The sequence below is a fragment of the Cervus canadensis genome, chromosome 3 (assembly GCF_019320065.1).
Source record: "Cervus canadensis isolate Bull #8, Minnesota chromosome 3, ASM1932006v1, whole genome shotgun sequence".
NCBI classification, from domain to species: domain Eukaryota; kingdom Metazoa; phylum Chordata; class Mammalia; order Artiodactyla; family Cervidae; genus Cervus; species Cervus canadensis.
In genome coordinates, this window is record NC_057388.1 from 57,768,269 (window position 1) to 57,912,447 (window position 144,179).

General features: G+C 36.9%; 1 protein-coding gene and 1 pseudogene across 5 annotated transcripts; one reads left to right on the forward strand and one right to left on the reverse strand.

Annotated features, from left to right (window-relative positions):
• Positions 1 to 4,803: 4,803 nt before the first annotated feature.
• SEPTIN7 (septin 7) lies at positions 4,804 to 97,210 on the reverse strand. Of its 5 annotated transcripts, none has more exons than XM_043463214.1 (14): positions 96,985 to 97,210; positions 95,484 to 95,485; positions 56,827 to 56,929; positions 44,886 to 44,992; positions 32,803 to 32,903; positions 31,844 to 31,978; positions 25,660 to 25,777; positions 22,552 to 22,644; positions 21,435 to 21,531; positions 20,128 to 20,179; positions 15,713 to 15,838; positions 11,206 to 11,341; positions 6,856 to 6,995; positions 4,804 to 5,867 (listed from the first exon to the last, which is right to left on the reverse strand). In XM_043463214.1, exons 1-14 carry the CDS (start codon positions 97,043 to 97,045, stop codon positions 5,828 to 5,830), a joined length of 1,311 nt encoding a protein of 436 aa, XP_043319149.1. In that variant the 5' UTR covers positions 97,046 to 97,210; the 3' UTR covers positions 4,804 to 5,827. The 5 variants fall into 5 exon arrangements, with proteins under 5 accessions (XP_043319149.1, XP_043319148.1, XP_043319150.1 ...); XM_043463213.1 differs by lacking the exon at positions 95,484 to 95,485 and adding an exon at positions 90,822 to 90,826 and having other exon boundaries at positions 96,985 to 97,196; XM_043463215.1 differs by having other exon boundaries at positions 56,827 to 56,923; positions 96,985 to 97,196.
• LOC122438904 lies at positions 64,287 to 82,138 on the forward strand (annotated as a pseudogene).
• Positions 97,211 to 144,179: the final 46,969 nt, after the last annotated feature.

Consider the following 144,179-nt stretch of genomic DNA (forward strand, 5'->3'; position numbering starts at 1 on the left):
ATATATTTCTCAGACTCTTTTCCCTTACAGATTACAAGATATTCAATATAGTTCCCTGTGCTATACAGTAGGTCCTTGTTATCTTATTTTATATATAGTGTGTATCTGTTAGTCACAAACTCCTATTTCTCTCCTTTCTTTCCCCCTTGGTAGCCATAAGTTTGCTTTCCATGTCTATGAATCTGTTTTGTAAATATGTTCATTTGTATTATTTTTTTTTTAGATTCCACACAGAATTGATATATTTGTCTTTCCCTGTATGACTTGCTTCACTTAGTATGATTGTCTTCAGGTCCATCCATGTTGCTACAAATGGCGTTATTTCATTCTTTTTTATGGCTAAGTAATATTCCATTGAATAAACATACACCACACTTCTTAATCCATTCTAGTATGCTTGTTTTTAATGAGGGGTTAAAATGGCCATGTCATAGCATTCTACTGATCTTTGAAATTTATGTGAAGTCTGTATCTGGCACATAGTTGGTACTCGACAAATATTTGTTGCTTCACCTTTTGCTGATTTTTGTCCCCTTGCCTCAATTTCCAACTGAGTTTTTTCTCCCTTGGTAAGTAGGAATTCTTCCCAGTTTGAATGTCGAAATGCTCCCACTTGGTAGGGTGAGTTCATCAGTCCTCACAGCACAAGTTAGAGAGAAAGTCCATCTCTTCTGGACGTGGATTATACCTGGGTCAATCCCATCTGAATGAAGACACCACAGAAGTGAGCTTGCCTCAGTGGCCTCTACTCCTTTTCCAAGTATGACTATAAGGGATGAGGTCTAATTAAGAACTAATGAAGTAGAGGGGTTTGGGAAAGAAAGTGCAAATTTGAGTTTCTTATACCTGTACCCAGCAACCTAAAGGTTGAAGGAGAATTTTATTTTGGTGTCTGAGTGAAAGAACTGTGATCCATTAATTACAACTTTTTTTTTGTCTGAAAAGCAAACCACATTAAGCTATAGATTTGTATAATCACGAGATTTATTCCTAGCCAAAAAAAAAATAACAGCTCCCCCACGCCCAATCAGACAAAATATATACTCTTTACTTCTAAAAAGCAAGGGAAGAAAATGCACAGTAATTCCAGGGTCTGTGTCATGGCACCCATCACTTCACCTACCATTTGCCAAGTTGCTTAAATAACTAGCTTACCCAAAACACAGAACTTTCCTGGGCCTGGAGCATACATTTAAATATGAAAGACTCCACAGTGAAATTCAAAAACAATGGAACTAAATGAGGGGAAAAAAGTTGTAAGCCCCTGCTAGACCTAGTTCAGTACTCCACACTTGGATGAGAGCCAGCTCATGGGGCCTCTGTGGTCTGCTGTTTCCTTGTAAATATCCAGGGTGAGACATTATTCCTTGCAACACACCTGTAAGCTAAGAAGGACTCACTTTGAAGAGGAAGAGAACAAAAAATAGACACTTGTTGGCAGAGTCTTACCATTTCCCCCAATTAGCCTCTCCCCTTCTGCCAAGTTCTCACGGATCCCTATTCTCAGAGGTGTCAACCACTACTCCCTCTCTCCATCCCAAAGGATTTCAAAAAGCCTGAATGGCACGAGGTTTCACCAGGTCCACAAACACTGCATCTAAAACTGGGTCTGGGTGGCCAGTGTGGTTTCAGGCTACCCTTTGAGAGCCTGGCACAGAACAAGGTCTCCTTTCACTTGACCCTCCTTTGCTAATACAATGCTGTTTGGCTGGGCCCAACACCCCATGGGGCACATTGTTCAGGCCAAGAATAGTCTTCATTCTTCCTGTGAAGCTTTGAAAGTCTTCTAAAGAACACAGGAAATTGTCAGTCCCTATTTTTTGTTGAAAATGGCTTACACTAAACTCTGAACATTCTATGGGTTAATCCCAAATCATGGGAACCAAGTCTGCTTGAAAAGCAGCAATATTTTCATCAGAGATGAGATACTGATAAACCAGTTCAGCATTACTTACTAAGAAGGACATATTTTTTAACTCTTGTTACTAGCACTGTAGAAAACCTGCTCTTAACCAAAATCAGCTTATTTCTATGGTGTACCCTATTGTTGAAACATACCTCATTTAGTAATTCCAAAAAGGCTCTGTGTACAAAGAAGCATGTCTAGAGGCTTAGCATGGCAGCATGCAAACTTACCTAAAAGTAGGAAAAAACAATATTCTTGGTTTGTTATGGCCCTGGCATCACCACATCCATCAACGTTCTGGGAAGGGAGTAAGGTGTTGAACTGTTTTTCAGTTAAATTGAATTTCTTAAAATTCAAGAAATTCTCTCAAGGTCCAGGCACCTTCACATGCACAGTCACAATGCAACCTGCACTCTGAACTAGCAAGGGAGGTATGAGCCTTATCTTAGGGCTGAAGAGACAAATACTCAGAAACAGAAAGTAACATACCTAATCTACACCGATGGGGCTTGAACCGAGGTGATTAGTCAGTGTGCTCCGTGTTCTCTGGCACACACATCAGGGGGTCATATGGCGTAAGGCTGAGGCACACAGGTCCTGCTGTTGCCAAGACCATTCATACTCCAACTTCACCAGCTACCGCCTCTCTACTGGGTAAGTCACTAACCACCTCCAAAGCTGTTTCCACATCTATGGAAAGGATGACACTGCTATCTAATAAGGATTAAATGAAGATAATGTACGCAAACTATTTAGCTGACTGAGGTAGGGTAAATATCCTGAATGAAGTACACAAACTTTTGTTTTTATTTGCAAGCTATTTTTTAGAAAAGATTTCAATTTATCGGACACACAATAATTTTTCCTTTTACATCAAGTAGGATACCATGGCAGGACTTCCTTAGGGATTTAACAGTAATATTAATGATCTACATACTACCGACTACCATATTAAACCAAGGGCTTCCAAAGTAGAGTATATTAGATAATTTACTGGGGCTTGGGAAGAGTGCTAAACTTTTTTTTGTTTTAAAAATTGTTTCATAATGTTCGTATTAACATGGTGCTTGCTTCAGTTGTGTCTAACCCTTTGTTGCCTCATGGACCACAGGCTGCCAGGCTTCTCTGTCTATGGGATTTCCCAGGTGAGATTACTGGAGTGGATCGCTATTTCTTCCTCCAGGGGATCTTCCCTACCCAGGGATCAAGTTCACGTCGCTTGGGTCTCCCCCACTGGCAGGTGGGTTCTTCACCACCAGCGCCACCTGGGAAGCCCTAACACAGTGCTACCTGTATATAATTTACTATATAGGTATAATCACACATACATGCTCAAAAATATTTTCACAAAGAAACAGTATCAGGTTTGGAGACAGTGATCTAAATGACTTGCTAAGTCAACACTTTGCTATTGTTGCAATCTTACATTCTTTCCACCTTTTTGCTCACCTACTATACCCTGACCTCCACATTCCTAGGTCTTTTTCCAAGAGGATAAAAGGTATGAAAGGTGCAAAGAGTCAGAATATGTGGGTGGTGGTGTGACACTAAGCTAATGAGTCGGAGAAGCACAAGTCTGTATCTCCTTAGCTTTCAAAATTAGAACCTGAGCTCCACAGAAATAAGCCACAGGTCCAATGTGAACCTGATAAAAACAATAAGCTCTCACTCCCACTAGGTGGCAGCATGATTCTGCCATGAGATGTGCACCTGGATTAGGGCTTCTCTGGTCTCATTTAAACAGCATAGTGGTTAAAGAGTTACTCCAGTTTATTATAATGGCTCTCACAATGGAGACCAGGTACTGTCCACTTTGCTGTTTACAAGTTTGCTGTTTACAACTTCTGAAAGTTTCCACTAGGGTAATAGAATAAAGGTGACTTTACAAAGTTACCACAATGCATACAGAATTTTTAAATGGAACCTTGTTTCTAGAAGCAACAGTACTTACCAGTTAGACAGGTGGTCAATATAAACTTTCTGATTTTGCAGTCTCCAAATTCAGTAAGTTATTTTTCCTAAAACCAAACTTTTCTCGTTAGGGGTGTTAACCAAATCTCTATTATAAGAACCAAACCAAACAAAAAATATCTCTGCATATTTATGTACAGTTATTTCTGAATATCTGATTCTGGTCTTGGAGTAACAGCCAATTTAAAAAAAAAAAAAAACCACACAGCAGAAAGCACTATATTTTCGAAGACAATCTTTAACTAGTGATGGCCAACAAGGAAGGATAAATTGTTACTGCAGTAATCTTAAATCATGTTTTTAATGCCTCATAAGATCTGCTTTAAAAACAGTATCACAGAATGAACCTACATGTGAAGTCAAGATTCTGTAAAGTGAATGATCTTCCTAATATGCTCTATACTTTATATCTATGTATCTCTGAAAAGCAACAAGGATCTTTTAAGCATCCTGTTTTATTTAAACCCTTCACTTTCTAATGTCAACAAAAATATTGGGTAATCATCATAATCAGTTACTTCCTTCTGACAGGATCATCAAAAGATACAGTGAAACTTTTTAAAGTTACAAACTATGTTGCATTAATCATTAAAATATCACAAAGCATTTTGTTAAAATCTCTTATCATTTGACTTTAGTGAAAAGAAATTATACCACTCTCTTTTCCAGTTAAAAAATTTCAGTCCAAGGACTTGAGACTTCACCTGGTGAGTTGAAATTTGTTCTCAGAGAAATGTGTTAATAGGAGACAGTAACAAGTAGATAGATACTATATTCCATAAATTAGAAAATCAGCACAAACACATTCTAAATGAAACAAACAAAAGAGTTACAATCATGAAGGCAAATTCAAATTGGAAAGTTTCTTTCCAAACACATTCTAGTCTTTTCTATCAACTGCAGAATATTTAAGACCCCACACTCAATTACATCACAACATTGTTTATTATGTGAATTTTTTACAATACAAACAAAAAAATACAGAAATGCAATATATGAATACAGCTAAATGCAGAATGGTGACTTTTTTTTTCTTTTCAAGAGGCCATGATTCCCATTTCTAGTAAAATTAAAGAGACTGCACATAGGTAGAAATAGGTTGGTTGTTAGCTTCACAATTTTGCCTAGAAATGATCTATAAATGCATTTTCCCCCCTGCTATACTTACCATAAAGTGTAAAAAGGGAATTAAAGGAAAGTTTCCTTGTTGGTTCCTATCATATGAAAGATGCTATATTCTATTTTTTAGCAGGGCCAATATATGGAAAATACCTAAATTAAATGTTATTACAAAAATGAAGCAGTAATGAGATTCTGGCTAAAGAGGGTACTAAATGAGAATAATATATATTTAAAGAATTCAAAACAAACAAAAAAAAAAAGGTTGTTATAAAAAAGCTCTAGGTGCATTGTAAGCATATAGGTTTTTTTTCCATGTGTATTTTTAAACAATGGAAGTGTCAAAAAATAGGGTCAACTGTGTTAGACTAAATTACATTATTGTATACGCTGCATTGAATGGAACCTCTGTATTATAATTATCATAAAGAAGCATAGTTTGCATCATATTATGGCAATTTATCCTCAATGAAACCTTTCAGAGTCCTTTTATTTTGGAATATCCTGTAAACAATCAAACCACCAGAACATGATTGTACAACAGTAAAATGTTTTCTTGCATTAAATTGAAGACATCTGTTTAATAAAAAAAAAGAAAATGTAGGAAAGGTACTTAGAGCTGTTAGTTTCTAAGTACACAACAACCCTAGACAATTCAAGGCATCTTAATCTCCATCAAGAACAAAAAAATAATAATAATAATTTTTGTCATGCTGTTAAATCCATCATTAAGGATAAAACCGGTGCAAATTGGTCAAACGGATCCAACAAACACTGATGTCCAAGCTGGCATATTGGCAACTAATACGTAACTGGTGGTCAATAGAGGGTTTAAAAGATCTTCCCTTTCTTCTTGTTCTTTTCCAAGGTTCTAAATGAGTGAACGAAAACAATCAAAATGAGTAACTACTTTATAAACATAGATAACATATGATACCAATAGCTAAACCAACTACAACTGTGTTGGATTTTCAATTGTGTTACATTTTTATTTTAAAATTAGAAGATTTAGAAGTTAACAATAAGGACAATGCTAATCTATAATATTTTCTCGGACAAATATTTGACAAAATTCCAAGACAAACAGTAAGAAATATGACAAAAACCCATTTTTTACACAAAAAAATTTTTCCTAAAGGAAATAGTACAAATCAAAAAAGGTCAACTGACATCAAGTAAGGTATCCTTTTCTCCGACAGCCATCTGCATTCTGAAATGCTCTTTTTTCACAGATAAATTTTCATCTTTCTCAAGGGAAAAGTATTAATAGACGCATAGTGTTACAGAACAAATGTGTAAACCTGAAAACGTTTAGCAGTGAGGGTAAACTGCAGAATCCTTACACGGATGCAACTTTTCAGTTTTAAATGGGACTAATGAGGAAAAGTACAAAGACTACCCGATTTTTGAGTAAATTAAGAGTGAGTAACTAGCTGCATTAGAAACTAGGTATCTAAAACTTTATCTTAATGAAATAATCCAACACAATAAAAATATACCTCTAAATGTAAAGAGAACATTGCAGCAATGCTCTCTGTTTGCCAAAAACTACACATAACCATTATGTCCAATATTTGACAGGAAGAGGTAAACAACTAATTATGGTGAGTCACCTGAAGAGAATGTTGTGAAGGTACTAAATTATGAAGATTATTAAGTCACGAAAATGTTTACAGTGGAAAAAATACTGTTATAATAGAGTGTATCAATCTATATAAAATATTCATCTGTGAAAATAATTTGTGCTTGGGATGTATGATAATGGACAATGTCTTAAAATATTAATGTTTTTAAAATAAATAGGAAAATAATTATTTAAAGCTAATACACATATTTCTTGGAAATCTGACATTAGATACCTTGAAGAGTTCTGTTGTTCTAAAATACGTTGTTGGGCTTCCCAGTTTGCTTTCTCATCTTCAAATTGACGACGTTTTTCCTCTAATTCTTTGTGCTGTGCTTCCAAATTCTTTTTCATTTGCTCATGGCGCCGTTGGAGCTAGTTCAGAACACAATACATAAAAGAAAACTGTCTGAGAAATCAGAAATACATTTCATCCGAGCAGTCTAATGTTAAAAGCTGAGCATTCAGTTCTTATGCTATAAATTCAGAGTACCACATGGAAAGCACTGTCTAAAAGTCTTCTTTCTATAGGACTTACCACCCAAAATGCCAGTGACCAAAGAGAATAATCTTGGGAAACAAGGGGTTAAAAAAAAGTACAATAAGCTACAGTTGTGTAGCACTTTATAATGGGCATACTCATATCTTTATCATCTCATTATTCCTTACTCACAAACATGTAGGAAGCTGGGCAGAGGAGACACCACTGTTCCTACTCCTAGAGCAGCAAACAGTCACAGCTGCAGCGTCTATGTCACTTGTCCAAAGTCATTAGCCAAAAGCGGCGGAACCAAGATCTGAACCTGTCTCATAATTCCAAGTTTAAGAAAGCGAGACAAGTGAAAAGAAAGCAAATAGGTAAGAATATAAGAGTTACAAGATGAGGCGATAAGGTCCCTGGATTCTTATAAAGCAGTAGTTCTCAAATGTCAGTCTTCGTATGAACCACCTAAACGCTTGTTAAAAATAGAGAATCCTGGACCTAACCAGACATATTGGATTAGAATTTCTGGGTTTTTAAGTCTAGAAATCCACCCTTTCAACAAGCCCCCATGATTCTGAAACAGATAATTCTTTCTCTATTGAGAATTAATGCTGAAAAGAATGCTGGCTGAAAGATAAAAAACACGCATGCAAAGTAACTGCAGAAACAAAGAGTTTATCTAATGGTTCATGACATAGTCCATTTAGGCACTAGTCAATCCATTTCTGTGGAAAAAATTCAAGCAAAAAATAAACAAATAAATCTAACTAACTACATCAAATAACTTAACAACTATTTATTAAATAAAAACTTTCAGATGTCCAGGAATTATGTTCGTTAAAGACTGTATTACATCAATGAGTTAACATCTTGAATTTGGATTATAATTTTGCATACAATCTGTTTTCTTCGTTACTTCATAAACCCACAAAAAGTGACTTCATATTCATTTCTATTCCAAATATTTCATGCAGTTCCTACAAAACGAAACCATCTAAGATATATTTAAGCAAATATGAATCAAATTTGAAGTAACATCTTCCTGATGATAGCAAACACATTACTAAGAAAATATCAGAAAATAGGAACACAGGGAAATGCCTTTAGTTATTAAAAAGAGAAAATGGAAGGGAATTATATACACACAATCCAGCATAGTTACTTTTGAGGAAGAGAGAGAGGGATACACTAGGGGAGAGAAACACAGCTGCCTCAAATGAACTGATGCCTTCTTTTTTAAACGGGGCTGTAGGTTTACAAGTGTTCATCATTCTTTATCTGTACCTTTCTATCACATATACATTTTCTTTTGTGTTAACTGCATGTAGGTTAAAAGTGCAGGTCACAATCCTGTACTTTCTAGAAATTCTTAGGGTTAGATGTATTACATAGTTCAGAATTTTTCAGATTTCTGAAAGCCAATTCCACTTAGAAAGGTCTACTTACTATATTTACAAACCAACACCTGGGCTGTCTAAGGTAGCATCTATAATCAAACACATTCTTGATTTTTGCAGCAAAGTATATAAATATTCACATCAAGTGGGGGTAAAACTGTTAGTTCTGTTTCTGACTTTGCAGTTTTCAGAGCTTTTAAAGATTCGAAATTGTGGATACATGACTGTAGACTTGTCTAGGATTAAGAGCACAGTTAAGTGCATTAAAATAATGACTAAGTCATGCAGCACTGACGAAGTCAATTTATCTTTCCTCTCATGTCAAAAATGGAAATGGGACAATAATATCCCACCTTGTAGGGCTGTGGTGTGGACTAAACATAATCTATGAAAGATGCTTAGTACTGTGCCTAATACACTGTGCTACAAGATATTAGCAGCTATGCCTCAAATAAATATATCTAGCACTTGAGAAAACAATATTATACAAGGTTAAATAGACTTCATATTTATATACTTATATGGCTCACAGAATTAGGGGAAACTTGGCTCACCTTGCTTTACAGTTTCTTTCAATGCTAATAAAGACTATTCTTCAAAGAGTAGTTAAGTGTTACAAAACTCTGTTTTCACCATTCACAGTAATCATAAAAACTCTCAAAGGTTCTAAATCTACAGTATCATAATTGCTTATGACATTTACTCTTAGGAGGAGACCCTAAAATATGTCTGTTCTAAACGTAAATTCAACTCCTTTTAGATTTTCATCGAAACCTAAGTGTGGAAATAATGCACACTTGATTACTCCTGTTTTTATTTACTTTCTGATAGGGATTTTCCAGATTACTTATTAACTGGTGAAGGGGCAGAGACTCAAATGGATAGATTTAATAAAAACCTAATTAATAAAAAAAAAAATCTCCTAAATGTCATCTTAATAACAGGTACCCAAGATACTAGTTCTGCAGAATTGGCAATCTTAAACCTGGAGGAGCTATTCTATATCCCCACTGAATTAAACACATATTATAAATGTAACAGTAGTGGAAGTAACTTTTTTTGTGATAAGAGATTACATGAAAAGCTCAGTAATTTAAGAGAAATCTAATGTGGAATAAAAACACTTCCTCAAAACTACTGAATACTCTGCATTCTGTCTACTCAATGGATTAGAGTACTTTTGTCGTAAAGTATGACTAAACATATATTTAGTCAAAGAAAGCTTATGTATTTTATGTAGTAATTAATTACAAAAGCAAAGAGACCAACTGTAAGATGTAACAAACTAAATCTGAGTCTCTTCTTAATGTTTAAATACAAATATTATTATATTAGTGGATCCACATTTATTCACTGAATTTTATTAAAAGTAATTTTTTAAGTATTTCATATTGTATGACTGATTCATGTTGATGTATGGCAGAAACACAATACTGTAAAGCAATTATCTTCCAATTAAACATTTTTTTTAAAGTATTTCATATTAATATTTAAATATTTAAAGTATTTCATATTAATGTCATCCTACATATTTAAAAGTAATTTTCAGCACAATGATAATAAATCTATGCTGAGAAAACATCATACTGAAATTGCTGATTTGTGTTTACCTATAGTTTCTTCTACTGCTCTTGGACATCAAGCCAAATACTTATTCTATGCTGCTACTGCTGCTAAGTCACTTTAGTAGTGTCCGACTCTGTGTGACCCCATAGATGGCAGCCCACCAGGCTCCTCTGTCCCTGGGATTCTCCAGGCAAGAATACTGGAGTGGGTTGCCATTTCCTTCTCCATAGATTTTTGTGTTAAGTGTATATTTTCTCCATCTTTTATTTCTTATCACTTACAGATGGATATGTCTTCATGATCTTTTTGATTAATAGAAACTAAATATGTAGAGGGATTCTAAGGTGGTAGAACAGCTTGCTGGAATGCTTTGTCACGACCCTACTTGATTTTTGCAACAATGGAATTACACTGACACTAGGGTTACATAAGGCCCAACTCATTTACAAAAATCACATTCCTTCATTTCTTCCTCTTTGTCTGTAATTTATCACAGCATGCCCATAGTTTAATTAGGGTTCTTTCTTTCTCCATTCATATGCAAGTAAGTCTGGTCGATTATTACTATCCTACGGCTACTTTTTACTCTTGTATCTACCCAAAACTCTGTTACTTTCTTATACCGACTATATGGAAAGGCTTAAAATTTCATTTCTCATAATTTGTTAACTATAGCTAATAAAATTTACTTTCGATATTCTACTATGTCTTCCTACCAAGTATACTTATATCTAAACACATTATTAAAATATATATTATTGTACACATAATGCTTGCTTTCATTTCTCTTTTAAATTATATTAGCATATTGACTTCCCAGGTGGCTCAGAGGTAGACTCTGCCTGCCAATGCAGGAGTCAAGGAGATGCGGGTTCAATCCCTGGGTTAGGAAGCTCCCTTGGGGGAGGAAATAGCAACCCAGTCCAACATTCTCGTCTGGGAAACCCCACAGAAAGAGGAGCCTGGCAGGCTACAATCCATGGGGTTGCAAAGAGTTCGACTGAACACACACACACACATTAAATTTGCATATTACATGTGAAAAAAATCTATAGAATGGTTACATTATCTATGAATTTTATTTACATTATTTTGAAAAGGAGTATTTTGTCAAAGGTGAAAATATATGGTTAATTACCTCAGCTTCAGAGTCCTTCAGTTTTTGAACTTTTTCTTTGACCTTCATCTCAAACACCTGTTCCATCTCCATCTCCATCTTCTTCATTTTAGCTACATGTTCCCTTCTTTCTTCTTCCATTTGTGCAAGAGGGCTCCTATTATGAACATCAAAGACAATCTTTAAATGTCTAAAAATGAAAAGTGTAATACAAAACTCTGAAACAGTGATGAAAACAAATGAGCTGCTGTATGCCATTACTAAATTCTCTGCTTTCTGTTTTTTGAAAACAAGCTTCAAAATAAGCTTTTAATTATTCTGACACCACCTTAAATAACACAGAACACAGATTTGAAGTTTTATGTATGAACATATGAAAAAATTCTTCAGAAACTTTTAAAATTTATAAATATTTACAATCTAGAATGTCCTTCCATGAAGTTTCATAACTTGAAGCCTCCCTAAACCTAATGCATATCAAATCTAAAGAAAACACATAAAACAGACTATAGAAGGAAAATGGAAAAGACACATTCCCTAAATACATTCTCAAAAAGAAAAACTAGAAGAAAATTAATTTCTAAACAAAATTTTAATATGAAAAATGGTATTGAACTAATGGAGGAGGAGGAGGGAGGGAGGCAGAAAAAGAGAGTATCAGAAGCAAATGAATATCCTGACATTTCTGAAATGCCAGAAAACAGAAATTAAAAAGTAGTCCACTCTATTCAAGTTCACAGACTCAAATCTCTGCACAGTGTTTTCCAAAATTTTCTGTTGAAAAATACAAATATGCTTTATGTGAAGGTTAGTATACTTATACAGAAAAGAGAATGGCAAAGTATCAGTAACCTACTACAGTCCCAGAGAAGAAAGAAAAGTGGGCTCTGTGGCCTTCAGGATCTCTAAAAACCTATTCACGTACACTGGGACAGATTAAAAGAGGCAGGCCCTTGTCTTACTTTGTTGATAAAACACGTATATTATGCTTCCACAAAAACAAGCTTTGACCATTTAATTGCAAACCTAAATGAATAAAGTGGTTAAAAAAGTTAAATTATGGCTTAAAAACAAAATCAGGCTCTGTATTCCATCTATAACTTCAAGGCTAGTCACTCTGATCTTGATTTGACACACTCTGATTATGGTGACTTCTCTCCTTATGAGGCTGAATATTTCTGACCATCATAGCACTATTCTTCCCTATCAAGGAGGAGAACAAGAGACCGAGATGGAATATATTAAATTAACAACAGGACAGAAGAACACTGCCTACTGATTTTTCTTAGCAAAAAGAAAAGACAAAAATGTGATGTACCATTGTGACCAAGAGGATTTGTTTTTGCAATTAGTGTAAATTAGAACAAAATGTTACTTAACTAAAGGATATTTCTTCATCAAAAGAACAAACCTGCAGTATGTTTTAATAATTAAACAATTAATCAGGAGTTCTGAAAATGAAAATAAACCAAACATTAACTTAGGAGAATCAACATTCAAAAAGCTAGGTAAACTGGAATAAATTTTAAAGTGTAAATATCATTATTTCACTAAAAGCTGATATATTTATGGCAGGTATTTTTAATATAGGGGCCTCAAATCTCTTGGGCAGAGTGTCAATGAAGTCCTGAAATCACACAACAAACGTGTGTGCTTGTGTTGTGTGTTCACACAAGCATTTTTTCTAGTAAGGGTTCAAAGCTTTTGTTTGATTTCTATAAAGCTCACTTCTGCCCTTCCCCAAAAGATTTTTATAGACTCTAGGAAAAAAATATTCTTAAAAATGATTTTTGAATTGGCCATCTTAAATAACTGAATATGTTAAGCAATTTAAGATTATCCAACAACACTGATGCAACTCGAAAATATATTGTGAACATTAAATAAATTATAACACTAGAATTTAAAAAATAATTAAAATTCAGATGGAATTGTGATTTTAAAATTAAATATATATTCCCACTAATAATAACCTATCTATAAAATACTCTTTAATTTCATCCTTGGGAGGAATAAACCAATCCATATAAATGTAAAGAATCTGTAGTATACTTTGCACATGAAAAGGCTACCTACCACCTTACTAAGAGTGGAACACTGTCACCTAAATTATCATTTAAATAACTCTTGGAGGAAAACAGAAGATTGTAGAGCTTTGATGTTTTAAAATTTGTTTTTAAATATTAAAAATCTTTACATACTAAAACTGCTTATGTCTTTGGAAAAACAAATGAAATGTCTTCAAGTGTGCCATATCTAAAAGAATAAAAAGCAGAGACTTAGCACACATAAATGGAAAAGAAAAAGGTAACCCTCTCCAGTATTCTTGCCTGGGAAATCTCATGGACAGAAGAGCCTGGAGGGCTACAGTCCATGTGGTCACAGAAGTGGGACGTAACTTAGTGCCTAAACAACAACAAAACACACTTAGAATAAACCAAAATAAAAGTAGCAATTAAAAGCAAATCCACAGATTAAAGGGGCTCAGCTGGTAAAGAATCGACCTGCAATGCAGGAGACCTGGGTTCAATCCCTGGGTTGGGCTGATCCCCTGGAGAAGGGAAAGGCTACCCACTCCAGTATCGTGGCCTGGAGAATTCCATGGACTGTATAGTCTGTGGGGTCACAAACAGTCGGACACAACTGAGCGACTTTCACTTTCACGTTCCTAAAACAAAAGTTATGGCCAAATTTGTTGAAGATAGTTAATTTCTTTTCCAAATTCTGTTAATAATCCCTATACCAAATCATTATGAAAGTAAATATGCTATGCAACTATCTCCTGACAGTCTGTTCAAATTTCTAAACCTATTTACATATGCATACTTTCAAAGAGATGCTAAATATTTCACACTTGTACTTTCTGTCTTTCAGCCTTGTAAAAATACTTGCTTCCTAACCAAGAGTGATATTCCAGTATTATAAGAAAATGGTCACACATATAAGAAATTAACTTTTTGAAGACTCTTACCAGTCAAAATGATTTTATAAATCTGTTAAATTAATTAGCATCTCCATTCTAGTCATCTTTATTAAAGTGCTAGTTAGAAAACCGTAATACAAAAATGTGTTTATAATGTAGAAAACAGGAAAAAGGATAACTTTTTGTCATCACATTTTTTCAAATGAAACTTTATTAGATAGCTAGAAAAACCATTTTAATTATTTCATTGTCTACCCATTTTTTAATGAAAACGCTTGCTGCCACACATAAACAAGCTAAAGCTTATAAACTTAAGCTTGTCAGAGAAATTCAACGTAACTCAACCCAAAAAAAGACCCGGTAAAAGTTTTTTTAAAACACAGGTCAACATAACCTGAGCATCATATTAAATCCTCAAAGATGCAACTTAGCTTCTTTTAGGGATCTTTTCAAGGGGATCCTGAAAAACGACTTACCCTTTTCATGTGACCAATAACAGAATCACAGCAAAGACCACATTTAAGGCTGACCTAAGACCCTACTGTGGTTGTGTTATACGACCTACATTTTGGTCATATAAATGTATAAATGCTCAAATGTATTACATTTTGAGTATAACGAAAAGACAACCAAAGTTCATTTAAATTATATGTGGTCTTTCCTGAAGAACTCTTTAAGCAAGTACATTCACTACTTGTGCTTCTTAGTTTGGTGGTTTGGTAGATCACTAGGTATACAAACATGTAGCAATTGTCATTTTCCAAAAGAATTTCAGTTAAATTAAGGATTTCTAAGAGCAACAAAATTTTCAAACATTTTGGGAAACAATAGTTACCAACATCTTATTTTGCCAAGTGAGAGTGTTAAAACTAAACATAAATAAAATAATACCATATTTTCATGAAAGGACACATGAATAAAAGATGTAATTTAAAAAGGGGGGGGATTTCAGAAAACTGTCTTTATATATCTTTAGATCAATGAAAACTTTGTCATGTACCAAAAGAGTTACGAGGATTACCCTTTGAAAACCTGTATTTTCAGTTATTTCTATGAATTCAGTTATTGATAAAGATGGAAAAGGCTATAGAAAACAAAGATAAAATTAACATATGGGAAAAAGGTAACCACAACTTAACCATCTCAATAAAGCAAAACAAATATAGAAATAGAGGGAATCACACAAGTTTTTGGCTTCCCTGGGCATGTAAGTTATGTTTATACTATACTTTATTACATGTGCAATAGCATTATGTCTTAAAAAAACAATGTATGAAAAAGTAAAAGTGTTAGTCACTCGGTTGTATCCAACTCTTTGTGACCCATGGACTGTAGCCCACCAGGCTCCTCTGTGGAATTCTCCAGGCAAGAATACTGGAGTGGGTAACCATTCCCTTCTCCAGGAGACGTTCCCAACACAGGGATCAAACCTGGGACTCCTGCAATGCAGGCAGATTCTTTACCATCTGAGCCACTAGGGAAGCCCATAAAGAACACTATTCCAATTTTCTATTGAGTAGCCAAGAGGAATTTGATGGCAATGAAATAATATGATTTTTTACTAAATAAATAATACCATTCCTGGAAGAATCGATGTATACTTACTTAGTAAGTTGCCCTTTATTCTTGTTATTATCAACTCCATTATAAGTCACAGCTGCCAGTTTTCTGCTCCGGTAGTTCTCATAGTGTACATTATTAGTGACATCTTTCAAGTCCTGCATATGTGTTCTGTCATAAATAAAAGACACATAAAGAATTTGCTTCTATTAAAAAAGCTTTGATGTAAATTCAAACTTTTAGCAAACCAAAAATTCAGACTTGAAACTTTTCAAGGAAGACACTTGTAAGACACTTCACTTACATGTAAGGGAGAGCAAGATACAATGAGCTAACTTGACATTAATGGAAATATAAGTTCCAAATTAAAGTTTAGAAGCCATAAATTCTCTCAAAGCAGTTACTAAAGAATGACACTGCTAGAGAAGAGTATTTACCTTTATAGTATATATTTTATTTTACTAGAGAAGGAAAGGTAGATTAGTTCCTACTGAAGTTCACAAACCTAAAAGAAGTTGCTTTCCCTAATATTTCCTTAATATTACTAATATTTGAGTTTTTATTCAGGTTAATATATAGGAATACACAGATTACACATCAAGTTGGCTTCAAACTGTGAAATTTTAATTTTGAATAAATTCCTGTTTATTCCAATTGTCCTGTAAATGTGGTATTTTGGTTAAATCAATGTCTGCTCATAGCAGACATTATCTATGATACATAAAATCAATATATAGGAGATACCCATACATGAAACAATTTTACCATTCCCTAGTGTTTCAAGATGCTAAAAGACTCCTGTGAGCTGCTTTACTGTATCGTTTACCAATGCAATGTTCTTGGATGTACATGGTGTGGCAGTACTCTGTATCATTTTATCTTCCTTTTTGCCATCATTCATTCCTGCACTTCTAATCCCCTATCTTTCATCTCCACCACTTTACCAAAACTCCCTTATGAGAGACAAACATAAAGGTGTTAGTCTGTTTTTATTCTGATAGCCAAGAAACATTTACTATTACTTTTCCCTTTTGTGATGGCCAATTACTATGATTCATTCTCTATGGGACATTTTTTTGCAGTTCTCTGATAGTTTACTCCTCCTATTTCTAAGACTGGGTTTTCCACAAGCCTCATTGTCCTTTATAACTCTGCCCTTTGATGAATATATGCCCCTTGATGAATATACACTTTCCATGGCCACTGGAGTTATCTAAAGCTCTATCCCTCTCTACTTCTGTCAAGTCAGACAGTTTCTTACTCCAAGCATACCCAAACTTCAAACTCTCAAACTTCAGAGTTCTTCCATTCTGCTTTGGGAGCTCTCCTGGCAGACTTGAAGTCAAGCCCCTCTAACCCAAGACCACCTTCTCCCTGGCTGCCAGTCTTTAATGGTACCAGTATATGTGATAGGTGACAGCATATAACCTCTTCAACTATACTGTAAATATCCCCTTTTACAAAAAACGTGCCATCACCTTTTGCACTCTTCACACAGAGCACATAATGGGCCCTGGAAAAAACTGATTTGGAGCTGAGATATGATAAACATTGCTGATTTTCTAGGACATATTACTGTTTTCAATTTCTCTACGTAGAGAATAATAAAAACAAATAACCATGCCAGTATAAAACAATCTTTTTGTAATTTTAAATATCATATATTACCTCATCAATGCATCATTAAAAAATCATTAAAGGACCTGAGTTAAAGTACTTAGTAGCTGAAATACAAGATATATAAAATAAGGTGGACTTATTAACTAGCCTTAAACTATTTTCATTAATGTCACTGAACACTTTAGATGAAAGATTTTTCCCTTTTACTAAAATAACCTTTTTTATGATTACTTGGTTCTGGTATTTTTCAGGTTATAAAAGTCTCTATTTCCACTTGATTAAAGATGTTTTACTTTACTCTTTTAAAAATCAACTCATTCTTCCACACTTAAAATAATTAGTAATATAGTTTTCTCCACAGTTTCTTGAATTTATCTTTTCCATTTCTAATTGCTGATACTATACCATTCTCTTCTCTCCTTTTGTTTTCCTTCTCTATTTGATTTTGGCACTGTCTATTGCCACATCCTGAAATTATTTTTATCAAGTTTTCCTCTTTTCCATTGTCTGCCTTGCTTTGCCTGCAACAGTCAGTTCTCTAAATTAGCAAAATGACACAGCTTTGAACTTGCGTCTTTCTTAGAAGCAACCACTACTTTAACCACACTGACTTTAACCTGCAGGATTTCACTTGTTTGGAACTCACAGACATATGGAATATTGGTATTGATATTTCCTTCAAGTATTTATTAAATATCTACTAGTTGCCTTTATCATAAAGACATGAGCTAACATATACCTTACCTCTCCTCTGAACTTAGAAGGAAAAGCAATAAAGTAAAATATTCCTAAACTTATTTTCAAAGTGTATTTATCAAGGATGTTTCACATGTTTCAAAGACTATAAATGAAAAATTATGTTAAGAGGCAAAGCATCTAGCAGAAGTGTAAGTGAACATTTACACCTTAGGAAAGAAAAAACAAGTGTGCTAAAACAAATTTAACAAATAAACGAAATTTTTATTAAGCAGAATTGCATAACCATCTACCTCAAGAAGTTGAAGACAATATCTTCACTCTACTTGACAAAAAAGTTAAGTAGGATCACTCCCAATCCCACATATAAACATCTGATGACTCTATTTATCTTAATCCATCTTAAGGCCAACTATTTTCATAAGTCCTTCTCTACCTGGTTCCGCTCCATGAAAATATACCACTTAATACTTACTCTGAGTTTCTTTAATACATGTAAACATACACAGCATATCTACTTGTATATATTATATATATAAATTATGTAATATCATGTAATTTTAGAATTTTTAATATTTCCACACATGTATGATTGTCTTGTTGCTTCCCTGTAAGAATGGTCCATTTGCTTGTAATGCCTGTATATTACGCAGTCCCACTCATCAGGGAGAAGGCTGCATACCTTCAAATGTTCAAAGTCTGGCTACTAACTAGCTTCCCTTTCTATAGTATTTTATGTACATAGGGAATTATTGATTGCATATATAAAAAACACATAAGACAAAGTTAAATATTATCATTGCTTCAAGCACTAGGTAAGTAGCATAGATTTAAAATTGAGAATAATAATAAAATCAGAGGGCATGCACTGGCAATTAATATTTATGAAACATTCTTTACATATATAAAATCATCAGATTATTAGTTCTTCTGAAGTCACATTTTCAAAATGGAAGAGAAAGCAAAGAGATTGTAATAGAACCTGAAGCGTTGTTTTCTCAAAACCAAGGAAGATGAACATCCTTTCATGTGCATTTGCTCTTCTCCCACTGTGTGAGGCCTGGCAACTGCTGTAGCTGAATTAACACCATCATCTACTTTCTATCAGAGTATCTAGTCATGAGTTCTTTTGAGAAAAATCAATTACACAGCAATCTCAATTTCAAAATTCACTCCCCTCTCTTGTATATTTCTTGAGGTAGCAGTTTGACTCAAATTTTCCCCCTCACTTTTAAGAATGATCTTGTTGTTCCATGATTTCCAATTATCATCAATATTCCTGTTACTTCCACATAGCTAAAGAAATTCTTGTATACTGGGAAAAATGGAGAGTAGTATAAAAATGAAGAGACATCAACCTAAGACGGACATCTAAAACTGGAGGCTGAAAAGAACAGTATGTATTGAGGGTCTGGAGAAGCAAGCATGATGAAAGAGGAAAAAAAGAGCAAAAGGGTATGAAATAGCATAAGGAAGGAATTTATCTCAACATGAAAACAATGAGGTTCATTTTGATCCTCTTTTTGTTCCTTATCTCTGGATCTTTTCAACTTTTTCTTCAGAATTTCCTCTCTGCTGTTAATTTTCTAATTCAGGTCCTGGTTCCTCTAATCAGAATTAACTCACTGTCCTGTTTTCACATGCTTTCCTTCTCTTTCATCAGATGTACAAGGTACAATTTAGGACTAATGTTTTTCCTAAAAACATTAGGAGAAAAAAAAATGCTCCACTCACCAGCTACTAAGCTCTGTATCTTTTAAATATTTGAAGTCCAGCTTCTGACCTAAAACTTAAGTCTTCTCTTCCAGTTTCCACGAGCTTTTCACATTAAAAAGGAGCAAAAGCCTATTCCTGTCTACTTCCATATTTCTTTCAGTATTAAACCACAACACAAAGTACAATGATTGAAAGACCCACTTTCCTATATATCTCTAGTCACACAGCCTGTTTTGTATTTTTCCTCTAGAGTTTAAAACCTTGGCAAAGTAATCCAAATTTGTCTCTAGGCAGTGCTTGCTCCAGTGCTAGAATGAAGATACCAATTTAAATTAGATAAATTTATAGAAAACAAAAAACTAAATCTGAGACTAATTTTATTTAGGGAAAGAAAAATTTGTGTTATTTTCATCACTGCTTACACTTACCTTATCAACATATTTCTTAGAATTGTAAAATCACAATGTTCACCGTTTTCAACTACAAAAAAAAAAAATCAGACCATATGTATTACTTCCACTAAACCCATTCTTTTCAAAGGAAACTGGGAGTTAACAATGAGAGAATATACAAAGTATTAGATATCTTAGGTCAGTGTTTCATTAAGACTTTAACACTGTAAAATAGTACTTAATGTTGGGGGTCAAGGGTGGGTGAGGAATCACTTTAGAAAAACCTCAAGTTAACCAAAATGAAAACTTAAGCCAAGAACTTCAACGTTCTTTTTTTTTTTTTAATGTATCACTAAAAGAACACTCTTGGAGGGGGATAACCTAAAACTAAATATACAAAGCAATTTCCTCTGTGCAGATTTCTAAGGTCTACACTAGTGGTTAAAGTCTCAGCTCAGAAACTGAAGGTTACGTGGTGATGAAAAGAGCTGAGAGTGAGCACAGTATCTCTAGTTGGGAAAGTCACTTGTAAGAACATTAACTTGGAAAATATCCTAAAAATTATGTATGTTTTCAAAGTAATATCAACAAATTGTAATCATAACTCAATCTTCATTCCAAGTTACTATAACACTGAAGATTAAATATTAGTATAAACCAGTATAATGAACACAAATTTTGGGAAACATATCTAATGCCAAGAAGGTTTCCAAGAATTGACTCTATAACTAAGATTATACTGCTGTTTAAAACTTCTTAAAAAAATTAGTATAGAGGATCTCTTAATAACAAACTTTCTTGCTCTAAAGATGTGATGCCAAGAAGCTGACTTCTGCCCCCGAAGAAAGCAAAACACTAATGTTTTAATTGGGCTTCTGACAGCTGTTCTCATTCTTTAGGGTCCCAGACCCAATTGAGACTCAGATAAAAATGACAGGCCTTTTCTCCAAAACTGTTTTCAGGTTCAGAAGGTTTATTAGATCCCTTGGAAGCAATTTTTGGGCCCCAGATAAAGAACCCCTGCACTGTAAGTGTGTTTTCAAACAAGAAAACAGGAATAGCCTTAATGGTGGGGCAGAGGTGGGAGGATGAATACTGACAAATGGCTTCTAAAGTACTACAACATTAAGATTTAACATATACTTGCCTGACACAGCAGGACATAAGGTCTGAGAAACGTGAATGTATTTAATAAGGAGATGAGGCTCAACAAAACTGAATGCAGATCTCTGAAAATCTAGACTATATCAATGCAGTATGCATATTACACTACTTACTAAATACAAAGTTTTTATAACATTTGTGAGATCTTATAGAAAGCCATGCACTGAAGAAAACCTTACCTTCTGCAACACCCCAAGGATACTGCCTTCCTCTGACCCTTTTGCCATTAACTTCAATGATAGTATTACTACCTACCACAGCAAGAGGTAAACGGTCCTATAAAACAAAGTATTCTTGTTCAAATACATCTCTGTAGTCCTCACAAATTCAAGAATAAAGAAGTTACATTACTCAGCAGGTAAGCAAAAAATATTATTACCCCAACAGTTTTTGCATTCACTTTTATAGGTCATTCAATTACTATTTAGTAAATTACCATTGTATGACATTGTTACCAATGTAAACAATAAACGAAATTATACTTTCACTAAAATTTAAGAATATTAAGGCATATACTGATCAGATTGTTAAAGCATCATTCCAAAAAGAAGTGTTTCATACTGGAAAAATTTTAAAGGGTAAAAAATATATTGGCAGCTAGAAGGAAAAAATGAGACTTGTGGCTAGTTTGCCTACTTGATCATAAATCAACCTTAATAGCTCTAGAAGCAGAGAACGTTATTAATCAATGTATCATTTTTAGATCCAGGGTACTCAGGAAACCACTATAAGTTAAAAATATAGAAAATTATGTTGGAATGGATTTTTGATTGATTTTTATAAAAGAACAAAATAAAACCTATTTTTGGCTCTTAAAGAATAAGCACAATAGTGCTTAAGAGCAAATCCTTTGTCTTCTCATTATGCTTCCCCTTTCATTCCCATTACCTGTTTGTTTCTAAGGGGGGAAATTATAAAATATGAAATCAGTTAATTGAAAACCATCTGAAAACAAGAACTGTTACTTATCTCTATATTCCATATAATGCTTTATTATACATAACAGTCAAACAACAAAGTTAATCATAAAGGTGAACTAAATAGTCAATAATCTCACTTATTTTGTTAAGTCAATTGTTTAAAAACATTTATATATGCATATGCCACATGGCATGTGGGATTCTTAGCTCCCTGAAAAAGGACTGAGCTCGGGCCCGCTGCGGTGGAGGTGCACAGTCTTAACCACTGGGCCCTCAGGAGCCCCGATAACCACCACTACTTCTGGCCTTTGCAGCACCTATTATAGTGTTTCTAAGGCCCTACAACATGTCAGTGTATGTGTGGGAATGAACCTACCTTTATCTTTTTAACAAGCTTATTTTCTTCTTCATCATCTGTCTCTGGGAATTCATATATTTTAATTTTATGTTCTTGGATTTCTTTCATTATCTAAGATGAAAGAGAAAGTTAGTAAAAGAGCACCACATATAATTTTAGATATTAGCTTTATTTTTATTATACTCTTCTTAAATTCCTGAGTCTTTAGCTCCAGTTCCTTTACTGTTTTTCAACAATGCAAAATGTAATTTAAAACCAAAATAGTATGCTGGTGTTTTTTTTTCCTATAAAGTTTATACATAAGTACCATTCTCTAAATCCAATTGCTTCAGAAATGTTAAACTTATAAGGTTACAACACCCAAAGAGTTCTAAAAATGATGTAAGATTCCAGAAACGGCTTCACTAGTTGATTTCTTCTCTAGTGGTTTTGGGTCATTTATTTATAATGACTGAGATAACTTTAGACAAATTCTTACCAACTATTTTATTCAGCTGAATCAACAGAGCTTAAACTCACCTAAAGTTTTTAGTGAATTGAGCAAAGGTAAATAAAATTAAGTATAGCACTGGCTCTAGGAAAAAAAATGTGCACTTATCAGAAAATATCCTTGCATGTACATGTGCATACACACACATCAAGGAGCAACAGATGAAAGATCAGGCAAGCACACAGGGAGAAAACATGCCCTGGAAATTAAGAAGCTAATGAATTCATAATAATAATCAATGAGAATACAGAAAAAAAGAAAGATAACTTACTAGTAACATCAGAAATGACCTCAGATTAATTTATTGAGTCCAAAATCACTCTAAATTCAAATAAGAATACAGACACCCAAATAATGTTGAATACCTATCCTATTCAAACTTATAACAAACAAACTGATGGCTAATAAACCTAAAACTAGCTCCCTGCCTGTACTGGTAGTTTAATGCTACACTCACTGCCAGGGTCCCCAGCAGCAGTAAAGGGACCTGAAACAAAATGTGCTACAAGGCTACCAAAGCAGACAGAGTTGCCATGGAAATAAACAAGACCACATATCTTTTACAACTGGGTTATGTATCTATTTAGAAAAAAAAACCTAAGAATAAATAATGAGGTGTCAGATTATGTGTCAACCTAATGTTGGCCAAAAAGTTCATTCAGGTTTTTTTGTACACTTTCTGAACATACTTTTTGGCCAACCTGATACATGACTAGAAGAAAAAAGAAAGACTAGCAGCTAGCTCTAAGAGCAATGACTTTTAGTCAGAGGTTGTATATTAAAAAAGCCTGAGAGAGCATCTTCACAATAACAAATACAAAGTTGTATCTTAACCTACAAAACCAACTAGTAGAGCTATGGTCCAATAAATCATTTTGAAAAAGTTCTCTACATGACTCTGAAAAACACCTCTGGTTAAACAAAAGAATAAATAAATAAAAAGTAAATTGACAACCACTGCAAGTGACCAATTTGGAAGTAGAGATCACTGCTTATTCACCTTTTTTTATTTCTTCATTTTTAGTACAATTCCAAATTAAGATAAAACAGAAGTATTACTATACTATATGATTAGTATCTGAACTTAGAAACAGCAAATTACAAAATAAAAATGGAGCTAATAAATGTAAAATAAAAAATTTCCTGGTAGAAATATCAGATACAGTAAAAATGATGTAGTAAAACATTCTAAAAATTTATATGGATTTAACACAATTTCAAAGCAAATTTCCACAGGTTTTCATTTTTCTAATAGTTTTCAAGTTATTCTAAAATTCATACTGAAGAAGATGACGAACCAAAGTACTCTGTTACAAAAGACTAGAAGGACAGTAAGAGATAATAAACTCTAAAATCTCTTTTAAAATATTATACAACTTAGCCTCAATTCAAAAGACATACAGTGCTAGATGCTCAGTTGTGTCCAACTCTATAGTCCATGTGTTCATGGACTATAGCCTGCCAGGCTCCTCTGTCCACGGAATTCTCAAGAATACTGGAGTGGGTAGTCACTCCCTTCTCTAGGGGATCTTCCTGACCCAGGGATCGAACCCAGGTCTCCTGCACTGCAGGCAGATTCTTTACTGTCTGAGTCACCAAGGAAGCTCTTAAAAGACATAACACTAGCCTAAAATTTAAAAATAGGCTACTAGAATAGCAAAGTAGTTCCAGAAACTGATCCTACATTTTATAAAATACAATATATAGTAAACCAAAAAGACAACACTGAGGGAAAACTAAACCCCTGATTTAAAATGTTGCTTTTCTGGAAAATTGAAAGTTAAAGAAATTATTAGGTACCACCTTAGTCCAAAAAAGTTAAAAAAAAAAAAAAATGACAATGCTGGCAAGGCACTGGAACAAACATACCTGTCATAAAAAGAATTTTGACTGTTTTATTGAGAAAGCACCATGACAAAATGGGGGGGGGGGTAATAAAATAATTATACCCTTTAAAAAAGTAATCCTCTCCCCAGTAATTCAGTCTAGGAAAGTAATTCTATAAACGGTGTGGGGAAGGGCAGTGGCACAAGCTATACAGAAACATCTAAAATGGGCCTTCCTTTGTGGCTCAGCTGGTAAAGAATCCACCTGCAATGTGGGAGACTGCCTGTGGGGACAGGTGGTGGTGGAAGCTATACAGAAACATCTAAAGTAGTCTTATTTAAATTGACAAAGGATAAGGGCATTATGGTTTCTCACGTGGCTCAGTGGCAGAGAATCCTCCTGACAACAGAGGAGGCACAAGAGACAGAGATTTGATCCCTGGGTCAGAAGATCCCCTGAAGTAGGGAATGGCAACCCACTCCAGTATTCTTGCCTGGAAAATTCCATGGACCACCACGGACCGAGGAGCCTGGCAGGCTACAGTCCATGGGATCACAAACAATTGGACACAACTAAACAACTGAGCATACACACAGAAGCGCACTATGATAATACTTACGGGCTCCTAGGAGAAAACTAAAGCAGGAGACTATTTTCAACAGCTATTTTTAATATAGTGTAAACCACCACACACACACAGTAAAGTAGCAGGAGGAACACACTGTACATATTATAATGAAAATATGGAAAACTGCAAATTACATGAAGAGTATCAGAATCCTAAGAATTCCCAAACTCATTTTACTTACCTGTTTCTTAAACTGCTGGCATTCCTCTGGTGTGAGTGTGTCTGCTTTGGCAATAAGTGGAATGATATTCACTTTTTCATGCAAACGCTTCATAAACTCAATATCCAATGGTTTAAGTCTGAAATACACAATATTTAATATGACTGGATTGACCAATTTGGGAGAACAGATTTTTCACATTCCAATGCTAAAATTACATACATTGGAACTACTTCATTTACTCATCAGAAGCACTCTCTAAAGATGTATATTGGGCCAGCAACAGTTAGGACAAACAGGATTTCAAGCACTGGAATGCCTAAGAAACCTTTGACTCCTGTGTTTTAACACCCTGGTCACAGCATGTGGACCCGAGTGTAGAATCAGAAAATTAAGAAAGGCTCCTAATAAGCTTTCCTACAAGAGACTCTACTTATCACTCAAATTTGGAAAATCTGTCTTGTTTTTAATGAAAAATTATAATCCTCTTTTACTTCTTGTTACCCAGTATATTTCTCAGAGAAGGGGCTCAAAAGAACATCTTCTTCATCATCCCTTTTATTCATTAGACTCTAACTATTGCCTCCACTTGGCCACTATACTTTTAAGGTCATCAAATACTTTCAGGCTGCTAATATAATTAGTTAGCAGCAGCCAACTCATAAACAGTGTGGTATTTAATGGTATTTTTTAATTTGCCCATTATGCAGCACTGACATTACTCTCTCACAAGCTGTTCACTTAAGGTAATTTCCAGGATCCTCTTTGTAAGCTAGTCCCTTAAAAGGTACATGACTCAGAATTCTCTATTAGGTCTTTTCTTCTCTACATTCTGAGCTTATCATTAACTACAACTTCTAATATCCTTTATGAGTCAATAACTCCCAAGTCTTTACACCTAGCCCGGATCTCATTCTTATGTTCCAGGCTTGTGTTTACCTGATGGAAATACTACTCGGACATTCCATTTTGGCATCTCAAAATCAAAAGTTCATCTGAACCCCCAAATACCCACTCCCCTTCTATGCTTTCTATCTCAGTAAGTAACACTTCAATCCACCCAGTTACTCAAAGCTGAAACATAGGATTCAGATTGGATAAACTTCCTCTATTTATCCATTCCAAAGATTCACCAGAATCTGCTGAACAAATAAAAATATTTATATATTTATCTCCTTTCCATTACTTTGGTTCAGGCCAACAAACTTTGATAATGACAAGGATCTATCTAGTTTCCCTCAAAACCATGCACACTGCAGTCAGTATGATGTTTCTAAAATCCAATTCCAATCAAGTCATTCCCAGACTGAAAACCTTACTAAAGCCAGATTCCTTAAGTGAGTGTGGCCTACAGAGCCTATGAAAACATAACCTCTTCAGCTCACCTCATCTCTCAGCATCCCTTAGCATTTTTGCTACTTTCTACTTCCAATATGCCAGCTTTTTTGAACTTCTCACAATATCTTGAAATCACCATACTTTGGCCATATTGCCTTGGCCTGGAACAACTCCATTCCCATCCCCAATCTAGCTGGCTTGCCTAATTCCTATTCGTCCTTTAGGACCTAGCTTACTATTCTCATTTCCTCTGAGAATTCTTCTCCAACCTAAGACTAGAAGCCTAAGGGATCACAACACTGAATCTGTCATATAGTAACCACCTACTTGTCTTCTCACTAGAAGATCCTTAAGAGCAAAGGCCTTTGTCTCATTCATCTCTTCTGTAATATGTAGTACAGTGCCAAAACTTGAAAGGTGTCCAAATATGTCCTGGCTAAAAAACTAAGCTGCTGTAATTTTCCTTACATCTTTGAATAACTGTAAATGAAAATCAGCTATTCCTCACATGCAGAATACACTATAGACTAAAAATTAATATTTAACAAAATAAATGAAGATAGCAGCAGTATTCTACGTAGAAATACAGTATTCCTTAGCTTTCATAAAACATGAGGAAAATGGAATAAAGATCTAATTTCATTATAAATTTTATGGACAAATATTTTAAAATAAACAGAAAGCCCTTGTTTGAGTTCTCTTAGCATACTATAGTTTAATATATACACTGTTGGGTGTACTGGGGGGGTCCAGAGACTAATGAGATACTCCTTTTTTTACTAATGAATAACACTATACTTCTTTGTGGTAGTGACGCACTGATTGGCAGAAAGACAGGGTAAGGAGGCAGGAAGGCAGAAATGGAGAAATGAGACAGCTTCAATTCTAATTCTCATCTTAAATCCTTTGAATTTTGATTCCGAGAACACTACAGAAAGAGTGTGTGGCTGGAATAACACTATATTTATCTACAAACAGCACACTTATCTCACTAGTGGTAACTGAAAAACCTTTTGATTTTGAGAAAATATTTAAGTTTTTGCCTGTTTTTCATCAATCATTCCGTAACACTAAATATAAAAGCCACGGCTCAGTCAATCAATCTCAGACTTGGGACTGCCCTGGTGTTTCAGTGATTAAGTATCTGCCTGCCAATGCAGGGGACACAGGTTTGATCCTTGGTTTGGGAGGACTCCATATGCTGTAGAGCAACTAAGCCCCTGCGCCACAACTACTTAGCCCATGTGCAGCAACTACCAAACTACCTACACGCCCTAGAGCCCATGTTCTACAAGAGAAGGCACTGCAATAAGAAGGACAGGCACCGCAACGAGAGCAGTCCCTGCTCACCACAACTAGAGAAAGCCCACATGCAGCACTGAAGACCCAGCAGAGCCAAAAAATAAATTTTAAGAGAGAAATATGGAGCACATAAAATAAACTTAACTATTTCCACTATATATTTTTTTTAAAATCTCACATTTGTAAATTTTTAGAGTTTACCTTCCAGATTATATGCAGGACAAAGTTAAATTACTACCACTACCACCTCATTAAACTGGTGACAGAAAAGAATTCAGTTAATCTATAATTTTAATGAATCTTAATATAAAACATTAAATTGTAATCCAAGTTAACAAGATTTTACGCTTAAAGTAAAACAACATTCACAAAACATTTATTATTTCAACTTTCCAAGAGAAAGATACTTGAAAAGAGCCATGACAAGGAAATCAGGGAAGTCAACTTCTCAAACATAAAATGACAGGGCTGAAGAATATTAAATCAGTTTTTACAAAATTAAACTTTAGATATAACCTTTATAAAAGCCCTGATAAAACCCTCTGCCCTCTTACACTAGAATACATATTTTAAAAGCTTACAAAATGCCAACAGAAAACACTTATTTCACAACAGATTATAATCTGGTTGAAATTTTTCCTCTATCCATTAATTTTATTTCAGGTCATCTTTTCCAACAAATCTAATTTTTAAGTTTTTTTTTTTTTTTTAACACAATGGAAAGTCCTTTATAGAATTTCTAGAAGATAAACCCTTCCCTGGTGACTCAGACACTGAACAATCCACTTGCAATGCAGGAGACCCAGGTCTGACCCCTGGGTCGGGAAGATACCCTGGAGAAGGAAATGCAAACCCACTCCATATTCTTGCCTGGGAAATCCCAGGGACAGAGGAGCAACAGTCCATGCAGTTGCAGAGTCGAACACAACTGAGCGATCAAACACTCACAGAGAGAAAAAATTATTTAACACCTCAAAGCCTACAGCAAAGTAAGTAAAATGAATAGAGGGCAAATGACAAATAGTTATTAAACATACATACATATATACATTTCTAAGGGAAAAAAAATCTATATAAAACTGATACTTTTTTCAAAGTAGCAATCAAAATTCAAAAGGTTTGTAAAAACACCATTTAAAAATTCAAGTTCCAAGTTAGTTACCAACCACTGAACAAAGGAAATGAAGCAACAACAGCTGAAATCACATATTAACCTTTTGTTCAGTGATGACACTTGGTGGGGTAAGGGACACAGAAAATACACTGCTGGACCAATATATAATTACTCCAAAAACAGAACCTCTAAAAAGGGAATCCAGGGACTACCCAGGTAGAAAGGTCATAATTCCTCTACTATGCTGCCTGGAATTTCACTCTTTAGTGAGCATGGAATTTGGAACTCTCTACAGAAAATTCAATGTCATATTATGTCACTTAATTCACAGCAGCATATACCAGTGGGCAAAATTTTGTTTCATTTCTAAAAACAGTTAAGCTGACAAACTACTCAAAAGCACGTTGTTATACATAAGAAATTAAAATCTGGAACTCTCATCCCTTGTGACAAACAAGAAATGGTCCCAAGCCACTATACATAATATCAAAATTTTTTCTTTTAAAAAAAATTGTATTTCCCATGCAATTTTAAGGACTATATTTTCCCTCAGGGATAAGAGAAATGTGATTTCATGAGAATTACTAAATGTTGGAGAGAGTCCAAAAGATCTAAAATAATAAAAAGTGGATATAAACTGACAAATTTCTATTGACTTAACTACAGGTTAAGAGTTTACTTTGCTGGCTTTCAGGAAAAAGCCCTAACAAGTTATATTAGAATGATAAATATACATATACATAAAAATTCAAGAAGAAACTAACAAGTTCTCAGAAAAAAACCATACAGTATGGTATTTTGAGTTTGCTTGTTTTTTTTTTAGCCTTTTAAGTAGATAAGTCAATTTTGGGCTTTAAATATATAATTTTCTGAGAAAACTATAGAAGAATATTAGAAATGAAAAAGAAATAGCTGCACCACTACAATCAGACAGTGCAAAAATGGTAAACTATAAAATTAAGGCTTTCTGTTCAACCAAGATGGTAATAATGGGCACTTAGCCTATCTTAGGCAAAAGGTAAAGAAGAAAGCAGAAAACAAGAGAAAGGTACACTTTTGAAAGTGGGTTTCCCTGATAGCTCAGTTGGTAAAGAATCTGCCTGCAATGCAAGAGACCCCGGTTCAATTCCTGGGTCGGGACAATCTGCTGGAGAAGGGATAAGCTGTCCACTTCAGTATTCCTGGGCTTCCCTTGTGGCTCAGCTGGTGAAGAATCTGCCTGGATTGTAGGAGACCTGGGTTTGATCCCTGGGTTGGGACGATCCCCCAAGAAGGAAAAAGGTACCCACTCCAGTATCGTGGCCTAGAGAATCCCATGGACATCCATGGGGTCAGAAAGAGTTGGACACGACTGAGAGACTTTCACTTTCACTTGAAGGAACTGGTTTACACTACTGTAATTTGGGTGTTAGATGACTTAATGCCATTTAGTCTAATGCTATAAAACAGTCCAGTCCCTTTTGGTGGAGATGGTCAAGTTACAATCATCAGGGGGAAGAGTTATGCTAAGTCATTTAACCAAAGACTAAAGAAGAGGGCTTCCCTGGTGGCTTAGATGGTAAAGGGTCTGCCTGCAATGTGGGAGATTCAGGTTCGATCCCTGGTTCAGGAAGATCCCCTGGAGAAGGAAATGGCAGACCACTCCAGTACTCTTGCCTGGAAAATCCCATGGACGGAGGAGCCTGGTAGGCTACAGTTCATGGGGTCGCAAAGAGTTAGTCACGACTGAGCGACTTCACTTTCACTTTAAAGAAGAGTAAGTACAAACATCTGCAGTTGATGATGACAGACATATCTCCTCAAAATGACAAAGAAATACAAACAACCAAAACAGGAGTACAAGCTGGCCATACAAACAAACAGAACAATCAAATCAGATACATGTCTAAATACTCAGATCTTAATTTTAACTCCTAATAAGTAGAAGGTTAGTACTGATGATAGGATACTTAAACAATTTGACTGTGACAGCTAAGGTAAAATAGAAGATTAGTGAAATAGATTTAGTGAAGAAAGAAATGGCACATGATAACCTTGGTACTTAAGTTCTTTTGCAATGTTCTCTACCAGATGTATAATAAATAATATCTTTGGAGTTTCTTAGAATATGTCTAAGCTAATTGTTATGTGTGTTTCTCCTTACTTGATTGTTTAATGTGGCAGACTGGTCAACAAGAAAGCTAAATTAGCCACAATGAGACACCAAACCATGATGAAAACAATATTCCTCTCCATGAAGCACAGTTTTACACATGAGAAACTAAAAAGTAAAATCATTTTTAGCGTAGCTAGGGCTTACATTTTTTATAAATCATTTTTATGAGGAATTTGGTACTTCACAAGTTGTATAGTTAAATGTACTCCACAGAGATGAGAATTACTAACACATGCACCCAAAGATGAGTAATAATAAAACAACAAAAAGATTATCGGAAGTATTCAGGTACTGACCCATGTCCTGAAGGAGCAATGAAGTATAAACAACACTGCACCCTGTTATCAGGCATCTGACGTCTGTTCACTCTAGATTCTGCATTTAGGTAGTCCTCGAACTTACTATCAATGTAGTCGATAACAGGCTGCCAGCTGTAGAATGCAAATAAATAAAATAATTAAGTTGAGATTCCACATATGAACAGTGCTTCCCAGATACCTCAGTGGTAAAGAATCCACCAAGATCCCTGGGTAAGGAAGACCTCCTGGAGAAGAAAATGGCAACCCAGTCCAGTATTCTTGCCTGGGAAATTTTATGGACAGAGGAGCCTGGCAGACTGTCCATGGGGTCACTAAAGAGTCAGACATGACTAAGTGATTAAATAACAAAAAACACACTTTACAACATGAAAAATTACATCCAGAGAGTTTTAGATTTCAAATGAAAAGATTAACACAGAAGCCTCATGATGAATTTATTTAGGAATTTCAAAAGTTGAAGAAATTTACTTCAAAAATAATGCAGAACTCAAAGAAAAATTAAAATATTTTTATAAGCTCCTATTATCTTATTTCCAAATAGAAACTCATGGATGTCTTCTTCACTTACAACTTACGGAAAAACTGAAAGTCTAAAATCATATTTAAATTAGGGTGTGACAGAAAACAGATAAAATTAATAGCAAAGAATGAAAAGTTTCAAATTTCTTATAATAATGAGAATTCTTTTATCTATGTTTTGGAGTCTATCTTCAAAATAATTCTATGAAAAGTGTTATCATCATTTTATAGAAAAGGAAATCATTTCAAAGAAATTAAGCAACAATGACAAGTAAGTGGCAAAGTTGATATATGAACCCAAGCCATATTACTTAAATTTCAGTAACCATAGGTGAGAAGATCTAAAATATTAAAAAAAGTCTAACCAGCCCTATTCCCAAATGCAATGGAAAGCAGTAGGGACAAACCCTTCTTACCAATTACTATTATCCACTGCATCTCCAAATCCTGGGGTATCGACTATTGTGAGCAGCAACTGAACACCACCTTCTTTGATTAAAACTTTGGATTGTTCCACCTGTAAGAGTCATTGTGTACAGACATTAATAACATACATTATATCTGTGGTTTCCTACAAGGTAAGATGTAGGGAGACAAGTGTTAATCAAAACCAAATAGGAAGCTTTTTGTAAAGTAAATCTACCCACCCAGCCACTTTCTTTAGAATCAATTACTGTAGCTGTTGAGTGTACAGGTTACTTAAAAGAAAAGTACATATATAAATAATGGGTTTACGGCTCATAGTTGGTATAGAGAAGGAAAATAGGAACTGATAAAATATTACTAATTACTAAAGCCATATAAAACTTAAACAACATAAATGCACATCTAATAATACAAATAAACAATGTGCTTGAATGATCAAGTAATTCACAGAGATCAAATATGATTTATCAGAAAGTACATTTAATCTACCATTTGCAGTAAATGTTTTCTGGACTATCTCCATCCACTTTGGTCCCAATACTCAAGTGAACTTATTACCATTCCCAAATCTTTCTCAGCATGGCTATAATTATTTACATTTGTGTTTATGTCATGACTAAGAAACAACTTTCTTCTCGATTGTGTTATTGTCCATTCAGGTCAAAGCAACCAGCGAAGATCCAGGCATTGAAAAAACATGTATCCTGGTAGGGTAAAACCCTACTGCTGCTGCTGCTGCTAAGTCACTTCAGTCGTGTCCGACTCTGTGTGACCCCATAGGCGTCAGCCCACCAGGCTACAAACTCTGATTAAAATCTTCAGTTCTTTTAGAGTTTGTAAAAATGTTCTATTTAAGAAAAGGAATTGGACTTAAATAATAACAGCAGTTCTTCCTACCACCTAAGATATTCTGTAACCCCAAATTCCGTTTTAGAATGTAAAAATCATTCATCTTGGACATATGCTGCTCCTACTTATAAAGCAAACACTCATTCAAACAGAAAAGGAGAATCATTCTCCCAGAAAAAAAATAGGCTTTCATTTAATTTATATATAGTGTTTAGTAAGACTAGAGGTTCCAAATATGTTGATAGGCTAACTTAAGAGGCAAGAATTAAACTTTGAATGTTACATGCCATAGGATGGTACCAATTAAGTACTACTAGACTTAAGAGGGAAATGTAATCACATGAAAAACAATTTCAACTATCTATGTTGATTAACAGAGTTGGGAAAGGAAAAGCGACTAATTTCTGGGTAGGAAAAGTTTGGTTTACCGTTACAGATTAAAAAATTGATGATGTCTTTCCATTACCCTCTGACATTTTCTTACAGATGCTAGCTGATGGATGAAGAGACTGAAGAGCTGAAGCTAAGACTGCTGAGCGAAAAGTGTACAGCAGCATTGCTCAACAGAACTGAGATGACGGAAATGGTTCTCTATCTACACTATCCAATACATACTAGCTGCTTACCCATGTGGTTAACAAGTTCTTGAAATCCAACTACAGCAACTGAGGAACTGAATGTTCAATTTTAGTTAAGTTAAATTGAAACAGCTACAGGTGGCTTTGCTGTTATTGTTGCTGTTTAGCCACTAAGTCGTGTCTGACTCTTTGGTGACCCCATAGACTGTAGCCTCCCAGGCTTCTCTGTCCATGAGATTTTCCAAGCAAGAATACTGGAGTGGATTGCCATTTCCTTCTACAGGGGATCCTCCCAATCCACATGTGGCTTAGTGACTACTGAATTTGATAGTGAAGATTGATAGCAATCAGAAATTATTTTGTTAAAAGGAAAAAAAAAGAGATTATTTTGTTAAAAGAGCATTATTAAAAAAGAAACTTGCTGAAACTGTAATTTGGACATGCATATTCATAGAAAGGCTTCCAATCTTTTAGACAAATAAGAGACAAAGTTCTTATCTTTTAGACCAATGGTTTTTAAGCTGCTTTGACCCTAATGTAAACTCTCAGTGAAAATTTTAGATATCCCAAATGTAAGTACATTTATTTATCTACCAAACATATAAAATTGGTTACCTGAACATTAAATAGCAGGAAGTGTCAATTTCTCTGTAAATTTAAAAAGTTAAACATCAATAGATACGGGCTCTAATATTTTCTGGTCACCTTCAATATCAACGATGGTTGCACACTGCTTGGGAGAATACTATTTCACACCACATAGCTAAGATAATACAGTCTGTCTGATATTGAGTTACTCTAATAATCTGAAAGAGGCAAAATAACTGTGGAAATAATCAGACTCATCAGTATAGATTATCAAAACTAAAAAAAATTGAGTGATATTACCTCATGTGGCTTAGAAATTCACATTCTATATATCTACTAGTTACCTATAGTTAAAAAGGACAATCTGGTTATATGTCAATTATATTACAATTTTTTAAAAAAGAACAATCTATTTAAATCTAACATCTCAATATATATGTAATTTACCTCCATCTCCTTCATAAAAATAAGTTATCCATTTATGGTAACTGTCACTGAAGCAGAAATATCCAAAGTAACCTTCCCTTCACCTAAAAATTCTCAAAAATTATTTTAAATGACATGGTATCGTGTATTAGAACTGATGCAAAAATATAACTGTTCTACATGAATCATCTCCTGATTTTACTCCAAACCATTTCTGGTTCTCTCATTACCAAACAAAGCACATTTCTACCTCCAGTACTAAGCTGTATACTAATCACACACCACAACAGCTTAAATTTTAAGATTTTTGCTTCCTTGTTTAAAAAAAAAAATTAGTTCAACAACTTTATTGGAGTGATAAGACAAATGAAGATCTGCTTTTTATACGGAAGCTTCTTTTCTTCTTTGGCCTATGAAATTCTGTGTATCCATACATGGTCAAATACAAAGAAGACGGCAACATGTGGAAGAAATCCAGAAAACATAACTGTAAACTAGTGCCATTCACAGGATCCAACTGTATCCTATCATCTGGTTTTGCACGTATCCTCATGGGATCCATGGAAAACAAATTAGTTCAAGTCCAGGAATTTCAAACTTTTCTTAAGAAATCTATTCCAAATGGCCACTTTCCCATGCACTTTACTTAAGCAGGTCACATCAGCATATTTTCTGGCATCACTCAGAGTTCTCGAAGATTAAACACATAATTTAATACCAAAGGAATGAATGAATCAAAGGCACTTTCAAATGAGCTTTTCTCTGAAAAAGAAAATTAAAGCCTATTATATTGTTTATGTATAATAATTAAGGGCTATTTTGGATTCCTAGATTCCAGAAACTCACACTTTTTCTAATATTTACAGTTTTTCAATTTGAGAAAACATCAAACTTTCACTGTTCATACAGCTTCAAGTCTTCCATTTCTGAAAGACTATTAAACACACTACACTTTTCTAACTTAATGTTTGAGTCATTTTTTAAGATAAAGTTTTCTAACTATATTAACATTTGAGGAGAGGGTTAAAATTTTCTGTCAAGAGCTTACTTCCACCTATACTTGCTCAGGAGATGGCATTACAGCCAAAGCTCTGCAGACTTGACTAGTAGAAACTTGAACAGCCTGCGATATTCCACTTGGCTCAAACACAAAATCTATTCTAGATTACTTAATAACTCAAAAGACAAGCATCATAATATATACTTCATTATGTTCAACAAGATACTTAAGAGAGGCAATGACCAACAGAATAGTTATGCTTAAAGACTACTTCCTTCTCAACCAAGACTGAGAAAGAGCTGAGAAGAAACTTGATCCAAACACTGTAATTCTGCCTTCTACTCTCTGAACCACTATATACCTCATTCCCCTGTCTCCTTACAGTGAAATCTTAATTCCCATGTCCCTTTCATTTTCTATTAGCAAACCCCTCCCAAATCCTTTCTTTTCCTTTCCAGCTAAAATGCTTTTCCATAAATTTCATTAACTTCAACTCTGACAGGAATTTCCAGGTCATCTGATAATTATTTTATTTGCTCCTTCAACTCATGTCTCTTCTAGTATGATTCTTCCCAAGTTCTATCTTGGGGCTTCCCAGGCGGCTCAGCGGATAAAGAACCTGCCTGCAATGCAGGAGACTTTTGTGGGTTCAGTCCCTGGGTCAGGAAGATCCCCTGGAGGAAAGGCTTGGCAACCCACTCCAGTCTTCTTGCCTGGAGAATCCCATGAACAGAGGAGCCTGGTGGGCTACAGTCCACAGGGTCACAAAGAGCTGGACACAACTGAAGTGTCTGAGCAAGCACACATGCACACAAGCTCTACCTTACCATCTCTGCCACCATGCTCAGCAAAGTACTTGATCTTCACTGAAAGACAAAAACATCCCCAATTTGTTGTTGCTGTATATTTTTTAAATTTTTTAAACTGAAGTACAGTTGACTTATAATGTTTCAGGTTCATGACAAAGTATGTAAATATATAATCCTTCTTATTTACATTTTATTTACATTCAAATGGATATATACATTCTTTTTCAGTTCCTTTTCCATTATAAGTTATTACAAGGTACAGAATATAGCTCCCTGTGCTATATAGTAGGTCCTTGCTGCTTATCTATTTTATATAATGTGGTATGTATCTGTTAATCCCAAATTCCTAATTAATCCCTCCTCCTTTCCCCTTTGGTAACCGTAAGTTTGTTTTCTATGAGTCTGTTTCTGTTTTATAAATAGAATTCATTTGTATCATGTTTTTAGATTTCACATATTGATATCATATGGTACTTGTCATTCTCCTGACTTACTTCACTTAGTGTAATATCTGCTGCTGAAAATGGCGGTTTCATTCTTTTTATGGCTGAGTAATATTCCATTACACACGTGTGCGCACGCGCGCACACACACATCCCCCCACCCCACACTTTCTTTATCCATCTGTCAGCAGACATTTAAGTTGCCTCCATGTCTTGATAATTGTACAGTGCTGCCATGAACACTGGGGTGCATCTGTCTTTTTTTTTTTTTTTTGCATCTGTCTTTTTGAATTTGAGTTTTCTCCAGATATATGCTAAGGAATGGGACTGCTGGATGATATGGTACCTCTGTTTTTAGTTTTTTAAGGAAGCTCCATAGTGTTCTCCATAGTAGCTGAACCAATTCACATTCCCACCAACAGTGTAGGAGGGTTCTCAAGACCATCCCCAATCTTTCTGAAGCTTTTTTGAATGTTCTCTCCTGTTCATTGGAATAGATTTCTTTTTTCCCTGAGGCTAATTTCTCAATCTATGGTGGAGATTTGACCAATTTCCATTTCAGAGTCATCTTGACAACTATTTAGACTAGTTCCCCTGTACCTTCAATCTCTCATCTCTTAGGAACTGATTCTCCATAGGATACAAACATTTTCAGGTCTTTTTAGAAATAAAAACCAAACCATTGTCTCTGTCCCCTACACTCGACCTCTAGGTATTCCCTCTCATCCCTTCCTTCAGAGCTATTCCCATCTTCACTGACTCACAAAGTCACTTCCCAACTCACTGTCACCCTGCCCTCTATTCCTATTTCACTAAAATACACCTTGCCAAAGTCACCTCTATACTACCCTAGAGCAGCATCTCTCTCACTATATCATGACTGACTGCTATATCCTTCACATGACTGTGACAATCTTGAGAACTCTGTGTCCATCATCCTTCTAGCCCCCAAACCTGGTAAAAGGCAAGTATTCAAATACCTGCTCTGTGTATGACTGCTTCAAAAAAATTATCAAAACTGGACCAACATTAACAGCAGAGTTTCCTAACTGGACTCTAAAAGATGTTTCAAGGAGTCATAAGAAGTTATCTCAGGGACAGGATGCATTGCTTTCACTTCTTCTCACCTCCAAAACTTTTGTACCCATCTAATCTAAAATAGTGATTTATTAAACTTCATAAACCAAGAAAAAAGTTTTAAAGATGACCAACATAAGGCTGCCAACTAAAAATCTGGGGAAAAAAAATAAAAAGGACTTCCCTGGTGGTCCAGTGGCTAAGACTCCACACTCCTAATGCAAAAGGCCCCGGTTCAATCCCTGGCTGGGGAACTAGATCCCACATGCTCCAACTAAGACCTGGTGAAGCCAAATAAAAGTAATAAAATTTTCAAAAAAAAAAAAACTGAAAGTAAAAACAAATCTAGTACTGTCATTTCACAAAAGAAACTGAAATGGACTTAGTCTCAGAATAAAGGATGGTCTTTCCTGAGGAAGGCTGCCAACTATCTCCTTTCCCTAGGAGATAGCTGGCAAACTTTTGCTGAAATGAAATATGATATAAAAATTTTCAAATATAAGAAGATCGTAAAATTTGCTACCATGTATATAACATTGTATGTATTAATAATGTTTTTCTTGAAAATTGTTAATCTAAGCATCTATGTTTGAGATTAGAATTTGAAGTAGGACTTAAGTGTTCAAATTTTTTCTATAACTTTAATTAGTCTATTGGGAAAATATATATATGGATCAAAGTGAAAGTAGCATGGTGCCATTTCATTCAATTAGAAATATTCTGAAAGAACTCGGAAAAACAGTTCATTCTCTTACTTTCTTTCACAGAGATAGGATGAAATCAGTCCACAGCAGGCCAGAAACACAAGGAGTGGTCAGCAAAGTACAGTACCCAGACTGGCAGTTGAATAGCTTGGAAACTTAGAAGAAATGCCAAATTCTTTGGGTTCTGCCTCAAATATGGGGAGGGGGACTTGACAGACTGTTTGAGCAAGGCTTCCAAATGATTGTGAAGCACAGTGTACTTTGAGAAGACTGGTATAAAGAACTACAGGACCAGAATGTCAGCTCACATTCGGAAATGCACAGCTTAGGTTTCTAAGGCCAAAGATAGGATGTTGGGAATTAATCTCAGGAGACTTCTATCTATTACTGAAAAGTTCACTCAGATCAGAACCACTGATACACTGGAAACTCAGAATCATTTGTCTGCTCAGAGTAGATAGTTTTTCTTTCTTCCAAGACTGTGAATGTGAAGGAATTTCTTCTTTAAGATACAAGCCTCTTGTAAATAAATAATGCTTGGTGAAGAGATTATGAGATTGTGGTCTTTATAGAAACTTCACTCCCTATTTGGCCACATCACAGGATGTTACTTCTCTTCTTCTTTTTGACAGTTGGAAGTGTTCCAGAAAGCCTTCAGGTCAGGGAAATTGCAGACATTTGCTTTTTGAAACTCAGGATTGTATGTTTTTCCTGGTCTAATATGTCTGGGCTAAGATGTAATACTTCTGATCACTCTTCACTGAGAGAATTTAAGAGCTTCCAGGAGTAGATCATCTGCTAGATTATTGAGCTTGGTGAAAAACCACTCAACTGTAAAAGAAAATTACATTCTATTCTCTAACAACTGAGTGACTAGGAACATGTCATGTTCTCTCCTAGATAAGTGGAGAAAAGAGTTCAGACGACCTTCATCTTGTTTCCAGTATATCAAGGGATACACTTCTCTGGGATTTTAATAAGGATCAATCTAGTTCTCAAATATTAAAGGTCTCACTTTTGGTAAAAGGAGGAGATTTAATAGTGGTACACAGGCCTTTGTTTTAAAAATATTACTAGAGATAGCCTTAGTCTAATTATGCCTTTGTTTTCAAAAAAGGGAGAGCTGGGAAAACATTCACAACAGAAGGTTAAGGTAACCTTTGAAGTATTACCTTAAAAGAAGGCAAAGTGAGTTTAAGACAGCATTATTCTGGAGATAGACCAATATAAATATAATTCTGACAAATTGAGAGCTTCTCCCATCTTTTAACAGATACCAGCCTAGGAGAAACTACCTGCAATAACTGAAATGTAAGGGATTGTTATCTCGATAAGAAACATCTGCAAATCTCAAGAAGGAAAAAATAGTAAGTATTAAGATGGTCAAAGCACTTCATGAAATCTGAACAATTTATGAGTATAAAAGACATGTTCAATCTTTAAGAAATCAAAGGGGAAAAAATGAAACGTCTTTATGTATACACACAGGTGCATATACATACACATACACAACAGAAATGAGTACTTATGTCCACCAAAAGATATATACAAGAACATTTATGTCAGTCAAAAACTGAAAACCCATAGGCTTATCTACAATGAAGAGGACAGGCTGTGATATAGTCATATAGTAGATTATTATAAAACAATGAAAAGAACTACAGCTAAACAACATGAATAAATACCACACACATAATCCTCAGTGAAAGAAACCAGACTTAAGAATATATCTAAATGAAGTTCAAGAACAGAGAAATTAATCTATGGAGATGTCAGAAAGGTGTTTATAAGTGGGGTGGGTGTAATATTGAGTGAGAGGAGACACAAGGAAGCCTTCCAGGTTCCTAGAAAAATACTGTATCTTAATCTGGGAAGTGGTTACTTGGATATATGAATTAATGCTGCTGTTTAGTCACTAAGTCGTGTTCAACTTTTTGTAACTCTATGGACTGTAGCCCACCAGGCTCCGTCCACGGGATTTCCCAAGTAAGAATACTAGAGTTGGTCATCATTTCCTTCTGCAGGAATCACACCCATGTCTCCTACTTTGGCAGGCAGAGTCTTTACCACTGGCCACCAGGGAAACCCAGATATATGAATACATATATAAAACTCACCAAGTTCTATGCTTAAATTTGTGCCCTTTTAGTATACAAACTACACAGCAACTTAAAAATTAAATGCAAAATAATTCTGCTTAAGACAAAAATAATCAACAAAATTTCAAAAAAGATCAAATTTAAAATTTCAAAGATTCTCAAATTTGAAATCATTCCACTTAATCTACGATAGTGTTTTATAAAATTTCAGACCAAAAAAAAAGTAGAAACAAAACTTCAAAGATCCTCAAACAAATTTTTAAACATTGTTTGTTCAGTCAGTCAACTAATATTGGATGCTAACATTTAACAGACGCAGTGCTAGGAACTTAGCTTGTAAGGGTGAATAAAAAGGAGTCCCTACCCTTACAGAGTTGAGAGAGTAGTCAAGAAAGGCTTCATTAAGAAAGTAACTTTTAAGCAGAGAACTGATGAAAATTAGGAAAGCAAGCCATGAAGATATCTCAAGGAAAACCACTGCAAGCAGAGAAACAAAGTGGAAGGCCCCTGGAGTGGAAGAGATCAGCCTGCTCAAAGGACAGCAAAGAGGTTGGTTTGGCCAAAGCAGGATAAGTGTAAGAACTAGGTTGAGGGGTGGGGGTGGGGGTGGGGAGGGGGAAGAGGGATGGGGGTAAAGCAAACTCTCCTTGTTTGAGCAAATACTTTGTTGCAAAGTATGTTAAACTAGATTTCCATGTGTTGAATTCCTTAGATTGCAAGTGTCAATACACTTCATCTGTTGAGACACTAGCAAAAATCACTGCACTGGGTGAATTGAAAGAGCTAAAAACACTGTCCACTTGCCTATTTTGTTTAAATAAAATACAATAAAACATGGTAAGGTATGAAACTTTTATGATTAATTGGTTTCCATCATCCACCAAGAAGTTTACTGCAATTTCAAATCTAGTACATAATGGTCAGTTAATACCCTCCAGAGTCCAGCTTGAAAATTCAAATATAATAAGCAATAATGAACATCATATGTGTACCATTTAAAAGTAAAAACAACACTAGGTATTCCTTACTAGCTAGCATCAGATAGATCAGCTTAAGACTTAATTTCATTTTTTACCTTATGACCTAATTTTCCATTTTTTAAAACTAAACTCATATATTACCTAACTGTGAAGAAATAACCTCACAGATCAATTCAGTTTGTCTAACCTGCCTAACTGGAAAATCTATCTCCATACATAAGATTTTTCAAGGAAAAGGCAACATAAATGAAAGAAAAATGACAATTTTTTGGACCAAACATCATTAAAAAGTAAAGCTAATCCATGTATTAAGAAGTCGTTAATCTACTAAACTAACACTTATTAAGTTTCTACAGAGAGATAGCATAGTTTTATACAATACAGACTAAACCATAGTGCTTAGATTTGTATCCTTGTTCTGGTAGGCTAACTACACGATCCTTAGGCATATCATCATCTCTGTGCCCCAATTTCCACATCTGTAAAATAGGGATAATAACACCATTTACCTGAAAAAATTACTGCAAGAATTAAATAAATGCATCTAAAGTGTTTGGAATAGTACCTGGAAGATGTTAATGATTCATTAAGTGTTGTTTTATTATTAATGTCGACCTTGCATTATGCCACGTGCTAAAAACTACAAAAAGAGGACTCGGAAAGTTTCCTCACCAGCACTAACTGCCAAGAACACCACTGGTAGATATATGACCATTAATACTTAACACACATTTTACACTAAATATTCCTGAACTTAGGAATATACACTGTGAGGCTTCCTTAACATTTCTATACAACTAGTTACTAATTCTGGATTTAAATAAGAAAGTTTAAAGTTTATCTTCTTGATTAGGTTGAAATATCCAATATATCACAAAATAAATAAGCAATGTAGTATAGTATCAAGTTTTCAGAACACAGTTTTTTTGCAGGTAATTTGAAATCTCAAGCTCCATAAAGGGTATTTTAAAAATTCCTAAAACAGAAAACTTTAAAAAGAAGAAACAAAATATCCAGCTCCAGCATCACTGCCTCAATAAGACATGCTTCTGCTAGAACTGTTCACTCCACTCCTTTTCTGCTTATGTGCTGTGTATTACTGCATCAATCTACCAACAAATCTTTCAATCAATAGTTTAGAGCAGTGCTGCCTAACAAAAATGTAATGTGAACTACATAAGTAATTTTAAAAATTTCAGTAGCCACTTTACAAAGTAGCAACAGATGAAATTAATGAATTTTACTTAACCCAATATAACCAATTAATCATTATTACAAAATGTAATCAATAGAAAAATTTATTAATAAAATAATGTTGTTGTTTTTTTTTAAACAAACTAAGACTTCAAAATCTGAGGTATATTTTATACTTGCATCTCAACATAGACATCTCACATTTTAAGACCTCAACAGCAACATGTGGCTACCAGCTACTGTCCTGGACAACACATCACTAGAACTAGAGAGTCTAACATTTTGCTAGCAGCATTAGCATCACCTTGGATTTGGTTAGAAACATTGAATCTCACCTCACTTCAGACTTACTAGAACAGGAACTAAGTTTAACCAGCTCCTCAGATGATCTAAATGCACATTAAAGATTGAAAAGTACTAAATTAGACCACACATAGCTTAAAGTATTAACAAACTGTTACTGCCATTTAACTATCATGTGGTATCATGTCACTCACTAAAACAAATACTAATGGCTTTGACACAAGTCATGTTTTCTGTACCCTGTCCAACAGAATTTTCTGCAATGGTGGAGATAATCTGCACTGCTCCAAATGGCAGCTACTTGCCACATACTACTACTTGAAATGTACCCAGTGCAACTGAGAAACAGAATTTTTTGCTTCAATGACTTTTAACTTATTTAAACTTAAATAGCTACTTATGGCAAGTAGTTACCATAATGCAGCATAACTCAACGTTATCATTTATTGTATCACAGTATAATCTCTAGGAGGATCCTTAAGACAAATTCATAAGGTTCTAAATCAAGAAAGTCCCTCTAATTACATGCACTTCTCAATCAATCAATTTCTCTCTTTTTCAACAACCATGTTTACTAACACTTTACACTGGCTAAGGTCAAATTTGAAATCTACCTATATATAAATATAATACAAGTCACAGAATATGTTTTGTGGGGAAGTACAGGTGGCTCAATGATAAAGAATCCGCCTGCCAATGCAGGAGACGCAGGTTTGATCCCTAGGTCAGGAAGATCCCTTGACATAAGAAATGGCAACCAGCTCTAGTATTGCTGCCTGGGAAATCCTATGAACAGAGGAGCCTGGCGGGCTACCATCTATGGGGTCTCCAGAGCTGGACGTGACTTAAGAAACTAAAACAACAATAACACAGAGAACATATTAACAGAGATCTTTAACCTCGTTCAGTCTGTAACAAACCAGATGGACTGTATAACAAAGTATCTATGAAAAATAATTTATAGAGTGTGTTTTGTATCTGTTAATATTACCCCATCTTATCATCAATTAACAATACACATACCTGTACAGTCTTTTTTATTCTATGGGAAGGACCTGGATACTCTGGAGAATACAAATCTGTGAGGAATAATGAGTTGATTAATGTTGACTTTCCCAGTCCAGACTCACCTAAAAGAAACAGAGGGGGAAATCTGTTAAACTCAGTCAACTTATCAAGCTTAAATATTCAACCAGTGTTATTAATCAAAATTGCTTTCATCCAATTACTTCTTGGAGGACAAGGAAGTGACATTACAAAATATGCTATAAAGACTCCCTATTAGAATAAGTTCTTAGCCCTAATTTTCTTAGCCAGCAAGTCAGACTCGTATTTGGAAAGGATTTTTAGCTTCATAATTCTACAACCTGTGTTTTTTTACAAGTAATGTAAAAAAAAAAAAAGTAATGTATCTGATACAATTAAACAGTGATACATTCCTAGAGATGAAAGTCATGAAGGAAACATCCTACTTGGATTATATATTGCTACTTCAGTGCAATAAAGCATAAAAGAAGTATAAATGCTTATTACAGACAATTAATGAATGATCAAGGCAAGAAAGTACGAAAGTACAGGTAAGTACGAAAAAGTAGAAGTCTGCTGACAAAAAAAGAAGAAAAATTAATCACAATATATGTTAAAAAAAAAAACACAAAAAAAACCCATTTCTAATTTACCCATATACCAATCAATTTAAGTATACTCTATAAACTAGATTTCAAAAAGTCATACTTTTCATACTTCTATAAACTTTTTATAAAAATGCTTCTATCTAAAGTGAGAAAGGAGGGAGGTAAGACAATTTCCACTAAGATTCACATACTACTTCTCTAACCCTTCATGTCAAGTCTAACAGACCATACCAATGTACAGCTAATTTTTACTAAAACATCAACAACTTCAGACTATATGTAATACAAAGTCAAAATAAATTAAAAATCATATAATAATTATCAATTAACATGGCACCAGTTGTTAGTAGTTCAGTTAGTTTAATAGGCATCTTTATCCTGTATAACTGATATCACAAGTTTTTTATGACTACTATCAGTCTTTTCATATGGTGGGGGAAGGATTAAACTTTTCCCTCTATAATTTTCAACTGTGGCTAGCATTCACTAAGGAAAATGAAGAGTTTTCATCTGGAGGGAAACAGCTAGTTTTAAAATATGTGAATTATAAAAAGTAAGATCTTGTCAAAATATCAGAGAGGATACCAAGGAATCAGAAGTGTAACATGACTGGTGGTTCACTGTTAACTAACTCAAATTTTTATGATAGAAGACTATGAATTGTTAATTTTGTTACAGGTAGTAACATTTACAGTGATAACATAAAACAAGATTTCCACAGTATTTCTGTCATAGTCCTGAGAACAGATTTTAATTGAATGATCAGTAATTTAGCTGACATACACTGATTAGCAGTAAAGTACTAGGAGTTATGGACTAAGCTAATGATATAAAAACGAAAATGACTACTTCAACTCTCAAAGGCATTTCTAGGGTAATACACACTACTAATTACAATTTAATTTAATAAGTGTTTCAGTAGTACACATTTAGTGTGCCATGTAAAGAGTCAAGGAAGTTATTATTTGGGCTTAATGAAGAAAACATCTTCATATCATCCACTTACTTGAGAGTTCTGGGCAGTGTAAGAACAGAGCCCCAAAATCTAAAGTTTTCTCCCTTCTAAATATTAATCTATTAGTTTCAACCATCAATAAATTTGGAGGCCATTCAAAGGTTTTACAAACTCTGTTTGTCAAAATATATGTAAATGTAACCACTGAAACACTATACACCTCTGCAAGTAAGTTTCATTTCCAAACTAAATTTTTTCCACACTTTTATCTCCTTTTAGTCACTTGTTTCCTATGGCAGCCCCAAACTACAATTTTATCATTTTTTTTAACCTGTGTTACATAAGAATAAAAAAATTTCTCCTATTCATATGCCAGTTAACTCTATAACAGTTAAATATTAGTTTTTAAACCCTTCAAACTTATTTCAGCTCTTTCTCTTCCACTTTCCTCCTAAAAATTCAGTCCAGAAATCATTATCTGAGGCTGAGGACATCAGGTCCAGGGCAAGCTAATAGGAGTCTACAATATAAAGACAGCTTTCCAAAGGAGTCTGGGAGAAGGCCTGAACTCAAAAACGATGAGGAAGGAATGAAGAATGGCTTGCCACAGGGTGTCACAGCACTTGAGAGGGGTGAACAGTAATACTCCACCACAGGGAGGAAGAGAAAAGCCTGGACAGAAGATTAGTTTCATACAGAAAAACTGATCAAATAAGTAAGGACAGTTAAAAAATTATGAATCACTATATTGTATACCTATAACATGTAATATTATACAGCAACTATAATTCAATTTTTTTAAAAAGTAAATATATGCTGTGATAATGAACTGAAACTGGAAATACCAGTGTAAACTTGATGATTTTCAACAAATATAATAGATGCAGATACACTATAGATACAAAAGTATTTATGTTTTTGTGTCCATATATATGTGGGGCTTGCCAGGTGGCTCAGACAGTAAAGAATCTGACTGCAATGCAGGAGACCAAGTTCAATCCCTGGGTTGGGAAAATCCCTTTGCAGAAAGGAATGGCTATCCACTCCAGTATACCTGCCTGGAGAATTCCATGAACAGAGGAGCTTGCCAGGCTACGGCCCTTAAGGTTGCAAAGAGTTGGACACAAATGAGAGACTAACACTTTCACTTTCTATATATATGTATGTACACAAACATACATTTGCTATTTTCTGATTTTGATGGTATATTAATGGCTATGCAGTAGAAGATCCTTGAGGAAGAGAAATGTGCAAGTATTTAAGGGGCAATGAAGCATTGTACATTGCAAATGTTACAGAGAGCAAATAACTGTGTACTGTACTTGTAATTTTTGTCTTTACAAATGTTACAAAATTAATTAAAACACTATCTCAGCACAAGAATCACAATAAATCAGTGTCACACACTTCCAATTATGCAAAATACTTTGTACCTATGGTTCTCAATTTTTATATGAATTAACCACCTCTCTGAAAATCCAAATACACAATCTCTCCCCAGAAAATAAATGATAAAAACCTCAATTGTATTTCAGGAAGCTCAGTCAGTGAACCCATTTTTTTTTTCATATTGTTTTGTTTTTTATTTAATAATTTTTTTTCATTTATTTTTATTAGTTGGAGGCTAACTACTTCACAATATTGTTTTTGTCATATATTGACATGAATCAGCCATGGATTTACATGTATTCCCCATCCCGATCCCCCCTCCCACCTCCCTCTCTACCCGATTCCTCTGGGTCTTCCCAGTGCACCAGGCCCGAGCACTTGTCTTTTTTTTTTCCCCGAGCACTTGTCTTATGCATCCAGGCTGGGCTGGTGATCTGTTTCACCATAGATAGTATACATGTTTCGATGCTGTTCTCTCGAAACATCCCACCCTCGCCTTCTCCCACAGAGTCCAAAAGTCTGTTCTGTACATCTGTCTCTTTTTCTGTTTTGCATATAGGGTTATCGGTACCATCTTTTTAAATTCCATATATATGCGTTAGTATACTGTATTGGTCTTTATCTTTCTGGCTTACTTCACTCTGTATAATGGACTCCAGTTTCATCCATCTCATTAGAACTGATTCAAATGAATTCTTTTTAATGGCTGAGTAATATTCCATGGTGTATATGTACCACAGCTTCCTTATCCATTCGTCTGCTGACGGGCATCTAGGTTGCTTCCATATCCTGGCTATTATAAACAGTGCTGCGATGAACATTGGGGTGCACGTGTCTCTTTCAGATCTGGTTTCCTCAGTGTGTATGCCCAGGAGTGGGATTGCTGGGTCATACGGCAGTTCTAATTCCAGTTTTTTAAGAAATCTCCACACTGTTCTCCATAGCGGCTGTACTAGTTTGCATTCCCACCAACAGTGTAAGAGGGTTCCCTTTTCTCCACACCCTCTCCAGCATTTATTGCCAGTGAACCTATTTAGAGCCCCCTCATGCTCAGTTGTGTCTGACACTTTTCAACCCTATGAACTGTAGCCCACCAGGCTCCTCTGTCCATGGGATTCTCCAGGCAAGAATACTCTAGTGAGTTGCTATTTCCTCCTCCAGGGGATCTTTCTGACCCAGAAATCAAACCCACATCTCCTGTGTCTCCTGCATTGCAGGTGGATTCTTCACTGCTGAGCCACTGGGAAAGCCCTAGTCCCCCCTTATTTTCCCCTTAAAAAGTCAGCTCCATAATCTTTAGTATCTTTGTTGTTGTTGAGTTGTTAAGTAACTCTTTGCCACCCATGGTCTGCAGCATGCAAGGCATCCCTGTCCTTCACTATCTTCTGGAATTTGCTCATACGCGTGTCCACTGAGTCAATGATGCCATCCAACTGTCTCCCCTTTCTCCTTCTGCGCTTAATCTTTCCTAGCATCAGGGTCTCTTCCAGCGAGTCAGTTCTTTGCATCAGGTGGCCAAAGTATTGGAGTTTCAGCTTCAGCATCAGTCCTTCCAATGAATATTCAGGACTGATTTCCTTTAGGATAGACTAGTTGGATCTCCCTGCAGTCCTGGAGACCCTCAAGTCTTCTCCAATACCACAGTTCAAAAGCATCAATTCTTCGGCACTCAGCATTTTTTATGGTCCCACTCTCACATCCATACATGACTACTGGAAAAACCATAGTTTTGACTAGACGGACCTATGGTGGCAAAGTGTTATTTCTGCTTTTTAATACATGCTGTCTAGGTTTGTCATAGCTTTTCTTCCAAGGAGAAGTGTCTTTTAATTTCATGGCTGCAGTCACCATCTGCAGTGAATTTGGAGCTCAAGAAAATAAGTCTGTAACTTTTTCCTTTTTTTCCCTATTTGCCGTGATGTGATAGGACCAGAGGTCATGATCTTAATTTTCTGAATGTTGAGTTTTAAGCAGCTTTTTCACTCTCTTTCATCTTCATCAAGAGGCTCTTTAGCTCCTCTTCACTTTCTGCCATTAGGATGATATCATCTGCATATCTCAGGTTATTGATATTTCTCCCAGCAATTCTGATTCCAGCTTGAGCTTCATCCAGCCCGGCACGTCTTATGATGTACTTTGCAAGTAAGTCGAATGGGCAAGATGACAATATACAACCTTGACATACTCCTTTCCCAATTTGGAACCAGTTGGTTGTTCCATGTCCGGTTCTAACTGTTGCTTCTTAACCAACATACAGGTTTCTCAGGAGGCAGGTAAGGTGGATAATAACACTTTAATGATTCGTGGTATAGTTAACTTGGACTTTTGCTCTTCTCTACTATATTCCCTTACAGTGTTTTCACCTATCTTTACATTTTGCCATTAAGCATCTGTAACAGTTAGAGCATACATGGAATGGGATATCCTCAACATACCATAAATCTTCTAAAATTCAGGAAAAAATTATATTTTCCCTTAAAAAAAATATTTAGTAGCACAAGCTTTTAAGAAAATAATTTGCTAATGTTTCTAGAGCCACAAAATATTCAAACACTTTGCTGTAAAAATCCAACTTCAGGGACTATAAACAGTGATATTGCCCTCTGCTCCCAATACATATACACAAGTCCTACCTGTTTAAAGATCTCCATTGCCCTGTCATTTGTAACAAGGGTAAAAACAAATTTAAAGTCCATTAATGGAGAAATAAGCTATAAAAACTATCACATATTCAGTCACAAATTAGAATACAATGTAGTCGTTAACCATCTCAGTTAAAATGTTGACCAAAATTTCCATTCTCTAAAATTTTTACTGCAGCATTATTATAAAATTAAACACACAAATCATTCAAAAGTCAAATGAGAGTCTAAAATTTGATATAGCCACAGTTGGAAATATGCAGCTGTCAAAAGTAAAACACTGAGGATAAACATAGCAAAATGTTAATGATAATTATCTCTTGCTGGTAAGTCATTTCATTTTTTTAGTATTTCTTAATTTTCACAAGTTTCAAGTATTATTATGGAAAACTCTCCTTTTTGAGAGGTGCATCTTACCGAGGCCCTAAACAGACCCCACCATGTTTACTTCCTTCCTGTACAATAATACAATCTAATTATTTTACATATTGTTTACTTATATGTCTAGCTCCATAAATAAGCATAAAATCCAGTGATCTTCTCATAGAAGAAACAACATAATTACTGTAATTTATAACTGTAATAATGTAATACAGCATTCATATAGGAAGAACTAGAATGAACTAAACCAAAGGTTGAGAAAGAGAACTAAGCAAACACATATATCTTCAGAATTCAAGTTTGTAATAAATGGTTTTAGGAAGACTAATTAACCATTTAAAAAATAAGGTAAAATAAACATCAAATTCCTGTCTCACATCTCACATCAAAAAATTCACATGGATCTAAACTGCAAAATAAAAAAAGTAAACCTTAGTCTATATACTTATATACAGTGGAATCCCTAATAAGACTGAATCAAGCAGGCAGGTATCAAAGACACAAGCCAAAAGAAAAAAAGACTACATGGACAATATGAAAATCAGGTTAATATATAACATGACATAAGAAAAATTCTGAGAAACAGAGTCAATACCCAACCACAACCACAACAATACCCTTAGAGCATCTATATAAGGAAAAAAAGGAATATAGCTTTTAAAATTAAACTAGAATATACGATTTATAAAACAAAAGATAAACATAAATAATTAAAAAGTTAACCAGCAACAATACTATATAGAATGAAAATAAGACACCAATTTTTAGCTATTAAATTGGCAAAGAAACACTGTAATACCCACTGATGGCAGTATGCTATCAACACCTGGTTAGTGTGCAAAATGGTATACAATCTATCTTAGGTCAATTTGGTATTAATATTAAAACCCTTAAAACAACTCAGAAGCCTTCAAAAAAAAAACACCAATTCAAACTGACAAAGCTTTATCCTAAAGAAGTAAATAAAATTGCAAGGACAGATATAACTACAACCATGTTGACTCTAACTATATTAATACTGGACAACAAGGCAAATTTTAGTATACCCAACCTACAAAAGCCAATGAAATCTGCAACTCAACCATAGCAAGATTATCAAAAAATATCTAATAGTAAAAGATGATCATAATTTACTGCTAAATTTTATAAGACAATCACAGACATTACAGATACATACAAACAAAAACACTGTATGTTTCTATGCTTAAGAGTTACCACGTGATGACAGATTATGATAATATTTTCATTTTGCTTTTCTGCTTTTCCCAATTTCTACAATGAAACACATTAACTTTATTACAAAAGCACTTTTAAAAATATGTAGCTGAAACCCCTAGAAGGAATACAAAAATCTAAATACTAGGTGAGTTTTTTTCCCCCCTAAACTTTCTCTGCTTTGGCTAAATTATTTCTTTGAAATAAAATTCATGTAACAAAAATGCACTATTTTAAAGTGTATAACTCAGTGGGGTTTTCTGTATTCACAACGTTGTGCAATCATCATTGGTTAAATTACTTTTATAACTAAAAGCAAAATAAAAATACAGAGCTCAGGGCAGGAAATTCTGAAGTATTAAACCATTTCAAGTATTCAACATATCTTAATGGCAGAATTAAGCATAATTCCACTAAATGCCCAATAACCTAGATACAAAATGGCCAATACTACTTTTCAATTTCTTCAACTAACTAAAGTAATATAAACACCGACAATAAGTTGGGGGGAAATTATCTGACAATCATTGTTTATTCTGTCACTCATTAAATACCTCCTAAACTTTACTAATAAATTATACATACAATACACATTATGATAAACTCTGAATCCCCAAAATGGCTAAACCACCATGTTCTAAGCTCCTTCTGCCAAAAAAAAAAAAAAAAGGCCAGTGCTACTAAAGACATTGGATATAGGTCAATTAAATTATGACAATTAAAAAAAAAAAAACCTCTGCTATAAAAATTTTGCAAAGCTTAGTATTATAAAAATGATTAAGCTGAATTTTATCTTCAAAAAATCCAAAGTAACAGATTTAATGCCACTTGCTTTTCAAAATATTTTCTGGTCAGATAAAGCATTCTACTTTAGTTCTACCCCTTTGAAGATTCTAGTAAAATCACGAATTTAACATTTTATTCTCAGAGCATGCTTTTTTTTAAGTGAAATCGCTCAGTCATGTCCGACTGTTTGCGAGCCCATGGACTGCAACATGCCAGGCTCCTTCATCCGTGGGATTTTCCAGGCAAGAATACTGGAGTGGGTTGCCATTTCCATCTCAGAGCATAGGCAAGTCTAACTAAGCAGCACACAAAGGACTGTCAAGTTCCGAGCCCAAACAGGTTTGACGCTTTGCTACATTAAAGACCTAACTATCTTCATTATTTAATATTGCTGACGCTGGGTTTTAAACTAAATTTTCAAATGAAGATTCAAAATCAGGAATTCCAATCTCTTCATCCTGGAGGCAATCAAGGACTTTAAAATCTACGCTAGCCTACCCTTCCAGCCTTATTTCCAACTATTACAAAGTGAACTCTTCAGGACAGGATCCTAAAATCAATGTACAATGCCAATTAATCTTAAATTGCCCTCTGCTCCTCCATATCATCCATAAAGCACAATTACATATAACCTGACAACTTGTTTTCTTCCTGCACTGAAACAGATATATTTTTCTTGAGCACTTAAGTAGTAACTAGTTTATATTAAGGCACCTAGACTAACTGAGGAAGGTGATATGCACACACTATGAAAGTATGTGGAAGCTGAAATAACTAGAGGAATAGAAAATTCACCTCTCCCACTTCATGCTGACCCTAGGACAGAAATTCATTCCAGTAGAATGGCAGAAAAAAACTGCTTGCATTATTTAAGTTATCTACAATTCTCATTCTTTTTTCTGTCTGCCCTTCTTTGTCTCTTTAATTTTTTAGGGAAAACAGAATATCTAGTTGAAATCATACAAGTTCAAAGCATAATGGATGCACTACATCCAGTATTTCCAAACGAGCCTCTGCACAGTGCTTAAGAACACACCAGACAGAGATAGACTGGGTTTGGTTCTGGCATCTGATAGCAGTGTCACCATGGACAAGTAACTAATATCGCCATCCTCAGTTTTTGCATCTTTAAAATGGAGAAAACAATAATACTTATATCATAAGATTACCGTTAAGGACGGTATGAGCTACAGAAATAAAGTGTCAGTACTTTATGTACTTGAGATACTGCCTGACACATAATGCTATGTAGGTGCCGACTTTTGTTGGCTATTGTTTCTCCAACTGGACTGCCCACTCAATGTCTATCCCAATTCTAGTCTTCAAAAATCTGCCCTAATACCTCTTCCTCAAATAAGGCAGTAATAATGTCCAACCAGGGATAAGCTCTCCTATACCTTTAAACATCTGTTCTTAATTTCTGTATGACTCTACTAACTTATATTTACTTCCTGAAAATGTTATCTTTTTATGTATATTTTATATCATTATGTATATTATAAGCTCCTTTAGGCAAGAAAATACAGGAATACAAATATGCCTCTTTTATGCAAAAAAGTCCCTCAAGTAAATAATAAATATTGCTTATGAAGCAAAGTTACTGGATAAAGGTTTCCCAACAAAGGGTGAAGATATTTAGAAATCAACTGTTAAATATAGATTCTCAGTTTGTATCAATGTATAAATCTCACCAAAAACTGTTTTAAGAGTCAAAACTGCTCTGAGCATAAATCACAAAAATGAGGACTCAGTTTATAAGGAATAGCTTGTAGTCTCTAAGTCAAGAATGTTACAGCAAGGTTAACTTTAGTTTTCTATGATTTATACACAGAGCTGTCAGATATGGCCTACAGTCTGAAAAACAATGTATAAAATACTTAAAAGGTGACTTTTATGTGTCACACATTGCAACTATGTAGATGAAAAGATTCAGACCTTGTACTCAAGTCTACACAAAGACAGCTAATTAAACAATAATGTTCAAGGTATGGGGCAGGGGACAGAATAATAATATTGCTACCCATTCTCTTTTATTCTCATTTTAAGTCTTATCAAAGAGAAAAAACAAGCTACAGTTGACAAAAGGTCTAACAAAAAAAACTAGTAAGAATCAGCATCTTGTTCCCATGGTGGTAACACTGACTGAATATATCGATGAAGGCATGTATTAGTTAATGGAAAAAAATACAACACTAACACATAGCTGCAACGTGCACAATGGCTGATTTAATTAAATAAAATGTACGTGTTAAATATAAAATGTTCAAGTGTTAATTGTGGCAACAACAAAAAAAACTAGTAAGTTACATTCAGAGATTCCATATTTCCTCTAAAAGTCAAGATCAGCTGATTATTAAATATCTTTCACCTGGAAAAAAGTCACAGCAATTTCAAACCAAATATCTGGCCTTCACTCCCAGACATTACTAAGTAGACACTCAAAAAGTCACTCTTAAGTTTTAATAATAAAAATTTTTTGAAAACCGTTATGGTTCTCCTAATGGACCTAGGAGGTTTTTTTTACAAATTAAAAAAATGATCTTTTATTTGTCTACAGTTTGTCATTTAAGATCACTAACATTACACAGTAAATGTAAATATAATATGCAGTATTTCTTCATGTGTAACGACTTATGTTACCAACCTATGAAGAGGTGTGTCCCCACATTTTATTCACCTATCTAGACCCACACCTCTGCTCTACAGCAGCAATTTGCAAGCCAGGTATACCATATTTTTTATTCAGCCAGGGACAGACAAGTATCAAGTTTGCAGATTTTGTACCACATTTTAACTATGAATTATTACAACCAGATACTTCCAAACAGCCACAAACTGACCCTCAGGCAAAATATTCTGGTCAGTTGATAAAATATTCTTCCCTTCAATGAAGGAGTATTTCATACCTAATTCAATAATCTAATTCAACACCAAAATAAAATACCCTCAGGCAAAATATTCTGGTCAGTTGATAAAATATTCTTCCCTTCAATGAAGGAGTATTTCATACCTAATTCAATAATCTAATTCAACACCAAAATAAAATACCAGGTGTGGAATATAATTAGCAAATTTTAATGCACAATACATAAAGATCCAGCATCAACTCAATTTTCTTTGTCAAGGATAGTTAATCCAATAATTCTGCCTTCCATCTTCTTAAAACAAATAGAGAAATACAATAAATTGCATCAAACTGAGAAGCCGGTTATCAAGTCAGCCTATATGAGGTGAAAATATTATAAAATCATTTAAGATTAAGACTGTTATTTAAGAAAACTAATCTTACACATGGTAAAGTGTTTTTTCATATATGAATGATGTTACTAACTACAATTAAAATAACCCCTGACAATCTCTTAAAATCAATTACAGGCAGGGAAAGGTGTTCACAGGATGAAACACACGCAAGAGAAAAATGAGTGAACCAAAGAAGAAGGAGAGTCATATTTCACTTATTCCAGGGCTTACACTCAATGAATGAACTCCCAGGGTAATCACTGCATGATTATGATCCTCTACCCCATCCTTCTTTTTCAGATTTAGAGAACATATGTTTAAGTTAAACACTCAGATGATATGGCTTCAATGCACTACATAAGCCAAAAAATAAAACTATCCTAGAGTAATAAGTAATCACCAGATGCTATTTCCTTTTGTAGCATCAACTGAAGAGAACTTCTCCAGTTTTCTGTTCCACTGCCCACCTCCCACTGCTTTTCAACTTCTACTTCCCTTCCCCGCAGTTTCCAAAACTGCGCCACCTACAAAAAAAGAGGCAAGAAAATACTAATCCCACTATGCTACCAAGTTAAATTTTAAAGTGTATCTGCATAACAAAAAAAAATATAACATTGATTGCTGCAGTTACTTGGGCTACTGTTTTCTTAAAACATTCAGAGTTTATGAAATAGTTTGAAACTTGGATCAAAATTCAACTTTAGTGAGAAATCATATCTTACCCACAACCATAAGTGTGAATTCAAAACCTCTCTTCACTGATTTTCTGTATACTTGATTTGGGAGATTGGCAAATCCCACATAGCCTTCAAGGTTCTTCTGTTGCTGAGAAAAGTAAAAGGGGCTCAATTATTAATATGTCAACAAAATGCTTCCATCATACATTTCAAATTCTCTTCATTAACCTATTTTTAGAAAATCATACAAACTATTATGGTGAATCAAACTGATTTTATAGTATTACCAATAAAAGTATTAATCGAAGAAATGGACAAAATAAATTGAGCACAAGTTGATTAATAGTAATCAATTATAAAAGTCAATGAGACTGTCAGATGACATCACTGACTCAATGGACATGAGTCTGAGCAAGCTCCGGGAGTTGGTGATGAACAGGGAAGCCTGGCATGCTGCAGTCAGTCCATGGGGTTGCAAAGAATCGGACATAACTGAGCAACTGAACTGAACTCAACTGAGTCAATTATAAAAACCCAAGGGAATAAAATAAAAATTTAAAAAACCTGCCTCAGAGCAAAGATTTCAATTTATAGTAAGTTACTAACAGTAAGATTCTGATCAAGCAACTAAAAACACAACAAAGTATTTTTCACAATAAAAAAATTCAAATCCCCTTAAGATTATATTCAGTTCAGTCACTCAGTCGTGTTCGACTCTTTGAGACCCCATGGACTGCAGCATACCAGGCTTCCCTGTTATACTATAGATTATATTATATTATTAATTATATATTTTATATTAACAATATATTATATTATTATATATTGTTATATTACATATATTCCCTGTTATATTATATATATAATCTCATATAAAATTATATTAAGGACTCTATTAATCATTCCCTTTGCTCATACTAAAAACCACAGGCAGGAGTTTCTTGAAATTCACGTTCTTATTCATGAAATAAAATAAAAATGTGGAGTTTAAAATTTTTCATAAACCCTTAAATGCTCTCATGATCAATGTCAATCAGTAAACATTATCTTTCAAACTCTTATACCAGGTCCAGAAATGTCACCTCAATGCTTTTCCGGACATCACATTTACCCTGGTTTTAAAGTAAACTTTAATTCCGTTTTCTGTGTAGCTTTTGATTCTTTGATGACCTCACCAATAATTCCATGAGTAATTCATACAAACCTACTTCTAAATTGGCATAGAAAATCAGTATGACTTTCAACTTACCCATTGGTGAGAAATACTGTCCATAGTTCAGACCATCTGAGTGAGTAGAGTCTTACTGATTAATTTACTTAGAGGTAGGTCTTATTCATCATTAAAACATAATGCCATTCATCATTTAAAAATAATATTCCTAAGAGATACACATTTCTCTTATAGGTTTTTGCCACATTTAAATTCTCATCCAAAAACACTCATATGGGATCAAAGTAATAATTCAATACATTTGGATTGAACAAAGGAATGCACCCTGCATTCCTCACTAGTATCACATATATAACTAAATATTCCATCCATAATCTTTTACCCTTTTTTAAAATTCATATAAATTAATTTTAAGACAAATGTTGAGCAGATAAGTAAGCCAATTAAATTAGAGGCTAATTTTAAATATACTAGTTAGGACACTGATCAGAATATTTTAAAGTCAAATATTTGAAAGCCTACTATGTGCAGAGTTAAGACTGTATTAAATTTAAAGCTTCCTTGATTCATATTTCATCCAATTGTAACTGAAATTTAACTTAGACCAGAAAAAAGCCTCTGTATTAATTATGTAGTATACTCACAGCTACTTTGTAAAGAACATGTTTCCATCATTCCAGTGTTCCAGATTCCAACAGAACAGATCCACAGAGGAACAGTAAATGAGGAATTCCAAGAATCATTCATGGCACATTCAGTCCAAACAGGGGAGAGAAATCCATTGGAACATAGTAAAATGAAGAGGGGGGAAAATGAAAGTTACTTACATGTAACTCAACAAATTAGAGATAAATTACAAATATACTGAAAGTAGACTTTTTTCTACTCACATCAACGAAATATTTTTTTGTTGGATATAAGGCCCAGTGAGTCCATTTTATCAGCTTTCCTGATAAAACATAGAATCGAAGACCTCCTATCTTTTCATAAAGGACAATCACTATGCCTTGCACCTTAAGTCTTACAAGAAATGATGAAAAAAGTGTAAGGTATGAAATTTCAAGAAGATATACAAGGACCAACTTTAAATTCCAAGAAGAAAAAAAAATGTAAATTTCATACAATTTTGCTTTGTCAGTCACTGGATTAAGACAGACCAGATCAGATAAATGCAAATATTTTCACTAGGATCTTATTACAGTATTACTATATTTCAAATAATTAAAGTTCAGAATTGGAAGAAATGCAAACCTGGGGATATAGGAAAGGAAGCTAAAGACTTCAAACAATAACAAATGGAAAGATGAAGTAAATGTGACCTATGAAAACTAAAAGGCAATGAATAGAGCACAGAGAAGAAAATAAGACTATCTTTGGACAAAATTTCTGTAAAAAGGGTATGTCTTTTTTTTCTATATTGAACAAATCTATGAGTTATATATCACAACATAGAAAAGACAGTGATTATTCAAATGTCACCTCCACAGAGAGGACTGCTCTGTAATACCCTACCTAAAACTACAACCTACTCCTCATCTCAGCACTTTGTTGCTTTCTGTTTTTTTTTCCCTTTAGCACCTATCACCATTTAACATACATACAGATCTTATTTATGGTGATCTCCACCCACTCTACCTCCAACTAGAACGTAAACTCCATCAAGGTACAGATTAAAGGAATTACAGAAGTTGTGGCATCAAAAAGAGGAAGCCATCTGAGAGAACTGAAGAAGTTTCAGAGAAAATATTTTAGGTTACATGTTCAAGAAACCCACCATACAAAAGGTGTAAGAAAAATGCCTCAGTCTACCCCTGTGTCTTATTCATTGCTTTATCGTCAAGTCACAGAACAGTCTTAGGGACAACTGGGAAACTGAAGTGAGAAAACAATGAAAAACATTCTAGGACAAAGCGGTGGGCCCTCAAGTGGGGGTGAACCTGGTACTTTCAGGAACAAAAAGTATATGAACTCCAAAGAAGTAAGGTAGTGGACCAGGGGACAAGTGGTAGAAAATAGGTCAGAGAGGCAGGCAGGGGCCAGATAACGTGGGACCCAGTCAAAGCAGGAAATTTGAGTGTTATTTTAGGCGTGATGGGAAGCCACTGGAGGGTTTTACACAGGCAAGTGACCTGACCTGATTTGTGTTTTAAAGATAGTTCTTACTGCTAAGAGAAGAAATGGAAATAAGAAAACTGCTAAGAAGCCTACTACAATAGTTGAAGAAAGAAAGGGTATACTGAATTTAGATGGTGTGGATGTAAAGAGAGAGAAAGATTCAGAACAGGTTTTGAAGGAAGAATTGTCAGGACACTTCTGGTGCATTACATGTGATTGGTAAAAGAGACAAAAGTTAACTCTCACTACTTGACTTGAACAACTCAATGGCTAGTGATATCTCCACAGAAAGAGGAGGAAAAGAGTGAGTGGTGAGGGCCAAAATCAAAAAAAGCTTTGAATGTGTTGAAGACTCTATTACATATTTAAGAAGAAATGGTCATAGGCAGTTAAACATATGAATTCAGAAATTCCAGGGTTGGTTGTTGCTGAAAAAAACAGATTTAGGAAACATAAGCATATAGATAGTACCGGGAGAGGATTATATCCTCAAGGAGAGATTATAGATGAAAGGGGTTCTAGGCAGTTTCCTGGGGCTTCCCTGCTGACTTAGGAATCCACCTGCAATGCAAGAGACCAGAGGGTTCAATCCCTGGGCTGGGAAGATCCCCCTTGGGGAGGACATTGCAACCCACTCCAGTAACTTGCCTGGAGAATCCCCATGGAAAGAAGATTCCCCTTGCGGGGGACATTGCAACCCACTCCAGTAATCTTGCCTGGAGAATCCCCATGGAAAGAGGAGTTTAGTGGGCTACAGCCCATGGGGTCGCAAAGAGTTGGACACAACTGAGCGACTGAGCACAGCACCACACACAGGCAGCTTCCCGGAGCACTCCGACACAAACGTCAGGCAGAAAAAGAGTGAGATCAGTCAGTGAGCGGGAAAGGAAACTAGAACTGGCTCAAGGTTACTCAACTGTGTTAAATGCTACTGAAAAGTCAAATGAAAAATACCAGAGATGTGACCATAAAATTTGGAAATAAGATTACTGATAACTCTACACAAGAGCAGTCTCAGTAACACAGTGAGGAAGAAGACTGACTAGTTTTGACAGTAGATAATTCTCTGTATATGTTAACTAATATAATTTTTAAAATAATTACATGTTTTAAATTATTTTAAAATTAAGCATGTCATTTGCCAGTTTGCCCATATGACTGATTTCCCAGAGGAAGAAAATCATGTCATATTCATCTCTACATTCCTAACAGAGTGCTGATATACAGGACTTGTTTAAAAAAATAAACAAAAATACACTCTCATGAAAATTTCTCCTGAGAAAGAAACTGTGTCTAAACACAAAAGACAGATTTAGGGAATATACTAAAATATAACATTGGCTGACTAAAACACATAAACTTTTCACATTTCATAAGAATCTTGCCTTCCCCAAATTCTAAAATCAACCACAGTCTGTAATTCAGAAGATTTAACCACCCACTGATTCTTTTTCTGGACAAATATAATGCTCACAGTGCCAGTGTGAAATACAATCTCTGGATAAAGAAACATTATTTATAGACCTGAGTGACGTAACTGTGACACTTATAAGCATGCAAATGTAGATAAAAGTATATTCACCCAGGCTTCACCCAAAATATCTTAAGAGTATTACTTGATTTCAATCATCAATTATGTAAGAAGAAACAGTTATCAAATCATCTTCTCTAAAAGCACATGTTGAATCTTTCGGTAACTATCTAAAAGATATGCCAAATCTCTATGTCAAATTCACATTTAAGAAAATCAAACTACAATTCCATTGCTTGCTATTTCACTACCTGTGGAAAAACCAACTTCAATACGCAGTAATTGCAGCGATTAACTTACTTAAACTTACTTCTAGAAATCAATTATATTCAAAGAACAAGATGCCTCAAAAAGGTTTCAATAACAGATTATTGGAACTCTTAAAATTTGTTTATATTCTCTACCATTTGTTCTTATTTCAAAGTAAAGTTATCAAAATCTTGGCATCTGAAAACCTATTATCATTTAAAAAATTTGAAAATGAATATCAACAAATATTAATATTTGTAAATTAACATATATTTTACAAAGGAGAAAGCACCTTATTTTGAAAACTGCTAAATATGCTTTTGGGGAACAACAACAAAACTGAGTTGTAATAGGTTGGAAGCAATAAAAGTGAGAATTTTTATTCTCATATTTTTCCCTCATATTGAGGGAAAATTAAAACATTTTTATAGGATCTACTATAAACCTTCAACTCTCTCCATCACTCACGTAGAGCCAGACATCCTGGAATGCAATGTTAAGTGGGCCTTAGGAAGCATCACTACGAACAAAGCTAGTGGAGGTGATGCAATTCCAGTTGAGCTATTTCAAATCCTAAAAGATGATGCTGTGAAAGTGCTGTACTCAATATGCCAGCAAATTTGGAAAACTCAGCAGTGGCCACAGGACTGGAAAAGGTCAATTTTCATTTCAATCCCAAGGAAGGGCAATGCCAAAGAATATTCAAACTACCACAAAATTGCTCATCTCACACACTAGCAAAGTAATGCTCAAAATTCTCCAAGCCAGGCTTCAACAGTATGTGAACTGTGAACTTACAGGTGTTCAAGCTGGATTTAGAAAAGGCAGAGGAACCAGAGATTCCAACATCCGCTGGATCATCAAAAAAGCAAGAGAATTCCAGAAAAACACCTGCTTTATTTATTACACCAAAGCCTTTGACTGTGTAAAAGACAACAACTGTGGAAAATTCTGAAAGAGATGGGAATACCATACCACCTTACCTGCCTCTTGAGAAACCTGCATGCAGGTTAGGAAGCAACAGTTAGAACCAGACATGGAACAACAGACTGGTTCCAAATTGGGAAAGGAGTACGTCAAGGCTATATACTGTCATCCTGCTTATTTAACTTATATGCAGAGAACATCATGCGAAATGCCGGGCTGCATGAAGCACAAGCTGGAATCAAGATTGCCAGGAGAAATATCAATAACCTCAGATACACAGATGACACCACCCTTATGGCAAGAAGGAACTAAAGAGTCTCTTGATGAAAGTGAAAGAGAGTGAAAAAGCTGGCCTAAAACTAAACATTTAAAAAACTAAGATCGTGGCATCCAATCCCATCACTCCATGGCAAATAGATGGGGAAACAATGGAAACAGTGACAGACTTTATTTTCTTGGGCTCCAAAATCACTGCAGATGGTGACTGCAGCCATTAAAAGACACTTGTGCCTTGGAAGAAAAGCTATGACCAAGATAGCCCATCAAAAAGTTGAGACATCACTTTGCCAACAAAAGTCCATCTAGTCAAAACTATGGTTTTCCAGGAGGCATGTACGGATGTGACAGCTGGACCATAAAGAAAGCTGAGCACCAAAGAATTGATGCTTTTGAACTGTGGTGCTGGAGAAGACTCTTGAGAGTCCCCTGGACTACGACTTCAAGGAGATCAAACTAGTCAATCCTAAAGGAAATCAGTCCTGCATATTCTTTGGAAGGACTGATGGTGAAGCTGAAACTCCAATACTTCGACCACCTGATGCGAAGAACTGACTCATTGGAAAAGACCCTGATGCTGAGAAAGATTGAATGCAGGAGAAGGGGGTGACAGAGGATGAGATGGTTGGATGCATCACGGACATGAGTCTGAGCAAGCCCCAGGAGCTGGTGATGGACAGGGAAGCCTGGTATGCTGCAGTCCATGGGGTCGCAAAGAGTCGGACACGACTGAGCGACTGAACTGAACTCTCCAACTTTACAAAAGAGATATTCAGCCCCAAATTACCTAAATATGACCAGGGTTCTATTTCTCCACTTAGTAACTACTATAATAAAAAAGAAAGAAAAAATCCCACTATAAAGATTCAAGGAAGGTTTACATCAGTAACTTAAAATTTCAAAGGTAACATTTGGTCTTTTACACATAATTTCAAATTCAAGCTGCATCACTTAATTTTAAAAACTGCAAGCTTTCTCCTAAAGTTTATGTAATTCTAAACACAAAAACAACCACTCACTACAAAAGACAAAGGTACATAAATCTACTTGTCTACTTAGTAACTCTAACAGAAGCCTTACATCATACTCATAGACGAAACTATCTAGTACTTGAAATTCCTACCATCTCTTACTTAATTCAAGGGGAAAGTTACAGAACTTCACTACCTAATTATTTTAAATATAACTGGTGCAAAAGTACCTAGATTCTACACTTAATACAACAATACTACTAAGATGTTACAGGATCACGTAAGTGTTCCTAAATATTAACTTTATTGTCTCCTCCGCAATTTTCTTTAAAGGTCATACCTTAGTTTGCATGCCCCTAACTCCTCCCTTTTTACTGAGATGAACAACTGTGTACAAACAGAACCAACTTTTACTTTCTTAATCTTATTCTGGATTCTTGGTTACTCTACCTAAAAGATTTTAATATCTGTATGAACACATGTTAAGAAACAGGTAACTTAAAAATTTAAATAAAATTTTTTCTTTGCTCTGAACTTGGAATTTAAATCTCTTCTTATAGAATTACTGGCCACACTCATTCATTTAACATAGCTACTGGACTCACATAATGTATGTATTACCACTTAGGGATATAGAAGCTAATGAAAACAAGGTCCCTGCTTATGAAACTAAGAACCTGAGGTCAGAGAAGTTAGAAGGCAATTCTTATTAACACAGTGATAAACACTACAATGGAAGCAAACATAGGAAGACAGCTATGAGAACAAAAAGGAGAAACCCATCCTGTTGTCAGAATCTTCAGATTCTGAAGGACTAGCAGGCCTTAGTCTGATGAGAAATTTGGGTAGGTGCTGCACAATATGGGCAAGCAAACTGGCCCAAAAGCAAGAGAAGAAAGTACAGATCTTTATGGTAACTAAAAACAGTTCAGTACACCTCATAATCAAGGTCCAGGAGACGCAGAGCACGAAGTCAAGCAAAATTCAGATCACAGAGGACTTTGTAGGCCACAATAAAAAACTCAGATGAGGCATCATCTTGAAAACTTATGAAGAGTATTAAAGGATTTTAAGCAGAAAACTGCATGCACTATCACATTAATTCACAAGCCAAGTCACATTCATATTTTAGAAAATTACAACTAACAAGAATATTGAGGAGATACTGGTAGCAATTTCAAGATCTGTTGCAGTAGCCCAGGGAAGAAATTAGGACCTGAACCATGACAGAAGTAGCAAGGATTAAGAGAAATTAAGTTAGAACACTACTGTTCATTACGGTAGCCACTAGCTCCATGTGGCTATGGATCACTTGAAATTTAGCAAGTCTGAATTGGGATATGCTCTGGCTCCGTTGGTAAAGAATCCACCTGCAATGCAGGAGACCTGGGTTCAATCCCTGGGTTGGGAAGATCCCCTGGAGACGGGAACGGCTATCTACTCCGATATTCTGGCCTAGAGAATTCCATGGACTGTATAGTCCACAAAGTTGCGAAGAGTCGGACACAACTGAGCCACTTTCACACACACACACTAAGCATAAAATACAAACTATGTTTTTTTTTAATATATACTTATTTATTTATTTGATTGTGCTGGGTCTTAGTTGAAGCATGTGGGATCTAGTTCCCTGACCAGAGATCGAACACCGGGCCCCCTGCTCTGGGAGCATGAAGCCTTAGCCACTGGACCAGCAGGGAAGTTCCACAAATCAGGTTTTAAAGATTTATTATGAAAAAAAAGAATGAAATGTCAATTTTTATACTGATTACATATTGAAATAAAATTTTAGCTATACTGGGCTATATAAAAACCTGATACTAAAATTAAATTCATTCTTTTCAACTTTTTAACATGTCTGCATGCAAAGTCACTTCAGTCATGTCCAACTCTGTGTGACCCTATGGACTATGCCTGCCAGCGTCCTCTGTCTATGGGATTCTCTAGGCAAGAATACTGCAGTGGCTTGCCATTTACTTCTCCAGGGGATCTTCCCACCCCAGGGATCAAACCCACGTCTCCTGCACTGCAGACAGATTCTTTATCATCTGAGCCACTAGGGAAGCCTAGGCTACCAGAAAAGCTTAAATTACATATGTGACTTACATTAACTTCTAATGGAAAATTCTGGATTAGATATTAAAGAGCTGAAGTGACAAGTCTCTGTAACTTGTGGGGGGAACAGCAAGACATAAATTCTAAATTTATGAATTTAGATTGAGTTGGATTGATGGTGGTTCCAGTCACTAAAAGCAAAATTCACTTGAGTTTAAGGTGCTAAAAAATGGGCTTTAGGAAAACAAATACCTAGTAGGCAGCTATATATATAAAAGTTAGAAGTTCTAGAAATGTCTAGGTTAGGCAGATACTAACATTTTAAGGCAGATATTAACATTTTAAGTCATCAACATTTAAATGGCACGAAGGCCATGGGTTATTAATCCAAATACAGTATTCAAAGTAGGAAGCAGGCCACAACCAACAACAAAACCCCACCACTATCACCTACACAACCTAGAAAAAGGTGAAAAAAGAATGAGGAAAATAGTTTTTAGAAGCAGTTCAAGGAGGTCAACTGTAGTGGCCTCCTTTAAGAAGTGGTCAACTGTACCAAGTGTTCTGGAGTGGTCAATAGATAGAAAAGAATCTATTTAACATTATCAGGGACCATTGTCAGAGCAGTGGACAGATAAGGGAAAGATAGATGGAGGCATAATGGAAATAAATAGTAACTGCAGACAGTGAGCATAAACAAGTCAATTCTTTCTGAATGCTTATCTGCAAACGGAAGAGCAATAAAGTAGAATTTAAAGAACAACAAAGGGTTAAGGTGGGGTTTTAGGAATAAAAAAAAAAAAGATAGTTGCATGCTTCAATGCTGGGAGTTTGGGGTCAGTAGATGCAAGTTATTACATATAGAATGGATAAACAAGGTCCTAGTATATAGCACAGAGAACTATGTTCAATACCCTGGGATAAACCACAATGGAAAGGAATATAAAAAAGAATGCATATGCGTATATAAATGAGTCACTTTGCTGTACAGCAGACATTAACACAACATTGTAAATCTACTATAGTTCAACAAATAAAATTTTTAAACTAAAAATAAATTAAAAAAAAAAAAGCATTACCTAGACAAGTGGCTAAAGAAAGGAAGGTAAACTAGGATACAGATAACATTCTGGAGTTGAAAGGATTTTCTTTAAACATCAGAGAGAAAAATCATTTGCTAATCCTAAAGGGACTTACCAGCGAATTTTAAGAGACAAAGATTTGAATCAGCAACCATCAAAACAAAAAGAAGGGCTAGGAATACACAGCAGGCAGCCAAGCAATTCTGTCCACTAGTTTAGGATAAATCTGTGGACAGGGAAGACCGGCATGCTGCAGTCCATGGGGTCACAAAGAACTGTACACGACTGAGTGACTGAACTGAACCGTGTGATCTTTTACTCCAGTAGCAACCTGTAATTGAATGTAAGCCAAGACTGTTATTTGAAGCTGTTATTTCACAGAAAGGGCGCACAAAAACTACAAGGCATCAAGAGAGCTCACAAGTATGGCTGAAGTGAATCACTGAACAAAATGGAGAGGGTCAAGGATCCAAGGTACGAAGTAAGGAAATGAGACAGCTAAAACAATATGAAGTTATAGACAGAAAAAGCCATATACATCTTCAGAGGTCGAAGAGAAGTTCCAGATGATGACCACATGGAGCCGTTAAAATGATGGCTCAACAATGAAGTAAAGTGAAGTCGCTCAGTCGTGTCTGACTCTTTGCGACCCCATGGACTGTAGCCTACCAGGCTCCTCCATCCATGGAATTTTGCAGGCAAGAGTACTGGAGTGGGTGCCATTTCCTTCTCCAGGCTCAACAATAAACCCAACTTAAACAATAATGTGTAAGTAAATTACTGAACAAGTTTTACACATGGTCACTAAATATGCCCCAGAATGATAACAGGGCTTGGAGTAGAAAGAAAAACTGTTTGGTGCCATCTTTAACAAATAAAGAGAAAACAGGGATAAGGTATCTGACAAATTTAAGAAGGGTGAGAAAATACTGCTATTAAATAGCATAAGCTTTAAAGAAGCAGGGTTTGAAGAATGGTCTACAGTCTAGACAACCACTGATAGAAATATAAGATGAATTACTTACGTAATAAATATTCCAGTAGACACATGAAGAGTAAAAAGGTGAAATTAACAACATTATTTTATTTCACCCAAGTATATACAATATTAACATCTCAACATGCAGTCAAGATAAAAAGTTATAACTCACTTTACATTATTTTTCTACATGCTTTTGCTTTGTAATAATCTTTGAAATACAGCACACCTTATTTAGGACTAGCTACATTTCAAGTGCTCAAGAGCCACATGTTGGTAGTGATTACCCTACTAGATATAGAAATAGAAATTTCATAGATATAGAACATTTTCATAACAAAAGATCTACTGGAAAGCAGTAAATTAAATGAACAGTAGTACCCAATAGTGTGTAAGGATGTGGGAAAACAGGCACTTTCACACATGACTGGTGGAATATAAATGAAACCACTTCCCTAAAGATCAACTTGGCCACATGCATCGAAAACAAGTCTTCATGCTCTCACACTCAATAAATTCCACTTCCACAAATTTATACCTTATAAATTTATAAGGTTTAGATAAAACAACATTCAACAAAGCACTGTTAAGGATAATGAAAAATCATAAAAACCAAGTTTCAAAAACAAGTGAAACAAATAATATATTGTGTTACTCCCATGTGTTAAAACACCATGCAGCCATTAAAACTTCTGGAAGAACAGACATGACAGACAGTAATATACCGAATGGAAAAACTATTATTAGACAGCTGGCACAGTAATATTTACTTTTAAAGCTCTCTTACATGTACACTGGAAAACAAAAGGATGTACAGTGGAGTGACATTAAAGAAATTACCAGAGTAAAGACTTAAGAAAATTCTCTCCTTCATTAAAAGCGGTAAGAGGCAAAATTGTCAAAATCAATTTCTTCTGAACCCTGGAAATGAACAAAAGGGTTACAGCAATTCAAAGAACACTTACTCAAGAAAAAGGGCTGGATGTCAGTAAAAACAGCAGTTCTTGTTGCATTTTAACTTGCCCATTCGTATCTTCCCTCACCTGTTTTACAGTAGCCTTGAAAACCAACAGCATGCAATCATGGCAAAAATCAGCACCCAGTCAGCAACTGGAAGAGAACAGGCTCCTTCAAAGCTCCATTCCCAAAAAAGATTATTTGACCTGTCTGACTCCTTGCAAGACCCCACAAACAACCACTAGAATAACTAAAGACTTCAGTGACAAAACAAGACAAAGAAAACAGACTTTACAGATTTAGTTCCCCAAAAGTCACTAAACAACAAAAAACAATAATAAACCCTGGGGTGGAGGAAAGAAGAGAGATGGAGAATTTGACCACGGTTGCCATGCTGTTTTGCTTAAAATGCCCAGTTTTCAACAAATAATTATGAGATGCAAAACAAAAAAAAACCAAGAAAGTATAAAAGTATAACCCACATTCATGGGGGGAAAAAACGCAATCAACAGAAGCTAACCCTGAGAAAACTCAGACATTAGGCAAAAACTTTAAATCTGCTATTTTGAATACATTCAAATAACTAAAGGAAATCATTTCTAAAAAACTAAAAGAAAGTATAAGAACTACATTCACCAAATAGAGATGATTAACAAACAGAAAGAAATTATTAAAAAGAACCAAATAAAAATCTTCAAGTTGAAAAGTAGAGGGCTACCTTGGTGGCTCAGTGGTAAAGAATATGCCTGCCAATGCAGAGGACACAGGTTGGCTCCCTGGTCTGGGAAAATCCCACGAGCCACAAAGCAAACAAGCTGGTGTGTCAGAACTACTCACTCTGTGCTTGAGACTGGGAACTGCAACGACAGCCCACGTGTGCCAACTACAGAAGCCAATGTGCCCTAGAGCCCATGCTCCACAATAAGAGAAGCCACCGCAAGGAGAAACCTGCACACCACAGCAGGAGAAGGGCGCCACTCTCCGAAACTAGAGAAAAGCTCACAGCAACGAAGACCCAGCACAAGCAAAAATAAAGAAAGAAAATTATTTTTTAAAAGTAGAATAACTGAAATGAAATTTCACTAGAGAGAAAGAGGTTCAAAAACTGATACGAGCTAGCAAAATAACATCGTCAAATAACATTTACCAGACTAAGGAACAGAAATAATAAGAGAGGGAATAAAAAACTACACAGCCAGAAATTGTGGAACAAAATCAAGCATACCAACATACACATAATGGGAGTCCATGAAGTACTGGAAAAAAGGACAGAGGGAAAAAGACAAGGAGAGAAAGAAAGAGGCAAAACATATGTTTGAAGAAACAATGGCAGAGAACATCCCAAATCTGAAGAAAAACAGGTCAACACAATAAAAGCTCAGCAACTCCAAACAGAGAAAAAGCAGAGATTCACAGCTAGACTCATCACAATCAAATTGCCAAAAAATAGACAAAGAATCAGGAAAGCAGCAAGAGACTTAAATGACCATATATAGGTGACTCAATATGAATAATGACTAACATCTCATCAGAAACCACACAGGCCAGAAAGTAGATGGATGACATATTGAAGACGTTAAAACAAAAAGACTGTCAACCAAGAATTCAGTATCTACCAAAGGCATCTTTCAAAAATAAAGCTGAACTTAAGACATTCTCTGATAAGCAAAAACTGAAAATTCCTCACAATCAGATAAAAACACTACATAATAAGTAAACACAAAAGATAGCACAAATATAATTTTTATTTGCAACTCTCTTCTACCTGATTTAAAGGCACACTTTACACAGCAATTACCCTTATGGCAGAAAATGAAGAGGAACTAAAGATCCTCTTGATGAAAGTGGAAAGAGGAGAGTGAAAAAGTTGGCTTAAAACTAAACATTCAGAAAACTAAGATCATGGCATCAGGTCCCATCACTTCATGGCAAATAAACGGGGAAATAATGGAACCAGTGAAAATAGTGGAAACATACTTTATTTTCTAGTGCTCCAAAATTACTGCAGATGGTGACTGCAGCCATGAAATTAAAAGATGCCCACTCCTGGGAAGATAAGCTATGACCAACCTAGACAGCGTATTAAAAAGCAGAGACATTACTTTGTCAACAAAGATCCACCTAGTCAAGGCTACGGTTTTTCCAGTAGTCATGTATGGATGTGAGAGTTGGATCATAAAGAAAGCTGAGCACTGAAGAATTGATGCTTTTGAACTGTGGTGTTGGAGAAGACTCTTGAGAGTCCCTTGGACTGCAAGGAGATCCAACCAGTCCATCCTAAAGGAGGTCAGTCCTGAACAGTCATTAGAAGGACTGATGCTGAAGCTGGAGCTCCAATACTTTGGCCACCTGATGCAAAGAAATGACTCATTGGAAAAGACCCCAATGCTGGGGAAGAGCGAAGGCGGGAGGAGAAGAGGACGACGGAGGATGTGATGGTTGGACGGCATCACCAACTCGACGGACATGAGTTTGAGCAAGCTCTTGGAGTTGGTAATGGGACAGGGAAACCTGGCGTGCTGCAGTCCATGGGGCTGCAGAGTCGGACACAACTGAGTGACTGAAAAAAAAAAATTTTTTTTAAGTGACTGAAATTACAAAGCAATAATTATTGAACTTTGTTTTAGGGTTTATAAACTAGAAAGAAGTAATTTGTATGACACTAGGAGCGTGAAGGAGGTAAAAGGAAATTAAAGTACACAGGAACAAAACTACTGTATTTTACTGAAACTAGGCTGGTAATAACCCAAATTATAATGTTGTAAGTTATTAAAGGTAATCTCCAGGGCAATAAATGAAAAGATAAATAACCTAACTAAAAATCGGGCACAGCACTTTAATAAACATTGCCCCACAGAAGACGGGCTTCCCTGGTGGCTCAGATGGTAAAGAATCTGCCTGCAATTTGGGAGACCAGGGTTAGATCCCGCGGTCATGAAGATCTCATGGAGAAGGGAACGTGAACCCACTCCAGTATTCTTCCTTAGAGAATCCCATGGACAGAGGAACATGGCAGGCTACAGTCCATGGAGTCACAGAGTCAGACACGACTGAGCAACTAACACTTTGACTTTTCCACAGAAGATATACAAATTGCCAACAGGCACATGTAAAGATGTTGAGCATCATTAGCCATTGTGTGCTTGCATGCTAAGTCACTTCAGTCACATTCGACTCTGCCACCCTATGGATTGTTGCCTCCCAAGCTCATGGTCCATGAGATTGGTCCATGGTCCACAGAGGTCCATGGGACTCTTCAGGCAAGAATACTACATTGGCAGGCAGATTCTTTACCACTGAGCCACCAGGGAAGCCTTATTGTATAAATAATACATAATTTTGTTTATCCATTCATAATGTTTTCATATGGACTTATGCTTCCTCTTTTGGATATATATATGTAGGGATGTAATTGCTGCATCTTAGGGTAACTTTCTGAGGAACTGCCAAACTGTTTGCTGAAGCAGCTGTGACATTTAACATTCCCACCAGTAATGTGAGAGGGTTTCAGTTTCTCCACATCCATGTTCACACTTGTTATTAGTCTGTCCCTTTAAACTATCACTGCTAGAGTGACAGTATAACTGTTGTTTTCACTTGCAATTCTCTAATGGCTAACAGGGCTTCCCAGGTGGTGCTGGTGATAAAGAACCCACCTGCCAATGAAAGAGATGTTAAGAGATACTGGTTCAATCCCTGGGGCTGGAAGATCCCTGGAGGAGGAAATGGCAACCCACTCCAGTATTCGTGCCTGGAAAATTCCATAGACATATCAGCCTGGCAGGCTGCAGTCCTTAGGGTCTCAAAGAGTCAGACATGACTGAGCACACATGCACATGCACACCTATGCAATAAAATATCATTTAATAATAAAAAGGTATGAAATACTGATGGATGCTACAATATGGTTGAACCTTAAAACATCATGGTAAGTGAAAGAAGCTAATTACAAAAAAAATTATATGATTTCATTTATATGAAATGCTCAGAATAGGAAATTCTATAGAGATGGAAAGTAGATTAGCTGTTGTCAAGACCTGGGAATAGGACGGAACGGGAGTAATTGTTAAGATACACGATTTCATTTCGGGTTGATGAAAATGTCCTCAAATTAGACGTAACGATGGTTGCACAACTCTGTTAATACACTAAAAATAACAGAATTGTTCAATTTAAAGGGGTGAGTTTTACAGCATGTGAATCGTATCTTAATAAAGCTGTCATAAAATCAAATATGTAGTGTCTATAATACACTACTTTTCATATATTGGGTTGGCTAAAAAGTTCATTTGCATTTTCTTATAACAGCTTATAGAAAAACTCAAAAGAATTTTTTGGCCAACTCAATATAATTTTTATATCTGCTTTCCTATGTGTATCTTCTCATCTGTGTAAGATGATAGGAAGAAATTAAAAACTAAGCAAGAAACTATTAAGACTGGTCACCCAAACAGATGGGTGGTTAAATGGTAGAAAAGGAAAATGAGATGGGTAAAAGTGTAAAAGAGATAAGACATGGAAGGGACACTTCCAGACATACTGTTTTATAGAAATGACGATTAATACCATAGTAATGTTTTACCTAGAGTTGGACATCATGGAGTGTGAAGTCAAGTAAGCCTTAAGAACGTTACTACATTGATATGAATCAGCCATAGAGTATGACAAAACCCACTGAAAAGTTGTGAAGTAATTAGCCTCCAACTAATAAAAAAAATAAATAAAAAAAATTTAAAAATAAGATAAAAAAAAAAAAAAAGAATGTTACTATAAAAAAAGCTAGTGGAGGTGAAGGAATTCCAAAAGAGCTATTTAAAATCCTAAAAGATGATGCTGTTAAAGGACTGCACTCAGTATGTCAGCAAATTTGGAAAACTCAGCAGTGGCCAAAGGACTGGCAAAGCCAGTTTTCACTCCAATCCTAAAGAGGGGCAGTGCCAAAGAATGTCCAAACTACCATACAGTTCAGTTCAGTCGCTCAGTTGTGTCAGACTCTGTGACCCCATGGACTGCAGCACACCACGCCTCCCTGTCCATCACCAACTCCCGGAGCTTACTCAATTCAAACTCATGTCCACAGAGTCGGTGATGCCATCCAACCGTCTCATCTTCTGTCATCCCTTTCTCCTCCTGCCTTCAATCATCCCCAGCATCAGGGTCTTTACCACAAGTTAGTTCTTCACATCAAGTGGCCAAAGTATTGGAGTTTCAGCATCAGTCCTTCCAATGAACATTCAGGACTGATCTCCCTTAGGATGGACTGGCTGGATCTCCTTCAAGTCCAAGGGACTCTCAAGAGTCTTCTCCAACACCACAGTTCAAAAGCATCAATTCTTCGGCACTCAGCTTTCTTTACAGTCCAACTCTCACATTCATACATGACTACTGGAAAAACCATAGCTTTGACCAGACAGACCTTTGTTGACCAAGTAATGTCTCTGCTCTTTAATATACTGTCTAGGTTGGTCATAGCTTTTCTTTCAAAGAGCAAGAATCTTTTTAATTTCATGGCTGCAATCATCATCTGCAGTGATTCTGGAGCCCAAAAAAAAATAAAGTCAGTCACTGTTTCCATTATTTCCCCATCTACTTGCCATGGAGTGATGGGACCGGATGCTATGATCTTAGTTTTCTGGAATGTTGAGTTTTAAGCCAACCTTTTCACTCTCCTCTTTCACTTTCATCAACAGGCTCTTTAGTTCTTCTTCGCTTTCTGCCATAAGGGTGGTGTCATCTGCATATCGGAGGTTATTGATATTTCTCCCTGCAATCTACACTCTGGCCTGTGCTTCATCCAGCCCAGCATTTCTCAAGATGTCCTTTGCATATAAGTTAAATAAGCAAAGTGACAACATACAGCCTTGATGTACTCCTTTCCCAATTTGGAATCAGTCTGTTGTTCCATGTCCAGTTCTGACTGTTGCTTCTTGACCTGCATACAGATTTCTCAGGAGGCAGATCACATGGTCTGGTATGCCCATCTCTTTAAGAATTTTCCACTTTGTAGATGTTTTTCTGGAACTCTCTTGCTTTTTCAATGATCCGACGGATGTTGGCAATTTGATCTCTGGTCCCTCTGCCTTTTCTAAGGCCAGCTTGAACATCTGGAATTTCATGGTGCACGTATTGCTGAAGCCTGGCTTGGAGAATTTTGAGCATTACGTTGCTAGTGTGTGAGATAAGTGCAATTGTGCAGTAGTTTGAGCATTCTTTGGCAGTGCCTTTCTTTGGGACTGGAATGAAAACTGATCTTTTCCAGTTCTGAGTCCCCTGCTGAATTTTCCAAATTTGCTGGCATATTGAGTGCAGAACTTTCACAGCATCATCTTTCAGAATTTGAAATAGCTCAACTGGAATTCCATCACCTCCACTAGCTTTGTTCACAGTGATGCTTTAAGGCCCACTTGACTTCGCATTCCAGGATGTCTGGCTCTAGATGAGTGATCACACCATTGTGGTTATCTGGGTCACGAAGATCTTTTTTGTATAGTTCTTCTGTGTATTCCTGCCACCTCTTCTTAATATCTTCTGCTTCTGTAGGTCCATACCATTTCTGTCCTTTATTGAGCCCATCTTTGCATGAAATGTCCCCTAGTATCTCTAACTTTCTTGAAGAGATCTCTAGTCTTTCCCATTCTGTTGTTTTCCTCTACTTCTGTCATTCTATGTCCAGTTCTAACTATTACAAGAACTACAAATACAACTCACTGCTGAACAACCATTAATAGGAAAATGTTGGATCCCACTAAAAAAAGATACCCAATGTCCAAGGGCAAAGTAGAAGCCCCAGCAAGATGGTAGGAGGGAGTACATCAAGGCTGAATATTGTCACCCTGCTTATTTAACTTATATGCAGAGTACATCATCTAAAATGCCTGGATGGGTGAATCACAAGCTGGAATCAAGATTGCCGGGAGAAATATCAACAACCTCAGGTATGCGCATAATACCACTCTAATGATAGGAACCGAAGAGGAACTAAAGAGCCTCTTGATGAAGGTTAAAGAGGAGAGTGAAAATGCTAACTTAAAACTCAATATTCAAAAAATGAAGATCATCTGGTCCTATCACTTCTTGGCAAATGTGTGCGTGCTAAGTCACTTCAGTCATGTCTGACTCTTTGCAACCCCATGGACTGTAGTAGCCCCACCAGGCTCCTCTGTCCACGGGATTCTCCAGGCAAGAATACTGGAGTGGGTTACCATTTCCTTCTCCAGGGTATCTTCCTGACCCATGGATCGAACCCTTGTCACTTATGTCTCCTGCACTGGCAGGCGAGTTCTTTACCAATAGCACCTCCTGGGAAGCCACAGATGGGGCAAAAGTGGAGTAACAGTGACAGACTTTATTTTCTTGGGCTCCAAAATCACTGCAGTAACTGCAGCCATGAAATTAAAAGAGACTTGCTCCTTGGAAGTAAAGCTACGACAAACCTAGACAGTGTATTAAAAGGCAGAGACATAATACTTGGCCAACAAAGGTTCATACTATCAAAGCTATCGTTTTCCCATAGCTTTTTTCCATGTGTGGATGTGAGTGCTGGACCATAAAGAAGGCTGAGCACCTAAGAATTGATGCTTTCAAATTGTGGTGCTGGAGAAAACTCTTCAGAGTCCCTTGAACAGCAAGGAGACCAAACTAGTCACTTCTAAAAGAAATCAATCTTGAATGTTCATTGGATGGACTGAGGCTAAAGCTGAAGCTCCAATACTTTAGCCACCTGATGCGAAGAGCTCATTACTGGAAAAGACCCTGATGCTGGGAAAGACTAAAGGCAAAAGGAGAAGGGGGCAGCAGAGGATGAGATAGATAGCCTCACCAACTCAACAGACATAAATTTGAGCAAACTCCCGGACATAGTGGAGGACAGCGAATCCTGGTGAGCTACAGTTCATGGGGTCACAAAGAGTCAGACATGAGCCAGCAACTGAACAACATTTCATATATCCCAATGAAAAAAAGAACCAAAACCTGCCAGAATGTGAGAAGAACTCAAAATGGACTAGAAAAGTAACAAAACTATATTTCAAATGAGTAACATAACAGCAATGAACAAAATGGGTAAGAACAGAACAGAACATTGGAAAACAGTATGCTGCCTATATAGTATGAGACTGAACTGTGGTGTTGGAGAAGACTCTTGAGTGTCCCTTGGACTGCAAGGAGATTCAGCCAGTCCATCCTAAAGGAGATCAGTCCTGGGTGTTCACTGGAAGGACTGATGCTGATGCTAAAACTCCAATACTTTGGCCACCTCACGTGAAGAGTTGACTCACTGGAAAAGACCCTGATGCTGGGAGGGATTGGGGGCAGGAGGAGAAGGGGACGACAGAGAATGAGATGGCTGGATGGCATCACCGACTCAATGGACATGTGTTTGGGTAAACTCCGGGAGTTGGTGATGGACAGGGAGGCCTGGTGTGCTGCGATTCATGGGGTCGCAAAGAGTCGGACACGACTGAGCAACTGAACTGAACTACCAAAAGAGATGTACACAATACTACACCCTAGGAAGTAAATGTATTTATAATAGTAATTCTGAAATTACATTTACATGTATACCAGAACTGAACAAATAATAAATAAATTGTAGATGAGAGCCAAGTTTTCCACTGTTGGAGAAAGGAGTTACAAATAAGGAACTAGTTTATCAGTATGAATTCATGTTTTTTAATATATATAAACAAATATATTTACACAAAGATAGGTATAGAAATACAGATGTGTGAATGTACACAAAAAATAAAATTCCTTAGATCTATTTGTTCAAAACACCTAGAAGCAGGAGCAACAAGCACTTTTAGAGCTGAGACCTTGGTTTCTAAACACTATTCTGAGATAAAAGGAACCTGAAAGACAAACCAGAAAATAAAGAAGTGCTCCAAAACAAATGATGAGGCATGCTGAAAGATGAATATGAGCTAACAGCAAAGAGCTCCCGACAGTCAGATTCAGGATAATCTGAGCAATAAACAATGACAAAATTAATATTCATGTATTCTACCAGTATTAATAAATAACTGAATGAATGAATGTATGAGATAGAACAATTATTTCTTATAAAGGAATTCCATGGGTTCAATCCCTGGTCAGGGAACTAAGATTCTGCAAACCATGCAGAGCAGCCAAAAAAACCCCAGAAAATCACTACTAAGGCAAGCAATACAGTAATATTTGTGGCAAATAAGAATTACTGATAGTAAATAAAGATATGATGAGAAATAAGTTATTTGCATAGTTCGACAAAGAACTAGTATCTAAAATATACAACTTAATTAGACAATACAACTTAAAAATGGACCAAATATTTCAACAGACCATCAAAGACATATAGATGGCAAACAAGCACATAAAATCCTCAACATCATTACTCATTAGTAAAATGACAATTATAATCACAATGTTTTATCCACTAGTTATTTCACTAGAATGGCTAAAATTAGTAAGAGTGGCCATCCCAGGAGTTAGTATGTGAAACTACTAAACATTTTTACACACTCTTGATGGAAACATAAATGTTAACATTTATGTTGCAAAATGGTTTGGCAATTTCTTAAGAAGTTACATGTACACCTACCTACAACTTAGGCTAACTATTTACCCAAGAGAAGTGTAACCATGCACCACTATCAAAGTTTTTTAAGCTGACAAAGAAAAAAGCCAAAAAGAAGATACATACAAATTTTAACATTGGTTATATTTTGCTAACTGGATTTCGGGTAATTCACTTTTATACTATTTCTATTTTCCAAAGTTATTATTAAGAAACCTGAAGCATTTACATTAAAAAAAAAAAATCACACAGAAAGAAAATGAAGTCATTTACAAGTTAGTGTGGGTTTTCTTCTTTATAAATCAGATCTTATTTTCCATTGCTGACATATTCATTAGACTGCAAAGGAAGAAATTATACGAGGTAATTCAGACAAGATTTCAATCATGATGTGAACAGGGGCAAGGCAGAGAAATAAAAACTGGAGGACCAATAAAATAAGATGGATTAATAGCTGATTAGTTGTATATCAACTTCAGCAAAATTATATACCACAAGAATCCATCCTTAATTAAGCCCAGATGCTGGGAAAGATTGAAGGCAGGAGGAGAAGGCGACGACAGGGGATGAGATGGTTGGATGGCATCACCGACTCAATGGAGATAAGTTTGAGTAAACTCCAGGAGTTGGTGATGGACAGGGAGGCCTTGCGTGCTGCAGTTCATGGGGTTGCAAAGAGTCAGACATGACTGAGCAACTGAACTGAACATTATTTAATATTATGATGAAAACAAAAGATACACTTTAAGTATACACATGATAAAAGCTGAAAAAGGTAATAAATACTTTATATGACACATTCAGAACCCAAATGAAATCTGCTATGGAAATATATGGATCCAAATCGTGTCCTTTTTCCCACCCTCAAACCACAATCTAAAAGATAAAGTTTCAGTTAAGGACAAAACTATAAAATAGGACTGCAAATGAGGAGTAGGGACACATTTCACCCACTCAATTAAGTATGTCTAAAAAAAAAAAAAAAAAAAGTCCTGAAGAAGCAAGATAAAATAATGGCAGCACAAGGGAAAAAGGTAGAGACGTCTGAGTTGACACTATACTCCCTATGTTAGTATAAGAATTAAGGTTTCCCTAAAAGGTAACTTAACTCTAGGCCTCATTAACAGATTTATATAGCACGTAGAAGGTCACAAAAGATAGATTCAATCTGCAATTTTAAGATCACAAGATATTCATTTCATTTCCTGGTATTAGCAGGGATATGTACCAAATGAAGTTCAAAGGGGAGTAAAAATGGCTGGAGGGATATGACTCCCTACCATGTAAACGTTGTTAAAGGAAATGGAAAGACTAAAAGCCACAATAAAAGATAGTTGTCTTCAAACTACTAAGCAAAAATATTAAAAAGAGAAATCAGACTTATCTTTTTGGTCCTAGGGAGTAAATGAGAATATCTGAATGCAAATATCAAGACAGATATATATAAAAATGGGAAGAAAAAAATTAATAGTGACAGCTATTCAAAGATAAAATGTGTTATCTCAACAGGCAGCTGAGTTTTTAACAGACTAAATCAGCTGTTTGTTAGAAATTTAACACAAGACATATATGTAATTTTAAATTTTCTAAAAGCCACATTTAAAAAAGTAAAAACAAACAAGTAAACTCAATCAGATGGCATCACCGACTCAATGGACATGAGTCTGAGCAAACTCCAGGAGATAGTGAAGGACATGGAAGCCTGGTGCGCTGCAGTCCACAATGTCACAAAGAGTCAGACACGACTTAGCAACTGAACAACAACAAAAACTCCATTGTAATAATATATTTTCTTTAACTCAATATATCCAAGACATTATTTCAACATGCAATCAATATAAAAATGAATTAGATATTTTATATTCTTTAAGTCTTTGCAAAATCCTCTGTGCATTTTACACTTATATCAAATGTCAATTCAGACTAGCAACATTTCAAGTGCTCAACAGCCATATATGCTTGTGGCTACAATACTAGTCAGAGTTACAGTCACAGGCATGCTGCAGGGGGAATTAAGAGTACCATTTGCATAATTAGGTTAAAAGACAATACATCTTCCAATCCTGAGATCTTGTGAAAATAGAAGGATGAAAAAACAAGTTTCAAGAACATAGGCAAAATTTTTAAAGGATTAACTTTAGTTCATTTTAATCAGTCACTACCATACCTTGTGAACTCATGATATATATGCATTCTGTACATAACACAGCAGTTTTATCAAAGAGTTCAAATTATTTCCAGCATATACCTCTCAAGCCAGCTTCTAAAAGATATTAAAGCCATTTCCTGCCAAAATATTGAATCCTATGACTCGTAAAATGTTCAACTGATATTCATCTTAACATTACTTGCCTAATAAAAAGGTAGGTAGAAACAAAGTATTTATTATCTGATTAAAAAAAATTTTTTTTCTATAGCTATTACACCACCATACACAGGAAAACAGAAATTCTATTCCTGTTACAGGCCAAACTGCATACACCCAAAATTCTTTTGATGAAGCCCTAATCCCAATGTAATTGTATCTGGGAGACAGGGCCTTAAAGGGCGTAACTAAGGTTAAAGGAGGTCATATGAGTAGGGCCCATCATGTGGAGCTGGTATCCTTACAAGAAGAGGAAGACACACTGGAGATAAACTTTTCTCCTCCACAGGTTGCACAAAGGCCACGTGAGGACACAGACAGAAGGTGGCCGTATGTAATCCAGGAAGACCCTTCACCAGAAACCAAATCTGCTGGCACCTTAATACTGGACTTCCAGCCTCCAGAACTGTGAGAAAACAAATGTCTGTTGTTTAAGCCACCTCATTTGTGGTTTTCTGTAATGGCAGTCCTAGCAGACTAATAAAGTTCCAAGAAAATACTAGTAAAAAAAACTGTATTGCAAACTAAATTACATTACTGCTGAAATTATTAATTTATGATGATAAATGTTTCTGTATGTTTATAAATTTACTCTACAACAGAAGATTTGAAAAGCCTGCCTTGTTGAGCTACTGAAGCAGCCAAAGTAATTTGAAACCTCAAAACAGAAAATTCTAACTTTTTCCATAACCAAGGTCTGTTAATGTATTCCATTATAAAAATAATGGTTTCTCTTTCAGCCATATTGGACCCTGTGGAGGCCCGCTGGGAACAGGACTTCTAAAGCAACAAATACGTCTGGAAGGCTGTGGCCCAAGACCATTTTTGCCAGCTATAAGCCGGGTCTATGGAACCAAGACGGAGTACACAGCTCTCCTGAAAATCGAAGGTGTATGTGCTTGAGATGAAACTGAATTCTATCTAGGCAAGAGACGTACTTATGCATACAAAGCAAAGAACAACACGGTAACTCCTGGCAGAAAACCTAACTAAAACAGAGTCATCTGGGGCAAGACAACTCATGCTCATGTAAACAGTGGCATGGTTTGTGCCAAATTCCAAAGCAACCTTCTCGCTAAGGCCACTGGACAGACTCTGTGTGATGCTGTACCCTTTGAGTATTTAAACTTATTGAAAAGTAAATAAATAAAAGTATGGATTTGTTCTCTTGTGTTTTCACTAAAACACACACACACAAACTACATTCTACTCAAAAGCAGTACTATATGTAGTAATGCCAGAGATCAGTAAAGGGCTCAAAAAAGCATGCTACCCATCACAATACTGCAACTAACTACGCCACCCACAATATTTGTAATATTAAGCATAAACAATAACTGAAAATATATTTCTACAAATTGACAATGCTGTTACCTACTAGGAGAGCAGTCTTAAAGGAGTTCTAGTTAGGGAAAGGATCAAAGATGGGAAAAGCTTCCCAGAATCAGTAGTTTTGAGCTGGGCCTTCCTTAATGGATGGATGTGACTTCAAGATAGGTAAGAACAGCATAAGCAAAGAAGAATACAAAACATGATTTGATCTAAATAGAAGGAAAAAGCCAAGCAAAGAGACCCTAAAATGACTACACAAGTTTTTAATTAAAAAATATATAAGATAATCATAGGTCAGTAAGAGTCCCCCTTCACCTCAAGTTTTGCTTTTCAAGGTTTCAGCTACCAGCTGTCAACTGCAGTCTGAAAATATTAAATGGAAAATTCCAGAAATAAGCAATTCATCAGTTTTAAATTGTGTGCTGTTCTGAATAGCATGATGAAATCTCACACCTTCCTGTGCTGTCCTGCTCTGTCCAGCCTGTGATGTGATTCATCCCTCTGTTCTGTATATCCTGCCCACTGGTCACTTAGACTTCTCAGTATAATCAGATCACCCGTTGTGATATTGCAATGCTTGCGTTCAAGTAACCCTCACTTCATAATTTTACTTAATAATGGCGCCAAAGAACAGGAGTTGGAATTCTGGCAATTTACATATATGAAAGAGAAGCTATAAAGTACTTCCCAAAAATGAAAAGGTGAAGGTCTTGACTTAATAAGGAAAAAGAAATTGTACCTTAGGTTGCTAAGATTCACTGTAAGAAGGAATCTTCTATCCACGAAATTGAGAAAAAGGAAAAAAAATTTATGCTACTTTTGCTGATACACCTCAAACTGCAAAGTTACAGCCACAGCGCCTGATAAATGGAAAAGGAAAAGTCACAGTGCAAGACAAATGGAAAAGTCAGGATGGAAAAGGCATTAAATCTATGGGTGGAAGACATGAACATAAAACATGTTACAAATGATGGCAACAGGTCACACCAGAAAGCATGGACCCTGTATGACACCTTTAGCAAGCAAGGGATCCCCTAAAACAAGTGATACCAAGTCATTTACTCAAAAATGAAATGGTTACACAGACTCAAGAATAGATTTCAAATGAAAAATATAAAAATTACTGGAGAGGCTGAGTCTGCCAATGAAGAAGCCACTGCCACATTTCTGGCAGAGTTGAACTTGAGAGACAGACCACATTTTTTATAACAACCTTTATTACAGTATAGTTACAACTGTTCTGCTTTATTATTAGCTATTGTTGTCCATCTCTTACTGTGTCTAATTTATAAGTTAAACTTTATCCTAAGTATGTATGTATAGGAAAAAACAATACATACAGGCTTGGGTATTACTATCTGTGGTTTCAAGCATCCACTGGGGACCTTGGAATATATCCTCCATAGATAAGACTGTGGAGCACTGTACAAATAAAGATAGAAATAAAAAATCTAGTATCTGCTGTAACTTGGAGCTACACTTTGGATGGGTAAGCCACATAACCTTTCTGAGCCTTAGACTGGGACAACGTATTTATGAGGTTATTGTAAGATATATATGAAATACTTGAAATATTTGGCACTTCAGATACAATAAGCACAATAAACGACAGTTGTTACAGTGGTTGTGCAATAGACAACAGCTATTATCAAGGCCTCTGGACTTTTATCTTGCAGTTAAAAGATTTCCAAACCTCGCTATAATCAGAAACATCTGGGAAGCTTGATAAAAACAAATACCTGGGTCCTAAGTCTAGAAGTAGGGAATTAGAATGTTGCTGGTAGGGCCTAGGAAATAAGTTTTTTCCTTTTTTTTTTCTTAAACAAGGACCTTCAGTTGAGTTCAGTTCAGTTGCTTAGTCGTGTCCGACTCTTTGTGACCCCATAAATCGCAGCATGCTAGGCCTCCCTGTCCATCACCAACTCCCGGAGTTCACTCAAACTCATGTCCATCGAGATGGTGATGCCATCCGGCCATCTCATCCTCTGTTGTCCCCTTTACCTCCTGCCCCCAATCCCTCCCAGCATCAGGGTCTTTTCCAATGAGTCAACTCGTCACATGAGGTGGCCAAAGTATTAGAGTTTCAGCTTCAGCATCAGTCCTTCCAATGAACACCCAGGACTGATCTCCTTTAGGATGGACTGGTTGGATCTACTTGCAGTCCAAGGAACTCTCAAGAGTCTTCTCCAATACCACAGTTCAAAAGCATCAATTTTTCAGCGCTCAGGTTTCTTCATAGTCCAACTCGCACATCCATACACGACCACTGGAAAAACCACAGCCTTTACTAGACGGACCTTTGATGGAAAAGTAATGTCTCTACTTTTTAATATGCTATCTAGGTTGGTCATAACTTTCCTTCCAAGGAGTAAGCGCCTTTTAATTTCATGGCTGCAATCATCATCTGCAGTGATTTTGGAGCCCAAAAAAAAAAAGTCTGACACTGTTTCCACTGTATCCCTATTTATTTGCCATGAAGTGATGGGACCAGATGCCATGATCTTAGTTTTCTGAATGCTGAGCTTTAAGCCAACTTTTTCACTCTCCTCTTTCACGTTCATCAAGAGACTTTTTAGTTCCTCTTCACTTTCTGCCATAAGGGTGGTGTCATCTGCATATCTGAGGTTATTGATATTTCTCCCAGCAATCTTGATTCCAGCTTGTGCTTCTTCCAGCCCAGCATTTCTCATGATGTACTCTGCATAGAAGTTAAATAAGCAGGGTGACAATATACAGCCTTGACGTACTCCTTTTCCTATTTGGAACCAGTCTGTTGTTCCATGTCCAGTTCTAACTGTTGCTTCCTGACCCGCATATAGGTTTCTCAGGAGGTGGGTCAGGTGATCTGGTATTCCCATCTTTTTCAGAATTTTCCACAGTTTATTGTGATCCACACAGTCGAAGGCTTTGGCATAGTCAATAAAGCAAAAAAGATGTTTTTCTGGAACTCTCCTGCTTTTTTGATGATCCAGCGGATATTGGCAATTTGATCTCTGGTTCCTCTGCCTTTTCTAAAACCAGCTTGAACATCTGGAAGTTCACGGCTCACGTACTGCTGAAGCCTGGCTTGGAGAATTTTGAGCATTACTTTACTAGCGTGTGAGATGAGTGCAACTATGTGGTAGTTTGAGCATTCTTTGGGATTGCCTTTCTTAGGGACTGGAATGAAAACTGACCTTTTCCAGTCCTGTGGCCAACTGCTGAGTTATCCAAATACGCTGGCATATTGAGTGCAGCACTTTCACAGCATCATCTTTCAGGATTCGAAATAGCTCAACTGGAATTCCATCACCTCCACTAGTTTGTCCATAGTGATGGCCCACCTGACTTCACATTCCAGGATGTCTGGCTCTAGGTGAGTGATCACACCATCATGATTATCTGGGTCGTGAAGATCTTTTTTGTACAGTTCTTCTGTGTATTCTTGCCACCTCTTCTTAATATCTTCTGCTTCTGTTAGGTCCATACCATTTCTGTCCTTTATTGAGCCCATTTTTGCATGAAATGTTCCCTTGGTATCTCTAATTTTCTTGAAGATCTCTAGTCTTTCCCATTCTGTTGGTTTCCTCTATTTCTTTGAATTGATTGCTGAGGAAGGCTTTCTTACCTCTCCTGGCTATTCTTTGGAACTCTGCATTCAAATGGGAGTATCTTTCCTTTTCTCCTTTGCTTTTCGCTTCTCTTCTTTTCACAGCTATTTGTAAGGCCTCCTCAGACAACCATTTTGCCTTTTTGCATTTCTTTTCCATGGGGATGGTCTTGATCCCTGTCTCCTGTACAATGTCACGAACCTCCGTCCATAGTTCATCAGCACTCTGTCTATAAGATCTAGTCCCTTAAATCTATTTCTCACTTCCACTGTATAATCATAAGGGATTTGATTTAGGTCATACCTGAATGGTCTAGTGGTTTTCCCCACTTTCTTCAATTTAAGTCTGAATTTTGGCAATAAGGAGTTCATGATCTGAGCCACAGTCAGCTCCTGGTCTTGTTTTTGCTGACTGTATAGAGCTTCTCCATCTTTTGCTGCAAAGAATATGATCAATCTGATTTCAGTGTTGAACATCTGCTGATGACCATGTGTAGTCTTCTCTTGTGTTGTGGAAGAGGGTGTTTGCTATGACCAGCGTGTTCTCTTAGCAAAACTCTATTAGCCTTTGCCCTGCTTCATTCCGTACTCCAAGGCCAAATTTGTCTGTTACTCCAGGCGTTTCTTGACTTCCTACTTTTGCATTCCAGTCCCCTATAATGAAAAGGACGTCTTTTGGGGGTGTTAGTCCTAAAAGGTCTTGTAGGTCTTCACAGAATCATTCAACTTCAGCTTCTTCAGCGTTACTGGTTGGGGCACAGGCTTGGATTACTGTGATATTGAATGGTTTGCCTTGGAAACGAACAGAGATCTTTCTGCCATTTTTGAGATTGCATCCAAGTACTGTATTTCGGACTCTTCTGTTGACCATGATGGCTACTCCATTTCTTCTAAGGGATTCCTGCCCACAGTAGTAGATATAATGGTCATCTGAGTTCTTCACCCATTCCAGTCCATTTTAGTTCACTGATTCCTAGAATGTCAACACTCACTCTTGCCATCTCCTATTTGACCACTTCCAATTTGCCTTGATTCATGGACCTAACATTCCAGGTTCCTATGCAATATTGCTCTTTACAGCATCGGACCTTGCTTCTATCACCAGTCATATCCACAACTGGGTATTGTTTTTGCTTTGGCTCCATTCCTTCATTCTTTCTGGAGTTATTTCTCCACTGATCTCCAGTAGCATATTGGGCACCTACCGACCTGGGGAGTTCCTCTTTCAGTATCCTATCATTTTGCCTTTTCATACTGTTCATGGGGTTCTCAAGGCAAGAATACTGAAGTGGTTTGCCATTCCCTTCTCCAGTGGACCACATTCTGTCAGACCTCTCCGCCATGACCCGCCCATCTTGGGTCACTTGTTCCTAGCCAGTACTAATGTTGATGGCATATTTATCTCATGTAACACATTGTACATGCATGTTTTTGGTATTATCTTTGCACTTCCTCCATGCTCACCAAATACTTAAGTTTCAAAAGGATACAGGCTGCAACTTTTCAGCAAGTCTACAATTATTTCAAACTTTCAGAAATGTAAAAAAAGGAACTACATCTGTGTAATTATCTTTTTTAACAGCACAGCATCATGATCAAACACAAACAAGTATTTTTGGTGGGTCTACTTGTCAGATTGCCGGGAGAAATATCAACAACCTCAGATACACAGATGACATCACTCTAATGGCAGAAAGTGAAAAAGAACTAAAGAGTCTCCTGATGAGGATGAAAGAGGAAAATGAAAACGCTACTGTGAAATTCAACATTAAAAAAAACTAAGATCTAGTTGATTCACGTTGATGTTTGACAGAAAACAACAAAATTCTGTAAGGCAATTATCATTCAATTAAAAATAGATAAAAAAAAAAAAAAACTAAGATCATGGTATACGGTCCCATCACTCCATGGCAAATATAAGAGAGAAAAGTGGAAGCAGGGACAGATTTGATTTTGTGGGCTCCAAAATCACTGCAGATGGTGAATGCAGCCACGAAATTAAGATCCTTGCTCCTTGGAAAGAATGCTACGACAAACCTAGACAGTATCTTAAAAAGCAGAGACATCACTCTGCCCACAAAGGTTCACCTATGGTTTTTTCAGGAGTCATGCATGGATGTGAGCTGGACCATAAAGAAGGCTGAGCACCGAAGAATTGATGCTTTTGAACTGTGGTGCTGGAGAAGACTCGTGAGAGTCCCCTGGATTGCAAGGAGATCAAACCAGTCAATCCTAAAGGAAAGGACCTTTATTGGAAGGACCGTTGCTGAAGCTGAAGCTCCAATACTTTGGCCACTTGATGAGAATAGCCAATTCTTTGGAAAAGACCCTGATGCTGGGAATGATTGAAGGCAGGAGGAGAAAGGGATGACAGAAGAGGAGATGGTTAGACAGCACCACCAACTCAATGGACATGAATCTGAGCACTCTGGGAGATAGTTAGAGGACAGAGGAGCCTGCTGTGCTACACAGTCCCATGAGGTCGCAGAGTTGGACACAACTTAAAGACTAAAAAACAATAACTTACCAAATAAGTCATTCTAGTTATTTTTTAGACTCACACCTGAATTAAGCAACTGGTTAAGTAACTCCTACTTTTCTGTATTAGATCAACTTTTATATTCTAATACAAAACGTGACAGGATTGACTACAGTTCTAAGATTGGGGCTTCCCTGGTGGCTCAGTTAATAAAGAATCTGCCTGGAATGCAGGAGACCCAGGTTTGACCCCTCGGTAGGGAAGATTCCCTGGAGAAGGAAATGGCAACAATTTCATTCTTTCATGCCAAGTTCTCATGTTTACTCAATTTGCCCTTCTCAGCAATCAGAAAACAGACTACTACAAGTTGTACTCAGAGCAAATTTGGTTTTGCAAATTATACAACGAAATTGTATTTTGGTTTTCTTAGTTGTTTTCTATTTGCACATTATTTTATATATTCATAAAACAAAAATCATTTCTACTTAAATTTCTTCCCTTTTCACTCAGGTGTCAGAATATATTGCACAGAACATAACTGGGAATTAACTTCCCAGAATACTTCTCTCTGGCATCCATCTTGGCTGAGCAATAGGAGGGCCACCAGGAAGGACTCTTAAGTCGGAATGATTGGCCAAAGACAATCTGGAAACTGATTCCATTACCCTAAAACCTGAGACTGACAACCAGGAAGCAGAGCAGTTCTCCTAGGTTCCCTCACCCTACCGCTCTCCACCTGGGCGCCCTTTCCCAGTAAAGTCTCTTGCTCTGTCAGCACGTGTGTGTCCTCGGACCATTCATTTCCGAGTGTTAGACAAGAGCCCACTCTTGGGCCCTGGAAGGGGTTCCCCTTCCTGCAGCAAATGCACTAGCTGATGTAGAAATGAAATACAAGCTGTAGGTTCAGAGCTGCCTCTAGGGAACTAACGCATTGTGTTTCCAAACCTGATAGTGCTCTCCATCTTGCTGTCTTGCCTGACCTGTTAGTCACCGTGTCTGGGCTGCCATGTTCTGTTTGTTTGTTTTTTAATTAAAAAAATAAAAACACAATATAGCTGGGAATTAAAATGGAAATCTAACCCAATACTTAACAGAGAGCAGAACTTCAATAAAGAAATGAACCAAGAAATAATGACTGAGCAGCTAAAATACAAAGATTATTAACAGCAAGCTGAACAGCTACAAACTTCAAGGACAGGAGAAGTTAGGTACATTCCTGAGAGCACAAAAATGTGAAAAACTATGTATAATTTAAAAACAAAAATGACTCTCATATTGCATTATTTAATAGTCCCATATATAAATCACAGCACAAAACCAAATATTCCTGATAGTGATTTTAACAAATTCAGTATATTCTTAGGAAAGAAGGGAAGCTAACTGGATTATACATAACAAATATCTCTCTCCAGTAATATGAAAAATATAAATAAAAACAAGTTTAAGATACTAAACTAACAGATGCCCTAGGAAAATAATTGGGAGAGGCAGAAGAGGCTTAACCATACTCTTTTTACACTATTTATAGTTCTAAAATAATGAAACTGAACATCTTGAAATAATAAAATGTCTAGACAATTAGAATATCAATATTAGAAACACCATATACTTAAAATAACCTTAAAATAACACCAAAAATATTATTAAATATTAAGAGAATAGTACCTTGGTTTTGTATAAATTTTAAAGAGTTTACAGAGCACTTTTACATATATTACCCCACATAATTCACATCAGAAGTTATCAACCCTGGTTGCTCATCAAAACTACCTAAAATACTAAAAAAAAAAAAAAAAAAGTAAATTTCTGAGCCCCACCTCACACCCAGTGAATTAACAAGCCTCCAGGTACATTAAAAACTGAAAGTGTTTCCAATGCCTAACTAGGGTTGAGGACAACTAGTCACTAATATACCACTAATCACAACCATGAAAAAAAGTGTGTAATTAAGAAAACAAATCAAACTTCAGTGATTGAAATATTAATAACTTAGTGGCTTTTTTCCCCTCTTGGTTAATGTATTTAATCACAAAAGGAAATAAATATATCTACTAAACTTTTTAAAATTAAAAATGGTATAAAATGTTGATGCTTTAAGGTAAGACTAGTTACTGAAAAAGTTTTCCTTGTATCGACCCAAAAACATGTAACAAATGAGGTAGTACCCTAGTCATTATAATAGAATAACCAGAAAGCACTAAGATTGCTATGAAGGTTTTGCCTCCTCTTACACAAATAATTACCTCACTCAAAATATTTCTAGTATTTTTGAAAACTGATTGACAATATATACCAAAATCTTCCTCAAAAAAGGAAGAACTCTGATTATTATCTGAATAAACAATTTGAACATATAAGGATAAAAAAAAAGTCACTGATATAAAGAAACACTAGCAAACAGTTTGAAACAGCTACTGCTTTGAAAGTATCAGTACAAATTTTTAATAGCTAGACATTTTAGTACTATTTAAGAAATTATTAATCTCAGTCTGTCTAGCTGTGAAGAACACATAAGTTTCACACAAATCACTTTATTCCAATTTCCTTCAAGTTTGCTCACCAAACTAAAAACATCAAGTCTTATAAAAATATCAAAAAATTTATTCACCAAACTAGAGTACAGCTTTTCTTCAACATAGACATTCAATTACTAAACATAAAAATTCAAAGCACAAATGAATACATTTACAGAAACCTTAAAATGCTTGTTTTCCATCCTAGATGTCTCTCCTAGTATTGAGACTCTACTATGCTCACTTAGCTGTCCCACAGACTCTGAATTTCATGTTTTAAATTACCTGTTTCAAGAAATGATACTTCTCTCTATCCAAGGGACTCTCAAGAGTTTTCTCCAGCACAATTTGGAAGCATCAATTCTTTGGTGCATAGCCTTCCTTATGGTCCAACTCTCACATCCACACAGGACTACTAGAAAAACCACAACTTTGACTATATGGACCTTTGTTGGCAAAGTGATGTCTCTGCTTTTTAATATGCTGTCTAGGTTTGTCATAGTTTTTCTTCCAAGGAGTAAGACTCTTTTAATTCCATGCCTGCAGTCACCATCCACAATGATTTTGGAGCCCAAGAAAATACAGTCTGTCACTGTTTCCACTTTTTCCCCATCTATTTATTCGCCATGAAGTGATGGGACCAGATGCCATGATCTTAGTTTTTTGAATTATGAGTTTTAAGCCAGGTTTTCACTCTCCTCTTTCACTTTCATCAAGAGGCTCTTTTGTTCCTCTTCACTTTCTGCCATTAGAGGGGTATCATCTGCATATCTGAGGTTGTTGCTATTTCTCCTGGCAATCTCGATTCCAGCCAGGCATTTTGCACGATGTACTCTGCATGTAAGTTAAATAAGCAGGGTGATAACATACAGACTTAACATACCCATTTCCCAATTTTGAACTAATCTATCATTCTATAACTGGTTCCAACTGTTGCTTATTAACCTGCAAACAGGTTTCCTGGGAGACAGGTAAAGTGGTCTGCTATTCCCATCTCTTAAGAATTTTCCAGTATCCACACAAAGAATTCAGCATAGTCATTGAAGCAAAAGCAGATGTTTTTCTGGAATTCCCTTGCTTTTCTAAGATCCAATGAGTGTTGGCAATTTGATCTCTGGTTCCTTTGCCTTTTCTAAACCCAGCTTGTACATCTGGAAGTTCTTGGTTCAGGTACTGCTGAATACGAGCTTGAAGGATTTGCAGCATTATCTTGCTAGCATGTGAAATGAGCACTAGCTACCTAGGTGATTCTGATTTCTAAGTTTGAGAAATACCAAGTGGTAAGAGTTCTAGGAGGAAGAATTATGAACCAGATGTTTAACAAAGACTTTTTTTCTTCCTCATCTGCGATGATCTTTCAAAGGGTTCTCCATCACCTAGTATAGTGGTTCTCAAACTGGCCCTCCCAGGTGACATTTGGCAATGTCTGGAGACATTTTTTTTTCCCTGTCATCACTGAGGAGGATGAACTGCTACTGGTATCTAGTTAGTAGAGGCCAGGGATGCTGGTCAACATTGGACAATGCACAAGACAGCCCACTCCCTCCCAATTAAAAACGCCAAACTGCACTCTTGCCCAGTCTGAGAAACCTTGATCTGAGCCCCATCTCAAATGAAGCTATCAAAAGTACTCAGTTGTGGCCCCAGAGGTAAACAAAGGAATAGAATTAACATATCTTCAGGAAAGTCAATTTTTAATCCCACATTGGTGAGGAAGAAGGAGGGGGGGGATTATCTTTATATTGTATATGGGTCTTCCCTGATGGCTCAGGTGATAACAAGTCCGCTTGCAATGGAGACCCAGGTTCAATCTCTGTGTTTGGAAGATCCGGTGGAGAAGGAAAATGGCAACCTACTCCAGTATTCCTGCATGGAGAATCCCATGGACAGAGGAGTCTGGTAGGAAACAGTCCATGGAGTCACAAAAGAGTTGGACATGTCTGAGTTTCACTTATATATAAGTCAAACAAATACAGATAAAATGCAAATGTCACATTAATATCTAAAATAAATGTCACATAAATACCTAAGATACACTTCAGAATAATGTAAGCAAAATTAGGCTTTACTCCCCAACCTCAGGGGATACTTATGTACTCTTCTCAATCTTCAAAGTACTTCTGAAATTAAAAAACAATTGCTTAAAATAAAATACACGAACTTCAGGACAGGCATGACCTCATCTTTAAACTACTGCCACTAAGATTTTTAGGACTATTTGTTACTGCACCATGGTTTAACCCAGAACTATTCGAAGTATAGTCTATGGAGGGACCAGTCTGATTGTTCAATGGTTTACACCAGAGAAATACAAATGTAGAACACAGAAATGAAAATTCTTATACCAGAATAACTTTATGTCTATTGGATCTTTAAAAATTGGGGCTTGTTATTTTTGCCTTTTTAAATTTCATCTGCATTAATAAAAATAATGCAAGTTAGTAAAAGTAACTTGCAATAACTTGTACTTTACAATTGTGTCAATCAACAGTGAATTGGAAATTTTAAAAAATAAAATAAAAAAACACCCTTCATCAGTTTGAGAAGCACTAACCTAAACCTATCATTGACTAATACATCTAATAAGTGGCAAAGCCAGGATTTGACTGCATGTCTGTCTGACACCAAAGTCCTTATACTATACACCCTAGTCCTGATACTCTATTTCTGTTATTATTAATACTTTGAACTCAAATCCCTATCTGTAATCCCTATCTCTGTAGAGTTACACTGCACCAAGTATGAATTACAAGGACCTTTTGTGTGTCTCACCTAAGGCCTTCAACGCTGAATGCTAACCAAGCTGCCTTTTTGGTCCCTTTTACCCAAGCTCATGCTCAAAATCTGGCTCTCCACATCTTCCATAATGCAAAAGGACAAGACCAAAAACATTCTTTTCTCCTCAAAGTCAAGAACAGAGACATTGAATGATATAATACTATCTTCTTTTGCGACCCACCCTGCTTTCTATATAACTGTGGGAGATGACCTCCTCTCAAGGAAAAGTAGATCTCAGATCTCTCTAACCACACCAGCTACATAAAGTACACAATAAATGAATCAAAAATAAGACTTAATTTCATTTAGTCTTACATCCTCACATTACGACCTCTATCGTAAAGTTTAAAGATCTTCAACTTCACCAATCCATACTGCACATCCCCAAGTGTTTTTTACAAACTTTTTTGATCACAATTCTCAATTAAAAAAAAAAGTTATATCTCAACACAATACAAACACAACAAAATTTACCACTCCAAATTTCTACAATGTACTGCTATTTTTTCTTTCCTACTTTGTAAAATATTGGTAGAAATCCACAAAACTGATTTCAACATCCACTTGTCTCAACTCACAGTCTGCAAAACACTGCTGTAGAGACCAAATGTAGGTCTACATTTAACAGTGCGCTCTCATCTGGCAAGCCTAACCTATAATCACACTACCTTAAAATTCTACTCCTCAAAAACACATTTTTTTCTACATCAGTTTCATTGTGCAATAGATCTTGTCATTTAGAGTCCAAACTTTGTATAGAAAAATAAAAAAGTTTGTCTCAAAATTTAGTAAAATGTATAAATGTTAAATTAAGTTTCTACTTCTAATCAGTAACTGAAGATAGTTTATTAGCTTAAAATGTGAACCATGTTCTCAGCTGATAATTTAATTAGATAATAATACTCTACTGGCAAATACAAGAATAGAGTCTATAGTGAATACATATACCATCAATTTCTAACAAGTCTGAAACCAACTTGCTCAACCCACTATCTTCACACCAAGTGGTCTACTCATCTGACCACTCCCCATTACTGAGATCTTGGAAATCTAACTCTTCCTCCTTCCTTCCATTTTTTGTTGCTGTTTAGTCACTAATCTGTGTCCAACTCTTTTGCAACCCTATGGACTGTAGCCCGCCAGGCTCCTCCGTCCATGGGATTCCGCAGATAAGAATACTGGAGTGGGTTGCCATTTCCTTCTCCAGGGGATATTCCTGACCCAGGGATCAAACCCTCCTGTTCCCTATCTCAGGAGGATTCTTTACCACCTGAGTTCTCATTTTTAACCCTCTACAATTGCTCTAAGGTCTTTCAGGGGTCCTATCTTGTCTCAGAACAGCCCAAAAGTCCTGACATAGTTATTTAAGATTATTTCTATGTGAAAATATGCAAATCCAAAGAATCAATTTTATAACAAAGTTTTGAAACAATCTATCGGTAACTGATATGTATCTGATACATAAATTACCTTTTCTGTAGTTATGTATCAAATACCTCAAAATCAAAATCAGAAACCAGACACTTATTTTACACAATTATAGTTTCTGCAAATTAAAATCTACTTGCCATAAACTCAAAATAAATTTTTCAGTTATGAGCTTCAATTCTGTGAGCCTAAGAGCACGTGATATTTTTAATAACTGTATTGAGAAGACCTGGCTCCGTCATGCTGTCCAAACACAGAAGGACACAGTGCTACCATACAATCATCTACGGAGCTTCCACATTTATTTCATAGTTCCACTCAACCCAATCTCCTCTAGCCCCACCCACTGAACAGCTGGGTGGGATAAAAGATTGTTTCCTGCCCCCATTCCCCCCCTCCTCCCTGCTCCTTCCCCTGCCATTTGAAAGAATAAGAGATCCAAGAAGCATTAACTAGATTCGTAATTGTTTATACACTGCTAAGGCAGTATCCTTCAGTCTATCAGGATTTCATAAAGTTCATCTCTACCTGTGCACCTAATGCCAAAAAACTTCCTAAACTTGCTTATAAACAACTTTTTATAAGGGTAGGGAACTGACCTTACTCATCACCTTAATAAATACGTAAAATGCTTTAGAATCTAGATTACCTGTTGATTTCGATTACCAAGGGTACTCAGAAAAATATCCTTCCATTTCATCAAAGTAACACCACCAAGAGAAACCATAAAGTTGAACTAGAACAATAAAGTCGCAAGAATAAACTAATTCAGTATCTAAACAAACACCTGGACCTCACAACCCAGATACGAAACCGTGTACTCTCAAAATGTAACTCAGCAAATGGAAATGTGTTAGAAAAATTTCAGTTGCTATCTCCTACTATATACACAGTATGAAATGGAACTCGGGAGTGGAAAATGTGAATGAAATGGCCTCGTTCTTTTTCCAATACGTGGAGGAGAAAAGGAAATGAAAGGGCTTCTTAAGAGAATAAATGAGAATACTTAAATATTTTCAAAACTTAATTTCCTTAAACATCGCCAGTCCGTATCTCCAACTCCCTCCCTTTTTCAAAGACCCTTCCCAGCCCTTCAGCTCCTCCGGAGGGCGCCCTTCCTAAACGTTCTCTTTTCCCTTTTTCTTAAAAATTAAGCCCAAACCAGGCTCCTTATCCTCCTTATTCAAGCTTTGCCCGCCATCCACCGGCCTCCCGGGCCGCGCCTGAGAAAAAGAAGCCCTAGAGGCGGGAAGGGGGAGCGAGGAGGCGACACAGTCGCTGGAGCCGCTGCAGCAGCAGCAGCCGCCGCCGCCGCCTGCACCGCAGCTTCAGCCTGATGCATCCCTCTTCCTCCCTCCCCGCCGCCGCCCTCCCGGGGCCGGCCCACACAGCACCCTCACCCGGACGCGCACACACATTCCCACCCTCCTCGCCAGGCCCACTCCCCCACGAGGGGAGTTCCGCCGCTGGAGCCGCGGCCGCCGACGCGAAGACGCAGGGCCGCGGAGCCGGAGGCCCGGCAAAGGAGACCCTGCTCGGGGTCCGGCGGCGGAGGCCGCGGCTCACGTCTCTCCACTCCCCGGGCCCGCCCGCCGCGGCACAGGAAATGCCGCCGCCTCGGTTCTCCGCACATTCAATTCAAACTGTCACTGCCGCCGCCTCCCCTCCCCCCGGGTCCGCGGCCACCGCCGCGCCCCGGGCCCGCCGTCGCCCCCCACCTCACCTGCTTTCGCCCCAGCGCCGCGCCGCGCCTCAGGGCGTTTCCCCCACCACCACCCGATCGGGGGGCCACAGAGCCCCCCAGCGTCCCGAGCCTCCGACCCGAGTCGCGACGGCCCAAAGCTGAGACTCACCCATGGTGCTGCTGTTGACGCTCCTCTCCTCAGCAGCAGCGGATCTCGCACTGACCGACATCCCCTCCCCCCTCCGCGACCAGCCCGGGCGCAGCGCAGCCCGCCGATTCTCCAAAGCCGCCTACGCCGATTCCGCGGCGTAGCCGCCCGGAGTCGCTGCTCCGCTTACGCAGGCAACAGCAGCGGACTCCTCCACTGGTTCTCGCCGGACTCCCGCTCCCTCCTCCGCCCCTCCGCCCCCTCGGACGAGGCTTCCGGGCCGAGAGGAGGCTGGCTTCGATCTCGCGAGATTACTTCATCGCTGCCCCGCCGACTTGCTCGTTTTTCGAGCATGACTTCATTGGCGTCAGCGCTCTTCTGCTGCTCGGGTTTAGCCGCCATGTTAACATTGGCGGGATCTGGCACCTCCGGGGTCATGGATAGTCAGGTTTCTGTGCGTGTTTCTTCAACACCGCCGCTAAGGTTAACGCCTTACGTTAGTCGTTGAAAAGCCTGGGGACGCTGAGAGGGAGTGGTCCGTGGGGTGCGAGGGTGTGGTTTTGCCCGAATCAAAGATGGCTGCCGTCAGTGCAGCCCCGCGAGTTTTCACGTCAGGTTTCGGAGCTGGAGGAGCCTCTGGGTTGGTCTCAGCGCTTACTTACGAAATTGGCGTAAGGCAAAGAGGCGCCACTAAAAGAGGCCAGGCTGGGAGGCGACGTTTTGGGTAGGGGTAGCATGTAAGCTTTGGCTCCAGGTTACTGACCTGGCAGTAATGTGAATGCAAGTGGAGAGATACTTCGAGGCGGGTGTATATACCCCCATCCGTCCCCGGTTCCTCAGTTTCCTTCACGTTCGGAATGAAAAGTGAGGTTAGGCCCTGGTTACCCCGACATTGCCCTCGCGCTGTCACTTTCCAGTGGCCTGGCACAGCGAAGAGGTCGACTGCTGCAGCTTCCACTGCGGACTTTTCACGATCATACTCGTATTGGCTCAGCCTGTTGGGGCCCGGTTTTGTCCTCGTGGTGCTCACACCGTAGTTGAGAAAATGAATGGACACACGTGAAACTATTGAGTATCAGTTAAAAAGTATGGGTTAAAGTGTGTGGTCTCCTACTGTTAATTAGCAGTGAATGTTGCTCGGTCGTTGGCGCCTTCCCCAGCTATTTTCTAGTGAAAGTAGCCTCCTTTTGCTCAGAACAACACGTGATCTTTTGTACCTTTCATAAAAACTAATCGCTATCTTCATTGTATAGTTCATGCACACGTATTATGTTTCCTGTTAAACTGCATGTTATGGAATTGTATGCGTATGTAATTATCATGAACTCACACAAGAATGTTCATAGCATTTTTTTTCATTTATTTTTATTAATTGGAGTGGTTTTTGCCATACAATATTGTGGTTTTTGCCATACATTGACATGAGTCAGCCATGGATTTACATGTGTTCCCCATCCCAATCCCCCCTCCCACCTCCCTCTCTACCTGATCCCTCTGGGTCTTCCCAGTGCACCAGGCCTGAGCACTTGTCTCATGCATCCAGCCTGGGCTGGCGATCTGTTTCACACTTGATAATATACATGTTTCAGTGCTATTCTCTCAGATCATCCCACCCTCGCCTTCTCCCACAGAGTCCAAAATTCTGTTCTATATTTCTGTGTCTCTTTTTCTGTCTTGCATATAGGGTTATCGTTACCATCTTTTTAAATTCCATGTATATGCGTTAGCACACTGTATTGGTGTTTATCTTTCTCATAGCATTACTTATATTAGTAGAACAATTTAAATATTCACTCTCAGGAGAATGGATGAACAAGTGACGTTATTGGACAAACTGAAATACACAGAATGCTAAAAAACCGAAATTAATGAACTAAAGCTACTAGTATTAATTTAGAGTTCATTAATATTGAGGAAAATAACTTACAGAAAGATGTATATGGTATATCAAATAATTTAACAATAAGAAACTGTGAAGATCACATAAGGAAATTATAGATACCAAATTCAGAATAGCGATTAGTTCCAGAGAGAAGAGAATGTGATAGGTTTCACTTCATAGAATATTTTATTTTCTACCACAAATAATTTGCAGAAAATGTGGCAAAACCTTAAAGGTAGGTGGAGGATACATAGATGTTAAATTGTAATTATTTTCTGTACTCGTTTCTGTACTTGAAGCGTTTCCAAGTAATTTAATAAAAATTTTATCTAAGAAAACAGCTCATTTTGTATCTTGATACTGTTTCTTAAGTCTCCATTTATACTAAATTGCTTCTATATATTAAGTGTGTTACAACTTGCCTGCTCAACCAGTCTTGTTGAATTTCTGAAACTTCACAGGAGTGCTTTACTTGGAAATTTTTGTTAAATTTCTTCTGTGGAGAAGGCAGTGCAGCAGATAATTTAAATGTGTGACTTCTGGAGTCAAACTGCTTTGATTCACATCCCATCTCTACCATTGACTAGCCAAATGCCTGAGGGCAACTTGCTTAACCTTTCTGTGATCCAATTTCCTCACCTATAAATGGGAATAATCCTTGTCCAATTGAGTTTTTGTGAGGGTTAGATGTGCTCAGTTAATAGTACAGTATATGCTTAATAAATTACCTACAAATGGATTATTTTAAAATATAAAATTATGCTGAATACTGTTATTGTTTAATAAAATCTAATAATTTATAAGGAAGAAAGTCTACCATCTCTATTGATATGTTTCTTTGAGGCGGATATCTTAATGGATGTGAAAGAGGTGAATTTTGTTATTTTGCTCTCTGGAAATGGATAAATTATTAATATATATAATATTAATAAGTTCTTTGCTTGGGTTTGTTCATACTCTCCTACAAATTCCACCACACACAATAATTTCCTTACCACTTTCCACTGAAAATTAAAGGGAAGATTATAGGCAGTGAGATGATGACATCTTTTGGAACTTCCTCTCTGAGGAGTTCTAATAGTAAATGATAATATAATGTGTATGTTTGTGTGCATGCACCTGTGTATTTTATATGGGGAAGGAGGGAATGGAGAGATAGAAAATTATAGTATTCGTTTCATGATCTCTACTGCAACTGTCTGCAGTATTATATTTGTAAAGAAAATTTAGTCTAGACCTTAACCTTCTGATTCAGAAATAGTTTTTTAAAAACAAAGAACTGGAACTTCCCTGGTGATACAGAGGACAGGAATACACCTGCCAATGCAGGGGACAAAGGTTCATTCCCTGGTCCAGGAAGATTCCTCATGCTGCAGAGCAACTAAAGCCCATGTGCCACAACTGCTGAGCCCACATGATGCAACCAATGAAGCCCCTGCACCTGGAGCCTGTGCTTGCAACAAGAGAAGCCAACCCAATGAGAAGCCATGCACTTCAACAAAGAGTAACCTCTGCTTACCACAACTAGAGAAATCTGTGAGCAGCAACGAAGACCTAGCATAACCAAAAAAAAAAGCAAAACTATAGGTTTGCCAACTTAAAAAAAAAAATAAAAACCAAAAACTCATCTGAAATTTGGATAGACTATGTAATCTGTTTTAACTGCATATTTACAATGTCCAGTCTCAGCTTTGCCAAGCAATGCTTGTTTCCCTAGTTAGCACTCTTTTCCACAACATCCGCTTCAGATTTGCTCCATTGTTTTCAAACCATCTCCCTCATTCACTCTCAGCAAAAAATAGAACCCATCAGAGAGGAACTCCAAGAACCTCCCGCCCCCACTTTTATAAGACTACATGTCTTATGTAGTCTTATGATAACTTTCAGATATCACAATAGATCGGGTTCCCCTTCCCATCTGAAGCACATATTTCTACATATTCCCTGTATTCCATCTCTTTAGCTTATTCTTTGGATTGTCTTCCCAGTAACTTCACTCAATGAATTATTTGTTTACTCAATAAACTTTTGGGTTCTGTCCCTATTACTCCACTGAAATTCTCCACAAGGTCATGAACAACTTTTTCATTCAACCAAGCGGACCATTTTTAAAGAATTTTTACTTGAACATTTGACACTATTGGCTGTGGCCTGCTGTATTTACGACTCTTGATTTGTGAAACCACACAATCCTAGCTTTCATCCTAGATCTCTGGCTTCTCTATTTTACCTTCTAGGATCTTCATCTTCTGCCTGTCGCTTATTTGTCCATATACCTCAGAGTTATATCCTAATCAATTTATTCCTATCTCACTTTTTATACTCTCCTTCAGTGAGCTCATTCACTTCCATGGCTCAGTGACCATGTATATGCTGATAACTCTTAAGAATATATTTCTAGTCCAGTTCTCTCTCCTTACTACAATTCTGCGCTCAAAATATATGTCCTGATGCTCCAAGGTATCTCAAAACAGTATATCTGAAATTAAACCCTTCATTTTCATTATATGTGCTTTTATGTTCCCAGTCTCTAAGTGATATCATAATCAAACTAACTGCCTAAGCTAGAAATGTGGGTATGATACTCAACCTCTCCCTCTCTCTCACCTCCTACAGCCATCACAAAGTCCTGGTATTTTCCTTTCTCATATATCTCTAATTTCTCCATTTCTCTCCATCTCCACCACTACTAGCATAGTGGTAAAGAATCTGCCTGCCAAAAAAAAAAAAAGAATCTGCCTGCCAGTGCAGGAGATATAAGAGATGCAGTTTCAATCCCTGGGTTGGGAAGACCTCCTCATGTAGGAAATGGCAACCTGCTCCAGTATTCTCGCTTGGAAAATTCCATGGACAGAGGAGCCTGGCAGGCTACAGTCCATGGTGTCAAAAGAGTGACACCAACATACCCACACAGTTTGAACACAACTGAGCATACCGACACACACACATACCACCAGGACTGCTATTCCAGCTTGACCAATGTTATTAATACCTCCTGCAATAGTCTTGTCTGCCTGTTACCCTGTTCTACTCCAACTTATTCTTCATATTGTACCCAGAGTGACGTTTCTAAACTTTAACTATGTCAGTCCCCTGTTTGAAATCTTCAAATTATCCTTCAGGAAACTTACATGATACATTTTCTTATTAATGGCCAAACTACCATGCCTTTCTCTAAACTCTAGCAAATCTTGCTTCTAACTATGTTTGGGCTACTTCACTCTCCTTTTTATACTTGGATTGCTTACCAGGTTTTCTCCCTTAAGCGTCATCATTGTTTCTAAAAACCTTCCTTGATGTACCAAGATTGGACAAGGTAACTTCTTATCCCCATTTTTGTTGTTGTTCAGTCTCTAAAGTTGTGTCTGATTCTTTGTGACCCTATGGACTGCAGCATGGCAGACTTCCTTGGCCTTCACTATCTCCCAGAATTTGCTCAAACTTATGTGCACTGAACTGTTGATGCCATCCAACCATCTCATCCTCTGTTGCCCTTTTCTCCTCCTGCCCTCAATCTTTCCCAGCACCAGGGTCTTTTCCAATGAGTTGTCTCTTTACATCAGGTGGCCAAAGTATTGGAGCTTCAGCAACAGTCCTTCCAATGAATATTCAGGGCTGATTTTCTTTATGATTGACTGGTTTGATCTTACTGTCCAAGGGACACTCAAGTGTCTTCTCCAGAACTACTTTAAAAGCATCAATTTTTCAGTCTTCAGCCTTCTTTAAGGTTCAATTCTCACATCCATACATGTCTAGTAGAAAAACCATAGCTTTGACTATATGGACTTTTGTCAGCAAAGTGATGTCTCTGCTTTTTAATGTGCTGTTTGGTTGGTCATAACTTTTCTTCCAACGAGCAAAAGTCTTTTAATTTCATGACTGCAGTCATTGTCTGAAGTGATTTTGGAGCCCAAGAAAATAAAGTCTATCACTGTTTCCATTTTTTCCCCATCTATTTGCCCTGAAGTGATGGAACCAGATGCCATGATTTTCATTTTTTGAATGTTGAGTTTTAAGACAGCTTTTTCACTCTCCTCTTTCACCTTCATCAAGAGGCTCTTTAGTTCCTCTTCGCTTTCTGCCATTAGAGTGGTATCATCTGAATATCTGAGGTTATTGATATTTTTCCTGGCCATATTGATTCCAGCTTGTGATTAACCCAGTCTGGCATTTGGCATACATAGAAGTTAAATAAACAGGGTGGTAATATACAGCCTTGTTGTACTCCTTTCCCAATTTTGAACCAGTCTGTTGTTCCCAACCCAGTTCTAACTGTTGCTTCTTGACCCACATACAGCTTTCTCACAAGACAAACAGGGTGGTCTGGTACTCTCATCTGTTTAAGGATTTCCAGTTTGTTTGACTGTGATCCACACAGTCAAAGGCTTTAGCATAGTCAATGAAGTAGAAGTAGATGTTTTTCTGGAATGTCCTTGCTTGCTCCATGATCCAATGAGTGTTGACAATTTGATCTCTGGTGCCTCCGCTTCTTTGAAACCCATTTTGTACATCTAGAAGTTCTTGGTTCATGTACTGCTGAAGTCTAGCTTGAAGGATTTTGAGCATGACCTTGCTAGCATGTGAAATGAGTGCAGTTTTATGGTAGTCTGAACATTCTTTGGCATTGTGCTTCTCTGGGATTGAAATGAAAACTGAGTTTTTCCAGTTCCATGAGGCTACTTCTGAGTTTTCCAAATTTGTCAACATATTGTGTGCAACACTTTAACAGCATCATCTTTTAGTATTTTAAATAGCCCAGCTGGGCAAAAAAAAAAAAAAAATACCCAGGCTAATTATCTGAATATACATAAATGAATATAATTTTTAGGTGAATGTGCTTTGTAAACTATGGAATGTTATACAAATGTAATTGTTTTGGTAATTATCTGTGATAAATATGGACTAACCTTCTAGCTTTGGTAATAGAACCAGGACTACCTATCACAATCTGATAGTTGACTTGAAGATAAGAATTTTTATAGCTGGTCATTTCACATCAATCAAATTTAATCAATAAAACAGTGTGAAATAGATATTACCCTTATTTTTTAAATGAGGAAACCAATGTTCAGAGAAGTAAAGTGATTTACTCAAGGTCTCAGAATTTGTAAAAGCCTGAGACAACTTTCAAATATTTCATGGCTTTCCAATACACAAAACCTCATATGAAGAGACTTGTTCCTCTGTTGTCCTGAATCCTATTCTCATTTGTTAGACATTTGGTCTCGTGAAAGGGTAAGAAGGCATTTCATTTGCTTGTTTTTTTATAATTTTCATGTACTTCTACCTTTAATGCAAGAAAAAAGACATATGAATGATATTAGGTCTACCCAAAGATTTTCCTTAAGGACCAACTCAAAAAGTGACAGTATGGGGCTTCCCTGGTGGCTCAGTGGTAAAGAATCCACCCACCAATGCAGGAGACTCAAGTTCAATTCCTGATCCAAGAAGATCCCACATGCTTGAGCCTGTTCTCTGCAACAGAAGAAACCACTGCAATAAGAAGCCTGCACAATGCAATCAAGAGTAGCCCCCGCTCACTCCAAGAGAAAAGCCTGCATAGCAACAAAGACCTAGTACAGCCAAAAGTAAATCAATTTTAAAAATTATTTAAAAAAAGAAAGTGACAGTATGAGATGGCACTTCTTATAGAACAAGTTTGTCCTGTTTACTACATTGCCAAAACTTAGCAGACATAGTCAGGCTGGGTTATAGGAGTGGAGCTTTAAATTTCAGATGCGTATTTTATGAAGTGGATCAGGCACTCTGCAATATCTGTTTGTTAACAGTAATGTCCTAATATTCAAAAAGCCCTTGAGTACTTTTCTTTCCACCTTTGAAGAAAAGTGGAAGAGCACTGAGAAATGATAAGCCTGGCATGCTACAGTCCAGAGTCTGGGGTCGCAGAGTCAGACACGACTGAACGAACTGAAGTGAACTGAGAAATGATATGTAAAATAAAGTCATTAACTGACTAAAACTTTTTTCTTGTGAAAATAAAGACATAACTTGTAAAGACTGAAGCTAGTTTAGTTTCATATTATTAATGAATATGGGAATATATTTTATTCAAGTCAAATTTTGAATATGAAGCCTCGTGATTCAAGGTATTTCTCAAAAGGAATATTCTACCACCTACAAAATCTTTTTTTTTTTTCAAAATCTCTTTTAAGTGTAATGAAATATAAACACAGGGAATCAAGGTGAGTATGGTTTAAATATTTTTGTATTTAAATTTTAAATATTTGAAAAACAATAGTGCATTCTAGTGTTTAAATTCATGACTAAAAAGCTTAGTTATTAGAGGAAAGTTCTGTTGAGGTCAAATAATGTAACTAAAATGATGGACTGTTAATGTTTTGCAAATGAAGCAGAATAGATATTGACACGCTCTCTTATAGATTAAGAATCTACACAGTACAGGAAGTCAGGTGACATTTGCAAGGTTATACAAGGAGTGAACAGAAATTAGAAAAAAATTAAGCCTCATACTTCCTCTTTCTTTGTAAAGATCAAACTTTACCCCACAGAGGAAGAGGAGCCAAAAGACATAGCAATGATAACAAAACAAAAATAAGATAAAATAGAAGGAGAGAATCATGTTTTAAAAACAGCAAACAGCTCTCATTCTTAAATTCTTTACCTTAGAAGGAGGAGTTTTTCTTTTTCCCACCAGCCAAGGAGGAACTGGGGAGAAAGCAGCACAGAAATAGGATGTTTGAATCCAGACTGCCCCAGGAGGCCTGATTTATCTCAACATATCACTGGAGCCTCAAAGAATTTTCAAATTCCAGGGCTCTCCTGGAAATTTACTTCTAATGTTGATGAGAGTCCCACTTTCCTCTTAGGACTCCATGTTCCTGATAATAGATCTGTAGCACGGTTGCCCCTGGGGCTGAGGGAAAAGAGGAAGCCATTTACCTTGAGGTTTTCTTGCCAGTCATCACCTTGTTGTGAACCATCCAATCTGATTACACGGTAGAAATACCACTGAGCACAATATTGGAGAAAAATCCAAAGTACATTAAAAAAAATCTATTATAAGTGGAAAATGCCATTGTTGCCAACTCCCTTTGGCATTTCCTACCACTGAATCACAAACTGACTGAAATAGGAAATAGGAACACATGGTTTTATGGGAAACCAGCTGCCTTCAACAACCAGACTTAATATATTGACTTTGGCAATGATTGAATGCCTCCTGCTATATAAGAGGTTTGAAAAGTGAATTGAATAGTACTTAAGTAAGTTTGTGTAGATGGAATGTGTTACATTAGAACAAGGCTGTCACTTTAAGCAGTAGGAACTTACCCTCTCAAAATCACTTTTCCTAGTAGACCTCTGAGTGACTGACTGTTTCCTGAAGGTGCACCTCTGAGATCTCACATCCAGGAAAACAGGAAATTCAGAGAGGAAGCAAATGCCTGTGCTAGACTAATGTGCTTGCTTCATGTGAAGCAATCGCATTGGATTACCATGGAGATTTACTGGTAGAGGACAAATGCTTAGTTATAACAGTCTGTCACCACTTCCGTTATGAGGTTTCCAACAACTAAAAGACTCTTTCTTGTACTATACCTTTAATCATTTGATGTTCATTGGATCCTATTTTAGATACACGTTTGAAAAAAAAAAAAAGGTCAAATGATAATGTTTGTGATTTTCACCCACGGGTATCATTCAACTCATGGAAGGAATTATGATTGAGATTTATTCATAGGTTTTACTTGATACTCTTTTTTCTTTGATTTGCTTCTAGAAATTTGGCAATAAATGATAAATCTTGCCAGTCAACCGCTAAAAACAGATAAACAGATTTTATGAAACAAAAATAATGGCCATTATTAGCATCCAAAATAGTAGCAACACAGCAGCAAACACTAATGCTTAATTATAGGTATTTCCCCCTAGAGTTCTTGTTTCAAAAGGCTACATTTGTGTCTTAATAGAATCTAGTATCTTAAGAACTGGAAGAATCCTAACTACATCAGCCACCTACAAATTCAAGAACTTCCTCAAGTATTATTTTTTCATGTTATGTATAAGGCCACAACACCAACTACTGAAACTATAAATGTTAGAATCTGCATTTAAATGAAGCAGATGTATTGCAGATGATATTATATTTTTTATAGCCTATAGTTCACATATGGCATGAGTGTAACTCTTTTCCTTTTAAAATTTATAATACACAAATGAGTAAACTCTTCTGAAATCCTTCTTTCTGATAAAAGCATTCATTTAATTGTTTATTACTTCAAAATATGTTTTTGGTTTGACCTCAGTGTCCATGACATTTAAATGCTGTCAATGAGCATCAGACAATTAAAATGTTTTCTCTTGTAAAATGTAGCTGCTTTCACAAATCAGTGAGCAAACATGACCATGAATTACTTTTGCTATGAGACTGCAGACCCTGAAGATAGACTAAAACCTAGCTATCTTTCCATCTTATGCAAACCTAGCATAATGCCTTGCATATAGTAGACACCCCAAATTTTTGGAAAATACCAAAATGTTTTGGAAATAATTGCATATGTTTTTAGGATTCATATGTGTCTTAGGAAACTGAATAGAGTAGAAAAAGCAACACCAAAAAAAGGTAAAAAAAAAAAAGAAAGAAACCTGAAACTATTGTAAATAGGAAGAGATTGCTGTCTCATCCTCATGTTTGATCTTTATCCTCAACTTCCATTACACACACATACAAACACATTGAGGAAAAAGTCATGCAAAAAACAGAACCAAAAAACACTTTTCTACGCAATTCCCCCCTCCTCCCAGATTTGACATGGTGGAGATTTTTCTGGGTTTTTTTTCAGCCTCACCATGAGATTTCTGGGTTTGTCTGTTTTCTTTTGGCATCCTCCTGACATTCAAATGAAAGGCTTAGCTGACTTTGCTATTGGCTAAGTTCGGCAGAAAGAAAGAGGTCCACCTTTACTTCTCTCTCAGTCCTGATCAGTTCTGAATAGAGGCAGGCCTGACTCTTTGCTTCCTAAGATACTAACCTTTTGAAGAAAAGTAAGCTCAAGCTCCCCAAACCTACCGTTCAGTGTGGTGTATAAGCAACTAACATGTACTCTGGGGAAAAAAAAAAAAAAGAAGAGAATGAAGAGATCACAGAAGTAAAAGCCTCTTTTTCAATCACAGGCAGGTACTCCCCCTCATCCTTTCCTTTTCTATCTAACATGCAGCAGTCTTGAGCGAAGCAATCTCTCACTTTATAAGTAAAAGGAATTGCTGAAGGAAGAAAGAAATATTAGGAGACCTCGAGACCAATTATTCCAGCTACTGTGGCTGTGTAACTCTGGGTGAGTCACTCTTCTTCAGGAAATTGAAACTATGTCAAATATGCGAAAGTTACTGAAGTTGGCTGCAGAGGAGAATGTGGATCCTCTGGTAATTTCAAGTTTCCTCCCTACTTCTCTCTCTGAGAAGCACACACATAAATATAATGAAGGCTGATGGGGAGGGGACGGTCAGGCAGAGGGAATGTGTTAACATACAGTCTCAAGAAATCTGTGAAAAAAAAAAAAGAAATCTGTGAACTCAACCTAGCCACTAGGCTAATATAGGGTAATATAATTATCTTAATCTAAAGATTTATCTAATGAACTTAAAATATTCTGCAAAGGTGAGCTATTTATTCCCATCAATCAGTGGAAGAAATCTGAGAGAAATTAAGTGGGAAAAAATTTTTTTTGTTTCATGATTCACATAATGAAAATGGAGGATAATTCAACAGGAAAATACCTCATAATAACTTCTTCCTGTTAGTGCCATACCAGAATCAGTTCAGTTCAGTTCAGCTCAGTTGCTCAGTCGTGTCTGACTCTTTGCGACACCATAAATTGCAGCACACCAGGCCTCCCTGTCCAACACCAACTCCCGGAGTTTACTCAAACCCATGTCCATCGAGATGGTGATGCCATCCAACCATCACATCCTCTGTCGTCCCCTTCTCCTCCTGCCCCCAATCCCTCCCAGCATCAGGGTCTTTTCCAATGAGTCAACTCTTCGCATGAGGTGGCCAAAGTATTGGAGTTTCAGCTTCAGCATCAGTCCTTCCAATCAACACCCATGACTGATCTCCTTTAGGATGGACTGGCTGGATCTCCTTGCAGTCCAAGGGACTCTCAAGAGTCTTCTCCAACACCGAAGTTCAAAAGCATCAATTTTTCAGCACTCAACTTTCTTCACAGTCCAACTCTCACATCCATCCATGACCACTGGAAAAACCATAGCCTTGACCAGACAGACCTTTGTGGGCAAAGTAATGTCTCTGCTTTTTAATATGCTATCTAGGTTGGTCATAACTTTCCTTCCAAGGAGTAAGCGTCTTTTAATTTCATGGCTGCAATCATCATCTGCAGTGATTTTGGAGCCCAAGAAATAAAGTCTGACACTGTTTCCACTGTTTCCCCCTCTATTTGCCATGAAGTGATGGAACCAGATGCCATGATCTTAGTTTTCTGAATGTTGAGCTTTAAGCCAACTTTTTCACTCTCCTCTTTCACTTTCATCAAGAGACTTTTTAGTTCCTCTTCACTTTCTGCCATAAGGGTGGTGTCATTTGCATATCTGAGGTTATTGATATTTCTCCCGGCAATCTTGATTCCATCTTGTGCTTCTTCCAGCCCCGTGTTTCTTATGATGTACTCTGCATAGAAGCTAAATAAGCAGGGTGACAATATACAGCCTTGACGTACTCCTTTTCCTATTTGGAACCAATCTGTTGTTCTATGTCCAGTTCTAACTATTGCTTCCTGACCTGCATACAGGTTTCTCAAGAGGCGGGTCAGGTGGTCTGATATTCCCATCTCTTTCAGAATTTTCCACAGTTTATTGTGATCAACACAGTCGAAGGCTTTGGCGTAGTCAATAAAGCAGAAAGAGATGTTTTTTTGGAACTCTCTTGCTTTTTCGATGATCCAACGGGTGTTGGCAATTCGATCTCTGGTTCCTCTGCCTTTTCTAAAACCAGCTTGAACATCTGGAAGTTCGCGGTTCATGTATTGCTGAAGCCTGGCTTGGAGAATTTTGAGCATTACGTTAGTAGCGTGTGAGATGAGTACAATTGTGCGGTAGTTTGAGCATTCTTTGGGATTGCCTTTCTTAGGGATTGGAATGAAAACTGACCTTTTCCAGCTATACCAGAATGAGGTACATCAAAAAACAAATTGTTCACAAATATCCAAAGATCTCTGAAATCCTAGGCATTGTTAGGGACTAACATGTATTACACCCAGTCCTCAAAAAAAACTTTTTGAGGCAAGTTTTACAATTTTGATTTTATCATGGCAGAAATCAAGGCTCTGTTACATATTCAGGATACAGAAAATTGTCTTCCAGCTTAATGTCATCTTATCACATTTACAGGTCACTACTATATTCTTTCAGTAAACTACCACCTTTCAATAAACTCTATCTCTGTATCTATCCATCCATCCACCCATCCATCCATCTCTCCATATTTGATAGTCACTAATCAGAAATATTTGCCAGAACATTTTTGCACTTACAAGTGATTCTGGTAAGTAAAGGAAAAAATTCCATAATTTTGGGCTCTCCTTAACAATGATCAAGAGGTGGTGGGGGAGTACCAGGAGAGCCACTCTTGTTTACTCTGTTTATTGTAGGGTAGGGCAGTACTGGTATTTGGAATACTAATAAAGCAGAGTCTGGGTCTATAACTTCAGTTATCAAAAGAAAGAGGCTTTGATGGATTGTGCCCTCTGATTACAATCTCTGTGAGAAACACACACATATGTATTGTTCCCTGTAAAATGAGGACTTTGTACGGATAGGCTGTACAGTGGGATGAAAAGTGCTTCAAGAGAATCTCTGGAGCAGCAGGACTCTTGATCATCACACCCCCTGAAATGTTATCATTTCTTTTCAGAAAGCAATGGGATCAATTTAAATGTGCTACCACCTGCCTACAAGCGTGATTTCAGGGAGTTCAGCATATCTTCCAAATCCTTCCTAGCTCCTTCCTCTCATATCAACATCATTCTTCTAAGTGCCTACTCTTCAAAAGCGGTAGGTCCCAAAGCACAAGTCTTCATCTGTCATCAGACATGTACTACTTGATGTGAATGGAGGTGAAGACTATGAAAACAATAATCCCCTCCTAAAGGACTGGGGAAGAAACAGGTAAAATTGGGGAGGCTCGGGACACAAAGACAAATTTGTCAATTTCACTATGTTGCCTAGGACATAATCTGGGGATAATGAGAACCCTGTCGGTCAGGAGTCATGGGGAATTTATTTTAACCACTAGTGAATAAAGTGAGTAGGAAATAGATGCCTAATGCCTCATGTTAGCAGAGTCCTTTATAGTCAAATGATCCTCCTTGCTATCACCCCTGGGTGAGCCTAGCAAGCCTTTGCCCCAGTCTCTGTGCATACCATGGATGGAAAGAAAGAGTAAAGGTTTTGCATTCAGAACAGACTTAGGTTCAAATACAACTCATCCGCTTATTGGCCATTTGACCTTCGGCAAGTTAGCCAGTCTCACAGGGCAGTCAGGAGGATGTAATGTGATTTTGTAAGTAAAGAGCTTTGTACAGTGCCTGTTACACAAAAGGGATCGAATATACAATCAGTTCTTTCTGGGTCTCTGCTGAAAATAACACCAGGACAAAAGCCCAGCCTTGAACCTAAGCCCAGTCAACTCTGAGTCCTAACTGCTTGCCCAAATCCTGCTGAATTTTTATCTAAGCTTGCACCCTCTTTTCTTATACTTTCCAGTAACAGGATGAAGCTTCAGGTACGTATCTTACCTGCTTTATATCTACCAACTACACTCCATGAGTGGCAGTACCAGTTTCAGTCAGACTGGAGGCTGCTCTGGTCCCCTTCAGACTTGGTGATTTAAACCAAGGGTTCTCAACACTTCCTGGAACCACCCAGACCTAAAACTTCACTGTATGTAGAGCCAGAGAATATGCATTTTTAAAAAAGCTCCTCTTCCCTCACTGGAAGGGCCATCTCACTAATCTTCACCGATTCTTGATTCCATGCAGAAGTTGCCAGCATGATGTGAAACCAAGACTGAAGTATCTACCTTGCAGATAGTGGGTGCTTAATACATGTTTATAGAACAAATGAAGGTTTGCTGTTGGATGTTATTTTTTTCCTTACGAAGATATTTAGCCATGGAATTTAAAAATAATGGCACATACTATATGTGCAATGAAGACTGGTTTCTGAATGATTAAAGCCTGTTTTCTTTTGGGATGTATTTTGGGAAGGCAACTATTTGGGAGAATGCCTGTGAGTACAGAAGTTCCATGAAAGTCAATGAAATGACAGCATATGGAAGAGTTTTATGAAGCATGAAGGAATATTTGAAATAATAATGATGCTATGTCATTCAAATCTTAGGGTTGGGTAGTACATTCTAGTTTGTTCTAGAAAAAAGGGAACTGGGGTAAGTACTTTCTGATAGGTTACAGTGTATGTCAGCAGGAAGGGGAAAAGCAAGAAAGGGGTCTCATTGCTCTACAAGCACAATAAAAGGACCTATCTCCTTTTTCTCCTTTTTAAAAAAATTTGTTAGTGTGGAGAATTTCAAACATATCTAAAGTAGAGAGAAGCGTATCGTAAATCTTCATACCCATCACGCAGCTTCAACAATTATCAACACTTTGTCTATATTGGACCAAGCTACGTGATACAAAATAAGGCTTCTGGGTTTGAAGAACATTTGAAAAGAACGTGTAAATAAATGCTTTAGGACTAGGTCAACATTCTTTGGGAAGATTCAGAGATAACATGTACTCCCAGAGCCCATTTAGATATATTTTTCAACATCTGGCTAACAATTCAGCTTTGAGTTGGATGATTAGAGCATCCCAAACTCTGCACAATCTCCTAATGGTGTATATAATAGAGTATTTGTCTCTAAAAAAACAACTTATTTATTTTTAGAACTTTAGAAAATTTCCCCATCTGGGCTACAAAGAACCAGTGAGCCTACTTCACTGTGGTTCCTACATTTGTGGCCACAGATATTCCACCACCAAGCTAGTATTATGACAATCCAGAGCAAGACAGGCTGGAGGTCTGGGTTTATCAACTGAAGACAGTCTCTGAGTGTGAAAGTTTATACTCTAAGGCAAAATATTAAGATGAGTAGTTTCATGTTGAATACAAGTAATTTCCTGGGAATCACTATTACCTGACTCAACCATTTATTTAAGTATATGGTAGTGTGTCAAGGTTTAGCTTTTCTACCATTTCTTTTTCCAAGTAACCAGTCTGTATTTTCAGTTTTTAGTACAAAGTCATTGAGTGCTACGTTGTACTCTTCGACAGTGGAAAGTGAAGGCTGAATCTTAGTGAAACCATTGCTAGGGAGGAATCGACCATATCATGCTTAATACATATAGTTTCACACACAGATCAATATGTATTTGTTGAATGAACAAGATTGAGTTGCTGTTCAAAAATACATATCTTCCTTCCAAGTATTTTTCTAGCTGTTCATGTGTTTTAATATCACATTAATGTGTTTTAGTCATACAAAAAATATTGCCTATCTCCAGCGTATTTTCCTTTGGGATTCAAATTCCATGTTGATAATCTTGCTTTCTGGCCTATTAGTTCCTTTACCTTGAGCTCTGTGACTCCATCTCATTCTGCCTCAGATATTCCTTAGTATCACCACACCTTAGTTTTTACCACCATCCATAACCTCTCCACATCTGAGACTTTCAAAGTGAAACTTCCTCTGACCTCTACCTATTTCTCTCTTCTATTACCTCACTTTTTCTGACCCCCTCCCCCCTTCAAATTTTCAGGCCCAGTCCCTTTGCTCTTCTTCCTTTTGTCAGCCTTCCTGGCCTCTCAGGATGTCCCAAGGCACCTACTTTAGGACAGCTTTTCTCAGGGACAGTTTTTCCACTGTGCTTGCTGCACCTGCATCCCAATGACTTACGTCACTCATCTTGGGTCAAAATTGTCCTGCCAATCTCCAGCCCTGGTTAGGCCAGCCATCTGTTTCTTGTTCCTTTTCTAGGCAGCTGAACAATTCTGGTGAAAATGGACATAACTGGGTTGATTGGATGCTCTAACATATATTTTTCCAATCTGCCTGGAAATTCAATAACCCTGGGAATTCCCTTTCTTCCCTCTCATCAGTTCACCCTTAAAATATATGTGGTTGTTGGACTTCTCTGGTGGTCCAGTGGTTAAGATCCTGCACTGTCAACGCACGGGGTACAGGTTCGATCCCTGGTCAGGGAACTAAGATCCCATATGCTGTAGGGCACACCCCCACCCCCCAAAAAAGAAAATAAACATAGCTGTTGTTCCAATCTTTTGCACTTCCTTTAAATTTCTGCACCCACCTCCACCCTCTTTTTGCTACCTTGGGAAGCTGGAGATCATCTGATATGAATGCTACATAAATTTCATTCTGTTCAAATTATCACCCATTCCTTTTGTCTTCTTTCCAACCTCTGAAGACTTTTCCTAATTTCCTTCTAAGGCTAGTGTTTCCATCTCTCCTATTCTCTCCTTCCTCCCTAGGTCCTTCTTGACTTTGATCCCCTTCCATCTTCTCCTCTTCATCTACTCCCCTTCCATTTCTGTGCCTCCCTCGACACCTACAAACCTTTCTCTCCTGGGTTAATCCTCTCCCTTGATTCTAATTTCTATCTTGGTTTCTTCTCCCTCTTGATCCTCAGCATCATCAGCCTATGGAAAGTCCTGAAACCAAACTCTTAGATCTTCTGCTCAAATTCTGTTTTTAGCAGAATTTGACAATATTCACCACCACCTTCTTACTAGAACTGTCATCTCCACTGGAGCCCACATTATATTGTTTTGGTCCTTCTGTCTCAAGGACTGCTTTTGTTTAGCTTTTTTCCAAAATTCCTAACCTGTCCCACACCTTCCCTACCTTAAAACAAGTCCTTTAAATATAAACTTTCCAAAGGTTCAGTGTTCAGTCCTCTTAAGTCTTGACAGTCCTGGCAATCTCATAGTATTTAACAGTTTGATCTACCTAGCTACCCCCTTTATGAGACTGACTCTCAGCTCTGTACCTTTAGCCCTCATCCGTCTTCCCTTAATCACTCTGTTCCTAATTATATGCTGATGTACATATGATCAATGTATAATACACATTGAGGTATTACAGACATCTTAAAGTCTGATCTAAATTAAACTCATCACTTTTCATTCCTGGGTTTTTATCTTCTAATCAATCCAGTGAAGTCTCTTTGCATCGTTATATTTCAAATCAATCTCCTCTGCTTACTACCTTCTTTCAGAAACTCACTTTTCGCGTCCAGACCATTGCATAGCCAGCCTCTTAAACGGTTTCCTTACTTTCCGTTTGTTTTTCTTCCATTTAGTGGAATAATAGCAAATCAATTTTGCTATTCACACGTCAAGTACTTTTACATTAAAAACAACACAAAAACAAGACAACAATAACAAAAGCTCTTTCCTTTTCTTTGGCTCATTTAATTCTCCCCCTACTCATACCCTAAATGTTAGCTTTTCTGAACATCACTGCTGGAGTCATCTTCCAAATCTTCAGATTTAGGTGGGTCACTTTGGGCTTAAAGATTTTCCTTTCCTCCCCACTGCCTCTGTAGTCAAAGTTCTCCGTGATTTGGTCCAAATCCATCACTCTAACCTTAAATCCCACTCAACTCTTGCACCCTGGTGTGTGACAAGTCGTATGGACAACCCCCCCAGCCCCACCCGCGAAACAGGCCCTGTGTTCAGTTGCCTTTTATGAAATTATTGCCTTTGTCACTTGCCCTTCCTTCCAGATAAACTTTTGCAAGTTCACCTGGTTGTCAAAGCCTAATTCACATCATTCTCCTCCAAAATGCTCTTTCCCCAATACCAAAATCCAAACAAGAGCCTCCCCACATTATTAGGTACTTGGTTTTATTTGGAACACAGAATTTACCACAATCAGTCTTAGTATCCAATTGTTTGTTTCTCTTCTCCATTAGACCATGCACTTAGAAGAAAGGGACAGACTAATTCATTTCTGTATCCAACATAATGAATACAAAGTGCTCCTACAGTGGGTGTTTTATTTTTTGAATTGTTGAATTCTATAGCAAGAGTTGCTTTGACTTAATTTACAGAAGAAAATTTAGCTTATTTTGATGAGGAGGATTTTTATTTTGTTCTTCATTGATTCGGTCTTTATTGTAGTATAAATTTTCCATTCACAATAGAACTTCTATAGCTGGAAATATTCAATGGATAAAAATTCATGATATTCATAATATCAAAACTAGTCATGGACTACTGTAACCAATAATAGCATGTTAAAAGAATAGCACAGTGTAGATGAAAGAATGTATGCAAATGTTAGGGAAGATTGACTATAATTAAAAAAGATAATGCATGTAACATGCTTACTCATTCTCTGGTATAGACTAAGTGCTGGGTAAATGTTACCTAATACTATTAAATAGCAAGTAATAAGTGGCTGGAAAAAATAATTTCCTTTTCTCTTGTAGTCTACATAGTTTTGTGTGACAGTTGATAGTAACTTTGCATTTGGTTTTAAGTCAGTAAGATATGTCCTTTTATGATTATTTTGAGAGCAAGTAACAAAGGTTAAGGCATGTGAGGAGATAGAATGATGTAATTAACCACGTGCACTATTGATGAAGACTTGGCTTCACTCTGTACCACTTGATATTCAGTGAAATAAATAATGGTGATAATTGTCACATTCCTAACAAAGACATCTGCTAAACCAGGCTACTCAAGCAAAGCTGTTTGCTACTGACAGCTTGCTTCAAATGTGAATGTTGCCATTAAGAAAAAATAGAATTTCTGTATTTATCACATTACCTAATATGTTGTGTTGGCAGTGCTTCATCTGGAAACCAAAAGAAGCATAGATGATAATTAAATTTAGCACTCAAACTTCTAAATTTGTTTCAGGGACTATTAGAAGATCTTTAAATCTTTTTGTTGTTGTTTTAATGTAAATGCAATATATCTACATGTTAAAAATAAAAAATCCACCAGGGACTTCCCTGGCAGTCCAGTGGTTACAATTTCACCTTCCAATGTAGGGGGTGCAGGTTTGATCCCTGGTGGAGACCTAAGATTCCCACATGCCTTGTAGCCAAAGGACCAAAACATTAAAGAGAAGCAATATTGTAACAAATTCAATAAAGACTTTTAAAATAAATAAACATTTAAAAATCCAACATTTAAGAATGGTTCCAACTGAAGGGTAAAATTCTTCTTTCTCTTTACGTTCCCACCCTCCTCTCTAGACATTACCTTTGAAATCACACACTATGTAAAAACTGCACTAAATAGTAATCAAAATCAAACAAAATCAATCAGTCAAAAAGCTCCATTGCTAAGTGATATTCAAAAAGACCCAGAAGAATGAAAACTTCACTCTATCCCCTTGTCTGATGACTGATCACTAAGCGGTATCATCCTTAGACTAGGATGAGAAAAGACCCTGACTCTGAGCTCAAACTTTTGAAGAGCCTACTCTTGCCTTCCTGTCAGTGACAAAAACACATCAGTAATGTCTACAAGGGAAGCATCCATCAGGTTTTAGCAAATGTTCTGCAAAGGAAGAGTGATATATTATAATCGTTCAAGGAAGCAAATTAATTCTAAGAGTTTTTGAAAGGAATGATTGCTATTTACTTTTCATCTTCATGGAGGACCTGCATGTGCGCCTGGGAAGATTTTATAAAGGATCCAAATAATAAGCTCTTCAAACACAAGTGAGGACAAAATCACAGCTTCAAGGATGATAGAAAATCACACAGTTCTTTTCTTCCCCTCTAATTTCTGTAATTTTCTTAATTTAATAATTCAACAGGTTGTTTTGGGCCTACCATCTTGTTAGATACTGGTAAGAGCTCTGGAGATGTAAATATTACACACTCCCTGATGTCCTACATAATTAAAATTTAAGTGAAGTTGACAGACTTGGGAAAAATAATGATGAATTTATATTTTAAGTGCTATTAAAGAGGTATGCACTAAGGAGTGTTACAAGAACTAAAAATAATTCTATAGGGGATTAGAGATAGAAATGAGATGTAAACAAGAAGAGGAAGGAGACTACAGAAGGTAAGAGTGGCATTTAAGGCATGAAGATGGTCAAGAGAGACTGAGTTGTCTAATCTCACATTGAACCCTCACTCGATTGGTCCCTTTAGAACAGAACCCTCTTCCCCAAAGAATGGTCCCTTATGTTGGTCATGTACAAATTGATACTTTAGATAAAGCCAATTTACTCAGAAAAGGATTCTCTTTGTCATTCTCATTGAAATTTTCTGATTAAATCAAGGAGAAAGTCTGTAACTGGTATCCTTTTCAATACCTTCTCATAGAACCTGGTGAGCTACAGTCCATGGGGTCGCAAAGGGTTAGTCACGACTGAGTGACTAACACTAACTAACACTAATATTTGTGTCACTTTTTTTCCCCCTTGCATTACTTTTTAAATATAGAAATATTGGGCCTCAAGTCCAGAGCAATCAGGAAGCAACAACATTTAATAACACTATGTTATTCTCATTGTATTTATTTTGAAGATTACTTTTCTGTTTCTAGAAAATGACGCTGCCTTTCCATTTACTGTTATCATATAAAGTTTTTATATATTTATTTATTTATTGACTGTGCTGGGTCTTCGTTGCTGTGTGGTCTTCTCTCCAGTTGTGGGGAGCAGGGGCTACTCTCTAGTTGCAGAGTGTGGGCTTCTGATTGTGGTGGCTTCTCTTGTTGTGAAGTGCAGGCACTAGGGCACAAGGGCTGGTTGTGCATGGGCTCAGTAGCTGTGGCTCCTGAGCGCTAGAGGACAGGCTCAGTAGCTATGGTACACTGGCTAAGCTGCTCTGAGGCATGTGGAGTCTTCCTAGATCAAGGGTAGAACCTGTGTCTCCTGTACTGGCAGGCAGATTCTTTACTACTGAGCCATCAGGGAAGCCCTCCCTTGCACTACTTTTTAAATATAGAAATACCAAGCCTCAGGTCCAGAGCAATCAGGAAGCAACAGCATTTAATAACACTATTATTCTCATTATATTTATTTTGAAGATATTACTTTCTATTTCTGTAAAATGATGCTGACTTTCCACTTACAGTTCTGATATAAAGTTTTAAATTCATTCATTGAATATACATTTTTATTGAATATCTTTAATGTGCCACGCACTATTCAATGAACTTGTGGTACATCAGTGGAGAAAACAAAAATTTCTATCCTGAGGACCTTATAACATAGCTTACCATTTTGTTTAATTTTAGAGTTTGAAATAAACTGGGTCAATTCTAAAGAGGCTACCAAGTAAATAATGATACAGGTGATAGCAGTACTGGAAGGTAGTCTAGAGAAGTTACCATAGACTGTGTTAAGCTACTTAAAAGTGAATCCTGACTCAACAACCTGTTAGTTCTGTGATGTTGAGTCATTTACTTCACTATGCCTCAATTTCCTCCCCTGTAAAATATTGTGAGAAATCATTAAATGTTGGGAATACTGGTAAGAATCCTGAAATTGGTACTCAAATGACTGAATCTGGAGAAACTAGAATAGACAGTTCAAACAAATGTTTAAAACAATGCAAGATCAGGGCTTATGTTTTGTTTGTAACTTCTTGTTTTGAAACAATTTGACTTATAGAAAAGTTACAAACATAGAACAGAGTTCCTGTGTGCCTTTGATCCAGTTTCCCATCAGAGTTCAACAGTTTATGTGACCCCTAGCATAATAATCAAAATTAAGAAAGTAGCGTTGTTATAATACCTAATAATAGCAAATAACGAATCTGCAGACGTCCATTGGGATACCCTGTTTACCCTATGGTCCTTTCCCACGATGCCTTTCCCAAATGCCATGGATTTGCCAGCTCTGCTTAGTCTCCAACTACGTGGACCATTCCTCAGTCTCTCCTTGTCTTTCATGACTTTGACACTTATGAAGAATATTAGTCAGTTTTTTGTACAATTTGCTGTGTTTGCTATTTTCTCTTGATTAAATTGAGTTTTACGCATTTTTTATCAGAGTTCACTGAAGTGATGTACCCTTCTCAGGACATCATAATCCAGGACTTCACAAAGTTGGTATCTTCTGCCAGTGATGTTAAGTCCCATCACTTGATTAAGGTGCTATTTGCCAGGTTTCTCTACTATAAAATTACTAGTTTTACCTTTATAATTAATAAATATTTGGGGGAGACACTTTGAGATTATGAAAACATCCTGTTTCTATTCCACTGATTTTAGTATCCACTGAAGGACCTTACCTGAAACAAATATTACTGTGGCGTTTTGTGTTCAGTTTTCTATTCCTCACTTCTATTTTCCTTTTTCTTTTTTTTTTTGTAAGATAGACAGTCTTTTCATCCCCCACTTATTTTAAAATTCACTTGTTAATATTAGTAAGATTCATGAATATTTTACTCTGGATCATAATCCAATTCTATTGCTATTTTATTTCTTGCTCAGATTGTTTCATCTTTAGTTATTGGGAGTCCTTTCTGGTTGAGCCCTATGTCTTTTTCATATGCTGCCACTGGGTTTTGAGTACTTTCTTACTGTTTTTGTCATCACCAGATGCTCCAGACTCTCTGCCCCAACTCTGGAGTTAACAGCTGCTCCAGAAAAAGAACGTAAATCAAATCAAATCTTACAGTATAAATATTAAACAGAAGCAAATTAAAAACATAAAAATTTAATTTTCATTAAAAACTTTAATTTTTTTTAAATTAAAAAATAAGACAAGATGGCATCATCTTTTCCCCTTGGAATTTGGCTGCTACTTGAATTACAGTTTCTCTCTCAGTCCTAGGTTGATAGTATTCATCTGATGAGCACAATATAATATCATGGAGCAGTGGAGGGGTGTTTTATGCAGGGTGAATAATACTAAAATTCACAGCTTAAAGATTAAGAATGTACACTCTAGAGTCAGATTGGCTGGGCTCAAATTCTAACTCAACCCCTGATGAGCCATATGACATTAGGCATGTTACTTAATTTCTGTGTGTCTCAGTTTCTTCATGTGTAAAAATGAGGTTAATAATGGTACTTAAAATGTTTAGAAGAGTTCTTGGCACATCAGCATAAATTTTTACCACCAATTTATAGTGCTCTTTAAATCTTACAAAGGACTTTCAATTATTTTAGCTCATTTTTATCACCAATAGTACTTGGTGTATTCCAGAGAAGGTGAAACTTAGAAAGGTTAAGTGATTTTTCCAGGATCATATAGCTTGAAAGTGGTAAAGACAAGACTCAGACTTTAATCATCCAACCGCAAACTCTAGGTAGGAATGTAAGCACCAAGTGTGGAAAGTAGAACATTAAAAAAACTAATAGAACAAAACTCCATCTTAACAAATTACCTGAGAACTTGTAGTCCTAAAGTCAGAACTTTAGTGAGGTCTTTTCTTGAATCTATTTGGATTTCTTAACCTGGTTTATGACAACAGCTTTAAAAAAAAAGAACAACCTGATATATTTATGCAAAATTGTGCATATGTGTCTTTTTTTGCTGGGAAAAGTGTTCACATATTTCATCAAATTCTCTAAGGAGTTCATAAATCCCAAAAGGTTACGAACTTTGCCTGGGCTTCCTGAATTCTTGGACAACATACTTAGGAGGAGTGGTTATTGTGTATTTGGATGTTTATTTAAAGAGCCATATTGAGACAACTCTCATCTTGATGAGAAAATAGTTAAAATTTTTTCTTACCTGTTCTTAAACTTTTTAACATGATAATTTTCAAATGTTTACAAAAGTGCAACTCCCATATACCCATCACTCAGCTTAAAAAAATGTTTAATATAGAGTCAATCTTGTTTTACTAAAAACCCTCAAACACAAATAGCCCCCCTTTGATTATTTTAACAAAACCCCAATTCATTTCATTTTACCTGAAAATATTCTAGATTGCCATGTAAGTAAATCTCAATATAATCTCAATGGTTCTCATAGAGAACCAATTATAAACTCCATTATTTATTCATTCAACAAAATTTTGTACATTTCAAGGCACTAGAGAAGGAAGATATCACATCACATGTTACCTTATGAAGTTCTAAGATTTGGGCCTTTAGATGCCTCAAAAATAGCTTAAGACCAAAAGTTAGCATTATTCCTTGATTTCTTGCCTTCTCTCTGCAACTCCACCTTCCTATTAAATCTATGCGAAAGTCCAATCAGCTGCATTTCCAAAATATACCAAATTTCTCCATGTCTCTTCATTTCAGTTGCTGCTACCTTAACTGTAGCCACTGCTGGCTTTCTGCTGCACTCTGAAGAGTCTTCCAACTGGTTTACATGTTTCCACTCTTGTCTCTCTGTATTCCACTACCTGCTTAGGGAGATATGAATAGAAACATTAAAGACAACATAAATGCCCATCAGTCAAAGGATGAATAAACTGCAGTATTTTAATATAAGAGAATACTAAACAATTGTTAAAAATAAATGAATAAGAAGAACTCTATGCGAATGAGCAAATCTCAAAAAAATATAACAGAGGGGAAAAAGAGCAAGTCATAGAATTGATACAGCATGGTACCATTCATATAAAGTTTGAAAACGTGCAAAGCCAATTACACATTAAGTTTTTTAAAAAGCCAAGGCAGTGTTATACATATTGTTTATGGATATGTATGAGTGTGGTGTGTGTGTGTGTGTGTGTGTGTGTGGTAAAAGCACAAAACATGCATGAGAATTGTAAACATAAAATTCAGAACAGGAGTTACCTTTAAAGAGAGAGGGGATTAGGCTCAAAAAGGGGGGGATTTCAACACAGTCTAATTTCTTGAGGTATTCATTCTCTTGTTATCCATACATAGATTCTCAGATACGTGAAATATTTTATAATTAAAAATAAATCAAGGTCACATAAAATTCTCCAGTGACTTTTCACTGTTTTTCAAATGAAATTCTAACCTCTTACCAAGGTACAACAACAGGTCCTGTACAATCTGGCCCCTTACTGCCTTCCCAACCACCTCTCTTCCCATCTCCCTATCAAGCACCACATTTTGACCTCACTAAATTCATTTCCTTGAAGAAGTCAAACTTTGTTCTGACCTCAGGACCTTTGGCACTAGCTTTGCCTGTACCCTTAGAACATTCTCCTGTATATTTACCCATTTGGCTTCTCTTTATTCAAGTCTCTGCTCAAGCAAATCTTTGTTTGACCATCCTACTTAAAACAGTCCCCACCTATTTTGTTTTTCTCTACACATCACCCTTTCATTCCCTTAACAGCACTCTTTACCCTTCACAGTCTCCTGTTTATATATTTATTGAATGACTTCTACTGGAACGTAAGATCCTTCTCTGTCTTTCTTACTGCTAGATCCCCGGCAACTACAACAGTGCCTCATGCAAAGGAAGCACTTGATAAATTTTTGTTGAATGAGCAAATTCATTCTTATTCTGAATAACCAGACAAATCTCCCTAGCCTTCTGTTTGTAAAGTAATAGAGCCTGGAAACTACTCTTTTTTTGTTTCTTTCTTTTCCAGCTGTTATAGGTTTTCTTTACGATAATTTGCATCAAAGGGTAATAAATCAAAATTTGCATTTTGATGACAGGCATTGGTATCAGCTCCTTCCCACTGTTCCCAATGTTGACTATAAGCATGGGTGAATAGTAAGTCCATATGTACTTTGATGTACTGCCACGTATCAATGCTGAGTAATGTTGCTTTCCTTATCTTATGTTTTCTCCTCAATGCTAACCTGGAAATATATGTTGAAACCATCACTTCCTTCCTAGAATGGAAGAGCAATCTCAAGGGCATTTTGTCATGTTTCTATTCGTCATAAGTAGAATTAGGAATAATTATTGATATTGTAGAATGTTTTTAAAACACGCGCTCCTTAGTGAATTCAACTTCGGCCTTTTATAAACAATGGAGATTCTTTTGTCAGGAGTGTCCCCTTGATTAGCACTGATTTCTCTAAGCAGTGTCTCTGCTCTGTGGAGGCTGCACTGAGATAACACAGTCTTGGGATGCATAGCTCACTTAATTAATTTTCCTCTGGAAGTTACTTCAAATCTTCAATTTTCTAGAAAGTTTTTTTTTTTTTTTGGATTTGAAATCTATACGGCAATTCTTGACTTCATCACTTAATTCAACAGTAATTCAAAAAGTCTTCCAAGGTTGATAAGTTTAATCTTTGGGTTAAAGATAAACATATATGCTTTTCTTCTTTCTGGCTAGGTCTAGTTCTCCAGCTAAGAAACAGAGCATATGTCTTACATTAGAGAATCTTATCAGGCTCAGAAGATGTATTCCCGTTTCCTGTTCATACCACGCTTACATGCTGTGGAGCTAAATTATAATCATAGCTGCTATGCTATTTTTAAAATGCAGTTTCAGTTTGAGCTCCTGGCTCCCTTTTAGAACCATGACCATACTGCCACTTTCTCCTCACAGGAGCTATTTTAGAGTATTTATGTGGCTGAAATAAGAAATATGAAATATGCTAACATCCTTCTGGAAACCAATAAATCTTGCTACCTTGTTGGGAAGTTGAGTTGATAAGTGAGATGTACAAAAAGTTTCTTTGAAAGTTGAATAAGGGGATTTGATGTCTAAGTTGCATTTACTTGTTTAACAGAGAGAGGTGGGGGAAAAGTTGATCTGACAAGCTAATGAGAAAACAACTATCTTGCTTTAGAATTATACTAAAACCTCAATATATCCTTAAAACTAAATAAAAGCAGAGAGTTGGCATTTATCTGTTACCAAGTTAAATCTAGGGGGGAAAAGTACCTTGCAAAGTGGAGTCTGCTTATTTATTGTTGGTGGGAGTTGATATTGGCCAGTTGGCTTGTTTGAAATATCTATCTGACTTGCTGCTTACAACTACTAAATTAGCTAGATAATTCTGTGCTGTGTATGTTCAATGATATCCTATTATTGGTTTTCATATGTAAAAGTTTAGACGAATCCTCCTCCTAGTTTCATAATTCAATTTAGAGATTGAGTGCTCAAAGGGGAGAGAGAGGAGATTGAAGTTAGACCTAGGAAAGAGACTTGCATTTTAATTTGTTTCCATTTGACAGAAATGTTTATCGCTTAGAGTATAAACGGGCAAAGATTAAGGATGGGTCAGCAAGTCACAGAATAAATCTCTTTCAACTGTTCCCCTGGAGAAGAGTTCCTGAAGTAGTCCTTCATATGTTACAATTCTAATGTTCCTCATCAGAGTCCTAATTTTGGCATCAAGACGTTGGATCATTTGCGTTCAAACATCTGTTGTTTCTGGATGGCTTTAAAATTCCATTGCAAGTTCAAAAATGCTCAAATTGCAAAGCATGTCCTTATGAGAAGTATCTACTTGGTGGATGCTTGCCCTTCTCTCTCACGAATCTTCCAGGAACACTTCATTTAGGCCTATAATTTCTGCTCTGTTTCTCTATGCTTAGCAGTAACATGAAGTGTTTCTTTTTCTCGGATCCCAGTCTCAAAGATTCAGCTTTGGGCATGGAATGCCTTTCCCTACTAAGTTTATTCTTTATGTGTTTGGAATGCACTGGAATGTATGTAAATACTTTTCAAAGTCAGAACTTGCTGTTTTCTTTCACTCTTGTACTTGCCACTGCCTGACTACTCCATACCAATTTCTGTAGAACTTTGCAAGTTGTAGCAAGATTTTTTTGGAGGAAGATAATTGCGATCAGATAAAGGGCAAATGTAGTACAAACTTCTTTTTCAGAAATGCTTGCATTATAGCTTTCTTTTTTTATTTTTTTAAATCATTCCTTGAAACATCCCATCTAAGAGATAGGATTGCAAGTGGAAAATGAATTAGAAGAATAAATGTTCTCTGAATAAATGTTCTACTGAAAAAAACTGAGTTTTTGATGAACATATATTGAAGAGGGTCAAGTTCTTACAACTCTCTCACCAAGCTACTGAACTCCCTAGCTCTGTGTTCTTCCAAAATGTTTGAGAATATTTTAAAGTCAGAATGGATAGACATTTACAAAAAGCAGGATTTGGGCGGGGGGAGGGGGGCAAACTACTCTATTGCCAATTTGACTAGTGTTTAAGATCATTCAAAAACTGCTAGAGTTTAGGCAACCCTTAAATAATGAGTCTTGGCATTGATTTCCTACATTCAGTCCTGGATCTAAAGAAAACAATTTGAGACATATTTTCTTTCATATACAAACTTTGTGTTTTCTCTTTCAACTCGATAATGGTCATAAATTAATACAGAGTGTACTATCCTAAGAACTACAGTGTATTATGTAAATGATTTATAGTAAAACAAAATAAACCATGGAAAGGTCTCAGCCCAAGGACCCTTCAGTGTTAGTGGTTAATTCTACAATTCTCAGCCTCTGTACTCTTCCCATAGTAGCAGCCACACCTCCAGTATCACTCATTGACTACCATGTGGGTCATTAACTCTATTCTTTCCTTGGCCCCCTGACTTCTTTATCTCCAGATGTACAAAACAAGTTTTAAATCCAGACCGGCCATTGACTTTCTGGACTTTTACCCTCTCAGTCTTAACTCTGCTTTTCCACAGAAGTAATTGTGATGTTTGGAAGGCTGCCCATCTCAGAATATGCTCTATGGTTTCCTCTTTTCTCCAACCTCCTAAAAAAAAAAAAAAAAGAATATCACACACAACTTAAGGATTTTCTCTCTTTAAAGAAATCATTACTACTCCTTATCCATTGCCCTGAGAGGGTAATATTAGGTTGCATTCTATCCTTTATTGTTATCCTTGTGAACATTTAAAAAATCTTTGCTACTGGGTTCCAAGTTCCATGCTGAGCTGTTTTCATCTCTGTCAAGGATAGTCAAGCCCCCACCACTGAGAGCAGAAGGGTTGAGACGTGAGGATGTGACCTGAGGCACATCTGTATTGGAGAGCTCTCTGCAAGGCATGCCACTGTTGCTTGGATAATCTTTTGATGTTCATAATTTCTGGAGCATGAAGAGGGTCTTTACAGGAGAACCCAAGCAAATCTCTGATGCAAATTATTTATATTGATAACCCATGTTCATACAAACTAGTCGACAAAATCTAAGTGGCAGCCATTTCTAAACACTGCTTCTAAAGCTAATAATTGCCATTTTTAAATCCCAGTGACAAAATGCATGAACAGCCCCAGCCCAGGCAGCATCTGTGAGGCTGGGGTGTGCTCAGCAGCTAGGCAGTGACTTGAGGCAATGACCTGGTGGCTGGAATTGTAGACACCCTGCTGGGCCTGTGAATCTGGGCCTGGCAAGGCTTTCTGGCAATGAAACTTTTCTAAATCATGGACCCTTTGGAGAATGTGAACAAAGCTATTTATCATATGTGGCAGGAGAGAAACAGAGAGAGAAAAGAGAGAGGAGAGAGAAAGAACAGATAGACAGGTACAGAAATTGAGAAAAAAGGGACAGAAGAGAAGCGAGAGGATTTAAAAAGCCAGCATAGGGGTAAGAACCAGAGAGAGGAAGTAAGATGCCAGGCTCTAGATTCAAACAGATTTGGTTTTAAATCTTCATTTTCAAGCTGTGTGATTCTGGGCAAATTACTTAATTTCTCAGTCTTAGTTTCTGTATCTATAAAAAGGAGCAAAAAAGAACACCCATCTCAGATTTTTGTGAGGATCAAATGAGATAATGCATTTAAAAGCATATAGCCCAGTGAATGGACTGCTTTAAAACTTTCTCACTTCATACTGTGTTGAAGACCCTTCCTCATATATGGTATTTGTGTTTATTTATTTACTTAGGTATCTGTTTATTAGAAAAGGGTATCACTAGAATCTAATGTATATGGTCCTATATAACACGTGGAGAGATTCTCACTGCTGTTTTTGCAGGGACAGTTGAAAATAAATGATGCTAGGGGGCATTTAAAGGGGATGACTGTACCATTTTAAAAATACTGATTCAATGGTTCAAATGCCTAAATTGGAGTCACAAGGCTTCTATTCATTCATTCTTTCGCTTGACCAGGGTTCACTAGGGCCAAGTCAAGTGTCAAGTTAGGTAGGCCTCGGAATGTATGGGGTGGATGGGGGTCTATAGTGGGGAACTAAACAGAGGTTCTGTCCTGACTGAGTCCAAAGATTTTCCTCCTTGTCCTACCCGTCTGATGGCAGGATGAAGTTTCTCCCATTGTATCAGAAGGCAATGCTAGGCCTTCCCAAGTTGTTATATAGTCAGTGGGGAAAGAGAGAAAGGAACCTCATAGTAGATGATAGACTTCATTTCTGCTCCCTCTGTCCCCATCTTCACATCATTCTATTCTGACTCCAACTGACTGACTCATGCTGGCCAGAGCACCTTACACTTCAGTTCTCACATCTGTAAAATGGAATGATGTTAATTTCCTTCCTTAGAGATAGTTACAATTTGAAAAATCAGTGTTATACTTGGAAAGCATTTTAACCTCACAACTGAAAAGGAAAAAAGTTAAAGGTATAGTTTATATATTCATTGCATTTAATAGAATATTTCCTTGCAGATGATGTTCTTCAAGATAGGCATGGATAATTTCAATTTAATAATTCAACCCAGGGACTTCCCTGGTGGTCCAGTGGCTAGGACTCTGCACTCCCAATGCTAGGGGCCCAGGTTGAATCCCTGGTCAGGGAACTAGTTCTCGTTTGCCACAACTAAGAGTCTGCATGCCACGACTAAGACCTGGCATAGCCAAATGAATAAATATTTTTTAAAAGCTAAAAAAATTCAACCCAACTATATTTATTGAACACTAATTACAAAAAAATCCCTGGGTTGGGAAATCCCCTGGAGAAGAAAATGGCAACCCACTCCAGTAGTTTTGCCAGGAAAATCTCACGGACAGAGTAGACTGCTGGACTATGATCCATGTGGTTGCAGGGTCAGACACGACTAAAGTGACTGAGCATGCATTACAAAAAGATAGAAAAATAATTAAGATTCCATCTTTACCCCTCAGTTGGTAAATTGAACTACTTTCTGATTTTACTTGGGTATTCCCAAAGGGACCTATTTATCCAATTGCATATTAAAAATTAACCTTTGTATGACTAATTTGATCCTTACCTATTCTTCCATGTATACCCCACAAAAAGGTTAGAAAGAAATTCGATACTTAGCACCCGATGATTTTAATCTATTAAAGGCTTCTGAAAACAAAGTATATACAAGAGGAAGGGCGTTTATTTATTCTATTTGCTAGCTAATAAGCAGGGTGAAACAGAAGAGAGAGAAAGGAATGTGCATGGAGGACTGTCTGTCCACACTTGGAGAGCTACTGTCATCAACAACAACTCAGTAATTTCTCACATTCTTCCTTCTCCTTGTCTATAGACTTATCCCAGCCTTTGCTGGGATTTGAAATCTATCCTATTATTTAAAGATTGAAATCAGGATATGAGGAAAACATGGGGCATCATATTTACTTTCGGCCTCAGTCTGTGATAGGGTTTTAACTGTTTAACTAAAGATAGTCTCCAGTTTGATTTCACCAGCATACTCCAACATTTCACTAGCGTATTCCAAATCTCCATGTAAGGTTACAAACCTATTTTAGCTGGATTTATTTTCCTCTGGGCAGATAAAGCTAAGATTGAAATATCAGAAGCAGTTCAACCAATCATTATGTATAAACCTCAGCCCATTTATATAATGCAATCCTTCTGGTAGTAATGACACAAAAGATGCAAATAAAGAAGATCGCAAGCCTATCAAAGTCCCAAATCATCTGTGGCAACAGGGCCACAGAACCTCTCCCTCCTTGGAAGTAAAATAGTTGCTCCAATGGTATACAAATGTATATAGTCTCTTTAGGAGGTAAGTATAAATATTATGCTAGGAAGCTGAAACACCAAAAGATTGAGTACTGTCGTCTAGAAGGTCATCCCACAAATCTCAGAAAAAGTAGTAAGTGTCCAGGCCTGGAATCCTTTATCCAGGCCATGAGATAGCACAGCCCATGTGAAAAAAGGACTGGCTAGTTTTCCAGCATAACATGGTATTTTATTTCACCATAGTAGACTGCTGGGAAATCTCTGGAGGCCCTGGCAGCTGCGTCTTGTCTTTAATATGAAGCCTGGGGGGAAGAGAAAGGGAGAGAGACTCATAATTCACAAGAGGCGCAGCCATAAGAAAGCCATTCTGAGCGACTGAATCAGACACAGAGGGGGAGCTGCTATTCCATTCCACAGTCAAGAATGCTTTTTGTCTTTCCTTCTCTCCTTATCGGCTGTGTCCTCATGAAAAGATCATTTATGGATGGTGGAATGAGTGCATCAGAGCCAGCTTCTGTTCTTTCCTTCTCTTCCCCCATTGCTGTGGTTCTATAAAACAGCTCCTTTGTTAAAGACTGAAACAGCAGATGCAGCTCAGATATTATCATAAATAGTTGGGGAGGGAGTATTTTATCTTGAATTGGTCTAACACCATTTTTGTGTTGAAAGTAGTTCTATGGCTGATCCAAATATTTTAGAAAGTTGAGAGGCCTATAGCAAAGCAGTATTTTACATGTATCTCTTTAAAATGATGCAAAGTATGGGAAGAACTAATAATGTCAATTAAGTAATACATAGAATAAATGGACACAAAATGGCTTATGGGCTGGAATGAATTGGAAGTGGGGGTTTGATGAAGAGGTAATAGAAAGTGTTAGATAAAGTATGAGTAAAGGCATAGGGCTGGGCATGGACTTAGTGTAAAAAGTGAGTGTAAAAAAAGATTTATTTATTAGCTACAAAGAATTAGAATTATTAACAGAAGGAAAAGGTGTTCAGGTTCTGAAGAAACTAAAAGTAAGTGTAATGTTTCAGACTGTTCCAATAATCAATTAGTTGTTATCCATGTTCATATTTGTGAACAAATGTTTTAGATATAGATGACAAAAGGATTTATAATTTATATTTTATAATCCTACTAGTCACAGAATAATGATGCAGAATATTGTGGTGCATTTTCTTTCAAAAACTTTTTTTCAAAGTTTAGATTCCCCAGAGGCAGATCCTGATATTAGAATTCAAGTGCAAGTAGTTTATTTAGGAGGTGATTCCAGAAAACACCATTAGGGGAGTGAAAGTAGTAAGACGCGAGGAAAAGAAGCCAAAAAAGGGGTATGTTCTCAGATGAATCAATTGGAGTGCAGTCATGCTGGGTAATTCAGAGTTATTTCACTGAGAGATGAGGAAGCTAGAGTATTTATCCACTAACTCCTGTCAGTTGAGTGTTGATATGAGGGGCATTCACTCTCCAAATGCGTCTCTCTGGGCCAGAAAAAGAATCCTAAGAACAGAGTTGCAACTGTTTGCAACCAAGAGCCCTCAGTGTGTAGTGGGGAAATCGGTGCTACATAAGTAAACAGAAATTACATTTCTATTTGTAAAAATAGCTTTCCGTGTATTAGGTATTACACTACATATTTTACTTGGATTAATTCATCTATTTCTCATAGAAGTACTATAAGGTAGGCACTACCCTTATCCCCTGAGGCTTAGATACTGGGATTAAAGGCTCTAGAAGAAAATATGAGAGTCATACTCCCACAGATAAATACCTGAAGTCAAAGAGATGATATACTTTCCAAAAGAGTTTTAATGACAACCTTATTCCCCTAGCTCCTCCCTCCTGCACATTTTCTCCTCTTTCTACCAACAAAGAGTTTTCTTCTTTGCAACTGTAAAAGTCTCTGTCTCTGAAAGAAACATTTATTTGAAAACAAAACCTTGAAACACAAAGGATCTTTAATGGATACCTGTCAATTGTGTCTATTCAGCATCTCCTCCCCTATCTTCTTGCAGTACTATATATTATTTCATTTGGGAGAAATGATCCACCCATTCTTGTAGCTTTAATGGGTTGCCAAACCAGTCTTCAGCCTGGTAAACCTGAGATCCAGACTCGACCAACATAGTTCCATCTACTTGGCCACAGGGATTGGCTAGAAATGTGTTTGTGCATCAAGCTGAGCCAATTAGGGTCTTTCCCTGGGACTTTATATCAGGCTTGGGGAAAGGAGGTTGTTATCACTAGACTGAGATGATACAACCAGTAATGGTCTGAATCATGCTCTTCTTCCCCACAGCTAGGTAGGGCAAGCCCATCTGCAGTAAGAGATAATGTAAACAGAACAGAGAGGTGAAGCAAGTGGACAGAGAAAGAGAGAGAAACAGAGACAGATATAACTGCATTGCTAAGTCTCTGTAGTCCTTTGAGGTCCACTCCTCCTGGACTTCCAATTGCATGAACCAAATAAAAGTAAACTGGTAAATGGTAATCTTACTCCTTTCTTTCATCTTCCTTTTTTCTTTCATCCTTGTTTACTTACTTGTTTGTTTATAGCTGGTTTGACTTGGGTTTCTGTTTCTTTTTAAAAAAAATAATAATTTTACTTATTTCTTTATTTTTGGCTGTGCTGGGTCTTTTTTTTACTGCGTGGGCTCTCTCTAGTTGCAGAGAGCGGGGACTATTCTCTAGTGCTGTGGAGGTTTCTCACGGTGGTGGTCTCTCTTGTTGGGGAGCCCTGGGTTTAGGGCATGCGGGCCCCACCCAGGTTCTAGAGCGTAGGCTCAGTAGTTGTCGCACCCGGATTTAGTTGCTCTGTGGCATGTGGGATCTTCCTGGATCAGGGATCAAACCAGTGTCTCCTGGACTGGCAGGCAGATTCTTTACCACTGAGTCACCAGGGAAGCCTGGGTTTCTGTTTGTTGCAACCAGATTGTTGACTAATTCAGGATCAAGTGCATTCTGACCATGAAGGATATTTGTGGCCCTTAAGTTATATATTGGTGTAAGAGAGCAGGGGATGAAGAGAATCGAATTATGAGAGGACAAGCATGACCTTCTTTCATCCTTCATAACTTTATTTGCCTCCATAATTCTCAGGTCAATTTCAACTCTCTGAGGCATGAAGGAGGCCCCTGCCTTCAGGAAATATTGAATTGCAATAGCAGCATGAAGCCTGGTTTCCTATTGACTACTGTCTTTGCCTGCAGCTACTGATGGCCTTCATCAGTAGAAAGGTAACCAATCAGACCCTCTGAGTTTTCCTTCCTACTCTTGAAACTCAAGGACATGGAGAACTCTGGTTTTATGGGGCACAAACTGATGGTTCTCTGAGTTCTAACCATGGCTTAAGCAGACTTTGACTTGTGTGATCCTCTAGAGAGTTAGCAGATCTAAGATCTCAACGTGCTTTTATTAATCTGGAAGCTCTGACATACTTGAAAGAATAGTTGACATTTACTAAGCATTTACTATATGCAGGTAATGTACACCTGGGTTTCCTGTAGGCTACTGTAATGTAATCCTCATCAAATCCATCAAAGTAGGGATTATTAGCCCCTTTAATGGAGGAAGAAACTGAAACTCCAAGAGGTTAATAGTCAACAGCGCCACACCCAGGCCTGTAAAACTGAAAACTTCCCCTTACCCCTCCACATACTCTAGTCCTGGAGTAAATGACTAACAGCCTCCCTTGCTGATAGAGTTTTAGGTTTAGCACATTCACTTTTGGGATACACAACAAAGCTAGAAATTTAATCCTAAACTCCCAAGCACAATTTTTAGAAAGGCTCTCTGACGCTTTGCCATTGGTTTAGTCAGCGGTCCTTAAACTGCGTTTGGAGACCCCCTACTGGGTGGATTTTCATACCAACTCAGCTAAACTGAAACTAGGGCACCCAGCACTCTCTTGCCTACATAGCCCCAGGCTAGTGTGGGCTTTGAAAGACACGTTAGGTGAACTGGGATGTGACGCAGTGGAGCAGCAGCTTGATTTGTTTTGCACATGGAAGGCTGCTGTGGGCACAGGTGCCGTTGCAGTTGATTCATGTTGTGGCTGACCTGCTGGCGTGTGTTGGGATGGAAGAGAAGCCAGGCCTCCAGCTTCTCCAACCTCCCCAATTCCTGGACCAGATACGTGTTTAGCTCCCTGATGAAGGACACCAGCTTCTCCTAGAGATTACCACATCATGAAAACTGGTGGCTCAGAGGCCCTTGCTTTCCTCACTTCACAGTTTTCTTTCCCAAATGCTTTCTCTGAGTATTTCAGGCTTCAGCACCAAACACAGAACCAAAAGGCTCACATAGCTGTGTAACCAGGTCCCCCAATTGTTTGATATTACATTCCTATAATAAATCCCATATTAAATATATATATTTCCTAATGTTCTGCTTTTCTAATTGAACCTTGATTAGTTCCTTACATCTGGGATAGGGGAAGAATTCGAGGATACAGTTTCAAGGGAATCAATTTCCAAATCTTCAACCTTCTAATTCGTTCATAAATATGATCTGCTAAGAATAAGCCAGTTTGGTTCTCCAGGAAGAAGATGCTGAGAGTTCAGAGTGCCAATGTTCTACAGGGAAGTAGCACTCATGAAAGAAAAAAGGAGAAAGCAGGATTGGGCAGCTGGAGTTGCCAGACTATAATAAGGATCCCACAACATCTCTGCCAGATAATTGGGGAGCTCCAGAGACAAGACTGCCCCTTTGAAGTATTCCTGTAGGGTGGAAATAGCCAGGCCCCCAATGCAGCAGCCTTGCTCATTTGTGGGGGTCATCCCCAGAGAGTATGACTTCCACTGAGAAACTGAGGAATCTCAGCTAGACACACTCCTCCTAGCTGAGCAGCAAGTTTTTTCTTGGAGGGATATCTGAGCAGCACATTTCCATGTCTGCCACCTTACTCAACCCAAATCTTACAATAGGGTATTGCCCTGGGCTATGAAAACCTTTTAGGACCAAGGAGGGAATACACTGAAATACTGATTTAGATACCAATTCATCAATCCCTTGGTATAATGAAAGAGGGATCATTCTAGATCAGTATTTCTCAACCTTTTTTTCATTATTATTCATTCCCCTACCCCCTAAAGGCCTCTTTAGACATTTTTTTCCTGTCTCCCTACCATCCAATATCACAGTCATACTGTGTATATGTTTATGACTATATGTACTGTGCTTTCTACATAAAAAGAGTAACAGTTTTTTCATCTCTTAAGAACCAATTTTCACTCCCTTGTGGACAACATCACCCCTGTGTAGAATGTATGTTCTAGATTAAAAGAGACTTAAGGGATATAGCAACCAGATGCAATATACACCCAAGATTGAATCCTGGATTGTATAAACCATCTCATAAAGGGCATTTGGGGGACATGTGAGAAATTTTAACATGGACAGGCTATTTTCGTTAAGGGCTACAGTGCTATTTTGGCTGTGTAGGAAAGCATTCATTTTTTGTAGATACATACAGAAGTAAAAATCAAGAAAGAAATATTGGTTTAGTAATGATATGTTTGTTTGTTATTAATCAAGCTTCCTTACATGCACGGAGCCTCCCTCCTTTGCCTGTCTTACTTGTATTTCTGTAATGAGTGAAGTTGGCATTAGAAGTAGAATAACTGGGGAACCTCTGTGGGGAAGCTCTAGATTTGGAACAGCTGAACAGTGTAAGTTAGTGATGCTGATTCTCTTAAAGTTAACGTCTTGCTAAACAAGCAAATTTTTTGGATTTGGATAGAACTGGTTTATAAAATTTTTACATGACCTCCTTAAGATTTGAGGTATTTTATTCTTTGGGAAGTTATCACCTATTTTACCAAATAGTGTCATGAAATATTTATCTTAATTACAATTTATCATCATCTTATCCTCTGATGAAAATTTTTCAATGACAACTTAAAATATGTGAGGAGTTACATAGTCTTAAAAATTCTTTTGGGGGTTATGTAAGCAACATATTTAAAGATTCCTGGGCTAAGAAAATACACTTCAAGTAAAGGAGGCCCTGCTTTTTTCCTTTCTAGGAGCCAGTGGCTAATTATAGGCACACAAGACACCTGATTAGGATTCCAGAATAATGGCAGCACTTTGCTTTTGTGGATAGGAATCAAGTTTATTTCAATAAAGTAATTTCCCCCTTTTTTTCTCAATTTAAAACCCACAGTGACAGATTCCACTGTCACATAGCCACAGGCACATAAGTGGTCTTTATACAAGGATCTTACATAAGGATACAATTGCCTCCTGCAACTTTTCTCCCCAAATTGTATAAACCCCACTCCTCGGTTTTCAGAGATACCCCTTCCCCCATCCTGCTTGTTGGTGGGTGAAAGAGAAATTACTCCAAATAGCAAAGAGATCACTTTTGTTATTTCCAATCAGTGGTGAGATTGAAAAGTCAAATGTGAGGGGCTGTTTGTTTTTTCAGACAGGATGAATCACTGGCATGCTGCTTTTTGAAGGGTTTCTAAATCATTGCACATAGCACACTTTTAAACAAAAGCCCTCCCATAAGGCTGAAGCATCTGGCATGATATATGTTCTTCCAGATTTCTCAAGAGTCTGAGCTTCCCAAGGCACGTTGTGCCCCACCTTTCAGGTTTTTTTCCTACTTAATTTTCTGGCATGTCTCCCTGACAGGTCCTGCATATCATTCTCATTACTGCTGACTGAATCTGTAGTCTTGGCGTAAGTTTGGAAAATTCCAAAGAGTAATGTCCTACCAGTTTTTAGGCCAGAAGTAAAATTCTAACAAGGTCTGTTTGTTGCTCACAGAGTCGGTGACTCTTGGAAGATGACTACAATCAGCTGTCAGGGTTTAGATGGGCTACAACCCCTCAAATCTCAAGCCCTCAACTCTCTCCCTTGACTCCAGGCCTGCATTTCTGACTATTTTCTGAGCATGATCTTCTTGAAAACCCATGGTGGCATCAAACTCAAGATGTCCATGCTGGAACTGCTATCCTTTCCCTCTAACGTTTTCTGCAGGGGTTGCTCTAACAGGTTAAGCTTCCTATAGTACTGTTTGGTTTCTGTCACATCCTCTAGGATAAAAGGCTCCAGCTGTTCACCATTGTCTATAAGATAAAATACAGATTCTTTTCCTGGCATTCAAAGTCCTGATACTCCAGTTGGACTGGTTCATTTTATATTGCCCAAGCAAGCCGTCTACTTAAGTCTATCAGGTTTTTGGTCAAATGTTCTCACATTCTGGAATGTTCTATGCTTTGCTATTTATTTTTCCTACAAATATTCATGTTGCTCGTCTAATTTAACCCAGATTACTGCATGGCATTCCCCTCATTTCCTTTAAGTCTCTCTCAAATATTACCACATGAGTAAGGCTTTTCTTTAAAACTCTTTAATACTAATATTACAAAAAGTCACCCCTGACCATCTCCCACACTTCCTATCCCTATCCTTTCTCTTTATTTATTTTTCTCCACAAGACTTATCACCATGTTATTTATTCCTGTATTGTTTATCTGCCTCCAAAGGGACAGAGATTTTCATTAGTTCTGTCCATTGGTGGAGTGTCAGCAACTAGAAAAGAACCTGGCACATAATAGGAATATGATAAATATTTATGAATTAAATAAGTGAATGAATAAGCTCTGAAAATACTTAAGAGCATTTAGAATGAGTCTGGCACTCTCCTGGGTTCTGGAGAGGTGCGGTTCTTTTAGAAACACAGTCATGGGGAGAAAAACATGAAGTTAAAAAATGGAAGTATTTATCAAGTTCAAGTGGAGCATGTACATGTAAGAAAGAGAAAAGAATTACAGTATTATTATTGAGCTTCTACTATGTTTCAGGTACATTCACATTCTGGTCTCATTTAAGTTTCACAATGATGCAATCTAATAGGTTTTATTATTTCTAATTTTGTGGGTAAGAAAACTGAAGCTAAGTAATTTCTCCCAAAGTTTTTTGCTAATAGGTAGTTAAAATCAGAAGGAATTTAAAATCATGCAAAAATCTTCTCATGCAAAGGTCTTCTCATGCAAAAATCAGGATGCTTTGCACTATACTAGGTTGCCTCTCAAGTTATTAGGGAATTAATATGTTTAACTTAACCTGTGGAAGGCACCATGAAGTAGATGCTATTTGCGTGATGAATGATAAGTTCATCAAAGCAGAGAAAAAATGGCAGGATAGCTACCCTCTGTGTAAACTTCCCAGCTTACCACAGTCCACAGGTTCTTTCCATTCTGACCTCTCATTCCCTTCTGTAATACTAATTCACTAAATAAACATTTGACTATCTGCTATGTGCCAAGTAATGTTCTCTGCTCTGGTGCTAAAGTAGCGAATAAAACAAAATTCCTGTTTCCATGGAGATTTCATTCTCTAAATATTTTGTGTAATATTGGGAGAAAGCAGGACATTTCAAATTTAGAGAATTCAGATTAGTGTTATGGCTTCATTATATCTAGCAGAGGACCTTGGAGAAGTCATTTAAACTCTCTGAATCTCAATGTCTATATTTGGAATAGGAATAACTACCCACCTCACCAAAATATGATGTTGTAAGAATTGAATAGGATGAAAATACTTTGAACCATGAAGCACTGGATAATTCTGTCTTATTAAATGTAACATGCCATTGATTTTAAGAAACACCATTATTTTACACACTATTAAGAAATTTAAAAAATGACATGCCATTGACTGTGAGATCCATGTCAATCTCAGAGATGTCAAAATGTGGGATAAAATTACGCATCTCAGAATTGTTGAAATATGGTATAAGAAAGCAAGTATTGTCATTCTAGTATGTAGCTGCTGCTGCTGCTAAGTCACTTCAGTCGTGTCCGACTCTGTGCGACCCCATAGACGGCAGCCCACCAGGCTCCGCCATCCCTGGGATTCTCCAGACAAGAACACTGGAGTGGGTTGCCATTTCCTTCTCCAATGAAGGAAAGTGAAAAGTGAAAGTGAAGTCTCTCAGTCGTATCCGACTCTTCGCGACCCCATGGACTGCAGCCTACCAGGCTCCTCTGTCCATGGGATTTTCCAGGCCAGAGTACTGGAGTGGGGGTGCCATTGCCTTCTCCGAATATGTTGCTACATATGCTCTATTATGTAGTATACAGTTCAGAGAGGAATGGATTCAGCAACATACAATGGAGTAGATCAATAAGACAAGTGATAAGAGTATTTCTTAGAGATTCTTGAGTCTATTTTTGTACAAAATTTCTTCTTGGATAAAATAATTGAAGCCTTTTTCTATGTTGTAGAATTTTGGAGCTCCAACCACCTATTTTCCTTTGAATAATGCCACCATTCTGGCCCCAGAGCACTGTGTATGCATGCTAAGTCACTTCAGTCATGTCTAACTCTTTGTGACCCGATGGATTGTAGCCCACCAGGCTCCTCCATCCATGGGGATTCTCTAGGCAAAACTACTGGAGTGGGTTGCCATGCCCTCCTCCAGGGGATCTTCCCAACCCAGGGATTGAACCTGTGTCTCCTACATTGGGAGGCGGGTTCTTTACCACTCGCGCCACCTGGGAAGCCCCCTAGAGCACTACTTGTAGACTATTATACAAGAGAGGAATGAGTTTTTTACTTGTTTAAGAAGTAAAGATCTCTGTTTCAAGTCCTTATCCTAACTAATAGAACCACATGCACACAGTACCTTCTTCATGAAAACTTGCCTGTATCAGGAAAAAACGGTGCTTTACTAGAACATTTTTTTTCAACCATATGGGCATTGCTAACTGTGTAAATGAGATCTTGCTCTCTTTTCCTCCTTTGCTTTTATCTCTTCCTCTTCCTCTCCTGCACGTCATCCACTTTTCCCTTTTGCTTTGGCTCTTAGGAAACTATAAGACAGACCTATACTTCCTTATAAGGTCCTAACTTCAGTTTCATCCTTTTTGCCTGAACTTTTCTTTTCTCCTAAATCCTCTTATTTTTTTCCAATATTTCATTATAAAATTTGTTGACTAGAAAAAGATGACAGAATTTTATATTAACATCCATATACCATCCATCTAGATTCTATGATTAACCTTTTACTGTACTTGCTTTATCACATGCCTGTCCATGTATACATCCTTCTTTTCAATTACTTTTTGATGTGTTTCAAAGTAAATTGCAAACATCTATACACTTTACCCCTATATGTTTTAGTATGCATATCATTAACACAAATTCAATATTTGATTATAGTTCTTTTCTGTTTTTGAGTAATATAAAATTGACATACAACAAAATGCATGTACCTTAAATATACCATTCAAAGATTTTTGAGAAATGAATATATTTGTGGAACATAAATCCTGATCAAGATACAGAATATTTCCATCAGTCTAGCAAATTCCCTCATGTCTTTTCTTTCATCCTTACAACCTCAGAGGCACCTACTGTTCTGATTTTTTTCTCCCACTGTAGATTAGTTTTACCTGTTTTAGAACTTTATATAAATGGAATCACACAGTAAGTATTCTTATATAAATCTTTTATCATTCAACATAATGTTTAAAGATTTATCCACACTGTTATGTGCACCAGAATTTGTTTCTTTATACTGCTGATTAGTATTTCATTGTATGAATATACCTCAGTTTGCTTAGCAATTACAACTGTTATGAATGTTTTTGTACAAGTTGCTTTGGAGAAATGCTCTCGTAACTCTTGGCCACATTCCTAGGAGTGGAATTGCTGGGTCATAGGGTAGATGCATGTCTAATTTCATAAGAAACTGTCAGTCCTTTTCCCAAAGTGATTATATCATCAACACTATATGAGAATTCAGGTTGTTCTATGTTCTCCCAACATTTAGTGTTGCCAGTCTGTTTTTTCAAATTATTTTAGTTTTTCATGCACATAGTAGTATCTCAGTGTGGCTTTAATTTATATTTCCCTGATAATTAATGATATTAAGTATCTTTTAAACTGCTTATAGGCCATTAATATATCTTCCATTGTGTAGTGTCTAAGTCAAACCAAATTGAGTTGTATGGTTTTTCAAATGTTTGAGATATAGGAGTTCTTTACATATTTTAGATACTAAAACTTTGTCAAAGGTATGTCTTGCCAATATTTTATATCAGTCTATGATATATTTTTTTGTATTCCATTAACACTTTTTATGAGCAAAAGTTTAAAATTTTGGTATAATTTATCAATTTTTAAATGGTTTTGCTTATCTTATCTAAGAAAACTTTGCTATTCAAAGTTGTAAAGATACTCTCCTCTATTTTTTTCCAGAAGCATTAGAGTTTTCACTTTTACATTTAGGTCAGCAATCCCTCTTGAATTAATTGTGTCATGTGAGGTGGGGGGGGGTGTCAATGTTTATGTTTTTCTATTTCAGTACCTAGATGGGGAGACAGTGGAAACAGTGTCAGACTTTATTTTTGGGGGCTCCAAAATCACTGCAGATGGTGATTGCAGCCATGAAATTAAAAGACGCTTACTCCTTGGAAGGAAAGTTATTACCAACCTAGATAGCATATTAAAAAGCAGAGACATTACTTTGCCAACAAAGGTCCATCTAGTCAAGGCTATGGTTTTTCCAGTGGTCATGGATGGATGTGAGAGTTGGACTGTGAAGAAAGCTGAGTGCAGAAGCATTGATGCTTTTGAACTGTGATATTGGAGAAGACTCTTGAGAGTCCCTTGGACTGCAAGGAGATCCAACCAGTCCATCCTAAAGGAGATCAGTCCTGGGTGTTCATTGGAAGGACTGATGCTGATGCTGAAACTCCAGTACTTTGGCCACCTCATGTGAAGAGTTGATTCATTGGAAAAGACCCTGATGCTGGGAGGGATTGGGGGCAGGAGGAGAAGGGGACAACAGAGGATGAGATGGTTGGATGGCATCACTGACTCAGTGGACATGAGTTTGAGTAAACTCTGGGAGTTGGTGATGGACAGGGAGGCCTGGCGTGCTGCGATTCATGGGGTTGCAAAGAGTCGGACACAACTGAGCGACTGGACTGAACTGAACTGAGCTGAACCTAGTCCCAGGCTTTCCAGGTGGCGCAAGTGGTAAAGAACCCACCTGCCAATGCAGAAGATTTAAGAGATGAGGGTTTGATCCCTGGGTCGGGAAGATCCCCTGGAGGAGGACATGGCAACCCACTCCAGTGTTCTTGCCTGGGAAATCCCATGACAGATGCGCCTGGTGGGCTACAGTCCATAGGGTTGCACAGAGTCAGACACGACTGAAGTGACTTAGCATGCACACAAGCACCTAGTCCCAATACCCAATTTATTATTTTTTTTTTTATTTTTTTTAATCTTGTACTTTATACATTTTTGTAAGATTACTCAAATATTTTTGAAACAAGCAACAACTGGATTCTGCTTAAAGGCCAAAGGATGCCCTCATGAGTCTTCTTACAGTGCTGTGATGGGTAATATTCTCCCAACGAAGACTATTAAAATAGAACTCCCCACTTTCCCACAATAAAAGATGTTCTGTGTCCCTTTTAGCCTTGGCCCTAAGTTATTCACTTTCCTGCCTCTCCTGGAGTGGTGAAAGGCTGTTGTGCTCTCACTTATTCACGATAGCTTGTTCCTACTGGATCTCACGGAGATGGGGCAGGAAGAAGCTTAGGAGGATAGTCTTTTGGGTCTGAGTGGCCTAATGGGTTTTTACAGGCCTCCAGGGCTTGTCCTCAGTGCTCTGGAAGGGCATTTGTGCTACAGAACTTTCAAAGGTAGAGCTATTAGACTCTGATGAGATCTAGAGACAAAACAAAGCTGTGCTCTGGTTCCTTTGGTAAATTTGATTCTGGTTTCTCAGTTCTGAGTGCCAGTTGCTAAGAGGAGTGTTTTCTTTATCCTCTTTTAAACTCTTTTCTACCTTTCCCCTTTTTGCTCAACAGAGAATCAAACCTTATATGTACATATGTATCTATGTAGTACATATATACATATGTGTGTGTATATATATTTTATGAAAGCAATTTTTCTGGTTGCAAAAATAATATAAACTTATTGTTGAAAACTTTTATAGTACAAACAATGTACAAAGAAGAAAGCACAGATGACCTATAATCCTAACACCCAGAGATAAGCCATGGTGGTATTTTTGATCAACTTTGATTTTGAATCTTGGCTTTGCCTCTTACTAGCACCTCTTTGACTCTTAGCTCCCATCTGGAAAATGGGACATAACTTCCTTCATGGACAAGCTATAAAAATGAAAGATGAGGTATGTAGAATCTTTGGCAAATAATAGATACTTAATAAATAAAAGTTCAGCAAATGATATATTGATGGGTATAGAAAGTGAGTGGGTATAGGGAAAAAAAGTCTCAGTTCCTTTCCCCCCCATTTTAAGTTCTCTTATTAAATTCCTTTAAAGCAGGCAAAACAAGAAGGACAGAACACATGATAGTGGTTGTTAGGAGCTAAGGATGAGGGAGGAGTTGATTAAAAAGGAGCAAGAGAGAATTTCGAGATGGTGAAACTATTCTATATCTTGATTGTGATAGTAACTACACATCTATATGTGATGTTTAAAACTCTCAGAACTATACTCTAAGAAGGTGAATTTTACTGTGTAAAAATTATACTTCAGTAAACCTGACTTTAAAAAAATAATCCTTTATAACAAAGTCCTAAATTTCTTTATTGACTTAAATTGGTCATTTCAGGTCCTCTCAGTCTTTCCCCTCCAGCTTCTCTCTTTTCTAGACACTTGAGGCTTTTTACCTTCCTGATGGTGTTCTGAATGTTTGTTTAGCTCTCCTGTTAATTGTCATACTGGGTTCTTTGTTCCCTGTCTCCTTGCTTTGCTGCATATTTTATTTCCCTCTCTTGAATAGACACTCTGTTGAGCCAGCCTCAGCTGTGCTTAACAAACAAAATGTTTGGCTGTTTTGTGTGTGTGTGATGGAAGAGGTCTGAGCAGTGCAACTAATTAATAATAGTGAGTGAGATAAGAGAAAAGCAAATCCAGAGTCCTTGTGCTAAAGGTTGAACAGACATCCTTTAAAATCTTCTGGATTGTTCCTTCTACTATGAACAAAGAGCATGGGACAATTTTTATAATGAAAAATTAGTAGAACACAGACAGTGGAATTTGTTATAGTGGCTTGCTGTAGCTCCTTTAAAACAGATGCAGCTAGTTGAGGTATATTTTTGTCATACATCCTGAACTTTTCAGGACAGTCTGGATAGCAAATATTCCATGCCAAATTCTCTCTAAGACACTCATACTGTGTAGGTCAGCCAAATGTATTTTGATTTTGATTCATACAATATAGCTGCCAGACTCATAAGTTAAATTTATTAATTTTTTCTTCATCTTTCCATTCTGCAAGTTTTTATTGGGCACCCACTACTGAGTGAGTGCTAGACTCTCAATAGATTCTGGAGAAATAAGATAAATAAAATTATTTTTGAGAAGCTAATGTTCAGTCTGGGGGATGGACAGGCTAACAAATGGGTTCAGTTTCTTTAGAAAATAACTGCATACAGGAAAAGACCAGAGATAAGGCAATTCATGTACAATATAATTTACTCAGAAACTTTTAAATTTTATTGTGTATATATATATTTTAAAATTGCATAAATAATATAGGCTTGTTTTCCAACACCAGTACTAGGAA

Bases quoted from the DNA above. Each gene is read 5' to 3' on its own strand.
- SEPTIN7 (XM_043463213.1), bottom strand. From the start codon at position 97,045: ATGTCGGTCAGTGCGAGATCCGCTGCTGCTGAGGAGAGGAGCGTCAAC. The intron at 21,532-22,551 runs GTAGGTTCATTC...TTTGTTTTATAG, and splicing joins AGCTTGTTAAAAAGATAAAG to GACCGTTTACCTCTTGCTGT. The intron at 15,839-20,127 runs GTAAGTGTAAGC...TATTTATGACAG, and splicing joins CTAAGAAATATGTTGATAAG to AACACATATGCAGGACTTGA.